The following is a 144179-nucleotide window of genomic DNA, read 5'->3' on the forward strand; positions in this document are numbered from 1 at the left end:
GACTTCTATGGGGACCTTTACTGCGCAAATGGGCAGGAAAATAGAGCATGTCTTAATGCACACACAAAAAAAGGAAATGTGAAGGAACCCATTGAAATAAATGGGCTCTATTTTCTGTGTATTGTGCGTGTAAATTTTGCTCATGCAAATATGCCCGTGTAAAGGAATCCTTCCACAGAACTAGGACTGTTCATTAGTAGCTTGCTGAGATATCATTCACATCGATATCGTTCTTCCGCAAGTCATTTAAATACAAATGAATGTGACGATCAGCGAACTATTATCACTTAGGTAAGCTGAAACAAAACGACTAGGCAATTTATCTCTTATAGAATCATAGAATGGTAGAGTTGGATGGACCTCCAGGGTCATCGGGCCCCCTGCTCACTGCAGGATTCACTAAATCATCCCAGACAGATATTTGTCCAGCCGTTGTTTGAACACTTCCATTGTAGAAGAACTCACCACCTCCCGTGGTAACCTGTTCCACTCATTTATCACCCTCACTGTCAGAAGGTTTTGTCTCCTCTCTCAGTTTCATGCCATTGCTTCTAGTCTTGTACAAATGAGAATAGGGCTGATCCCTCTGCACTGTGACAGCCCTTCAGGTATTTGTAGGCAGCTATTAAGTCTCCTCTCAGCCTTCTTTTTTGCAAGCTAAACATTCCCAGATCCTTTAACCGTTCCTCATAGGACATGGTTTGCAGACCGCTCACCATCCTGGTAACTCTTCTCTGAACTTGCTCAGTTTTTCTATGTCTTTTTTAAAGTGGGGTGCCCTGAACTTGACACAGTATTTCAGATGAGGTCTGACTAAGGAAGAGTAAAGGGGGATAATGACCTCACGTGATCTAGACTCTATGCTTCTCTTAATACATCCCAGAATTGTGTTTAGCTTTTTAGCTGCTGCATCACACTGTTGACTCATGTTCAGTCTATGATCTATTAGTATACCCGTCTTTTTCACATGTGCTGCTTAGCCCAATTCCTCCCATTCTGTATGTGCTTTCTTCATTTTTCTTGCCCAGATTTAGGACTTTGCATGTCCCCTTGTTAAATACCATTCTGTTAGTCGCTGCCCACTGTGCAAGCTTTTCTAGATCTTTTTGAATACTCTATCTCTCTTCTCTAGTGTTAGCTATCCCTCCTAGCTTTGTGTTGTTGGCTTATTTGATCAGTTTTCCCATCAATTCCCTTCTCCAGATCATTTATAAAAATGTTGAATACTGGGCCTAGGACAGAGCCTTGTGGCACCCCACTTGTTGGAGGCCATGTTTAAATTAAACGACTATTATTTGAATTTGCTTTCTCAAACGATTATCTGGTAAAAATTAAAATAAAGAAGAACGTACCACATTTAAAGGGGTATTCCCAAAGTCAACATTTATCATCTAACCACAATATAGGAGATAAATGTCACATCACTGGGGGTCCCAGTATGTGATTTGTATGTTACATTAATTGCTGGTGGGGAGGGGGCATAGCAGAAGAGTTCAACTTAGGATTGAAGAGGGTTTCCAAACTGAATCTTTGCCAAGGATGCAGGAAAACATATCTAGATTTCTGCATCCCATCTGTAAAAATATGTATTTGCTTATCTAAAATGGAATCATAATGAGATTCACCGGCATCAGGAATGTTCCAACAGTTTGGCTGACCTGGTGGAAGAATTCGCATCTCTAGCGTCATTGCATCGATAAAAGTGATTTGCATAAGGTCCCCAAGCTATTTTTCATTGATAAAGAGTGCTTTCAGGTCACATTGTACTGTGTTTAAAGGGATTTGGGTTCATGCTGCTCGAACCACAAGACAGGAATGCTTGTTGCATACGTATTTTATTTTGAAACACTGCGTTGTTTCAAAATAAATACACTTTCGAGTCCAACTCGGAGCTGAGCGCTGAGTTAGAGGGGCGAGCCGTGCTGGCTTCTCCCCACCCACTGCATTAAGACTGACAGCTACTCTCCCTGCTTGTGTACAGAGAGGGAGCTGTCATTCTTCATGTAGCAGGCAATGAGAGGCTGGCATAGTCTGCCCACGTAACGCAGCTCTGAAACACCCACCGGGGCAGAACATATCCCTTTCTGTGGTTCATGCAGAGTGAACCTGATGACAGAATACTTTAAAGGGGTATTTCTCACCGGTACTGTTGTACCTTGACGCCACCGGAAGCTAGGGGTTTGACAGGGCGTAGGAACGCCCATGTCACACCACTAGCTCCCGATTGGCTGGCAACCCAGCACAGCTCAGAGGGCCGACAGCAGCATGGAAGGAGTTTTGCCGTGGGATGGTTGGTTAGGGGTAGTTTTACTGTTAGGCTTACATTATTAGCTGTAAATACTTCCATGTGAATGGGGGGCGGCATTTACATGGAAGCATTGACACCTAATAATATAAGCCTAACTGTGAAACTACACCTAACCCTCCATCCCAGGCAAAAGTGAGTGCACGCTGCTTGGACCTTCCCCTGCATTGAAAACCTCCGGCAACCTGCGCCACCACTGACAGCGCCTTGCTGCCCATGTCAGCTAATGTCCCTTGAGGTCTGAAGGGGTCATTAGCTCACATTAGCCCCCGCCAGCCTGCGCCCCCCGCACCACCCCAAGGTGGCAGCTGCTGCGCCGTCAGCTAATGAGACTGAACCGTCTGCTACTGAGGCAGAAAGGGGGTGGAGGTGGGAGGGGGGGGGGGAGTGCTGCACCCGGGAGCAATAGAGCAGGAGACGAAGACAATACACAGCATAGCCCTTACTTACCGCTGCCAATCAGCCACTGGGGGCGTGACATGCCTGTCAAGTTCCCTAACTCTTGGCTACACCCACCACTTCCCGTGGCGTCAAAGTACAATAGTACCTTTTTCACCTAGGGATGGGACTTCAGTCCCACCAGCTACAAAAATATGACTAGGAGAAGTTTGGATAGCGTGGTAGTTGAGCATGCGCCCTGCCACTCAATTTAAGTCTATAAGGGCTCCTTTACACGGGTGTACTTTTATGCATGCAAAAATTGTACGCACAATACGCAGAGAATAGAAGTCATTGATTTCAATGGGTTCATTCACACTTCTGTTTTGCGCACGCATTTTTCATGTGCGCCAAAAGCTAGAACATGCTCTGTCACTTCAGTGCGTCTGCGATCCTCTGGCGTGATATTCATGTGTTTTCTGACCCCATTGAAAACGATAGGCTATTTGTTCCGTGGGATCACCCAAAGATAAGACATACAGGACAAATTTTAAAATCCACAGTATGTCAATTTCTGCATTGGATTTTCACCCTGGATTTAAAGGGACAGTACCAAAATTTAAGTTATACCCTATCCACAGTATAGGGATAACGTGCTGACCGATAGCCCCTGGCGATCTCTGAATGGAGATTCCATGTCTGCCTCTGCCTGTCGCTGAGGGCTCGCTTCTTCCCCCAGAGTGATGCCAGAATAGATAGAGCAGTGGCCTAGCATGCGCACATGGTCCTGTATACCTTAGGGTGCCTTCACTTGCGATAACATCACGCGATGCCAGAGTGAAAATGCAGAATTATGAAACCAATAATTCCCAATGGTTACATTCCCATTTGCGATATTTTCACTCATGCGATGTGACGTGGAAAGAAAATTGTGGCGTGACTTATCTTTCTGCGTTTTGCGTTTCTTTTCTAGCCCATGTTTCCCTATGGTGCTTCCTTTGTATCGCAACACCCGAACTTGCAACTTTTGTGCAATGCGTTTTTAACATTAGAAACTCCTATTGACTTTCACATGATTAAAAAAAAGCAAAAAAAAAACCGCAGGTGGCAGCATCACTGACACTCAAAAATCAGGTGAACACATATCGCGATCGCCAGTGTGAAGGAGCTCTTAGAACTGTACACAAAGAACACCAAAGACTAATGTGTGGATAATGCCTAATATATAAAGGGGCTCTAAAATCCTAATACATTTGGCATATTTTAGGCTGTCTGTGTGCTTATAGAGGAGTGGACACCAGCCGCGAACAGGCGGTATAATTTATGACAGCGTCTGGCGTAAATAATAGTTAAATCCGTTAGACTGAGGCAACCACACCCCTCCATCTAAGTCATGACTTTTTTGAAACTGGCATACCAGGTTGCCAATGCTTTTGTTTTTTTTTCATTTTCCTGGACAAGGTATCCAAAAATCGCGGGCAGCTTTCATTTTTTACGGACACATTAGAAAACCACGCTGAACGTTAAAGATGAAATCATACATGTCTGCAGGATGGATCCAGCATTTACTGGGAGCTGAAAAATAAGAATTAGCCCTAACAACCAGCAGCCTAAAACGGACACACCTAAAACTTTTCACAGATGCTGGAAGAAAAGACCCACGTTTTTACGGACCGCCACAAAATTTCTGGACGGTTGGCAACCCTACTGCCATCAGTGGCATAGAAATGAAAGAGTTGCATATCTTTGAACACAAATAGGTTTGCGCCAAAAGTTGTGACATTTTTTATTGCGATTTTTAAACTTTATTAATTCTCATTTGGGGCAGGATGAATCTGGTGACAAAATCCCTTTAAGGGCTCCTACCCACTTGCGCTTTTTTAACGCAAAGTCAATGGGACTTTCTAATGTTAAAAACGCATCGCACAAAAATCGCAAAGCGCCAACTTACGATGAGTTTTTAACATTAGAAAGTCCCATTGCCATTATTTTTGCGGATATGCTGCAGCCGCCCGTGTGAACAATAGAAAATCCATGGCTAAAGATCGGGACTTGATCGCTGCTATTCATCATTCATGCAATTTTTTTTTTTAGCGCATACAGACGAACGTAAAAACACATATGGTTGTGCGAAAAGGCCTCAGATATATTTTCACCTAGGGAAGTGACTCCCACCAGTTGTTGGACCCCAGTCTTGCCAGCCACAAAACTATGGCTAGGGGAATTGCGCGCAATTTCATGTACACTCATGTGAAGGAGCCCTAAGGCCGGTGTCACACGTTCCTAAGGCCTCCTGTCCACGGCAGTGTATTCGCCATGCTGCAAATTGCCCCGATTCTCCGCGGTCAGCCTATCTATTAGACAGGGCTGACCGGCGGAGATACGGCGGCGTCTCCTGCACCCGGACGGCGGCTCCTACGGTTGAGCTCCGCCGCGGGATACCGCATCGCCCATGGACAGCCAGCCTTAAGCTCATTTATAGCTTCTACACACAAACATGTGGCGACAGTGTTTTCATGTGCATGGATTGTGCGCGCATAATACGTTGTAGCAATCTGCTCCCATGTTACCGCTCTCACGGGTTGCGTGAAATATGTGTATAATAAAGATCACAGCATGTTCTATGTTAGCGTGTATTCTGCGTGCATACAGCAAGCGATGTAGTTGTGTACCTGCCACGCGATTGTCTAAGGAAGGCATGTGTGAAGCAGCACTTGCGCCACATATTTGCACACGTGTTTTAGTATACTTTTGCGCACTCGAATTGTGCACAAAAAGACACGCAACCTTGCTCCCATTTATTGAACTGGGCAATTAGTGTAATTAGTTCAACATGTGCTCATTCCCTGCGCATATTTTTGTGCCCGAACGAAATACGTGCATGCGAATGAACGCATTGAAATAAATTTGTTCTATTCACAGCGTATTGCGCACTAAGGGCTTCGACAGACAAACGTATGCGCAAATACACTCGCCGCAACATGAACAAGGGTTGTCACGCCCTTCCGCCTTGATTCTTTTAACCTGCTATAAACTTGTACGGCAGCTTTCTGCGTAATACACGGGAATATAGCACAACACACAGAAATATAGCGCAGGTTCTATCTTTTCTCGCATGCAAGAATCGTGCCCATGAGAGCATTTTGGCTGCGTTGAGATTTTAACATGAGAAAGTCCCATAGGTATCTGAAATTAAAAAAACGCAGCGAATTCGCAGCGGGAAAAAAACGCTAGTGGGTAGTCACCCCCAATAGGTACAAGAATCCCGCTAGTGAAATCGAAAACCACAGAAATCAATGGATTTCGCGGCTGCAAAACCGGACAAAATCATGGTCGTCTGAACAAGCCCTAGGGGTGGTGGCTTCACATGGGCATGTTTGCGTACGTTTTAGTGTGTGCAAAAGTTGCCCGCAGCTATTAGGTTCTATTGAACATGCTTACGGTTCAGAATTCCACCGCAGAATTCCGCACCGTAAAATCTCCCGTCCTCACCCGCGGCATGCTCTATTTGCCGCAGGTGTATGTGCTGACGGCTTCCATTGCAGTCAATGGAAGCCGTCCATCACGCTATCTTCCGCTGATAGCTTCAAACCGCTTCCCCGACTACCGCCAACTGTGGTAAGTATTGGGGTCTCGGGGGGGGGGGGGGGGGGGCGCCACGACAGGCTCCGCGGCGGAGCCGTCACGGCCGTGTGAAGCCGGCCTAGTGGCCGGCTGCATTGATTTCCGCTCGTGTACAGAGAATTGTGTTTTGCCATAGCATGCTATGGGCAGTGTTTGCCGTGGGCGCCCACTTCAGATTCTGCAATGCAAAACCGCCCGTGTGCAGGCGGCCAAATACATAGGAAACCTGCGTATTCACTGTGTATTTATGTACAGTATCAAGGGGAAACACGCGAGTCATCCGCATATCGGCCCGTGAATACGCCATGTAGTCAGGTGCAGAAATACACATCCGCCCCTGTGAATACAGGATACACTCTGCTCCATGACAGCATGTAAATATATATACATATACACGTCCCCCCTGACTGCAGCATTCACCGCAGCCGCCTCATCCACCAGTACACACTGCCCCCTACTGGTGAGCCGCTATATACTTCAATGCGAACTTTCCACCGCAAACGTTTCATTACTAGAGGGAAAGCAGGTCCGCGTCATATGGCAGCAGAGTGTCCTCGCTGAGTCTCCATAGGAACCGCTGAGGCGGCCATTTTATTGAATACCAACACTAGTTCTGTTGAATAGGAGGCTTCAACAAAATGGCTGCTGGAACCAGAGACAAGGAGAGGAATGAGGGACTAGTTTCCAGGACGCGGCTAGTGATGACAGAACCATGGCGGCTTATGGCTAAGCTGTAACCTGGGAGAAGCTGGTGACAGGCGGTGACCGGAGTGTGGACGGGTGGGTACAAGCGGGGTCCTGGCTCCTCTGTGGGCCGGTATTATGAAGCTGCAGCCCCAGTAGTTGTGTTTTATATAGTGTATATTACATGGCTGTCTGCTGCTTCCACTAATGACCAAGTAGGTGCAGACTCTGACATAACGGTGGTCATGTGCCAGCGGCGTAACGTATGCATTCCGTATATCGCTATGGCGCTAGTACATGAACGTCGCCCGCCACCGTGACTGCTCGCAGTTTAGCGCTAGTTGCCGGGCATGTGAAACTAGCAATTCAATTGCAAACCTGCTGCACGCACCTGAGCCCCGCCATTTACGGAATGAACAATGCTTTTTTTGTGACCACATCGGCGTATTTTACTGTACCCGTCAGATTGCATTTGTGCGCAGCAAACAAACGCACCGAACAAAATGGCGAATGGCTTTAAGATGTGTTCTTTTTCCAGCGCGATTGCGCAGTGTTTCACGTGTCATATTGTGCACCCCTAAAATAAGCCCTAGCTGCATTCCCTTCCCCCGCAGCCTCGGTACGGGTCCTCCTGCTGCTCTCTGGAGCTCCGCTGTGCGTTCTGCAGTCCTCGTTCATCCACAGATCACTTCCTGATCGCCGGATTCATAAATCCTGCCTCAAGGAAGCGATGGCTCTGATTGGTTCATCCATTGCTACTTAGCCAGTTAATGCAGCACTCAATGGCCGTGATTGGTTCTTCAAACTCTGCTTAGCCAATCAATCCAGAGCTGGATCAACCAATCACGTCGTGGTATGAACTTGCAAACAATGCCGTGGCTCAGCCAATTCATAAATCCCACTTCCACAACGCGCTGACTGTTAATTGGCTGAGTAGCGCTATATGAACCATTCAGTGCAGCGCTGGATGAACCAATCACAGCCATCGCTTCCTGGAGGCGGGATTTATGAATCCCACGACCAGGAAGTGATCTTCTGTGGGCGAATGAGGACTGCAGGACGCCTGGTGGAGCTACAGACAGCAGCAGGAGGACCCGGACTGCGCCTGCGAGGTAAGGATGTCTTTTTTTTTTCAAGAAATGCAGCTAGGGCTTATTTCAGGGGTAGCGAAATATATCGCATCGTACGAAGATCGCTAGTTCATGAGATGCGATAATCAAGGAGGCTCCATAGGGAAACATGGGCAGCTAAAAATTCCAAATCGCTTAAATATTGAGCATGTCGCGCTTTTTCTTTCTCGCTACATAGTATCAGAAAAAAAATTGCGAATATGAAGGAACCCATTGGAAAGCATGGGCTTCACATACGTGCGATTTGTAGCGCTGTCGCATCGGAAGAGAATCACGCGGTTTTGTCGCCCGTGTGAAGTAGGCCTAAATGTTATAGGCTCTGTTCACACCCCCATAAGGGGATTTTGCCGTAAATGTACAAAAAATGTGCGCTCCCCCCCCCCATGACGAAACTTGTTACATTCAGTGGGGTCTGTCATGCACCCACCAATGGGGTCCACCATATGACGGATCTGTAACCTTTTTTTTTTTTTTTTTTTTAAATTTTCTATTCTTATGACAGAACAGGAAATTGAAATTTTGGTGGCCGTTCGAAATTAAAGGGTATTTCTGTGTTTTTACAACTATCCTCCGGTTGGGTCATCAATAGTTGATCATCAGGGGTCTGCTGCTCAGGATCCCTACCGCTTAGCTGAACTTCTGGCCTGCTGTCAGTGCAGTGGGGCCGGATGGCGTCATCAGTGGTCAGGGGAGGAAGGGTACTGGTTGGCTTCACTTCCTCTGAAGTCAGCGGGAGCGATGCCTTACAGTATACTTCCTGTTCCTTCCTATGCTCAGGACCGGACGTCTGATCCTGACCATAATGAGGAGCAGGCAGTGTAATAGGCAGCGCATTGATTTCAGTGGAAGTGAAGCTCTCGGGTCTGAGCAGCGATGATGACGTCCGGTCTAATTGCCCTGACGGCGGACCATACGATCGGCTGATCCTAAGTGGCGGACTTCCCTATCGCTCAACTACTGATGACCTATCCAGAGGATTGGTCATAAGAAAAGCCCGTAATAGCCCTCTAAGGATCTCTCATGCTGTGCAGCACCCTTGCCAAGACTTTCACATGACCAAAGTAAGGCCTCATACACACGGCGCGGGCGGATTCTGCCACGGATGATCTTTTTTTTTTTTACTATATCCCTCTGTATCAGAATGTGCAGCGCTCTATACTTTCCTGCACCGTATTGAGGAAGAGAAGGAGAAAAAAGTACGCCGACACATACCTGCTCAGCAAAATTATTTATCCCCAATCCGCAGAACAGGGGCTAAGTGATTGATCCCCGGGGGTCCGACCACTGAGGGATAATGAGAACAGCACACTGTGAGGCTTATGTACTATTCAAAATACAAGTTTTCTGGCATAAATGACCCCAGAAAACTCTTAAATGTTTTTCAATATATTTACTGTGTTTTCCGATATTTTCGGGCAGGTTTTCCAACTTGGCTAAAAAAGCTGCATGGCCTAAATTGTGCCAAAAAACGCATGAAATCACCACGTAAACTAAACCAACTAATAGGCCGTCTTAAAATTCGACAGATTTAGCAGAGCCACTATGATAAATCTGGCGCATTTTAACCCTTTCCAATCTACTGTCTGACATCTTCAGACATTCTGATTGAAAGCTGTACAGTTCCGATGTCGAAGGGTATTCTTACTGTATATTGTTGGCCGTACTGTTGTCAGGGGCCTCTCCAGCATGTTCCATACCGCAGTACTGGCTTTATCCAGCAGATGGCGACATTATGTAATGGCAGAAAGAGGAAACCCACTAGGAAACCCTGAATCCAAAATTGGATTGTAAAGGGTTAAGACCGTCTAAGGCTACCTTCACACAGGCAAGCATATCATCAGGCTCAGAAACCTGGACCCCATATCACACTTATCAACGTGCGTTTTACCTGCGGATGCGAGGCATTTTTCATGGGAAATGTTTTGCATCACTTTTGTGACATTCCGATCCTCCGGTACTTGTTTCACCTGTGTCAGAAAATCGGCTAGTGTTTTCCATTGGCAATGCACTTGACCTTCCCACTGAAAACAATGGGCGATGGGAATTTTTGAGCACGAGTCAGTGCATTTGCAGATACTTTGTGGCCTCCTCTTCTCTACAAACTAGGCACTAGAGATGAGCGAGCATACTCGCTAAGCGCAATTGCTCGAGCGAGCATTGCCCTTAGTGAGTACCTGTCCGCCAGGGAGCAAAGATTGCCGGCGGCGGGGGGATCTCTCCCCCCCCCCGCCCCCCCACCTGCTCACCGCCGCAATTCACCTGTCATCCGCGCTGGCACCCGAACCTTTGCTCCCGAGCGGGGAGATACTCGCTAAGGACAATGCTCGAGTTACCTTTCTGTTAATTTTCTCCCTCCCATTTGACTCCATCCGTTTGTTGTAGGCTACTTGGCTTTAACAGTTCTTCACGCAATGAGCAAACTCTCCTCTCCAGCCTTCACCATTAGCTTTGATATCAGCCTGAAGTAGCTGTGTGATACAGAACTGTCATCCCTGAAGGTTGACGGTCTCAGTGGAGCTAATAGCTTCTCATTATTCCTCGTTGCTTAGCATCAGCAAATCCAGGATTATACGGAGTCGATTGTGTTCCTGTTTGTTATGTAAATGCAAATGGCAATAAAAAAAAAATTCTGTATTTATTTGCTAGGTTATAGATAGTGGATGAGACATCTCAGCAGCACAGATTGCAACTATATTTCTGGATTTCTTCTGTTTAGGAACGTTGGCAGTGGTGGCACCCAAAAAGCCTTTACATGAGTGCCCTCAGAGCTTGTGCCCTATGGAGCCCAATGAGAAGATCCAGGTAGGTGATCGCTGTTTTATCTTATATTTATATGTTTGTTTGAGCTTCTATTCTGGATAATATTTTTAGGCTTCTTTCCAGGATGGTCTTCATCCGTGTCTGGGACTGTCCACACGCCAGGCTCTGTCACGCTTGCAGGAACAACTGTCATCCGCGCTGAGTGACCACCAACAGAACAGGACGGGGTCGTGGAGGGTGAGGTTATATGGAGTGGGATGCATGGAGAAGTCCTTTAAATAGCTTCTATATTCTTTTTTTTAGACTACATCGTTCAAGGTTCCTATACGTATCGCACATGTAGACGTCATTGATGTCGCCATATCTGCAGCTTTTTTCTTTCTTTGATACATCCATATGGATAATTTATAGAGTAATCCTTATGTAGACGAGCTGTAAATAGGCAAGTTCCTACAGAATTTTCAGCATGCTTCTGAATTAGAAAGACTTCATGGAATCTTATACAGAACATAAATGTTCATTGTCTTTCTGATCCATTCCATTTTAATCTGGCAGATGGCGAAAACGTGTGGCGTTTAACCCTTTCCAATCCACTATCTGACGACATTCTGATTGAAGGCTGTACAGCTCTGATGTCGGAAGACGTCCGACAGGGTATTCTTACTGTATATTGCCGGCCGCTCTGTTGTCGGGGGCCTCTCCAGCATGTCCCCTACCGCAGTACTGGCTCTAGCCAGCAGATGGCGCCATTGTCTAGTGGCAGAAAGAGAAAGCCCCCTAGGAAACCCTGAATCCAAAATTGGATTGCAAAGGGTTAAAGCCACCCAACCAAAGATTGCCGCACTGCGCCTCCAACTTCCTAATGCACACTGTGTATTAGTATGCGTCGGTAGTCTAATGGGCCATTTGCACGGGACGATTATCGCTTAAAATTCGTTCAAACGAACGCATTTGAGTGATAATCTTGTAGTGTAAATGCAAAAAAAAAAAATCGCTCACTGTTCGTGCGCAAGATGTTATCGCTGACTTTCAGTAATATCAGTGGATCGCAGGCTTCTCGTTCCGTGTAAATGTTCCCCGCTCAGCGCTTTACATAGAAGGTGAAGTGCTGAGTGAGAAGCCAGTGAAAATCCAGTCGTGAAGTCTTGTCTAAAGGCTCTGCATGAGCGCTAATGTCCTTAGCGGTGACGTCAACGCTCGGGCAGTCGTTTAGCCGACTGTCGTCCTGTGTAAAAGAGCCATAAGATGATACATGTGCACCAGGTAATTAGAGAAGCAGTGTGACTATCTTTGTCCAGGACTGGAGGGTTGCTTTAAGATCCATTTACATGATTATCGTTCAAAATTCGTTCAAACGAGCAAAAGTGAGCGATAATCGTTACGTGTAAACGCGAAGCCACCATGCACTATTCATTCACTCGTAGTTTATCGCGGAGTTTGAGCCTGCATAAAATAATCGTTAGTTTGCTTCCTTTTAATTAAGTTTAAATGGCATTCATTCAGTCTTTCAAACAAATTGAGTCGAGGAGTGATTGTTCGCCCAGTTAAACACAATGACTACTTGTTTACTAATGAGGAAATTGGAGAGGATTTAAAATTATTATCTTTACGTGTAAACGCTCAGCATTTGAAAGCAAAAAAAGTTGTTCATTCATACGACAATCATTGCGTGTTAATGGGGCATTAGTGTGGTCTCCTGCTGGAGATAGGGCAGTGGGAGAGGGCTCCTGCTACAGCTAGTTGCATCACAGTCGAGTCTGATCTGATCTATTTAAAAAGTCTTTAATTGGCGTATAAGGGTAGGTCACACATAGCGGAAATTATATTAATTTTCCGTGATAAATCCCACAGCTTTTCCACATAACAGACTGCTTCAAAGTCCGCACCTTTTGGACTGAATTTTGACCAGGAATCGGCTACGTATCCGTAGCTGATTTTAGCTGTTTCTGCGCTTCTCCTCACCTTGCAATATGTTACATGTCAGCCACTGGTGAGCGCCAAGCTACTGGTTGGGTGATGCCACCCTAAGGCAGTATAAAAGCAGAGGAGTATTCGGAGAATGGAGGTGTGATGCAGAGTTGTTGGGACCCCGGGCAGGTAAGTGTAGGCACTTCTGTTGTTTTTAACAGGGCCAGTTTTAAAAAATATATACCTTTTACCCTGTACAGCTTGTCAAATGTGTTGGTAGTTCTTTGTGAGAAATGGGTGCGGGGGTGCTCTCTGAGAGATAAGCCGGTGTTCAGTGTGCAGCCAATGATGTCTGGCAGGGGATCTGTTCTCTATCTGAAAGCACTGGTCTACGAATGGCTGAAACAAGGAACAGGTGGGCGAAGCATCGGGAAATCTGAAGTTGCTTCCGGTTGTTTACCAGCGCTGGGTGATGCTCCGTTTGTGGTATTGGTACTCACATGTCACCACTGCGACATCACTATACTACTGCTCTGTCAGTAGCTTCATGTCGGTCAGATTGAATTACATTAATCCCTTCTAAAGAAACTGTCACATGATAGTCATCTTTATTTTAGAGCATCTCCTTGAAGACAGTTCTTGGAGATGGCAAATGAGCCAACTCGGCACTCTATTTTGGCCGATAGAAAAAATCATCATGGTCCTATCTGCTCGAACTCTTTAAAAGATTGAGGATGTGCCAGGAAAAGAGCCATCACATGTCCTCTCTCAGCCAGCAAGGAGCGACGGGTCAGTAAGTGGGTGCAACCGTTTTCTCCAGTTGTGCACCTCTTCACAGGAGCTTATGTGGGTATTGCAGTGCTGGCCCGAATGAGCAGATATCTAGCAGCAGGAGGGGAGAGCGTAAATCATTCACCACTCTAGACCTCCAGGATTATTACCATCAACCCCTTCACCTCACTATATCACCACGGAATGTCTCATGAAGACAATTCTTGTTTTATATGTCCTTATGGTGTTCTTATATGGACCACATATATAAACGTGGACACTATATAGGTGTATCATGCAGGCATCACATGGTGGCATTAGCTGGACACCGAATGGCAGTAGTTTGGGGACTCTGCATTAAGGTAGTTACGTATTTTCCGGACTATAAGGCGCACATAAAATGCTGAGAATTTCTCAGAAATAGAAAGTGCGCCTTATAATCCGGTGCGCCTTATATATGAACCCGGTTCATACAGGATCCTTTACCTCTATCGTGGGCGGCATACCACAGCACACACCATGCTCCTCTCCCCCCCCCCCCCCCGTTCGCAAGTCAAACAAGTAGTAGTATGGAGCGGGATCGCGGGTGGATCCCGCTCCATACAACGTCGGGTGCCGGCTGTTCTTACTGCGGGCACCCGGCGGCAGCAGTTCCGACGAGCCGCGCCGCTTGTCAGAACTGTTAACACTTTAAATACCGCTCTGACAGCGGTATTTAAAGTGTTAACAGTTCTAACGAGCGGCGCGGCTCATCAGAACTGCTGCCGCCGGGTGGCCGCTGTAAGAACAGCCAGCACCCGACGATCAGGGGGCCCGTACAGCGTCCCACGATGAGATCGCGGGACGCTGTGCGGTTGCTAGGCAGCCGGGGACCTCCTGAAAGGCCCCAGGGCTGTCTATGCAGAGTGCCCATCTAGCGCACGACTTGCATATCTGTGCTTTAGCGTTAACTATACCCACTACCCCAAAAAATGCCTCCTGTTAAGAGACATGCTTATGATGCAGGTTTCAAGCTTAAAGCTATAAGTTATGCAGTAGAGCATGGAAATAGGGCAGCTGCAAGAGAATTCAACATTAATGAATCCATGGTGCGTAAGTGGAGAAAACAAGAAGATGTCCTCCGCCAAGTAAAGAAGACCAAAATGAGTTTCCGAGGAAACAAAGCAAGGTGGCCACAGTTGGAGGACAAAATAGAACAGTGGGTTATGGAACAGAGAAACGCAGGTAGAAGCGTCTCCACTGTCTCTATTCGACTCAAAGCCACTGCTTTAGCACGTGACATGGAGATCAAGGACTTTCGAGGAGGTCCTTCATGGTGCTTTCGTTTCATGAAAAGGCGTCATCTCTCCATTCGCACCAGAACTACTGTGTGCCAGCAATTACCAAAGGATTATGAAGAGAAGCTGGCCATTTTTCGCACCTACTGCATAACCAAGATAAATGAAAAAAATATCCAGCCAGAACACATTATTAACATGGATGAGGTTCCCCTCACTTTCGATATCCCCGTAAACCGTACTGTTGAGAAAACAGGGACCAGTACGATATCTATACGTACCACAGGAAATGAGAAGTCATCTTTCACTGTAGTTCTCGCTTGTCAGGCTAATGGCCAGAAACTACCACCCATGGTAATTTTCAAGAGGAAGACTTTGCCTAAAGAAAATTTTCCTGCTGGTGTCATCATTAAGGCTAACCCAAAGGGCTGGATGGATGAGGAGAAGATGAGTGAGTGGCTGAGGGAGGTCTACGTCAAGAGACCGGGTGGCTTTTTTCACAAATTCCCATCCCTATTGGTCTGTGACTCGATGCGCGCCCACGTGACCGATACTGTCAAAGCCCAAGTGAAGAAAACTAATTCGGAGCTTGCTGTCATCCCTGGTGGATTAACCAAAGAGCTCCAGCCGCTAGATATCAGCATCAACAGGTCATTTAAAGTTAAATTGCGAGCTGCATAGGAGCATTGGATGACAGAAGGTGACCACACATTCACCAACACAGGGAGGCAACGCCGTGCGAGTTATGCCACTATGTGCCAGTGGATCGTGGATGCCTGGAAGAATGTATCAGTCTCCAGTGTCATCCGAGCTTTCAGGAAGGCTGGAATCACCACTGAAGAGCCTAGCAGCAGCAACGAGACCGACTCGGATAATGAAGAGGAGGACCCCATGCTTGATGCCGAAATCGCCCAACTGTTCAACTCCGACACTGAAGATGACGGATTTGATGGATTTCTGGTGGAGGAATGAACTGAAAAAGTACGGTAAACGTTTTGATTTGCAATTACAGCTGAACCAGTTGCAAGTTATTGTTAAAAAGTGTAATAAATTTTGACTTGCAGTCTGAGCAATGGTTTATTTAACGGTAATGTGCTGCGCCTTATAATCCGGTGCGCCTTATATATGAAACAGGATTGCTTATAAGGCGCTCATAGAAAGTGCGCCTTATAATCCGGTGCGCCTTATAGTCCGGAAAATACGGTATATGGGCATTATATGGTTGTATTTAGGCATTGTGTGATGATAGTATTGGGGTTTTTGTGGCAAATGTAAGTGGATTTTATTGGCCATTGCATGGCGCTATTTGGGCATAAACATTCGGGTAGTAAGTACATATATTGGTGTATGTGTACGTATTAACAGAAGTAGAAACACTCCAGTCACCAGAACTGTGTGGCCACTAGAAAATTGATCCTGGTGATTGCATTTTCCTACCCCTCCCTCACCTGTTTTTTTTCCCCTTCCCTTTCTGTCCTCTACCTCCTATTTTCGGTTCCCTTATGGTGTATAACAAAATTCCACACTACCTCCACACCATTCGCAACCTGATTGGTTGTTTGGATTAACTGATTCACGGTGATTGGTTATTTGGGTTGGCTGGAGTAGAGGTGGTGTGAAATAGAGATATATGCCCCCTGGTGTGCTAGGGTGTTGTTTTTTGTGTAAAGTATAAACTGTTATGTTAACAAACAATGAACAGCTGTGATTTCTTCTGCCCCCCCCCCCCCCCCCCCCCAGAGGGTGTGTACTCAGATTAACTTTTAGGTTTCAAGGTTTATTTTTCAAGTGTTTATGGCTGTCCAATAAAATATTTTTGAACATAAAAAATTAAACAATTCTAAGCACACTTATTTAGTATTTCCGTGTTTGGAAAAGTCTGAACGTGTAAATTATCACAATATTTATCCCACATGAGATATTATATATATATATATATATATATATATATATATATATATATATATATATATTATAATATAAAAGCCAAAATTGCAGTTTATTTTGTCATCTCGGCTCACAAAAAAATTGAATTAAAGGTGATCAAAATGGTAACGGAGCCCTCACAAAGCCTGATTGACAAAAAAAGAGAGTTATGGGTCTTAGACTATAGCGTCAGAAAGCAATTTTTATATAAAAATATATATATATTTTTTTAAAAAGTAGTAAAACTTAAAAAAAAAAAAAAGAAGGAATTTGGTATAATCAGAATTGCACTGATCCACAGAAAAAAATTCATATGTCATTTTCCTGCACTATGAATGCTCTTCAAATTACCCCCCCCCCCCCCCAAATATGGCACAATTGCATTTGTTTTCAATTCACTCTACTGATTTTTTTAATGTTTTCCAGTACATTTAAATGATTAATTAAATAGTGGCATTAAAAATAGGACTTGTCTGACAGAGAACAAGCCCTCAGACAGCTATGTTGATGGAAAAATAAAGTTATGGCTCTTAAAGCAAGTACAAAAAAAAAAATAGAAAAATCTCTGGTCTTGAAGATGTTAATACCAATCCCCAGATCGGACCCTTACATTTTTTTCAGTTACCCTGAATATATTCATGCTCCTCATACCGTATTAAAATTAAACCCCAGACCCATATTATATCGTGGTCCATATAGTCAGATTCCATATCAAACCCAAGGCTCCTAACTTCCTTCAGACCCCAGATCAGACATAAAATAGCATTCAGTCCCCAGACTATACGCTTCCCTTCTTCGCTCCTGGCTCTTGTTCAGCTCTAGGCACTGCTGGGTGCCATCCAGTATCAGGATGTAGTGTGTGGAGGTGAACACAACGTCTGGGTACCGGATGGCATCAGAACTCAGTGCAGCAATGCCCAGCAGCAAGGAGGGAAATTATACAGGCTGCTATTTGTTGGATAAACCCAATAGATAATGGTTTTTTATTTTTTAACTACATTTGTGCCCTATTTTTAATTTTCCTCCCCAGCAACAGCGTGAAAGCCACATTATCGGAGGGTGACTGGTTGAGGCTAAAAAGTCATGGATGAGTTGACATGTCAGGGCTCAGTCACACGGGCATTTTAACGTGCGTTTTTCCGCATGTCAAAACAATTTGCACTAGATAGAACCAATGCTTTTCAATGGCAGCGCTCACATGTGCGAATTTTACATGCGGAAAAACGCTTGCGGCGAAAATGATAGGATACCAGTTCGCAGAGCACGTGTAACTGCTGCAAACCAGTGTTCTGTGTTTGTGAAACCCTGGATGCTGTCGTATCCAGGGGGTTCACCTTGCACTCAATGGGGATGATGGCCCTTCCCTAAAAATCAATCCAATAATTTGTTTAAAAAAAAAAAAAATCTATACTCTCCTCTCTGCAGCTGCCGGGGCTCAGCCGTGTCCAGCTGGCTCTTCTCCTACACTGCTCTGCTCTGTCATACAATAGCTGAGAGCTTCCTCTGATTGGTCATGAATCATGAATGGGTGAGTGCTGCCCCTGATTGGCTGAGCGCAGGGACCAATCAGAGGCAGCTGTCATTCAATAGCTGAGAGCTGCCTCTGATTGGTCACAGTGTTTAGCCAATCAGAGGCAGCCCATTCAGCATACTTACCCCCTCCGGTGTTGGCGTCCCAGTCTCCATGGTGCCGACCGAAGCCGCCTTCTGCCTGGATTAGATGCGCTTGCGCAGTTTGCCCTCTTTTGTCCCGCTCCGGCGTGCTCGCGCCGCAGAGGTCTCCTGCGCATGCGCAGAAGACCTGTGCAGCGCGAGCACACCGGAGCGGCCCCTTCAGCAGGACAGAAGAAGCAGACTGCGCAAGCGCGTCTAATCCAGGCAGAAGAAGGCTTCGGTCGGCACCATGGAGACGGGGACGCCAACACCGGAGGGGGTAAGTATATAACTTCTGTATGGCCAATATTTAATGCACGATGTATATTACAAAGTGCATTAATATGGCCATACAGAAGTGCTTAACCCCACTTGCTTTCGTGGGACAACCCCTTTAAGGCCCCATTAATAGCTCAGATAGACTGAAATCTGTCTTTATGTATCTGGCCCTAATTTCCGGGAGAATACCTCCAAGGTGCCAGCCAAAAACATCCATCTGCTTTTCACCACATCAGCAAGCGAGATAAAAGGTGCTGTATAATTGGGCGCTTTGTGCTATTGAATTATGTGAACCCGTCAAATAATTCCTTTTACAGTACGTATGTTTGACTCCTGTCCATGGATGTTTTGAACATTTGTATGTTGCTCTTTCTGACTTTGCCCTGTATGACTTTTCTTTTTCTTGCTGGTTTGTTTCTTCTAGAATTTGCCCCTTTGAAGTGCCTCCTGTCTATTGCAACCCCAAGATCCTATTTTTCTAAGTAGGTTTTCTCTCTGCAGGACTGGAGACGGAGCTTCGTGTATCATGGTAACCGCTCGTCTTGCTTTCATTGGCCTGGGGCTGCACTGATGTTGATTGCAACACTGCTACTCTTATGTTGTTATGGCAGTCAGCCAGATGGGAGGTGAGCCCGGCATCATATCGTTCCATTTATGCTAATGTTGTTTTTTTGTATTTTTATTATTATTCTGCTACGAAAAGCAGCTTGTCAGATCTTGCAGATAAATGGCAATTGCCAATAGTGGGAAAACACCTTCAAGATGCAAAGACACGTAAGATAAGTGCTAAATGTCTAATTGCCGGGGTACTTGGTGATCACTGACATTAGGGTGCTGAGCCCCGTCAATTCCTTCTCACTGCATGATCACAACGAGAAAGAGCTAGAATGGAGCAAGGGGTCAAGCATACTAATTGCCGCTACATTTAAAGGGGTTGTCCGGGTACAAATTCTCCGGGTATCTGCTTGTTATAGTGGAAATCAGGTGACCCTTGCCTGCCAATCAGAGGGCCGAGCCCATTCTCCTGCCATCCTCTCAAATCCTAGGCGCCATGAAACCAGGAGTTTGGAAAGGTGACCCTGCAGCCCGACTGGTAGGCAGCAGTCACCTGACTTCCATTGTTTACAAATACTTGGAGTCACGGGGCTGCAACACTGGATCGACGGAGAGGAGGATGGGTAAAGTACCTTTTGGTTTTACCCATCCTCCTCTCCGTCGATCCAGTGTTGCAGCCCCGTGACTCCAAGTATTTGTAAACAATGGAAGTCAGGTGACTGCTGCCTACCAGTCGGGCTGCAGGGTCACCTTTCCAAACTCCTGGTTTCATGGCGCCTAGGATTTGAGGATGGCAGGAGAATGGGCTCCGCCCTCTGATTGGCAGGCAAGGGTCACCTGATTTCCACTATAACAAGCAGATACCAGGAGAGTGACAGTTCTGGATCGTGCAGCTGAGTATGGTAAGTGCACTTTGTTTTCACTCATTTGGCTTTAAATTTAAAAACTGAATTTTCAACCCGATAACCCCTTTTAATGTTTACGGAGCTGAAGGAAACACTTAAGCATTGAATTTGGCTTTCTCTTTGTCAGCCTTATAGACTTTGAATACCGTGTTTCCCCGAAAATCAGACCCTGTCACAAAAGAGGCGCTAGGTCTTATTTTGGAGGGATGTTTTATCATACTTACCTAGCAGGCTCAGTTCAGGCCCTCCTGCTGCTCTCCAGAGCTCCAGTGCGGTTGCTGCAGTACTCGGCTGCCTACAGAAGATCACTTCATGGTTACGAGATTCATAAATCCCGCCTCCAGGAAGTGATTGGTTCTTGAGCACTGCTCAGCCAATCAATACAACGCTCAGTGAACCGATCACAGCCATTGCATTGGTTCATCGAGCGCTGTATTGATTGGTTCTCGAGCATTGCTCAGCCAATCACAGCCATCACTTCCTTGAGGCAGGATTTATGAATTCCATAACCAGGAAGCGATCTTCTGTGGGTCACTGAGGACTGCAGCAAGCACACTGGCACTCCAGAGAACAGCAGGAGGACCCGGACTGAGCTTGCTAGTTAATATATTGCTTTTTTTTAATGTAATGCAGCTAGGGGTTATTTTCAGGGAAGGGTTTATATTTCAAGCCTCCCTAAAAATCCTGAAAAATCTGAATAGGTGTTATTTTCAGGGTAGGCCTTATTTTCTGGGGAAACAGGTTAGCATGGCAGCAAGACTTATGCTCCCATTCAAGCTCCTCTTCACTGCAGTTGTGTAAGTGAAGAGGAATGGAGACTGAGGATCCCATTCTAGTTATCTGTGTGGATCACAGTGCTAAATACAAATTGGGGATTAATTAGCAGTCTAAGGCCGCCTGCACACGAGCGGAAATCCCGCCGCGGGATTTCCCACGGGATTTCCGCCGCTGAAAGCCTGCATAGGAGTGCATTAAAATACGCACTCCTATGCAGACGGCCGCGGTTTGGCCGCGCGAAATCTCGCACGGCAAACAAACCGCGGCATGTTCTAATTTTCTGCGGGGCACGCACTCACCCGGCCGCCGGCTCCGGTCTGCGCATGCGCCGGCTGCGCGGCAGCCGGCACATGAAAGAGCCGGGGCCGCCAGGCGCGGGTGAGTAGGCGCTTGGGTCGGATCGCGCGGCGAGAATTCTCGCTGCCGGATCCGACCCGCTCGTCTGCAGGCGGCCTAAAACTGGTGTACATGATGCGCACTATAATTATAATGTATTTTAGACACACTCTCCTTGCTTCAAAAAATGTACAGATACTCTGAGCCCGAGTGTTTCCTGTTGCATTGGTGAAGCCAGGCCATTAAAGACACATTGGCTTCTGGATTAGTCTATCTGGTTCCTAAACTGTACAGTATGTTGCCCATCCCTGAGAACGTAGCCTATAATTGATAATACTCATAGATGTGGCATTAGCTGCCGACCGCAGGGTTATATTTCCAGCCTAATAAAAGATTTTAGAAAGCACTTGTATTTGTCAGTGCCGTTTTTAGTATTTCTTTTCCGTTTCTCTAACTTTAATGTTTCTCAATTTCTTCTAGTCAGGGGTCGGAAGTTGGTAACGCATGCGCCTTGGCGCTGTTGCTCCTTCTCGACTTGTTTTTAATGAGACGACATGAGAGACTGAAGGAAAGAGAAGTGGAAGGCAGGCTGAGGAGCATCATCACCCAGATTGATGGTAAATAGTTTTTTTTCTGTCCGTGGCAGTTGTTGTTTTAGTAATTAAGCTGTTGTATTGATTTATATGGCAGCGCTGTTGGCCACAGACGGTCCTGTCGTACTGTCTATACAAATTGGGGGAAAAAACGGTAGGGTCCCTTCACACGGGATGTAAATGTTCGGAATTTGTCGCTGATTTTTGTGCAGAAGATCCGCAGCATTTACAATGCAAGCCATGTTGACAAGTTTTTTAAAAATCTTGTTCTGCGACGTATTTGTAATATACTGCGGATTCTAAATCCCCGGCATGTCAATTTAGGCTGTGGGTTTTGACAACGGATTTAAGCCTTTGGAATGTCAAAGTTGAAACCCATGGCAAATCTGCACCATTCAGGTGTGAATTTGCTAAATATTGGCTGCCTGTTTTCCACTGTGGAAAGTCTGTTGCAAATACGCCCCGTGTGAAGGTACCCCTAAGACATAACTTCTGCGAGATGCTGTGCCTTAACCCCTTAATGACATGGCCTATTTTGGCGTTGAGGACCAAGCGATTTTTTTGGTATTTTTCCATCTCCATTTTTCAAAAGCCATAACTTTTTTATTTTTCCGTGGACGCGGCCGTGTAAGGGCTTGTTTTTTGCGTGGCGATCTGTAGTTTTTATCGCTGCCACTTTTGGGTATATAGACAATATCGTAAATTTTTTTTTTTTTTTTTTTAATGATAACAGGGAGAGAAAACGCATCAATTCTGCCATAGATTTTTTTTTTTTTTTTTACAGCGTTAATCATGCAGCATAAATGACACACTAAAATTTTTCTGCGGGTCGGTACGGTAACAACGATACCAAAATTGTTATATTTTTTTTAGGTTTTTACACTTTTTTGCAATAAAACCCCCTTTTTTTGGAAATCTTTTTTTTTTCTCTATAGCTGCATTCAAAGTCCTGTAACTTTTTTATTTTTCTATGTACGGAGCTCTATGAGGGCTTATTTTTTGCGAGACGAGCTGTAGTTTTTATTGGTACCATTTTGGGAAATGTACGGCTTTTTTGATCACTTTTATTGCATTTTTTGTGAGGCAAAATGCTAAATATTAGCATTTTGCCTCTGTTTTTTAGCGTTTTTTTTTACGCTTTTTGTCGTACAAAATAAAAAGCGTGTTCAACTTTTTGTACACGTCGTTACGGACGCGTCAATACCCAATATGTGGGGTTTTAGTTTTTTTTCCCTTTTTTTATGCTAATATTAGAAAAAGCATAAAAAAGGGGTTTTTTACATTTTTTTTTTTACATTTTAATTTTTTTTACACTTTTCTTTTCTTTTTTTTAATACTATTTGAGTCCCTCTGAGGGACTTACATCACTGTGCCTATGATCGCTGTCATAAGGCATGGCAGAGCTACTGCTCTGCCATGCCTTATCGCTTGTACAGCGATAATAGGCACAGGCAATACAGGACGCCAGTGTCTGGCGTCCTGTTGCCATGGTGACAGGCCGGGCTCTCGCGATAACATCGCGAGTTCCGGCCGGAGACACACAGGGATCGCGATCCCTCTGTGAACTCTTTCCCTGCCGCGATCTACTTAGATCGCGGCAGGGAAGGGGTTAACAGCGGCGGGCGCATCTCCGATGCCCCCCCGCTGTTGGAGCGGGACGCCGGCTGTGACTGACAGCCGGCTCCCGCTGCGGGATAGCGCGGGATCACATGTGATCCCGTGCTATCTCCAGGACGTACCAGGTACGTCATGTTGCGGGAAGTACCAGGCTGCCATGACGTACCAGGTACGTCCAGGAGCGGGAAGGGGTTAATCCGTCTGAAGAATATGACGGAGGAGCAGAGTGATGCAAGTCTTATCAATTAGCTGCTACTGTCCAAACTGCATTGCTGTGAACACTTCTGGTGACGCCGATTGGCTAAGATCAGGTAAATGACAGGGCTTTCCTCATACCGCTCCTCCTTCATGATATTTACAGTTGAAGGCAAATTGTTTTTTACATCATCTTTATTTTAAAATCATCACTTTAACCCCTTAACGCCACAAGATGTACAGTTAGCAGGTTCGGGATATGTATGGGGGGGGGAAGGGGATGCCGGCTGTATCTTGCAGCCGTCCCCTGCTCACGACAGCTCCGATAAGCAGCGCTGCACATTGGAGCTGTTCACTTTTTAAATGCTGCTGTCAATTCTGACAGCAGCATTTAAATAGCTCTGATCGATGTTTGGGGTCCCGCCCTGCTCCCCGCAATAGGAGCGCAGGTTGCCGTGCGGTTGTCATAGGAGCCGGGGTCCTTCTGAAAGGCCCCAGGGCTGCTGTTGCAGATTGCCTATCAAGCCATGCCTGTGGTGTGGCATGATGATTGCCTGTGAGATCGCGGTATAATGTAATGCTATGGCATTCCATCATAATGTAGGTGTGATCAAACCATCAGCAGGACTAAAAATAAAAGTCAGATCTATCAAAGTAGCGCATTATTTCCCCCATGTGGTGAATGCAGTTAGAAAAAATAAACACGACAGAATTGCGCTTTTTGGTCACCCTGTCCCCAAGAAAAAAATGTAATAAAATGCAAACAAAGAGTCGTATGTATTCCAAAATGGTACTGATATAAGCTGCAGAGCGTCCTGCAAAAAACAGGTTTTCGCACAACTATGCCGACGGAAAAATGAAGATAGTTATGGCTGTCAGAAGATGGTAAGTCAGAAAAAACAATAGTATTAGCTGTATCCCACTGTGAATCCCTGATAAGGCTGATCGTTGTCTTTCAGCATGCTGAAAGACAGCGATGAGCGATGGCATAACGAAAACTGCACGATGTCAGCGCAGTTACACACAACGACTATCACTCAATGGTATCCAAGGAGGCGGCAGCATCAACGGTGTAAAGATAGTAAAAAAAGGGTTTTATTGCTCCATAAAATGGCGACGTTTCGACTTAATCTAAGTCTTTTTCAAGACTATCACTCAAAAGACATATTATGATCGATAATCGTTGTCTAAATGGGCCTTTACACCCCTGCTATGACACAAAAGAGGGCTTGGCATGCTACTGGGGTTTCTTGTAATACATGAGTGGCCAGAAGTGACACGGACAACCTCTTTGCCCACCTACAGACGTTTCTAAAAGCCTTATCCTGGAGCTGCCAGAGCTCTGAATGGTGTAGAATGTTTTATTGATATGGGGTTAGAAAAAAAACCAGGTTAACTTCTGCTGGTAATGTATGTACTGTAGGAAATCACAACAGCAAAACCCAGATATCTTTACTAATCAACTATTGCTCTTCCCAGCTCTACTGTACTCCAAACATCCAGTGCTTTAAAGAATAGTTGTCATTCTGTATCGGTTGTTCTCTCTGTACTGTGCTACATTTTGCTGAATGTGTTCTAAGAATGGCCCTAAAGGGATGCATTTTTCAGCTTGCTCCATGTCAGTTTTGGGTTGTTGGCAAGGAACAATAGTTGGCACTTGTTTTTCGTGTTCATGTGTTCTCTTCATGTACTTGAACTTGTAAAACACAAGTCTTACTATTCTGATTCTACCTGGTACAGTGACTAGAGAGGATTTATCTTCATGGCCATACGTGATGGTATTTTTCTGTCCAGTCTGCATTTTACAACCAGTAGCTTGCTATAACTCAAGGAGATTTTCTATCCAGTTAAAAATTATTTTCTTAACCCCTTCGTGACACACAGATGGCTATATACGTCCTACCTGCATGTACCCCGTACAGTTAGAACGTATATAGCCGTCCACTGCAAATGCTGTGTATGGAGCGGGCTTGGGAGCCGAACCTGTTCCATACACTGCAGATGTCAGTTGTCTCTGTTAGTCAACAGCCGTGATCAGACAGATCTCTGATCGCGACTGTTAACCCTTAAAATACAGCTGTCATTTCTGACAGTGCCATTAAAATGTCTTGTTCGGTACCTAAGTGTACCAAACGGCTCTGCCACAATAAGATCGCAGGGGTGCCGTCTGGGTGTCATGGCAGCCTGGAGACTTCTGAAGGTTCCTAGGGCTGTCCTAATCGATCGTGGGCCTATTAAAGATGTTCCTGTGGTATATCTTTTAATGGGAAGCCTGTTAAAATATAGTATAATGCAATATCATGGTAATGCAATATCATAAGCGATCACGGATTGAAGTCCTTTATAGGGACTAATATAAAAAGAAAAAAAGTGACTTAAAGACATCTTTATGTAATTTTTATTTATTATAAAAATAAATATTGAACGTTAAACCCTTTTACTAGTTGTTGCATCTTAAATATAGATGAGCGAGTATACTCGCTAAAGGCAATTGCTCGAGCGAGCATTGCCTTTAGCGAGTACCTGCCCGCTCGAGACGGAAGGTTCGGGTGCCGGCAGCGGGCACGGAGCTGCGGGGGAGAACGGGGCGGAACGGAGGGGAGATCTCTCTCCCTCTCTCCCCCCGCTCCCTCCTGCTTACAACCGCTACTCACCGCTCCCCCGCGCCGGCACCCGAACCTTCTGTCTCGAGCGGGGGAGATACTCGCTAAAGGCAATGCTCGCTCGAGCAATTGCCTTTAGCGAGTATACTCGCTCATCTCTAATCTTAAAAGAAAAAACAACTAAAAATTGGTATCGCTGCTTCTGTAAAGGTCCATTTTAAAAAAAATATCACATTATTAATCCCACATGATTAAAGGGGTTGTCTCGTGAAATCAAGTGGGGTTATACACTTCTGTATGGCCATATTAATGCACTTTGTAATATACATCGTGCATTAATTATGAGCCATACAGAAGTTATTCACTTACCTGTTCCGTTGCTGGCGTCCCCGTCGCCATGGATCTGTCTAAATTCGCTGTCTTCTGGCGTTTTTAGACGCGCTTGCGCTGTGCGGTCTTCTGTGCGGTGAATGGGGCCGCTCGTGCCGGAGAGCTGGTCCTCGTAGCTCCGCCCCGTCACGTGTGCCGATTCCAGCCAATCAGGAGGCTGGAATCGGCAATGGACCGCACAGAGCCCACGGTGCACCATGGGAGAAGACCCGCGGTGCATCGTGGGTGAAGATCCCGGCGGCCATCTTGGTAAAGGAAGAAAGAAGTCGCCGCAGCGCGGGGATTCGGGTAAGCAATAAACTATTTTTTTTTTTTTTTAACCCATCCCTTGGGTTTGTCTTGCGCCGAACGGGGGGCCTATTGAATAAAAAAAAACAAACAGTTTCGGCGTGAGACAACCCCTTTAACTGTATCAGAAAGAAAATACACAATGGCAGATTTGCCATTTTCTGGTCATTCCGTCTCCAAGAAAAAAACATTTAATAAAAAGCTATCAAAAAGTCATATAGTCCCCAAAATTATAGCAATACAATCTGCAGACGGCACTGCAAAAAACAAGCCCTTACACAGCTGTATCGAAGCAAAAATAAGGTTACAGGTATCAAAAGAGTGCGACAGAAAGCAATGCTTTTTTCCCTAAAAAAGCATTTTTTAAGTATTACTGTATAAACACCGTAAAAGTTAAAAAACAAAAAAAGAAAGAAAAAAAAACGTTTAATTGTGTTTGTTTTTTTAATCTCACTTTGCCCCACTTAGAAACTTTTTAAAATCTTCCAACATATTATATTAAATGGTCCCACTGAAAAATACAACCCGTCACTCAAAAAAAAAATCCTCATGTAGGTGTCTCACCTGAAAAATCAAAAAGTTGTTTTGTTTTTTTTTTAAAAGGGAAAATCTCATGACTGTAGAATGTGACCCGGACGCAGTTGCATTCTTGACCCTTGGTCATGAAGAGGTTGATGTATTCCCTTGTATATTTCTTTGTATCCTGGTTTAGATAAAAAGCTCTTTTTCTCCATTTTCCAGGACACCAAAATCTTCTAAGGTCCATTTCCCCCCACCCCCATTACCCTATAATAGGTCAATGAGGTTCGCATACTTTACCGGACAGAATAGCCTAACATGCTACACAATTCTGTCCGTGTAAAGACAGGAAGAACCTGACTCCAAATGAAGTAATGCAAAAAGCCTACTCCTGCTTTTCTTTACTCTTACTTCCTTCTTACAGATGTTCTGGAATGTGGACAGGAGCAAATATGGGAGGATACAGTGTATCCTGACCTGTACATACCATCAGCCCCGTCATGGTCTCTCCACTGGGTTTATAGAGATGGACGACTAGTGAACCTTCCTGTTAGTCTGCTGGTGGATGGAGATGTCATTGCTCTGAGGCCAGGTCAAGAATCGTTTGCATCTCTTCGAGGCATGAAGGCAAGTAGGAAAATGTATTCTACATGCAAAGATCAAAATGACTTTGTACCAGTGAGGTTCTAGTTACTATTAAAGGAACCCTAGGCATATAGTATATCCTATATTGTATCCTATTGTAATCAGAATTGAGAAAAATGTGAATAGTTTTCTTGACTTTTGCCAAGAAGTGTCTGATCAATGGGTGTTCAACGGCTATGGCTCCCACCGATCCCAAGCTTTGGAGTTCCATGTCCCCCCTGTATGAATGAAGCAGTGGCTGAGCATCCCTATGGGACTGACAAAGCAAAGCCAAGTACAGCGCTTGCTTTCTCCAGCACTCCCATAGTGATGAATGGAGTGCTGTTAAACGTGCTCAGCTGCTACCCCATTAGTATGGCGGAACATAGGCCCACCGTTCTCACGATGAATGGGGATCCCAGTAGTATGCACTCCATATTAAAAATCACAGTACAGTGAGAAGTACCTGCTGAGTTTCCAACCCTGTTACCAAGTTATGTAAAGTTAAAAAGTAGTATTTAAAGGGGTTGTCCCGCGCCGAAATGGTTTTTTTTTTTTTTCAATAGCCCCCCCCGTTCGGCGCGAGACAAACCCAATGCATGTGTTGAAAAAAAAAAACGGATAGTACTTACCCGAATCCCCGCGCTCCGGTGACTTCTTACTTACCTTGCGAAGATGGCCGCCGGGATCTTCACCCTCGATGGACCACAGGGCTTCTGTGCGGTCCATTGCCGATTCCAGCCTCCTGATTGGCTGGAATCGGCACACGTGACGGGGCGGAGCTACGAGGAGCAGCTCTCCAGCACGAGCAGCCCCATTCAACACGGAGAAGACCGGACTGCGCAAGCGCGTCTAATCGGGCGATTAGACGCTGAAAATTAGACGGCACCATGGAGACGGGGACGCCAGCAACGGAGCAGGTAAGTGAATAACTTCTGTATGGCTCATATTTAATGCACGATGTACATTACAAAGTGCATTAATGTGGCCATACAGAAGTGTATACCCCCACTTTGTTTCGCGGGACAACCCCTTCAAGGGCTTTAAATTCTGTGAACTACAAAAGGGTGTCTCTTTCATTGCTTGCAGGATGATGAACATATAGTCCTGGAACCTGGAGATCTTTTTCCTCCCTTCTCTCCACCGCCATCCCCTCGAACTGAGGGCAAGAGAGTACCACAATTCCCTCAGCAGCATCATCTGTTTCGTGTCTTGAAAACCCCTGTGATGGATAATGTCAGGTGAAGACATGAGATTCCTTGCTTTTTGGTGTCTTTTAACCCTTTCCTGAATGCTTCACATAAACCTATGGCAGCCAGCCGTGTGCTAGTTTGCTGCTGCATATTTACACTCCTGCTTTTCATAGACGTACCCGGCTTCTAGCTTCAAGAAAGTTCCACAGCCTCTAACCTGGTTGCCGACACCGGGACCCGATTGGTTTAGGTCCTGATAACAGCACCTGGATCAGAAGCTGTTAGTTTAACCCATCCTGTGCTGTAGGGGCACCGTGATCAGCAGGTCCCTGCATCACCGGAGCGATCAGCTGTCGCTGTTAGTAACATCGGGACCTGTCCCTGATGTTTGTTACTGAGACAGATGATCCCTCCTATGCTGAAGGGACCCACCAATCACAGGGTGTCCTGCAGCATGGGAAAAGTTTGACCTAACTTCACTGCTTCCTCATTAGGATGGTTGCTAGGGAAACCCTGTGATGTCATTACTGCACAGAGCCCAGGCAGCAGCAACGTAAATTTGTCATTGGCGGTAACGAAAGGGTTAAAGGGGTTGAGCCAAGGTTTAAGTTATTTTCCAGCCACAGATTAGGGGATCAATCCCACCACTATAGAGGGGCATATAGCTCCTATACCCCTGATGACGCCAGAGTTCTGGTGAAACATGTTGGGGGAGCTGGTCTTTTAGCACAGAGCCTCATGTAGTCCATCCTGCTATGCTTATGTCAGACTCAGTTTATCTGTCAGAATTTATCACACATGCTGGCAGTTTATGCAGGGATTTAATCACTTGCTGAATCTTCAGTATATAGCAGTGTACTGCTGCATGGTAGCATGCACCATTTACAGCAAGTGTTACAGTCGAGCCCCTGATACTTATGCATATCAATAAAGGTTACTTTTTAAGGGGACCCAACTATGGGTTTCATGTTATGGCAAAGGCTGGAGTGGGATTGGTTACAGTTTAACCCCAGTGGGTCCTTAAGCCCCCAAACTTTTCATTCACAGATTAGGAGATAGCTTTAAGATTGCTAGGGGTCCAACAGCTGGGTATCTCACAGATCCTGACAACAGTGGTCCCGAAAACCCCCGCTTGAATGAAGAGGTGGTCGCGCATTTGTGCCGCTGCTCATTCATTTAATTGGTAGTGCCAGATGCTTCAATAAAATGAATAGAGCACCGGCGAGCATGTGCTTTATCTGCTTCGTTAAAGCAGGCACATTCAAGATCCCCGTTCTCGGGTTCTGTCGGGGTCCCAGCAGTCAGATCCCAAATGATCATAAAGTTATCCCCCAATTCCGGTCCTCAAGGCATCCCAACAAATCATGTTTTCAGAATATCTTCTAGTAAGAACCCCTGTAGCAATGTCTGAATGACCGACAATAATTACATCACCTGTGCAATACTGAGGAAATCATGAAAACTTCACCCGTTGGGGTGCCTTGATGACCAGAGTTGGGAAACACTGCCCTATCCTGTGGATAAGGTACAATCCATTAAAATACCTTTTATCCACTTTTTTTTTTCTTCCAAATATCTCTGGATCTAGAACAGTTTGGCATTTGGTCTCATCTAGCACTTCATTAGTGAAATGAAAATGTATCTACTAAACTGATCTATAATTGCATTTCACACCCATCTCCTATGACATGGTCTTTCTTTTCCAGGAGCTGGCTGGACCAGGCTCTGTCACGCCGTGTAACTGCTCTAGACAATGAACGATTTACTGTCCAGTCTGTGATACTGATACACGCTGTCCCTGTAATTATGGTGAGTTGATTTGGGACTTCTTAAAGGGGTTGTCCCGCGCCGAAACGTTTTTTTTTTTTTTTTCAATAGCCCCCCCGTTCGGCGTGAGACAAACCCGATGCAGGGATAAAAAAAAAAAAACGGGTAGTACTTACCCGAATCCCCGCACTCCGGTGACTTCTTACTTACCTTGTGAAGATGGCCGCCGGGATCTTCACCCTCGGTGGACCGCAGGTCTTCTGTGCGGTCCATTGCCGATTCCAGCCTCCTGATTGGCTGGAATCGGCACACGTGACGGGGCGGAGCTACGAGAAGCTGCTCTCTGGCACGAGCGGCCCCATTCAAAAGACAGGACTGCGCAAGCGCGTCTAATCGGGCGATTAGACGCTGAAGATTAGACAGCACCATGGAGACGAGGACGCCAGCAACGGAACAGGTAAGTGAATAACTTCTGTATGGCTCATAATTAATGCACAATGTACATTACAAAGTGCATTAATATGGCCATACAGAAGTGTATACCCCCACTTGCTTTCGCGGGACAACCCCTTTAATGCCCTTTTACACGGGACGATTATCGTTAGAAGTAGTTCAAAACCCTGCGCTCCCACAGGGTCTCAGCAATAGTCGTCCCATGTAAATGCATACAAAGACTGAATGACTGGACGAGAGTCGTTCAGTTTCAGCATGTTTGAAAGCTGAACGACTAGTCGTTCACTGTAAACAGCAGTCATTCAGTACTGAATGACTACTGCTTACAGTAAGTGGAGGGGGTGGTCGTGCTGTGAGCGATCCAACAATACTCGCTCCTGTGTAACAGCACAGGAGCGAGCATCACAAGGAAGCACTGTTGGGTATCGTTTACCCGACACTCGTTCCATGTAAAGGGGCCTTTAGAGGCACAGTGTACTTGCCCTGTTAAAAAGAAAAGATGAATAATTTAAATGGGTTGTGCCAAGTTATGAAGTTATCTCTATCCACAGTTTAGTGAATAACCTTATGATCAGTGGGGTCTTGACTGCCGGGCCGACTACAGATCTTGAGCATAGGGGTCCTGAAAGTTGCCACCACTCCACTCTTTTCAATGATAGCGCTGGAGATTGCAGAGAGCTGTACATAGGGAATAACTTTATAACTTGGGGCAATCTCTTTAATGTGTGATGTTTTTAGAATAAACCTTTATGTAGATTTATTTTATGTCTTTGCTGTATATGGTGCAACCATTGGTAGCGTTTGTCAGGGACTTGTGCACATTTTTATTCTACTTTTTCTAAACCAACAGGTTGCCTTTCTTATTACCAATGTCCTGCGTTTAATCTTCCATGCTCCTGGCATTCCCTCTACTTCCTATGCTTTGCTTCAACTTCAGGTATTGGGTCTATGTAGTTTGCGTATGGTTCTATGTTTTTTATGCTGCACATCTACATATGATGTGGTTTTGTTTTAGAAATGTTAATTTGTTTTCTGAGCTTTTCTAATATTAGTGAAGAAGCCTTCCTCTTCAATAATACATAAAGCCACAAGAGGGGTTGTCCATGAAAATAGCACACATACAGAATAAGGCGAAGGGGGCGAGATATCCCCGAAAACTTGTTTGCTGTAACATCGTGTATTTTTGTTAGCCATTAAAAGGTATCATATCTACAAGATTACTTGGTTTCTCGCTCTGAGAACAATCGCACATTGCTCTACTGGCTGACACCGTACCAAACAATTTTTTTTTCGTTTTATCTGATGGCTGGGAGAATGGGGATTCCAAGTGTTCCTGAATTAATGGAGCGGTGGTCACATGTGTGCATTACTGCTTCATTGATTTTTGTGGAACTGTCGGAGATAGCCAAGCACAAGCGCTCATCCATCTCTGGCAGTTCTATAGAAATTAATGGAGCAGTAGTTTGTACATGTGACGATGGTTCCATTTGGGAATCCTTGGCACCACCCCTTCTACTGATCAGTGGGGGTGTACTACACCAAGCAGCTATCCAGTTCATCTGGCACTGTGCACCCCTGAACTTTATGTCAGTGGACTTTAGGGTATGCCCACATAAGGTGGATCTACTGCATCTGCCCAAAATCACAGATTTCAGCCTTTTCATTTCAAAAGGGTGAAATCTGTAACAAAAATTCGCAAAATAAATTGACATGCTGAGTATTTAAAATCTGCGCAATGCTTATTTATTTTTTTAAGCGGGTTTTATCTGTAATTTATGGATGAAATCTGGATAAATCTCCTCCACTTCTCTGCTATTGTAAATGCTGTGGATATTCTGCATGGGTAATCTGCAGTGGATGCACCTTGTGGTGTTGTACCCTTAGGCCACTCTCACATGGGCGTATTGTCATTGCGCCTCGTGTGCGACGCCACATGCCAATGTGTGTGAGGCTCAATGCCAAAAGCCCATTGATTTGTATTGGGACATTCACACAAGCCGCTTTTTTGCTCGTATTACTTACGCGTGCACACCAATATAGTGCATAGGTATAGGCAGCACACAACAAGTACACATGTTTATGCGTACATGCTGCGTGCCCACGTATGAGAGATTCAACTATCTCTCCAAATTTCGACATAAGCTTGCATGTTTGCATTAGACAAGCATGCATGATACACTTCTGGCAGTGCTTATCTCCCAGATTTTAAAAAGGGTTGTCCAATCCTTGTATTCTCTGATTACTGACATTGGGAGACAGTCATGTTGCAACTTTTCACATAATGGGTGTAGCTAGCTGCATCTTGAGTACAAGGTCAAATTTGAATGGATGCTTGTCCATATTGGATATACATGGATCCTAAACAGTCACCCTTTCTTCCTGGCATATAGGTGAATGCTGTGCTGCCAGTTCTTCCTCTTCTTTTCCCCGTTATGTGGATCTTAGTGACTGCGCTATGTGAAGCTCGTGTGCTGGCACAGATGAGCAGAAAGTACCCTTCTTCCCTGGTGAGCAGAAAGTACCCTTCTTTCCTGCTAAAAAAAATTGGCATTCAGTGTTTAGGGGGATTTATTTCTTGATAATGGTCTGTCTCGTGTATTAGGGAAATATATTTTTTATGAAGTTCCCAAATAAATTCTTTTTAAGGAAGAAAATGTTTGCAGTGGTTATCTGAAGCTACAAATGATTAAACAGCATGAGAATAATTAACCAGAGCCAGCATGGGTTTGTAACAAACACGTCATGCCAGACTAATCTAATTTCCTTCTATGACAGAATCACCCACTGGGTTGATCACATAAATGCGGTGGATATAGTTGATCTTGACAAAGTATCTCATACCATACTTATTGAAAAAATGACCAAATATGGGATCAACAAGGCAACTGTTAGGTGGATTCACAACTGGCTGAGTGATCGTACCCAAAGAGTGGTCATAAATGGCTGCACATCCAAGTGGAAGAATGTATCAAGTGGGGACCACAAGGCTCTGTCCTAGGCCCAGTGTTGTTGAACATTTTTATAAATGAACTGGAGGAGGGAATTGATGGGAAACTGATCAAATTTGCAGACGACACAAAGCTAGGAGGGAAAGCTAACATTAGTGAAGAGAGAGCATAACTGTTGGCGATGATTAGCAGAATGGTATTTAACAAGGAGATATGGAAGGTCCTACATCTGGGCAAGAAAAATGAAAAAAGCACATACAGAATGGGAGGAATTGGGCTAAGCAGCAGTACATATAAAAAGACTTGGGTATACTAATAGATCATAGGCTGAACATGAGTCAACAGTGTGATGCAGCAGCAAGCAAGGCAAACACAATTCTGGGATGTATTAAGAGATGCATAGAGTATAGATCCCATGAGGTAATTATCCCCCTCTACTCTTCCTTACTCAGACCTCATCTGGAATACAGTTTCTAGTTCTGGGCACCCCAATTTAAATAAAGACAGACAAACTGGAGCAAGTTTAGAGAAAAGTTACCAAGATGGTGAGCGGTCTGCAAATCATGTCCTATGAGGAACGGTTATAGGATCTGGGAATGTTTAGCTTGCAAAAAAAACAGGGCTGAGAGGCAAAGACTTGAAGCAATGGGATGAAACTGAAAGGGAGGAGAAACAAATTAGATATTACAAAAAACTTTCGGACAGTGAGGGTGATCAATGAGTGGAACAGGTTACCACGGGAGGTGGTGAGTTCTCCTTCAATGGAAGTGTTCAAATAAAGGCTGGACAGACATCTGTCTGGGATGACTTAGTGATCCTGCACTGAGCAGGGGGTTGGACCCGATGACCCTGGAGGTCCCTTCCAACTCTACCATTCTTTAAAGGGGAAGATTCATTCTGTTTCAGAAATCTAGCCGGTTTTATGGCAACGTTTCATTTTGGATTTTCTCCCTGAAGATTCTCTGTCTTAAAATTGATACTCTCTAGCCCTTTCAGGTCATAGTGATGTAGTATTGAGGGAATTTTAAGCTCTGTATGCCCAATTTTTTTCTTTCTTTTATATCGTCACTATGCTCTAATCAACTTCTATTTTCTGCTTTTTTTTTTCTTGCGATTCCTGCTATTTCTCTTTTTTTTTGTAGGTGGCGAAGTTCTCTGAGGATACTCTCAGCAGTTATACAGAGGTTGCATCAACACAGGTCTGCATGAAGTGAAGTAGTTGATTTAGACTCGCTTTTAAAAAGTAACTGCACTTTAAAAGAAAAAAGAAAAACCTTTAAAAAAAAACAACTGCCTTTTTCCATTATTAAATTGTAATCTTCCCGATAGAATAGCATTAACCTATACCCAGGGGTTTTAATTTTAGACCATAAATCTTTCGCATAGGCGAGGCCCAAGATCAACCTGCCAAAGAGTACATTCAATAAAGCAGCAGTGGCCTCTATCAACCACCTTTTCAGTGTCAAAAGAATATTTTGGAATGTTATCTCTATAGGCTTTTTTTAGACCCATTTTATCCCTTAACGACCAACCAATTTTTCAGTTTTTTACATCATGACATTCCTAGAGCCATAACTAATAAATTTTTTTTTTGGGGGGGGGGGGGGGGGGGTTTGGTTTGAAAAATTTATTTTACCATAGTTGTTTCCCCCCCACCCCCCATTTTTTACGTCATCCAGCATGCAGAATAAATAATGGGATAACATAAGTCTGTGTCGCCCTGATTTTGGCGATATCAATGCTATTTGGCCAACCTAGTGATATCCATATGGGGTAGTAGGGCAAGGTGAACCTAGTTCTAGTATCTCGCTTTTCAGGGGGTTTATTTTAAAGCCCAAGAAAGCCCCGTATTCGTTTATCCTTTTTAACCCTTTGAAATCCAATTTTGGATTCAGGGTTTCCTAGGGGGCTTTCTCTTTCTACCATCATACAATGCTGCCATCTGCTGGCTAGAGCCAGTACTGCGGTATGGGACATACTGGAGAAGTCCCCAACAACAAAGCGGCCAGTACTCTACAGTAAGCATACCCTGTCGGATGTCTTCCGACATTGAAACTGTACAGCCTTCAATCAGAATGTCTTTAGACATCAGACAGTGGATTGGAAAGGGTTAATAGTGGTTTCAAATGCATTTCCAGGCGTTCTAGAAATAGTAGAATGTTGTCTGCAAACAAAATAAGCTTCAGTTAATGGGAAACTATATTTATACCTTTATACACATGTGAATCGGTCAGTCTTTTGTCTAGCGGTGCTAGTGCCAGGTCGAATAGTAGGGGTGATAGCGGGCAACCCTGTCTTGTGCCCTTGTGGAGCTTAAACGGGGTTGACAAAATGCCTGGCGTGTGTATTCTGGCTCTATGTATGTTGAGTTACAAGAAAACTGGAGCATGGTCCAACCAGACCATGGACCCTATAGAAGAGCTAGGTTGCCAAGTGAGTAAACTATGGTTGACGAGGCAAAAATGAATCCGACTATAGCATTGGGGTTATTTACTAGAGATGAGCGAGTATACTCGCTAAGGCACATTACTCGAGCGAGTAGTGCCTTAGCCGAGTATCTCCCTGCTCGTCTCTAAAGATTCGGGGGCCGGAGCGGGTGACAGGTGAGTTGCGGGGGGGAGAGAGGGAGAGCGAGATCTCCCCTCCGTTCCTCCCCGCTCTCCCCCGCCGCTCCCCGCCCCCCGCCGGCCCCCGAATCTTTAGAGACGAGCGGGGAGATACTCGGCTAAGGTACTACTCGCTCGAGTAATGTGCTTTAGCGAGTATACTCGCTCATCTCTATTATTTACCAGTACTGTCTAAAGTAGATTCATCATATGAATGGCAAATCTGTCAAATTTTAAGACTGTCTAGTCTAAGTTTAAACCACCTATTAATTGGCCAGTTTGCACCAAATAGATTTTTTGGGTGCAATTTAGGCCATGCCCATTTTTTGGGGACAAAACTGAAAAGCTCTCCGAAAGTGTCTAAAAGCACTTGTGGCCCGAAGCATGTAAGACAGCTTTCTGGGGGGATTTGCACAAGAAAACTTGTATTTTCACTAGTACAGGCGAAAAGCATGTGTAAAATATCCTCCAGGCGTCAACCAATCACAGTTCATGTAGGGCGTGCAGTTACTCTTCAATCACAAAACTTCATTACGTTTTTCTAGTTTCTGGACTGTATTGTTAGTAATGATGTTTCCGCAATCTTTTTAATAGGAAATGCTGCGTTCTGTGTGTTTTCACTTCCTGCGTGTTGTCAGGGGAAACTGTGAGACCCTGGCTTATACTTGTAGTTTGTTGCATGGTCTGGGATCGGTCACGGTGAGTACGTTTTCCAGGTTACCTTTTTTTGAAGTTTCTTTATAGAAGAAGGAATGGATGAGGGCAGCACACATCAGTCCATCCCAATGGATCAGTCCACAGCCATTCAATAGAATATTCGCAGAAGGTACATGAACGTCAGCATGCCCATAAACTCGTCTCTTATTAAGCCTTGTGTCTTACATCCAGCGACATTTCAGCTTCCACTGAAGCAATTCTCAAACTTGGATTAATAAAAACCAAGTTTATTGGCAAGCGACGTCCTTCTACCTTTTTTTTGGGTGTTCATTGTTTTGGTCATGGTCTTCTATGTGGTGGTTCTTATTTAATGTTTGTTGGGATATAGCATTGTCAGGCTCTAAGTACAAGTGATACCCTAATCACGTTCCTTAGAACAGGGGTCCCCAACTCCAGTCCTCAGGGACCACCAACAGGTCATGTTTTCAGGATATCCTATAGTAAGAACCCCTGTGGCAATGTCTAATGCACTGACAATAATTCCATCACCTGTGTAACACTGAGGAAATCCTGAAAACATGACCTGTTGGGGTCCCTGAGGACTGGAATTGGGGAACACTGCCTTAGAGAGCATGGGCAACCATACTGGATAGCTAGCTTCCTCGAGCTTACAACAGAGGAGCATGGTGATGGCTACCAGCTCAAGGATTTTTGATTTTGCCCTCTATTCTCCAAATCTTTGTCTTTCTAGTCAAATCGGACCACTAAAGGAAAAAAAGGATATTCTAGTGAAGCCATAATAGGGATTTCTTGTTAAAGGAAAAAAATACCTGTGTGTAGCGGCGAGCTTCTTGGTCCTTTTTTTTTTTTTTAATTGCATCGATTAACTCTAAACCTAAACTCTTACATTGGCAGTAGAATTGAAAGCGCATCTAAAGGTGCATTTAGACACAAAGATGATCGCTCAAAAAATGGCTTTTGAGCGATCATTTTGCATAAAGCTACTACTTGGTATTAGTACCAATTATTAGCATGTGAGCTGCCAGGAGCTGTATTCAGGGAACAGACCACCTGCTGTTCTCTGAATAAATTCCCTTTGTTCTGCCACGGGGCTGACAGCTGAGAGAATGTAATCAGCTGTTATCGGCGCTCCCCGGCAGAACACAGCGTGTGGTCCGTCTTATCAAAAAGATCTTGCCAAAAAGATAAAAGGAACTACATTAGAGGCACGAGACATTAGTAGATTGTAGCTCAGGCCTCATTCAGACAAGCGCTTTTTTCGCATTGAACGGGCTTCTTGAAGTAGCCCGTTCACACGATCCAAGGTGCTGCTGCGTGCTTTCAAGGCTCTCATAGGTCCTATCTTTACGCACACCACGGAGCCAACAAGCGAGTTTGCACTCGCTTGTCCTATCTTTGTTAGATGCACTAATTCAGCGCGTCTAACATTCTTTCGTGTGAACGCTTCTGTAGCGTGTTCTGTATGCCGCTAACAGCGCAAAAAAAAAGTGCTCGTCTGAACGCTGATGCACCAAACGTACGTTCTTTATGATGGTGTGGCAGAATGGATACTGCTCTTGGTTTTCTCACTTGCGTAACACTTCTATTACTTCCCTCTTTTCTTTTCCCATCTTTTTAGCCCTCTGCACCTTTCTTCTATTTGTTCGTTCTTCCACTTCTCATGGCTTGGCCAGCGCCCACTTTGCTGTCTATCATTTTTCCATGATAACTTGTCAATCTTATGTGGGTTATGATATTCATGCGGCTCACAGTGAATATAATTCACATAAGAATGTCTCCAAAACCCGCAGCACAGGTCATACAGACAGTTGGATTCTTAATGCAGGTTTTAAGAACATCAATGCTTAACCCCTTAGTGATGGAGCTTTTTTGCTTTTTTCCATTTTTATTTTTTCCTACTCCCTTTTAAAAAATCGTAGCTCCCTAATTTATCTATCGACGTCGCTGTATGAGGGCTTGTTTTTTGCGGGATGAGTTGTATTTTTCAATGGCACTATTTATTGTACCATATAATTTACTGAAAAACTTTTAAAAAATTCTTAGCGGAGAGAAATGGAAAAAAACGACATTCCACCATCTTTCGGTGCGTCCTGTTTCTACAGCACACAAATTGCAACAAAAACGACCTGATATTTTTATTCTATGGGTCAGTACGATTACTAGGATACCAAACTTGTATAGATTTTTTTTTGCTGTAGTACTTTTATTTTTTTTTTTAAAGATATTTAAGTTTTTTCAATTATTTTCTGCGGTCATTTTGTGCGCGCAATACCTGTTTTATTTTTTCGCCGACGTAGTTGAGCAAGGGCTCATTTTTTGCGGGATGTCCTGAAGTTTCCGATAGTATCAATTTGGAATACATACGACTTTTTGATCACTTTTTATTGCGTTTTTTCTGGGAGACAGGGTAACTAAAAAAGTGTATTTCTGGCGTTCTTTATTTTTTTTTTCAGACGACGTGCACCGTGCAGGAAAAATAATGCACTACTTTGATAGATCGGACATTTACGGATGCGGCGATACCAAATACATATTTTTATTTTATGATTTTGATTTTTTAATAATGGATATGGCAAAAGGGGGGTGATTTAAACTTTTATAACTTTTTTTTTTTTTTAACAATTAAAAAAACTTTATTGATTATTTTTTTTTACTTTACTTTGAAGTCCCCCTGGGGGACTTTAACATACGATGCTTTGATCGCTCCTGCAGTATGACGTAATGCTATAGCATTACATCATACTGCTTTTTTACAGGCAGTCTTTCAAGCCACCCTGTGTGGATGGCTTGATAGGCAGTCTGCTAAGGCAGCCCTGGGGCCATTCATTAAGCCCCCGGCTGCCATGACACCTGCACGGATCCCCCGATCTCACCGCGGGGGGGCCGTGCGGGACGGGGGATTTAAATGCCGCTGTCAGAATTGACAGCGGCATTTAAAGGGTTAATAGCCGCGATCGGCCGAACGGCCGAGCGCAGCTATTGCCCACGGGTGTCAGCTGTAATAAACAGCTGATGTCCGCGCTGTATGGAGGGAGAGAGCGCCGCTACCTCCCTCCATACACGTCCTGCAACAGCAGGGCGTAGTTTCCCGATGGGGCGGTCATTAAGGGGTTGAAGGTGGATCATTTGCTAAAAAGTACCACCAGGACCATTGGTTCCATCTCCATTAGAGATGAGGGAGTATACTCGCTAAGGCACATTACTCGAGCGAGTAGTGCCTTAACCGAGTATCTCCCCGCTCGTCTCTAAATATTTGGGGGGCGGGGAGCGGCGGGGGAGAGCGGGAAGGAACGGAGGGGAGATCTCTCTCTCCCTCTCTCCCCCCTGCTCCCCGCCGCAACTCACCTGTCACCCGCGCCAGCCCCCGAATCTTTAGGGACGAGCGGGGAGATACTCGGCTAAGGCACTACTCGCTCGAGTAATGTGCCTTAGCGAGTATACTCGCTCATCTCTAGTCTCCATGCCTTTTTGTTTTTGTTTTTTTTGTTACCCGGGATGAAAAGCGTGGACACGGGCTTTAGTTCACATATTGTTTTTATTTAAAGGGGTTGTCTCGTGAAAGCAAGTGGGGTTAAGCACTTCTGTATGGCCATATTAATGCACTTTGTAATATACATCGTGCATTAAATATGAGCCATACAGAAGTTATTCACTTACCTGCTCCGTTGCTGGCGTCCCCGTTGCCATGGCTCCGTCTAACTTCGGTGTCTTCTTGCTTTTTTAGACGCGCTTGCGCAGATCTATCTTCTCCATTCGGCTCGGCATCACCGGCATTTTGGCTCCGCCCCCTTGTACGCATCATCGCGAAGCTCCACCCCCGTCACATGCGCCGATTCCAGAGGCTGGAATCGGCACATGTGACGGGGGCGGAGCTTTGCGATGATGCGTACAAGGGGGCGGAGCCAAAATGCCGGTGATGCCGAGCCGAATGGAGAAGATAGATCTGCGCAAGCGCGTCTAAAAAAGCAAGAAGACACCGAAGTTAGACGGAGCCATGGCAACGGGGACGCCAGCAACGGAGCAGGTAAGTGAATAACTTCTGTATGGCTCATATTTAATGCACGATGTATATTACAAAGTGCATTAATATGGCCATACAGAAGTGCTTAACCCCACTTGCTTTCGCGAGACAACCCCTTTAAGTATGTACACTGTTTGCATTTGAAAGCTTTTAGAAGAATAGAAGTGTTTGCATTTCTCTTCTCCTTTTACTTGTAACTTGTTCTGTATTTTAAGTAATGTTGTTTGGCATAGGGTTATAAATACCAAGGTTTCCAGCTGACTATGTTGTGCTTGTTTATCTTTTTTAAGGTTATTTGCTGCGTGGATAAGCAAGGAGTCCTTTCCTGGCCCAATCCCAGCCCAGAGACCGTTCTGTTTTTTAGCGGAAGAGTGGATCAGACCACTGAGAGGCATGATGATATGACTGATCAGTTATCCCTACGGTCCTACTGCCAGACCGATCTGGAGGATGAGGTGATGCTTATATCTGTTTTTCATTCGTGTATCGCTGTCCTTCCCATGCTCGTCCTTTCTGAAATGGCTTTCCTATGTTTATTCTTCACAGCCTCAAGAGATGGTAGCGCTGTTAGCAGAGACCAATAACCTGCAGCTAGTGAATGAGCAGGATAGTATCGAGCGCCAAAGTGATCTCACTAGACCTTCGGATCCACAGAGAAAGCCTCATAGTCGGAACAAACATGCGTCGGGGTCTAATGTCAGCTTCAGCCAAGACACAGGTGGTCAGGTATAGATAGGTTTTGTGTGTATAAGTATGATGAGCTATCATCTTGAAATCACTCTTTCTAATATGCAGCTTGAATGTTGGGCTTTGCCCTTTTTTTGATTTCCTATCTGCTACAGTTAACCCGTTAACACAATCCCGTTCCATGCAATGCAGGCGCCAATTGTTTTTCACAGCTGATGCCTACTGGCAACAGCCATGGTCAGCGTTAATGCTGGTTGTTGCTGTTAACTCTGTAAATGCTGCTGTTGGTTCTTTAAATTTTAGTATCCTGGTAATCGTACTGACTAGAGATGAGCGAGCACCCAAATGCTCGGGTCTGCGTTATCCGAGTCAAGCTTTACGTAAAATTCGAGAGCTCTACTCGAGTAACGAACCCCATTGACTACAATGGGAGACTCGAGCTTTTTTGTATGTGGGACGCCGGGTGCTGAGCTTTTTTTTCTTTCCTTGATTCGTGTCTCCCTCTTCCTGCCCAAAAAAATTTGACATTGATGTGTGCGCTGCGTCGTGGCAGGGAGGGGCCAAAACGGGCATGTCAGAGCGGGGAGGAGCCAAAAACTGGGGTGGGATCGAACACTGCTTGATGCTCGTTCGAGTAACGAGTACCATCGAGTATGCTAATACTCGAACGAGCATCAAGCTCGGCAGAGTACGTTCGCTCAACTCTAGTACTGACCCATAGAATAAAGTTATTATGTCATTTTTGCTGCAGTGTCTATACCATAAACAAAAGTCACCTCTCCTTCAGGGTGGCAGAATTTTTAATTTTTTATTTTCCATTTCACTTCACTTCCAAACTTTTGAAAGTTTTTCTCCAGTACATTCCATGGTAAATTAATAATAATAATAATAATCTTTATTTGTATAGCACCAACTTATTCCACAGCGCTTTCAGGCATGGATAAATGCAAAATAATACAATTACAATGTGAGGTACATTGGGTTAGACACAAATGGGTTGGGGGTGGTATAGGAGGGCAGGGGGTGGGGAACACAGGTAGTAGGAAATTTAATGTGCAGATCAGATTTGGTATGCCTCCCTGAAGAGGTGCGTTTTTAAGGCACGTCTGAAATTTCGTGCATCGGGAATTGTCCGGATGCCTTGGGGTAGAGCATTCCAGAGGATGGGTGCTGCTCTGGTGAAGTCCTGTAGGCGAGCTTGTGAGGTTCGTATTACAGGGGTGTTTAGTCTGAGGGTGTTAGCCGATCGGAGTGAGCAGGTTGGGTGGTGTACTGACAGGAGGGAGGCGATGTATGGTGGCACAGCGCCATGCAGAGCTTTGTGAGTGAGGTAGAGCAATTTAAATTTAGTTCTGCAGTGGATGGGCAGCCAATGCAGCGACTGGCATAATGCAGAGGCGTCTGAATAACGACTGGATAGAAAAATGAGCCTACCTACCGCATTTAGTATGGATTGGAGTGGAGCGAGTCTAGTGCGGGGGAGGCCGATGAGTAGTCAGTTGCAGTAGTCAAACCGGGAGTGGATGAGCGCAACCACGAGTGTCTTTAGCGTGTCCGTGGTTAGGAACGGGCGTATTTTAGCAATATTTCTGAGGTGCATGTGGCATGTTTGGGCCAGAAATTGGATATGGGGGGCAGAGGAGAGGTCAGAGTCCAGTGTGACCCCAAGGCATCGGGCATGCCGTCTGGGGGTTATGATGGTGCCAGACAATTAAATAGAATCATTGAAAAATACAATTCATCCTGCAAAAAACAAGCCCTCGGACCGCTACGTTAAGTAAATAAGAGTTAGGACTTTTTGAAAGTAGAGAGGATAAAAATGAAAATAAAAAAAAAAATAAGGGTTGCATCATATTTCTTTCTTTTTTTTTTTTTTTTGATAAATCTTAATTATCATGTTACAAAAACACAATACAGCTACATGTGTTCTGCACCCTCAGGCCACTCTTACACAGGCGCTTTTTGAACGCTGTGGTATTCGCGGTACAACACTACAGTTGATTTTAATGAGGCTTCGCAGACTAAAAACGTCGCGATTTTTTTTTCGGCGCTGTATGCTCTATTTTTCTGCGTTTTATTGCTTTTTAACACCCCTCATCACCCATCACAATGATTGGGTGCGCTAAACGCTATCAAATGTGTTCAACGGCCGAAATTGTGGTGAAATGCCGCGGTTTTGCAGGCAGCTTTTGGTGAACGCATGAGCAGCCTTAGTTTCTTTGTTAGCATGGCACCCACATAGCAAACAAAATCTTTCCACTACTGTAGCAGTTGAAGAAAATAGAAAAGATGCACGTTGTTAAAAATCTTTACCACAAAGTACAGAAACCGTCTGAGGTTCATATGGAACCCAAAACTGAAAAGTCAATTTTAGGTATTTATGTAAAGTGGCCTTTGACCTTCCACATGCCTCAAATTTTATAAAGTTTGTTTGTAGAAAGAGAATGTGACTGAGCGCTTCTCGCGGTTCTCTTCTGCCGAGTCCGGCTGTTATTTTATACCCTGCTGCCCTTTTATTAAGTTTGGTTGAAATGAAATTATCTACAAGGTGCAAAAACCAGTAGTTGGGTGCTTTCTCGCATAATGGACTTCGTGCAGATTTTCCGCAGTAGAGAACTCCACACCATTTTGATGTGGATCCAGAGCAAGTGTTATCCCTTCAATTGAAGTTGTGAAATCTGCTGTGGATCTGTGTCAAAATCCGCACCAAATGCTGCAGATTTTCTATTTTGGAATGTTCGCACCAAATCTGCGGTGTGTTGTAGGAATACCTCTTTTAATGCTGTCAAACCGCTTTCTCTTCTCTTTGCTATCTTCAAAACACTTTTTTTTTAAATGATTTGTAATTTTTTAAATTTTTTTTTTTACAGCTAAGCAGCGAGGTGGACGATTATGTTTGTGACTGCCACTTAGAAATGCTCCGACTGTCACAAGATCAGCAAAACCCTCAAAGCATCCAATTTGATGAGTCTAACTGGCAGGTCCATCTGAGCTCCTTAAAGCCTCTGGGGCTTAATGTGTTACTGAACCTCTGTAATCCAGGAGTGACCACAACACTTTCCCGCTTCTCTGATCATCTCCGCCATATTGCTCTTCAAGAGACCCACAGCACTGTGCTTCCTGGACACATTCCTTGGGGGCTTTGTGACTTTTCAAGACTCATAGGTTTGGTCAATGATATTTTTGCTTACTACTTCTGTGTCTTGTTCCTTAGGTTGGCTTTACTACAGGATGTCTATCAGCTGAAAAATCCCCTTAAGCAATTTTCAGTGATCGTTGTCCTGTGTAAACACAGGACCCGACAGGGTACGGAGTGAGAAATTGCTCATTGGTTGCTAGTCTCTTTATTTCAGCTCAACGAACACGAAACGACTAATGAGCAAATCTCTCAGTGTAATCAGGCAGTCATTCATTTTTGAACTACTGCCTGTTCACAGTAAATGGAGGCAGGTGGCCAGAAGCGATCTTCGGCGTGCTCCACCGCCATTTATTTAACAGCTGGCGCTTCTGAGTGAAAGTACAGGAGTGGCAAGTCTTGGGATGACTGCTTATGTGCCTGACAGTCATCCGATGTAAAGTAACCCTAAGGGTATTTTCACATGATATATTTTGGTTTGTATTCCGCACCAAAACAGACTTACAACACGCGTACCTGCCTGCTCGTCTCTAAAGATTCGGGTGCTCTCTCTCTCTCCCCCCTCCCCCCCCCCCCCCCCCCCCGCTCCTACCTGCTCACTCCCGCAACTCGCCGCTCTCCCCCGCCGTCACCCGAATCTGTAGAGACGAGCGGCAGGTACTCGCATAAGGCACTACTCACTCAAGTAGTTTGCCTTAGCGAGTATGCTCGCTTATCTCTATTTGCAATCAATGGGACCCCCAAATACACGTCCTAATATACGACACCAGGTTTGGACGCATATTTTGATGTGTATTTTTGACACAGATTTTTTTTTTTCTACCATGTTAAATACTCCATTTTGAGCATACCCTAACTCTGGGACTCGGTTTTCATGAACTCCTTGTCCTTTTTAGTTTTTTGAGATATTTAAGCACTTCCATTATTAACTCCCTCTCTCTGTTTAGGTTTCACCCCCGGGGCCAAGGACTTGTTCAAACTTCAGAATCATATTGCTCTCTATCACCTTCCAAGTGAGGAGCCTGTGAAGGAGACTTTGCTTTCCAAGCTACCAACTGGTGCCAAACGCAAACCGCCCCTTAGTCACATGATCAGCCTTTTTGTCAGGGATGTTACTACTAGTATGTGCCTTCTCACTTTTTTTTAACATGCCTATTGTGTCATATAAAGTTGTCTGCCTGTTTTGTATCTCACAATGTACTCGTATATCACCTAAATGTCTTCTTCCTGTAACTCTCAGACACAGAGCAGATGCTGTCCCATGGAACAGCTGACATTATCCTTGAAGCCTGTACAGATTTTTGGGACGGAGCTGATATTTTTCCCCTCTCTGGGTCTGACAGGTACGGTATATAACACTGCTCTCTTCCTAGTAGCCTTGGGCAATACATATAATATAATATAGAATAATGCCCCAAGTTATTTTCCCTGCGTGTGCTAAAAGAGGACCTGTGAGCTCCCCCGTGCATGGTGCCATACCTCTGCTAGGGCCCTTTAAACACGGGATGAACTGTCAGGTTCAGATGTCCAGTAGGTCATCCCAGGGATGCTTCTTCCTGTGCTTTTACACAGGAACGAGAATTGTTCTTGCGGGCTGCCTCCATTCACAGTAAACAGGCAGTCAGTCACTTATGAGGGACTGACTACCTGTTTACATGGTTGATCTGTCATGCAGTTTTCTGTATGCAGAGATTGAACAACGAACTTCAATGGAGGCCGTCACTGTGGAATCCAAAGCAAAATAGAGCATGCTGCAATTTTTATTTTTATTTCCTCCGCTCCCAGAATATGCAATTCGTATCCGTGAGTGTGAGCAAAAAAGCGAATTAACCCGCTTTTCAGTGCCAAGTTATGCCGCAGGCAACAATCGCGGATTTCGCAATTAGAATCCGCCCGTGTGATTATACCGTTTAACAATCTTCCTATTAGACATGATACAGGCATGTTATTAAGTACATGATCATAGCAGCCCTGGGGCCTTCAGAATTCTACAGGCTGCCAAGACGCCTGAATAATACCCCTACGAGCTTATCACAGTGGGGCCGTTCGGGGCATTTAAATGCTGCTGTCAGGACGGAAAGCAGCATTTAAAGGGTTATCTATAGAGATGAGCGAGCGTACTCGTTAAGGCAAATTACTTGAGCGAGTATCGCCATTTTCAAGTACATGCCTTCTCATTCGAAAGGATTCGGGGGCCGGCGGGGGTGAGCGGTGAGTTGCGGGAGTGAGCAGGGGGGGAGGAAGAGAGAGTGATCTGTTCCCCCCCCCCCCCCCCCCCCTCCAGCATCCGAATCTTTTCGGGCAAGCAGGCTTGTAGTCGAAAATGGCAATACTCGCTCGAGTAATTTGCCTTAATGAGTTCCCTCGCTCATCTCTAGTTATCAACCATGATCAGAGTTATCTTTGCCGTTGCAGATGGCTGTTGGCTGTTAAAGGCATTCGATACCCATGGTGTATGGAACAGGTTCAGCTCTTGAGCCTGCTCCATACCCAGCATATGCTGTGGACAGCTATAGACGTGTTACCTGTGTGGTGTATATGCAGTTAGGACATATATAGCCATAGGTATCACAGGAAGGAGTTAAGGTGTTCTATGGTCACAAATAAGATCTCTCTATACCGCATGGAGATTCCTTACCATAATTTATTTTCTGCACCCCTTCCCTCTCAGTTTTCTCTTCTCTTCTACTAACTTTAAGGAAGAAGGTCCTGGATTTCTACCAGAGAGCCTGCTTGTCTGGCTACTGCTCTGCGTTTTCCTATAAACCAATGCACTACTCATTGTCGCCTCAGCTTTACGGCAAGTGCATAGAAATGCAGCATGGCCTTGGTCACGGCGCAATTTCAGCCCCATGTGATGTTGGTGGGAATACTCCTATGAAGCACACAGGCCGACACGATAGCTGGAGTTCTGATGGTAAGTGTCCATTTATGACCCCTTAACAGGTTTCTGCGCATTTCTTTAAAATTTGCCTAAAAATCTCCTTATTTCTTGTTAAAATATTTTTGTTGTACACTGATTGGCCACTTTATTAGATACACTATCTAGTACAGCCTCAGAACCACAGCAGTTGGTTGTGGCATCCATCCACAAGTATCGGAGGACTCTGGTTGTGCCATAAAAGCATTTCCTGCAAGAATACTTGACCTCCACCAGCCTGAACTATTGACATCTGTCAGGAAGAGTTCATCAATTCATTCTGATGATTCTGAGGTTTCCGAATGCAACTGAAATCTGGATCCATCTGATCAATGTTTTTCCACTGCTCAACAATCCAATTTTTGTCTTTTTTTTCTCATTGGAGTCTAGTCTTTCTGTTTCTCTTAGATTTGAGCTGATCGTCTGCTGTTATAGTCATGCTGAAGAACAAGGAACAATGAGTTCTGCGTTCGACAAGTTAGTTGGAGCACCAGCGTTGCATTTGGTTGCAATTGGCTTGGCTGTGCACCGCCTGTTTGTCAGAATGACTCTTGACATCCACCTCTGGCCCCTTTTGTCAATGAGTTGTTTATGTCCATAGGGTCCCCTTTCACTGGATGTTTTTCCTCTATCACACCATTCTCGGGATACTCTCAATACCATTGCATGAGAAAACCCCACAACGTTGGCAGGTTTTGAAGTCCTGGTACAGATGAGCAAGCCTCGTTGAAAGCTGCTCAGATTGCTGTTTTTTCCCATAATAATGTAGATTCACACCAAAACGGATCCACGCAAAAACTTGATTTTATGCTACACGTCTGTCTGATTTTTATATTGAGGGAGCTCCAATTGTGAAAGGGTCAGCTCTAGAGATGAGCGAGCATACTCGCTAAGAGCAATTGCTCGATTGAGCATTGCCCTTAGCGAGTACCCGCCCGCTCGGGAGCAAAGATTCGGCTGCCGGTGGGGAGTTGCGGGGAGATCTCTCTCTCTCCCTCTCCCCCGCTCACCCCTGCTGACTGCCGCAACTCACCTGTCACCCGCGCCAGCAGCCGAACCTTTTCTTCCGAGCGGGGAGATACTCGCTAAGGACAATGCTCGATCGAGCAATTGTCCTTAGCGGGTATGCTCGCTCATCTCTAGTCAGCTCCAATAAAGTGCCCTATTAATGTATGTGCTTTTTAACTCCAATATAGTTTTGCCTTTCTTCTATTTATTTCCTATGCTCGTTTTCCATTCTAATAATACATTTTCTTTGGCTTCCACCCAGAAGGAATTGGGGAGGTAACAGAGGATTTTACTCAAGCAATGAGTGGTCAGATCTTCATGGGGATGGTCTCCTCGCAGTATCAGGCTCGTCTGGACATTGTCCGTCTGATTGATGGCTTAGTGAATGCCTGCATCCGCTTTGTGTACTTCTCTATGGAGGATGAGCTGAGAAGCAAGGTGAGAGTGGTTGCATTCATTGTTCTTACTAATCCTGTATAGGTTTAACCAGTACGATCTTTCTACTCAGGTGTTTGCTGAGAAAATGGGTCTGGAGACTGGATGGAACTGCCACATTTCTCTTACTCCAAATGGTGATGGGCCGGGGTCTGAGGTTCCCCCATCGAGCCCCAGTCATGCTGGTTCTTTACGAGATGATCTCCATCAGGGTGAGAAACTCATCAAGTAATTTATATATTTTGGATTCTTTGCAACCTATTCTTTGCACAGCTCTCCCTGAAATCAATGGAAGCTGCACTTGTAATTGCGGTCTGGAGTCCCATTGATCTCAATGAGAGCTGTGCCTGCAATTATGAGTGCTGGCCACTACACAGCAGTCGGGGTAATGCTTCCACTCCAACCCCAGTGTATCAGGGCGTGTGCTGTCTGGATAACCCCTTTAGTGGGGCAGATTTATGACAACTGCTGAAAAGAAAAATGGTCTCTCTGGTTTATACAACTAATCATAGAGCAGCTTTCATTTTGTATTTTGCTCTTGCTGCCCATAATTAATTTTCACTTGTGTTATTGGCGATCACGTTATTTTTATATGTGCGTATTCTAATTGTATTTATTTTTAACCTGTCTTCACATGTTAGCATCTCGGGAGGATGCAGAAGGCCTACTTCTCATGGATGATGAGGGGCATTCTGATATGATCAGTTTCCAGCCTACAGACAGTGATGTCCCCAGCTTTTTTGAAGATTCCAATCGGGTAAGAAGAAAATAATTAAAAATGTTTATTGAATAGGATGTTAATGCTGAAACACACTGTGTATGGTTTGAAAAAGACATACTGAATGTAGGTCACAAGTATATGCCTATACAGTCTGCCACTGACTCCCATTAAAAGAAAAAAAAAAGTTTTATAAAATTTAAATGCATTTTCTCGGCCGTATCATTGGGGGACGCACCTTTGACCATGGTTATAGCTGCTGCCTCTAGGGGGCGTACACTAAGCAGATAAGTGTTAGCCCCTCTGCTTTCCCTCCTGCAGGCACTGAGGTAACCAGTTTTTTCTTTTTTCTTCCTCCTGAGGTGCACATATCTTGCTGCTAGCCTCCGTGTCACACGTGGCACATGGCCTTCCAGTATTTGATATCCTTTTTTTTATGTGCAATGGTGAAGCAACCTTATTCACTTCTATAAACTAGGAATGGCACTGTTGCTCAGTTCTGTCTCTGACGCGCTTGAGCAAAGATGTCGGCGCAGGTAGCTCTATTACTTCCTATTTTAATAGCGGGAATAAAAATATATTACCGGTGGACTATATATGTCATGTGTTATGGTTGCAGTATTAAGCACAGAGCAGTAACTCACTTGAAATCCATGGGAGGAATAACAGCGTTGTCTCATCTATGGTTTATGGCTAGACATTATCTAACATAATCACATCATGCTCTTGCTGACTCATGGTAACTGATAGGTAGTATATTGCTTGTAATCTAGCTAGGGCTTATTATTGAGGTAGGGCTTATTTTTTAAGCCTCCCCGAAAATCACAAAAAATCACGGTACGGTTTATTTTCAGGGAAATACAGTATTACAATATTAAAAACTATATCAATTTGATATTAGTGACCCACATAGTAAAGATAATGTGTGTCATTTTTACCGCATCATGAACATGCTGCGGTTGTTTTTTTTTTCCCATTTAGCCCCACTTAGAATTTTTTAAACATCTCCTGATACATTTTATGATACGTTTAGGCCTCATGTCCACTTGCACGCATGAATTCCATCTGCTGAATCCCACAGCGGAATCCAGCCATGCCCACCGATATGAACAGGAAAAGACATTTTCTTACCTGTCCAGATCCAGTGCGGGTCTCCTCCCTGCCGGACTTATCTTTTTCCTTCAGCATGGTGGATGTGTCCGGACGCTCCGGCGACATGCTAGATGCATGCGCAGCGCAGTTTTTTTTTTTTTTTTATTTCCTGTAGATCGTCCACAGTGACAGCTGTGGCTGTGCCGCGGAACGGACAGCTTCCGTTGAATTCAATGGAAGCCGTCCCGCTGGAGCCGCAGAAAAATGGAGCATGTTGCGATTTCTTTCCGCACATGCGATCCGCATGCTGGGGGGGAAAAAAACACATCTGGATGCTTTAAATTGCCTTTTGGATGCTAATTAGAGATGAGCGAGTATACTCACTAAGGCACATTACTCGAGCGAGTAGTGCCTTAGCCGAGTATCTCCCCGCTCGTCTCTAAAGATTCGGGGAGCGGCGGGAGAGAGCGGGGAGGAACGGAGGGGAGATCTTTCTCTCCCTCTCTCCCCCGCTCCCCGCTGCAACTCACCTGTCACCCGCGCCGGCCCCCGAATCTTTAGAAACGAGCGGGGAGATACTCGGCTAAGGCACTACTCGCTCGAGTAATATGCCTTAGCGAGTATACTCGCTCATCTCTAATGCTAATGCATCCCTTTGGGCGGCTAGATGTGCGGATCCCCGTGCAGATTTTATAATTAAAATCCGCCCGTGGACATTGGGCCTAAATGGTACCACTGATAAAAATGAGCCTTCATGTAGGTATATTGCCTGAAAAGTAAAAAGGCTATGACTTGATGAAAATACCAGAACTTCAGAGCGTGCCCTGGATGCAGGCGCCCTTTTGGTCGTGAAAGGGTTAATAGAACATTATACTGCTGTCAGAAAACATGTGCTTTTTGCAAATGACCATCATACCTTATTTTCCTGCTGTAGGCAAAGCTCCCTCGTGGTATCCATCAAGTTAGACCTCATCTACAGAACATTGATAACGTCCCTCTGCTGGTCCCTCTCTTTACCGACTGCACCCCTGAAAGTGAGTGAAAGTATGATGTAGGTAAATGACAGAACAGGAGCGCTGGTGCGGGTTCTCATACCTCTTTGTCCCCTAGCTATGTGTGAAATGATCCAGATCATGCAGGAGTATGGGGAGGTAACCTGCTGTATAGGAAGCTCCGCAAGCATCAGGAACAGCGGATTGTTCTCACAAAGTGATATCAGGTCAGCAGCAGGTTTGACTTTTTTTCTTCTTCGTTTTTTTTTTGTCCTTCTGGTTGTGATAAAGTTTACAAGGGATACATTCCAACTGTGTCGGCATACGACATTCAGGCATACGATAGCTGCTATGCTTTTTCTTTATGTTCACTCACCTGTTTCTTCAATAACTCTGAACGGTCTGATGCCCTTGTACTTGATTCATGTCCTTTTGTTTGATCGTTCCTCTAAATGTCAACTGTGTTTACCCTTTCACATAGACAATTGTGTTTTGTTTCTGCGCTCTGCTTTTGGTTTTAGGGCTCTGTATTATGTCTTTGTATCACATGTCACTACATCTTCTCTTGCATATAAACAGAAAAGTGCTTGACCAAATGCGGTTCCCCTAGTTGCTGGGGATCCATTTCTGTTCACCGTCATTAATATACATACAGTAATGTGTAAAGGTTTTAGTCGGGCGTGGAAAAAATGCTGCAAAGAAAGAAGGCTTTCAAAATTAGAAGCGGTAATAGTTTATTCACTTTGCAGTTTGTTAACCCTTTCCAATCCACTGTTTGACGTCTTCCTACATCCTAATTGAAGGTTGTACAGCTCCAATGTCAGACAGGGTATTCTTACCCTCTATTGCCAGCCACTCCACTGTCTGAGCCCCTCTGGCGCACACACTGGCTTTAGCCAGCAGATGGCACTGTTGTATAACAGCGAAAAGAGAAAGCCTTTTAGGAAACCTTGAATCCAAAATTGGATTGAAAAGGGTTAATTGACAAAAAATCAAGAGAAATCCAATCAATATTTGGTGTGACCGCTCTTTGCATTCAAAACCGCATCAGTTCTTCTAGGTACACTTGCACACAGTTTTTGAAGGAAGTCTGCAGGGAGGTTGTTCCAAACATCTTACTAACCACAGATCTTCTGTGAGGGCCATAGCATCACTTTCAGGACTCTTTATTCTTCTTTATGCTGAATTATTCTTAATGCTATTGGCTGTATGTTTGGGATTGTTCTGCTACAGAATAAATTTGGTGCCAATCAAAAACGCCTCCTGATGGCGCTGCATGATGAATAAGGATCTATATTTTCCCTTCACCCATGACTGCACCAGAAGAGAGAGGATCCACTTCCAGTGCTGTCATGGGTTCTGGAAAACCTAATTACCGGTGAGTTTTCTTATCATTTTCTCACTATTGAAGGCACTTGACCAAATCCTCAACTTTGTTTGCTGAAATGCAGCCCTAAACGTGCAAGGAAGCTCCAGCATGCTTCGCTGTTGCCTGCAGACACTCATTATTGTACCGCTTTCCACCATGCTTTGCTGTGGCCTGCAGACACTCATTATCGTACCGCTCTCCAGCGCTTCGGAGAACAAACTGCCTTCTGTTACAGCCATATATCTCAAATTCTGACTCCTCAGCCCAGCTTACCTGCTGCCATCTTTCTGCATCCCAGTTCCTATGTTTTCATGCATAGTTGAATCACTTGACCTTGTTTCTAAGTAGAAGGTATGGCTTTTTGGCCGCAGTTCTTCCATGAAGACCACTTCTGGTCAGACTTCTCCGAATGGTAGATGGGTGTACCTGGGTCCTACTAGTTTCTGCCAGCTCTGAGCTGATTGCACTGCTCGACATTTTCCAGTTTTTGAAGGGAAGTAAGCATAATGTGCCTTTCATCTACTACACTAAGTTTCCTTGGCCAGCCACTCTCTACGGTCCTCAACATGGTCCATTTCTTTGTGCTTTTTCAAAAGCGCTTGTTCAGGACATCTTGAAATTCCAATCTACTTTGAAATCTTTGCCTGTGAGAGACTTTGCTGATGCAGAATATCTACCCTGTGTGTCATTGCTGTGCCCATCTTGCCATTTTGCATGTGATATGAAACTGTCTTCCACAACTTCACCTTTGTAGCAGAGTTTAGCTGTTCCTCGCCCAGTTTTAAGCCTTCTACACAGCTGTTTCTTACTGGCTGTATTTCAACCTACATATGAAAATGATTATCATTATCACCTGTTTGATATAATTGGTTAATTATAAACTTGACTATAATCCTACAAACTTTAGAAGAATTGATGCTGATTTGAAGGCAATGGGCGGTCACATCAAATATTGATTTGGTTTAGATTTTTCTTTTGTTTAGTCACTTTGCATTTTGTTAACTGACAACAATAAACTATTAGCACTTCTATTTTGACAGCATTCTTACTTTGCATCATTTTTTCCACACCTGCTTTAGGCCCCCTGTCCACGGGCGTTATTTTGCCGGCAGTAAATCGCCGGCGAATCACGCCGTCTGAAGTTCTCTATAGCGTTGCTATGGAAAACACCGGCCCTGTGTCCACGAGCAGAGAATCATTGCGATTCTCTGTTCGCGGCCGACAATTTGCAGGATGCTACGAATTGCCATGATTCTCCGCGGTCAACCTATCTATCAGACAGGCTGACGGCAGAGATCCGTCTGCCTGCTCCCGCGCAGCGGCTCCTGCGGCAGCGATCTGCCGTGGGATACCGCAACGCCCTTGGACGGGGCCTAAAACTTTTGCACAGTACTGTATATTATCAGTTTTAGGGCTTATTCAGACAACCGTATATTGGCTCGGTTTTCACGCCCGGAACAATATACGGCGTCCCTCTCTGCAGGGGGAGGAGGCTGGAAGAGACGGGAGCAGTGCACTGAGCTCCCGCCCCTCTTCGCCTCCTCTCTGCCCCTCGGCACTATTTGCAATGGAAGGATCGGGATGGGGCTCTGTCCCGCCCCACCTCCTTTCATTGCAAATAGTGCAGAGGGGCGGAGAGGGGCTGGAGAGGAGGCAGAGAGGGAGCTCAGCACTGTGCCCGGCTCTTCCAGCCTCCTCCCCCTGCAGAGAGGGACGCCGTATATCGGCCAGCGTGAATACTCGGTCGATATACGGTTGTCTGAATAAGCCCTTAGTGCGGTTTAGCGGTTTCATCTGTTGTATGATGATGTGCTAATTAATTTGTCGAATGAGATGCGGTTCCCTCTTTGTAATACTGCTTACACACTACTTTAACATTGTATTTTTGTGCACAAACTTCCCTGCCTGACCATGTGTCTACTGTCCCTATGATGTGACTTTGGGTCAGTAGACCTGTGGTCGGGTTGGGACTCTCAGCTATAATATGGCAGCATATGCTCACATTTATTGATCACCTAATTTCTTTTCCATTTTTTTATATTTCTATTCATGCTGACTTGTCATTTTTGTTTCATTTCTTTTCCTTCAGTATTTCTCTGGATCCGTTGTTCCCTTCTCGCTGTTCCTGGGAAATGTTTGGTTATGTGAGCAGCTCTCTCCGGCCAAATACATCAGAGGAATTCTCTCCTTTGCACCTCTCTGCTGCCCTGAACAGCCTGCCTTGTTCTATATCCTTCAGGCAGGAGGACAGTGTCAGTATTATCCGTCTCATTGAACAGGTTGGTGGCCGCACCTGAACAGGTGGAGCGTTTTCATGTTTGCATTGCTACCATAGTGGCTTTTGAACTGAACATCAGCTGTGCCCTTAGATAAAACATTAAGCAGACACACATTGGCGCACAGTAATGAAGAATTCTTTATTTTTCCTTTTGAACCTTTTTTTTATCTCAAAAGGAATTCCTTAGCATTTGTGGTTGTTTCATTCTAAGGGCATGTATGTATTCCCATTTTTGGAGCAGTGGTATGCTGTGCATTGTTGCTTTTACATGGATTACATATATATTATTCCCTGACTACACAGGTTTTACATTGTAACATTCGTAGTAGATATATTATAGTTATGTTTTATATGACTGAATTTCTACTCCTTTGATATTAAAAACTTTTTTTCATTATCAACACTTATTGGCTATTCACCGGATAGGCGATAAATCTCTTATCTCTGCGAATCCCCAATTGATCACAATAATGGGGGTCCCAAACAACCATTCGTCTTCACTGCATGACCGCGGTGCAGTGAGGAGAAGTTTGAATGGAGCGGTAATCATGTATCTACTCTGATGCTCCATTCAAAGTCTATGGGACTGACTGAGATGGCAAAGTAAAGTTCAACAGCTCTCATAGACTTTGAATTGAGCGGCAGCACACCTTCTCGACCCCTCCCTATTCTAGTGGTGGGGGCCCCAGCAATCAGATATTTATCCTATGGATAGCTGAAAAAAATTTGGTTGTAGAACAACCTTTTAAGATTAAACTTTATACTAGCTACTGCTGTAGAATTTGTTCTGGCATCCCTTTTACTATGGTTGCACACAGATTATAAATTTGTCTTAATGTGACTGAGAGTTACTTAGGGGAACACAGGGCCTGGGAAAAAAATTCTCAAACTTTATTGAATCCCCAAAGTCCCATTTTTGTTATTTTTGGTGTCTGCGTTTGAATCTATCCAATAATTCCACTTTTATAGAGCCTAAATCACTCTTATTTGTGCTTACTACAGGCTCGTCATGCAACTTACGGAATTCGGAAATGCTTCCTTTTTCTCTTACAGTGTCAGCTTACACTTGTGATTGTGCAGGTAAGCTTCTTGTGATGTAAAGCAGATTGATTTTTACCCTTGCCTGTAAAGACAGTGGTTACATATTGATGGTGAAGATCAGTGCATACAGTACCTGCTTATTAACAGTAGAGTAAAAGCTCATGAGCATTATGATTAGGCTTTATGCAAATAAGGAAGATGGAACAATACCTCTGCAGCGCCACCTATTGGATGGCAGCATTCCTTCAAATCAATGTACAGCTCTTTAACAAGTTTGTAAAACAATGATTAGGAATAGGAAACCAAGCCAGAAATCCATACACAGACAGCTGTTTCGGGGTGTTTGCCCCTCATCAGTGTCCAGTAGGTTTTTGGCTGCTATTCAGTACTGGAGTTAAATATACAGTATTATAAGCCAAGAGATCCGATTAGAAAGCCAGCTTTTATCTCCCAGCATGGTATCCAGTCCCATCTTTGGCACTGAATATCCGGTTCATGTTGTAATACAGCTATGTGCATTAATCTTGTGTGTTAAAATGGTGATGGGTAACAAATGTCATAAATAATTGTGGAATAAATTGATTGGTGTTTTACATGATTTTTTTGCCTCTTCTTAGTTCCTGGCATGTCTAATCCAACTACCTCCTTGCCTCAGTACTACAGATATTCTGTGGCTGTCCTGCTTCTGTTTTCCATTACTCAGGTGAGAATATAAAACAAGTTTGTTCTGGTTATAGAATCCAAATCAAACTTGATAGGGGGTGTGGCCAGAAACGCTCGAGGCCAGATGTGTCCTCAACTTGCTCTTGCTTACTTATTGCATTTTTGGTGGTTCTGCTTTTCCTGACCATGGGTAACGTCAAAAGACTGCTTCATAGACAAGCTAAGAGGGCAGATCCAATGCACTGTCCATATCTGTGGGCAGACGTGTTGGAAATCCGTTATCAGTTTGATTCCTTGGATGCATTCTTCCTTGCTCCATCTTTACGGTTTTCACTAGATAGGTCAGCTCCCTGTAGAGAGTTGGAATCCGCTTGATTCCCTCACCTTTGCAACTTCAATTGTTTCCCCAGGTAGCTGTCAACTGTTGGAGGTCTAATCAATGGCCCACTGCTATTCTCCATGGCCCAACAATGTGTGGGGGTCATGGTCCTAATCACCCAAGATAGCTGTCAGAAGAGGTGCCTCCCTATTTCAAACTTTTGCCCCAGTGCCCTTTTAACCCGGTTTTCTGGGCCACATATGGGTGATCTAAGAAGTCCCCCCTTAGCTCGTCTGTAGCGCCAACTATAGCTTTCACCCACTGAAGGACCTCTGCCCTACTGTTACTTTTCTACCTTGTGATTACAATCCCTAAAGTTAGCAGTTGGCTTTCCAAGACCAGAGATGACTTGGCCTTTCCTGCCTTGTAGACATGGGTTCATCTTTTATCATGAAGTTGTCTGAACCTGCTTTAAGGACTTCAACTTTTGGCTCAATGTGCCTCAGCTCGGCTTGTTTACTTTTGCCTCCTGGCTGCCATGGTTTTTCCTGTAACCCATTGACTGGGGGTACTGAGGTCTTGATGCCTACTGTTAAAATAATGTTCATGGGGGGGCGTGGCCAAGCAGCTGAACTGACCGGTCGCATGTGAGGAGCGCTCCTCCACTTACCGGCAAAAACCTTTATCCTGAGGACATCCTGAGGGTCCCCTGACCCAGAATAGCACCGACGGAGGGAGGGAGGAGAGGATAGAGCCCCTGACGGCGCTCCCGGACGGCCACAGCTGAGGTACCGTCAGCGGGGAGAGCGGAGACCCATAGCCGCCGCGGCCATACTGCGGAGGACACCGGTTGGCGGCGGGGACTCCGAGCCCGACTTTGCTCCGAGGGAGGGGAGAGAGGAGGTAGACAAACCCCCGGAGCGACGTCTGAGGCGCCGGCATAGCGGGCACCGCCGGCGGGAGAAAAGTCCGCGAAACCGCGGCTGCGGCGGCCATCTTGAGTGAGGCAGCGGCGGAGGTGCAGGGCCCTGAACATCGGAGTGCACTGCTCCCGGGCGCGGCGCGGAGTTGTGCGGAGAGGAAGAAGAGGAGGTCGAGCTCCGGACGGAGCAACTGAGAGGTGGGCATAAGAAAAGCTGCTGGCGGGAAAAGACCGCGAAATTGCGGCTGCGGCGGCCATCTTGTGTGTGGCACCAAAACAGAAAGGTCCTAAAACAGGGCCGAAAGCCACCCCCGGGCCCAATATAGAACCGCTGCAGTGGGAAGGGAGAGGACAGAGCCACCAGAGATACATAGAAGGCACAGGCAGCGCAGTGAACAACGCCCCCAGACCCGCAGTGAAGTGACCATCAAGCGCACAAGCGCTGCTAGCAAGCAAAGCGGTGAGAAGACACATTTAAGGGGACATAGAGAGAGACCTCCCCCTCCCCCCCTCCACCTACAAGAGGACTAAACACCATACAGTCCAGAGAACCAGGGGAAGGGGCAAAACAGAGGCAACAGCAGACCCCCATAGAAAATTCAACTTCTATAGCGGAAAACCAAACAACCGCGACATGGGTCCCACTAGACAAAGCTCATCCGTAGACAAACTTAAAGTCTTCGCAAGAGGAGAAACCCGGAAGGAGCCCAGCCCTGAACCCGCTGCGCCCGCTGCGGCGGGAGTTGCAGCAACAAAGCATAACAGCCCAGATCCAACTGAGGGAACGGTGCAAACACTGCAACAACTGTCTGAACAGCTTCTGACCGCAATACAAACATCTACAGCCACGCTCACCAGCAAAATTGATGAAGTTAAAATGGATGTGAGTCTGCTGAGACAAGATCTCCAAAATCTAAGAGAACGTGTTGCCAGCACAGAGAACAGAATATCTACCCTAGATGATACTGTCGCCCCAATGACAGATGCAATACGAGATCTTACGCAGAAAGCTGAATACTGGAGACAAAAAGCGGACGATCTGGAAAATCGGTCGCGAAGAAATAATTTGCGTATAGTGGGGCTACCAGAGCGGGCCGAGGGGCAAAGACCTGAAGAATTTATAGAACGCTGGCTTCGAGAACTCTTTCCCAATGCTGGACTATCGCAAGTCTTTGTTATTGAACGTGCGCATCGAGTGCCCATGAAGCCACCAATACCAGGAGCCCCACCCAGACCCCTACTAGCAAAGCTGCTTAACTCCCGTGATAGGGATATAATCCTACAAGCTGCCAGAAAGGGAGGGCCCCTGCGACATGACAACGCCACTGTGTCCATTTTTCCGGACTTCTCGGCTGATCTCCAAAAGCAGCGAGCAACATTCTTCGGAGTCAAAAAGCAACTAAGAGATCTGCAGCTCCCGTACTCGATGGTGTATCCGGCCCGACTGCGAGTGATCGACGGGGACCGTACCCGCTTCTTCACCACACCAATTGAAGCAGGAAATTGGCTGAACACCAGACGACGACCAGAAGGGCCGTAATGTATACATAACCATTTATTTTTCCCTCTCTAGGTGCAGAGACCAATACACAAAGATGAACATTTCCCTTATAGTTCCTAACTGCACACTAGAGACTATCCTCTAAACATGCCACAAGAACACTCTAGCCAAATGGCACAGAACTGAGACTTTCTCTATTTGTGGCAGATAAGTAATCTACGACTCCCAGGAGAAGATGACGAGCCTTCCTTTCCTACGGCCCCGGCGGGACTCACCCGTTTTCCCCCCCCTCCCCTCCTCCACCGATCCCCCTCGTCGCTGCCTTGCAGGGTGATTTAGAACCCCCTCCCCATATGTTTTTTATCCTCAAGGGGACCCACCCAGAAAATGACAGCCAAACCAATGCCGGTCCACACAACTGATTTAACAACACAACAATACCACAAGTATAGTCTTGTAATAAGCTATACTATGTAGGTACCCCCTAAATACAGGTTGCCACGAATACGTATGTGACAGAGAAGATAATCTTAAAATCTGTTTAATTACAAGTTGATTGAGAGTTACAGTTGATAGTAGTTTATCAAAATGTTTTTAAGTTGTATGCATCAAGTGCTCTATGATGATATTGAGAATGTGCTGAAGTACTGTTACATGATATATGATAAAAATGTAATTGAAACTATATTACCAGGGGAAAATGTAACAAAGGAATATGTCAATAGAATGTACTAAAACACTTGTTAGGAATGTAATGAGCTAATGATGTAACCAAAAGTTTTTTTTATTCAGTTGATGTACAAAATACAATGTTTTCAATAAAACGAGTTAAAAAAAAAAAAAAAATGTTCATGGCACCTTGCCGCAGTTTTGTTTTAATGGGTTCTTTACAGTATATGAGGGCCGGGGGATTATATCGTCTCCTGTAGTAAAGGCTCAATTTATGTCTCCAACTTTGGATACTATGCAAGAATAATGCCTGCACTTTGTTCTAACTTCCCTATGCCAAAGTGCTCATAACTTGTAACACTCTACTACGCTGTCTTGGGCCTTTAGGCAAAAAATAACCAACCCAATCTCTTATACTGTAAATATAAATTATATTGCGTTCTGCCCCACTAGAATGTAAAGTTGCCTTTTTGCAATAAAAATAGAAGACTGATTAAACTTTCCAACTCTATGATAACATATTGCTAATTATTCCTAAAGTGATTGGACACTTGAGCAGGAATCAAAATTAGCATTTATTTACAAATGTTAATTTTTAGTCCGGCCTCCTTTTGGCCATAACATGCTTTCTTCTAATGTCTGATACACTTCAGCTAGTTTTTCCCTCCATTCATTATGCAAACGTCTGGCGAGTTCTCTCAAAGAAGATGCATCGGCCTATGTACAATGGTACAAGGAGCGTCCTCATAGGACAGGTGAACAATGGAAGAATGTTCTATTTGAAGATGTACGCACTACTCCATTTTTAAATCAGATGGATGTTCCTGGGTGTGGAGATGCCTGGGCAACGTCTTTTGTCTGTGGCAATAGTTATGTATGGCGGAGGTTCCGTTTATAGTCTTGGAATTTGTAATGTGGCATGGTCTCAGTCTATTGACTGTAGTGGCAAGAACCATTAACACTGAGGTCTATAGACTATAATGTGCTGCCGACAATGTGGCAATACTCTGGAAATGGTCGGCCATACTTCCAACAAGACAACACGCCTTGTCATAAATACAATGTTATTTTACATTGGTTTGAAGATTGGACTGACCCGCACAGAGTTCTGACCTGAACCCTACTGAACATCTTTGAGATGAACTGGAACGTCGGGTCCGGAAATATGAATGGTGACTATCTTCTTTGAAAGAACTCACCAGATGTTTGCAGGATGAATGGATGGAAATAGCAGCTGAAAAGTATTAGACGTTAGTAGAAAGGATTCCATGTCATTAGGGTTAAAGGAGGCTCCACTAAATGTTAACATATGGAAATAAAGTGAAGAGGGTCGGTTACTGTGTTTTTATAAATTGCGGGTTTTTTTGCCCTAAGAAAATGGCAATTATGAATTATAACCATTGTCTAATCCTGCCCTGTTTTCTTGAGGCTCATGCTGTAAGGTTTAAAGTGTACCTGAGTTTTCAATAAGTTTTCTAAAATACACCAGGTTCTCCTTAGTTTCCTTATTTGCTGCTGTTTACACCCTGTTTCATGTCTGTAAGTTCTGATTTTCAGGTGGTTTTCCCAATTTTCTTGTTGCCCTGCTGTTTGCAATCCACTTACAGAAAGGGGGCATGTAGAGAGCCTAGCACTCTGCCAGTAGTTCACTGTCCTGCACTTCCTTGCCCTTACTTCCCATACTGCATTGCACAGTCTGTGGTCCAATCAACAGGGAGGCAGTATTCAAATGTCCAAGTCCTCTGCTTTCCCAGTATGATTCAAGCATTCAGAGGCATTCTGGCCAAATGATTATAAACCCAGCATATTCTGCGCACAGATGCTGTAACAACAGGAGAGGAAGCTACTCTGGAGATCGTTACTACAGTGCCTGCATATATGTCAGCTTGCAACCTGTAAGTGCTAGTGAAGATAGCCCCTCCTCTGTTGCTATGGAAACCTTTTTGTATTCTTGTTACCAACTAAGCTCTATACCCAAGGGCAGAGTACTTAGTAATAAGCTTGTTGTGTCCCCATTTTATACTCTCTCATCTTTTGTAGTGTCTCGCTGCTCGGGAAGCCATCAGACAATTCCATAATGACTCTAGCAACTGGTAAAAACCTCCAGTCCATCCCTAGAAAGGTAAATCCAAAATGCGAAAACTGAGAAATTTCATTTATTTCAAGTCTTGTTTGTGGAAAAGTTGTTACTGTTAGCCAAGAAATTGATAGTTGCCCACTTAGGACAATCTTTGTTAGAAGGGTTGCGAGTGATGAACTGTTCCCAGGGTGTCCCACTGCTCAGATCCCCATCTATATTGGCTGTAACTGTGGAGAACCAGGTAGGAAGTCTGCATTTTCCTGCAGCACTGCCACAGAAGAAACCAAGCTTTACACAATGGCCAATTGATTCAGAGACCCCCTGTGTAAAGCATGGACATACTGGGTCCCCCAGGGTACGAGACGTTCCTTGCAGCCGCACTCTGCTCTAGCTAAGGGTGCTTTTACACAGGTCAACCTGTTGAGGGCAGATGCCTAAACGGTCATCCCAGCGATAATTGTTCTTGTGCGTTTACACAGGAACGATCAATCGCTAGTGAATGAAGGAGGCGGAGCGGAGCGGCCATTGTGTCGGCCCATCCACCTTTATTTACAGCAAGCAGGCAGTCATTCATAAGTGAACAATTGCCCGTTAATACAGGCTGATCTGTCGTTCAGTTTTTTGCATGCAGAAACTGACCGATAAACGAAACGCGAACAACTTCTTATTCATTGTTCAGTCAGTGCATTCATTCATATGGAATGAGCGTTCACATTCTCTGAATCGCCAGAATCCGAACGATTATATCCGCCTTATACGAAAGGCCCTTTTATACATGGGTCCTACAACACCCTCTTTACTCAGAATTCCCTAATAGGTTGTTGTAAATTTAGGTTTTCTAAACCAGAAAAACATTTTAACCCCTTAGGGACTGGGCTTGGTTTAACACTTCCTCCACAGACTTTTTATTTTTCGGTCAACATAGGAATATGGTTACTTGTCCATTACACAGCGAGCTGAAGTTTTTATTGGTGCCTTTCTCGGACACACATACAATTTTTATGAATTGTTTGTTTTCCTATGATTGCTCAGATCAAACACTGCAGTACTTCTATACTGCATTGTATTATCTCTTGGTTCACAATACCCCGTTAACTGTTTATATGCTGTGGTCAATATCAATCATGGCTTGTAAGGAGGTAATGGCTGGGATCATAGTTCTCTCCAGTCCCAGCCATTGCAGTGGGACCCCAGCTATCCGTTACAGTCAGCCCCCCACTGTGGATGGCACTGGCTCAGCTCATAAGACCATGCCATCTATATGCAGTGCATGTACTTGATTTTGTAGGTACTGCTTGCCTCCCATGATGTACATGTACAGCACGAGGCAGGAAGAAGTTATGAGGTGGTTTCTAGAGAGACACATTGTAGAGATTCCTTATTACCGGCCTATATTGAGGCCAACCATACACATAACATAACGATTGGCAGGCCAACTGATCGATCATCTGCAGGCTCGTTCTTAAGAACAATCTCACCAAAAGATCGCACCATGTTCTATGTTGGCGCATATTATGCGCATATACATGCCAAGATAGTGCGTGGCGACTGGCGGCACGCAGCAAGTATGCAATGTCATTGCGTACTGTGCAACTGTCTCATACGGGCGACATGCAGAGAATTACGCTCGAGTGAAGCCGCCCTTAATCGCTCCTGTTGTGTCCAGTAGATCGCATTATCTGTCAGCCTGGTCTGTTGATCCCTTCTTCCTCTGCACACAGACCCAGCACTATTTCCTGCTATGTTTCCTGTTGAAGTTCCTGCCCTCCGTTGTCTGCTGCCTCGCCTGCTCCTGGTTCTCACTACAGACGTTCTGTGAGATTTCCTCCCATAGCAACATCACAAACTGTTCTGGGATTGCCGTGTACAGGTATGGGAAAAGAATGTCCATAACGAGATCTGAATTGTTCTTTGTTAGCGGCTACATTGTGGCTGATGTCATATATCACACTCGCTTCATTGTAGCGACACTCCTGGAGCTCCGAACTGGTTTGGCTCCCTTTCTGCGGCGCTTCTCTTAGCTCAGAAGTTATGTGCTTGTCTCATTGTTCTGCACACAGGTGAGTAAGCTCTGTTCTGCGCTTTAGATCTGGAGAGCACCGTGACATTTGAAGTATTGAATTCACCTCATTCTCTTTCCAGTTTTTATCTCCGTCAGTCATGTCCATCGATCAATGCCACTGTGGAAGAGAAACCCCTTTAGTAATGTGTGGTGGAGTTTGACTCTTCCTGTGTTGTAAGTATACAGTTGTCTGTAGAAGAATACATGCATTCATATAGTATATGCTTCTCAGTACTTATTACATCTCCTAGGGTACTGGCACAAGGACTTCAGACAGCCCTAGACCTGCAACTCTGGACAAACCATGATGCACCTCTCACTTTTCACATTTGGGACATCCCCATGTTGGCCTGGTTGCTGGGGCCACTTTCTCTCTTACTTGTCCTCATCATCAATGAGATTGTCAAATTGCACGAGATCAGGTAGGAAAAGTGTGAGCGTTTATTTCTGTTGTAAAGCATTCCCTTTTTAAAGGGAACTTGTCATCACCTTTTGAGCCCCATAAATTCTGTTATGAGGATCAAAGGTGTTGGAACAGGACATCAGCGGAGCTATGTTTCCTATTTACTGGGTGCCCCATTCCTGCGCTGTGTTCTTGTGAAGTTGGTGCACACACACAGCGTGGTTCTTTTCATATGGATCTATGTGTGCTTTCCAATAGAGATGAATGGGAGAGCATATGCACAAAGTCCTCTGAAAAGAGTCAACCTGTATCTGCACACCAACTTTGTGGGAACATAGAGCAGGAAAAGGGCACCCAATGAGTAAGAAATAGCTCCCCGGACTCCCATTCCATCACCTTTAGGCCTCATAACATACTTTATGGGGCTCACGTTAATGATAAGTTCCCTTTAAAGAGAGGACTGTCACCCCCCCACCTGTCCCAAAATAGAAAAAAAAAACGCATTAACAATTGGAAACCCCTCCAGTCATGGGTACATGTAATGCGATGGCACCAAACCATAATTTATTTTGCTTTAAACCACATTCCAATTTCATGCCACATCTGTTCATAAAGTTTGGGTTTAAATTGGGACAGTTTCAGTATATCCCAAAGAACACTGAACCCTGGCATCCCATTTATTCACCTTTGCTTTTCTTCCCCTTCCCATGCTTCTGCAGAAGGCCGGGCTCACACGACCGTATGCTGACTACGTATTACCCGCACAGTTTTTGCACGCGTAACACGCAGTAACAATCTTCCATACACTTTAATTGCGCTACTCACACGAATAGTGTTAAATAGGCACACAAAACAAAATCGCTCGTACATGACAAGATGGTGTATAAGGATTGGCGGCATGCAGCAAGTACGCATGTCATTGTGTACTTGCTGCATGCTTCCGCACGCTACGCTGGTAAGCACGTTCATGTGAGCCTGACCTAATGCACATGTGCAGGTTAATATCCTGGGGAGCACTGGCATGATTAGAGGGGATGCGGTTGCACCCAGACCCAGGAGCCTTAGGGGGCCCATTAGGCCCCTCTTCTCCATATAGGGTGCCCAGTACTATGAATAAAGCATTATAGATTGCGGCCCAGTTATGGGTTTTACATTGGGGCTGAGGAGCTTCAAGTTACGCCTCTGCGTTAAGGGGTTTTAGAAGTTTGCACCCGGGCCCATGAGCCTTTAGTTACGCCCCTGCTGGGGACTGTGAGAATACAGCTGGCTTACTGCCTCAACATTGTTAGTGTCAGCCCCCTAGCTACCAATGTTTCAGTGTCAGCCCCCTGTAGCTTGCTGCACAAATCTGTCTCCTGAATCTGGGGAAACAAATGGAAGCTATAATACCAGTTTGAATAGTGCCTCATTCTGCATTAACTAGACCATAATGGCTTCCTTGAAGTAAATGTGAATCTTCATCCTTGGTTTTTCTTCTCTTTCAGGGTTCGTGTCCGATATCAAAAGCGACAGAAGCTTCAGTTTGAAACCAAACTTGGCATGAACTCTCCATTTTGATTGCACTGCTCATCGCTGTGTCTATTTGGGGAAATGGTGGGGGGGTTGGAAATGTTCCCACAGCATCAACTAAGGGGGAGGTGGACAGAGCTGATATAACTTAATCTCAATGTTCCCGTTTGGGGAGATTGTGGTTTCTATCTCCTCAGAGCCAGCTGTGACCGCTGGTGCCTCCCCTACCTCCTGTGCCTCCACAGTCTCCCTGCCTGTTTACATACAATTAGCAGTTGGAGAAGTTACCCCATTACTTTATTTCTCAGACTCCTCCCCACTGCACTGACAAATTGTGGGAGGGTTTTATTTCTGGAGGAAAGCCCCGTCCTGACACATCACGCATGGTTAACCCTGCCGGCGCAAAGCTCTTCTCTTCTTTTGCTCTTCTTGAGGCCTCTGTGCCATATGCATGGCTTAATAGCATGCGGATCTCTGATGTTCTTCAGGCTGGGTTCACACGGGACGGAATTTCAGTGCTCCAATTCTGCCCGTGGCTCCTAATCCCGGGACTAGCCAACCATGTGGACGAGATTTTGCTAAAATCTCGTCCACACGGGTCGGCCAATCCATTGCGGCAAAGCCGGGCGGAAACAAACATGCAGTGCGGAATTCAATTCTGCAGCATGTCAATTCTTTCTTTTTTTTTTCCCCGCTGCAGCCTCACTCCTCTCTATGGGGAGAGAAAGCTGCAGCGGAATGCCGGCGGCTGAACCGCTCCAAAACCCACAGGCTTTCCTGTGGAGATCTTACGGTTTTTCGGTGTGGCCAAGCCGCGAGATTTCCGTCCCGTGTGAACCCAGCCTTCTACTGCTGGACTGCGTCTCACTTTGCACTTAGGCGCAGAATGAATGGAGAGCTGTTTTTATTTAATTTTAAATGATGTATATTTTCTATCACGAGAATGAGAGATTGTGATTTATTACTAAAACATGTAAATAAAATAAGGAATTAGATATCTGGTGCCTGTAACCATTACTGCTTCTCTTAAAGGGATATTCTGCTTTCACACAGTAAGCATATTCATTTGGAGATCAGAAGTTATGTAGTTGTCTAGTTTACTTTGTAGCAATATCTCATGGGTTTTCAAGATAATCAAGTCACCTTGGGGAGAGATTGTGGCATTGTGAAACTAATTTTCCCACAAACGCCATCACCATTTTTGTAAAGTATGCAGTCTCTGTTCTAGCTTTTTAACCCCTTAAGGACATGGTCTATTTTGGGCTTAAGGATGCAACGATTTTTGGCGGAATTTCATCTCCATTTTTTTCAAAAGCCATAACTTTTTTTACTTTTCTGTAGACACGGACATATAAGGGCCTCTTTTTGCGTGGCAAACTGTAGTTTTTGATGGTGCCATTTTTGGGTACATAGACTATATTGTAAAACTTGAATAATTTTTTTTTTATGATCGCAGGGGGAGAAAACTTATCAATTCTGCCATAGAGTTTGGAGGGGGGGTTACAGCGTTAATCATGCAGCATAAATGATACAATACATTTTTTCTGCGGGTCGGTACGATTACAACGATCCCAAAATGCTTATATTTTTTTTTAGGTTTTTTTTTCCCCTTTTCTGCGATAAAAATCCTTTTTTTTGGAATTTATTTTCTAAATAACTGTATTCAAAGCCCTGTAACATTTTAATTTTTCCATGGACTGAGCTCTATGAGGGCTTATTTTTTGCAATACGATCTGTGATTTTTATTGGTACCATTTTGGGGAACATACGGCTTTTTTTATCACTTTAATTGAATTTTTTGGGAGGCAAAAAGCTAGAAATTAGCATTTTGCCTCTGTTTTTTATTGTTTTTTTACGCTTTTTGCTGTGCAGAATAAAAAGTGTGTTCAACGTATTGTACACGTCGTTACGGACGCGTCGATAACCAATATGTGGGATTTTAATTTTTTAAACTTTTTTATGCTAATATGATAATAAGCACCTAAAAAGGTTTTTTTACCTTTTTTTTTTTACCTTTTTATTTTTTGTACATTATTTTTATTTTACACAATCTGTGTCTCTCCTGAGGGACTTACACTGTAGCACTGATGATCGCTGTGATAAGGCATGGCAGGACTTTCGTCCTGCTATGCCTTATTGCTTCTGCAGCGATCACAGGCTCTGGCAATACAGCACGGCTCTCTGTGATTTGTATCGCAAGAGCCCGGCAACTTCAGAGGGAGCGCGCTTTGATGGCTTTCAAATCACACCATGTCTGTTAAGTATACCTATTGTCCACTTTATTAGCTCTGCTGGCCTTCAGAGCTGCAGCACTTCGTCGTTGCATATATTGCTCTAGGTGTTTATCATTCTGCAGGAATATTGGTCCATTGAAACAGGATAGATTCTTACGGTTGCCGTAAACTAAAGGGAGGTACTGATGTCCTCTGAACAGCTGATAGGAAGCGTCCATCAATTCATGCTGCCTGCGCCAAAATCTGACCCTCCCATCAGCACTATGCAACAGAAATCTGGATTCATCTGACCAGGTGATGTTTTTCCACTTCTCAGTAATAGATTTTTGAACAAAAAACTTTTATTGAGACAAAGGAATCCAGACAATCCAGATAAAATAAATGATTGTGCAGCATGAAAGGTTTGAACCAGAAATTGCAGAGACAATGTAAAGCTACAACTGTACAACCTTAATAAGTGCCCAAGGTGACTCCTCTCTCCGCCACTTTCACATAAACAGAACTCCAATCCTAAAGGAAAAAAAACCCTCTAAAACTTGGAATAAGGCAGGGGGAGGGAGAAGAGAGGGGAGGGTTGGGGGATCAGGGTTGAGCCATGAAGATAACTATAATATAACTCGCCCCTGGTGGGCACAAGTTTAGTATCAGTGGATAAGTCCCAGACAGAGACCAGATGTAAGAAAAACCACCATGCCAGTAGAGTATTAAGGGCAAGGTGTGGCTCCTACGTGAAGAAAAAACCCTGAAGACAGCCACACCACAAGTTTAGAGGATGACCTGAAGTCTAACCGTGTAGAACCCATCAAAGGCCATTCCTTCCTCTGCTTATCTCTTTATCCTCAACTAGGGCTTAAAGCAATCAACGCCCTTGTACAGTATGAACTGGATTTCCAGAGTCTGGGAATAATTTGCCTAACAGCCTGGATGGAAATTCTCAACAGGCCCTTCATTACACTGGCAATGAACCCCGGATACATGAACAACAGGGCCATCTCAAAAGTGAGGGCGACGGATAGGCCGCCTATGTTATTGTATAGACCTATGACGTCTACCCAGAGAGCCGCCATTGGGGAACAACCCCACCAAATAGGAAACCTATTGCCCCGGCCCGTAGAGCATCTCCAACACAAGGGAGAGGACTGAGCGAACATTCTGTGTAAGCGCTCCAGTGTTCTGTACCAGCGCAATAGAATCTTATTAAGCTCCTGAAGTCTGAAGAAGGATGTTCCCTTATGAGTAAGTGCCAGTGCCCCCAGGGGAGCTGTCATCCCAAGTCCACCTCGCATGCCTCCACAAACTCAGGGAGGCTGTTCCCCATCTCCCTGGACAGCAGCTTCTTGTATAAAAGCGCAATTAGGTCATTAGGAGAGTCCGTAGCAATGCAAATTTCCTTAAAAGGGGCAAGTTTTAATCAAGCCTGGCTGGGGTGAACCCCGCAGCTGGAAATATTTCATTCAAGCTCCAGGAGGGGTGTAATACTCTACAAAAAACTTTGCTAAAGGTCTCAGTCCCACAGTGTGGACCACATCTCTCAAACGTAGAACAGGATTTGTGGGGGTGAACAAAGCTTTCGAACACAGTACATCTCTTTTAAATTGAGGATTGGCCAGCAAGGTTGTGTGAGGGCCAGGGACAGATACGAACGAGCTCTTTGTGGCAAAGCTCACCCATGCGTCTGCGAGTTGGAACAGTTGGGGGGGGGGGGGGGGGGAGAACATTACAGGAAGGTCCCTGAGCAAACTCCCCGGAATCCAGACATCCCCCTCATGACCCTGGGATCCGTGTCGTATTCGATTTTAACCCAAAGCTTGGTCGAGCGGTGGTTGAGAAGGTTCAAAACGTAGTTTGCAATATTTGCCTTTTAGAGAAAAATCTGGGAGGCTGAGAACCCCTGATACTTTAGCCCGAGTGAGGATACTATATTTTACTCTAGGCCCATGACCCCTCCATACAAACTTAGTTATTAAGCACAGTAGGAAGGACCTGGGTAAATATATAAAGTGCTTCACATAAATGCAGGGACTTTGGCAGGGAATCCATTTTAACCAAATTTATTCTTCCAGACAAGTACAGGAAGAATGATTCCATTTGTTTGATAGATAGAGGAGGTCAGCGGCGAAGGGGGACAACTTGTAATTAGTTTGACCCACTACTACCCCTCTAATAGTTATTCTGTCAGATAACATTCCATGGTTAAGATATATAGGAGGGTGCACAACGGATACCCCTGCCTAGTTCCATTTTAAATACTAAATGAATCCAATAGGGAGCCATTGACTCTGACCCTGGCTGATTGATTATTGTACATGGCCATAATCCAAGCCCTCATTTGAGACCCCAGCCCCACCTTCGACAGAGTGGACTCCAAAAACTTCCACCTCACTCTGTCAAAAGCTTTCTCCGCATCAACTGCCATGTGGCAGAGCTAGGTTCCCGCACAACTGGCTCTTGACACCAAGGACATGGATTTTATTATGTTGTCTCTACCCTCTCTGCCAAGGACAAACCCCACCTGGACCCTATGAATCAACCCTCAGTATGAAGGACTTTAAGCTCTTTGCCAAATTGATTGTATCTCAGTTAAGGTCTATGTTTCTGAGCGATATGAGACGATAATATGCCTTTCCTGTAAGGGCTGAGGAGTAAAGGCATATCCCCGGAAATGACGTTAAAGGATCGGATTAGAATTTGGGAAATCTCTTTGAATATTGATCTTGGGTTAATCCTGGATCAATAGGAAGAGGGTCATAACCTATATTGTTAGCCAGCATGTTAGGAGGGGCCTAGGTGGGTGATTGGACAGTACTGGATTGCACTCCCAGAGGATTATGTGGTTGCACTTGGTGAATTTTAATTCTTCATGCAGTTTTCTAATATAGCCATTTTTATATGAAAAGTTTGGCTGTTTTGCACAGTCCTTTTTTTCTTGGTCTATTTTCGTGGAGCACCCGCTTTATATTTTTGCTGCAATTTTCTTGATTGTGCAGCTACTATTCAGCAGAACGAGTGTTGTCACCAACTCTGGATATTTTTCCTTAATCACACCATTCTCCGTATGTTCTCCACACCATTGTGGGAGAAAACACCATAAAGTTGTCAGTTTTTCAAATCCTGGCCCCAACTATTTTGGCACTGATGGATCAGGCCTTGTTTTGAAGTAGTTCAAGATTGCTTGATTTTCTCATTCTAATGTCGAGTCATACTGAAACTGATCCAAGGAAAAAACTTGCTCACTTGATTTTATGCTGCACTCCAGGCACTTGAGTAATTTCCATACAGGGAAGCTCCAATTATGAAAGGACATCACACAGGCATGTCCCACTACAGAAACCATCAGAATACCACGAGATTTAGGAATGATAGAGTTCCAACTGTCACATCCCATCACTATACAGTCAGTATGGGACATTGCAGCAGTTTTGGAACTTCTAGATTCCACTGTCGGCAATGCTATTTGAAAATAGAAAACATCTAATTAATGTGAATTAATAAATTGGTGCTATACAAATAAAGATGATAGGTCTTACATATTATTGTATAAATGATAGCTGTGAGTGGGATTACGTTAACTAAAGTTTTTGTTTAGAAGTACTAAGCATGTAAAACCTCGCTTGTTTTCTAGGATCTTCCACAGGAACCATTTATGGGATAGAGATGTTGACACCTCAGGTTCCTATGAGTCAGAAGGATTCCATGGGTAAACCTGCCACTGAACAGGAAAGTAGCACCAGAATCCCACAATGGAGTGATGTCACACTGTGTTATATCTAAGTATACGGGATAATACTGTAAAACAGTTAAGATATTACTAAGGAAGGATATGAAGTCACCTTCACATTTGTCACATGTACAGAGAACCTTTGGATTGGGCTAAGGTCCTTGACCAAGCAGGCATATTTTTCGGCCTTGTGAGATAAACTGCAGCCAAATGATTGGGTAAGTCAGGAAATAATCACACTATATCTACACACAGATCAACAGCAGTGGCCTGCAAATACTCTCACTGTCAAAAAACATAAATCAAGCATCAGGAGGGGTCGGAATCGAATGAAAGTTTGTGTGATTTATACTGTAATCACTTATATCAATGTTACAGAGCAAAAGGCTAATTTATTGCAGAAAACCGAACACTTGAGGGGATGCTCTTGTACCTTTGGGCTGCCTCTAGCTTGGATACAAGATGTGATACGGCAGGCATGGAGGCTCTAGTGCCCTGTTGTACCACCTCTAGCTTGGATACAAGATGTGATACGGGTGGGCATGGAAGCTCTAGTACCCTGTTGTACCACCTCTAGCTTGGATACAAGATGTGATACGGGTGGGCATGGAGGCTCTAGTGCCCTGTTGGGCCCCCTCTAACTTGGATACAAGGTGGGCATGGAGGCATACCATATTGTTCCACATTTGGTGTAACAGCCTTTAGATCATGCGTGCTCTCAGGCTATCAAAGCTGGCGTTCCAGATGGTCCCATACATGTTCTATTGGTGATAAATCTGGCGACTAGGAAGGCTACAAGTGTGGCAATGTGGAGATATTCTGTGATCCCCTTGTGTGTGCGGCTGAGCATTATTCTGCTGGAAAATGCTTCTTGGAAGCCACCATGAGAGGAACACATGTGGCTGCAGGATGTCCTGAACATATCGTTGAGCTGTCATTATCCCTCCCATCACTACTAGGTGTAACTGACTATCTATGCAAAGGCCGTCCCAGACAGTCTGACCAGCAGGGGCAGTGTGCTGCTACACAGCAAAGGCAGAATTGAGGCGCTCACCCCAGGTCTCCAAACATGAACACGGTTGTAGTCACCAGTGCCCAAACTAAACCTTTATTTGTAGCTGCAGAAAACCCGTTTCCACATCGTAGCGTCCAGTTTAGTCATTCATGACACCATTGCAAATAGAGGTGACGGTGGGTGGGTGTCAAAGGCAGTACATGTAATGATGGGGGCCATGAGACCAAATGTCCTTCAGCCAAGCTTCTGGAAATGGGTTTGACAGACACTGGGGCCTGTAACGACAGTGCCACCTATTTCTGGATGGTGGACAATGAAACAGTTGGAGCTACTCATGCTTGTTGGACGATCAGACGATCCTCTTTACTGATGGTCTGTAGTGGGCGTCCTGAGTCCGGTCACCTTGTGTGCCCTCACACATTCACTGGTCCCAACACCTAATAGTCTGGTCAGAACATCCCAGCTGGCGGGCAATTCGTCAATAGAACCATCCAGCTTCTCGCATTAACTAGGCGAAATCGCATAACATCGAGGCATGTCTAGTGGTCAACAATCTCTACACAAGCGGAAGAAGAGGTCACTACACAGAAGGAGCCTCCAACGGGCTTTATAGGCCAAGGGGGAAACCACTTTCAGGGCCTCAGGTGGCAAGACCGTTCCTCTAATCACACCACAACTCTCATCATTTGCATATCTGCCTGAGATGTAACTGCATGCCGGGTTTCACAACAACTCCTCCTTTTAGGGGCTGGATTTTTTTTATTTTTTTTTTTACACAGAAGAGTAGGTACCACATGATGTTCACTCAGTTGATATTTAGTAGAGAAGCATAAAAGATGCAGTTTGTACAGAGTGCTCCTGCTGAGGATAGTAGGATACAATTTTCGGAATGCAATGCAGTTTCCTCTTTGGACCACTAGGGGGGCTTTTGCTACTGAAGTTCTACATATTGGTCTTACAGTATGGTTTCCCATTTGGAACAGAGGGAGTTCCACAAGTAAAGCGTGCAAAATTATTTTTTTCATTACTATTTGGATAGCTTTACTATAATTTTATCTAATTTTTAGAAGCGCTCTAAATATTTCACCACAATGCTTAAAGGGGTTGTCTCGCGAAATCAAGTGGGGGTTATACACTTCTGTATGGCCATATTAATGCACTTTGTAATATACATCGTGCATTAATTATGAGCCATACAGAAGTTATTCACTTACCTGCTCCGTTGCTAGCGTCCTCGTCTCCATGGTTCCGTCTAAATTCGCTGGCGGCTTGCTTTTTTAGACGCTCTTGCGCAGTCCGGTCTTCTGCTCTGAGCACGAGCCGCTTCAGTGTGCTCGCCGCTACAGCTCTTCTGCGCATGCACAGATGAGCTGTATCCTCACGGGAGCGCGCTCGAGCAGCCATTCTGCTACCATCCTCTCTTAGAGGAAGGTGCAGAGCCGCCCAGCTGCCCAGCCGAGCCGCCCACCCGAGCCGCCTAGGTAAGTGATGGGTGACGGACTGCCGCTGTGGCCCCGGAGCCTACCGCTGGGGAGCCGGGGCGTAGCACTGGGGAGCCGGGGCGTAGCGCCGGTTACCTGCTGCCTGGCGGTGGGTGACTGGTCGGCTGTGTTCAATCCCGGGGTCCGGTCGGCGGCTGCGGGGCGTCTGGTTGTCAGGGAGACACAGCTGGTAGCGTCTCGGGAGCGCGCACGTCGGGCTACAGCAAGCGACGGGAAAAGAGACGGCGGCCATCTTGGGGAAACTTTTTATAAGTTGCTGAAACGCTGGAACTGTAAGTACAAACCAGCTAGGAAAGTCATTTACAGGGGGGGCTTAGTAATGTATGCTTAATTAGGGGGACTGGGCAAAAAAAAAATTTCACTGCTTCCTCGAGACAACCCCTTTAATTATTACCTGGCCAATAAAGGGGTTGTCTGGAGTTAGAAAAACATGGCTTCTTTCTTTCCAACAGAGTACCCTCCTTGTCCATAGAGGTGTGTGTGGTGCTCAGTGTCAGTGAAGTGGGTGAGAGCTGAGCTGCAATACCAGACAACCCATGGACAAGGGGGTACTCTGTTTGAAAGAAAGCAGCCTTTTTTTAAAATTCCAAAATACATACCACAACACTACTATTTACTTACCAGACAAAGAGGACGCTTTTACCCTGATTTAAGTAGGCAAGGCAGCTGACAGAGTTGCCGGTCCCGACAGGTCAGTGCTGCTGAGCGTCGGTGGGCCGCGCACACTCCTGACATCCGCGGCATTGGGGTTTCAGGTGCTTGGGCTGACCGTGAGTCAAACGGCTTAAATGGCAACAAAGGAGACAAAGAAAAACCCAGCTCCTTAAATACACTTCTTTCTTGATCATCGATTTATTGGAATAAAAGAAGTGTCTTTCGAAACTAATCTTAATGCTGTTACACAGTACTTACCATTTGTAATTTTATGGACTTTTTTGGTATAAAAAGTATTTAAGGAGCCGGCTTTTTTTCCCCCATATTTTTCTAACCGTAGACAACCCCTAAAATGTAAGATACGATTCTAATTATGGTCTAGCTTAGATGTCAATTCTAGTAGCAAATGAAAAAAATACAACTTCATGATCTTCAAAGATGATTTCACAACCAATTTTTATATGGATAGCGACCCAGACCCAGTGGTTTCCAATCCGGTCAGATAAACTAGATTTCATATGCATCAGCCGCCATAGATATTTATCTCTAAGACTTAAAGGGAACCTGTCAGCTAAAAAATGGTTTTAATAAATCACCTCCATAGTGTTCTGACAAGCAGGGCACACATTGTCCCACACGAAAAAGCCTTTCAGCTTCACCAGAAATTCTTACTGGGCGTGCAACCTTGAAAGTATGCAAATGCACCAACTTGAGTCAAAGAGGTGGCGCCATCGTCCCCCGGAGTCAACATGTAACAGCAGAAAACCCAGCCTTCTCCTCTCACTTGCCACTTCTCCCTGCATGGACATCAGCACTGGTAGCACTAAAATATTGCGACAACGCTATGCACCTTTCTAGCCGCATCTTCCGACACGTGTGCAGTGCACCAGACAATTCAAGATGTATACACCCCGTTTCACTGGCATGTGTGGGAAGACTTAGCAGGAGGGATGCATAGGGCATTCGCAAAATTTCAGAGCTACCAGCGAAGACGTCCCAACCCAGAAGCAGGAGGCGAGCTGGGGGAGAATCTGCGTTTCTGTCGTGACGTGCTCACTCGGAGGGATGATGGCACCACCTCTGACTCGAGATGACAGATTCGCATACCATCACAGTAAGAATTTCTGGTGAAGCTAAAAAGCTCCCTTTGTGTACTACTATGTGTGCAGGAATGCTGCCCTCCAATAGGTGGCGCTGCAGAGGTATCGTTCCAGCTCCCTTATTTGCATATTACCCAGAGAAGCATGAATGGCCTTTAAGTCTCCTCACTCACCTTCTAGGTGCTCTCCCTAAGGATAAAAGATAGCGTTCCTGCCTTGCTTGTGTCATGCTGACAGTTTTATAACACGCTACATATTCCAAAAACGCATCATCAGCGTATAAAGAACATATGACAAACATCACTGACATATTCCGGTTAGTAAATATATATTTATAGAGGTTTATACATACATATATATAAAATTACTTTAAAATAAACTTTTCTTACAAAAAAAGAAAAATCAAAACATTTACAGTTTCATTGTAGCAACAGCAGAAGAATACAATTTACTCCAACTGCAGTTGCTGTGGCAGTACTCATACAAGCTTGGGGCAGGGACTTTGAGATGGTTATTTTATATATACCGGTATATATACACTCCAAATCAACAGCACAGGTGATTTAGAACTATAAAAACCTCTCGGGAATAATAAGGCCCTGGCCATGAGGGAATAGTGTGAGAAAGGGGGAGATGGAGCTCCAAACGTTCTACATCCCAACCGGACTTCTTAAAAGGTAAAAGTTGTGCAATAGGTGGCGCCGCAGCGGAGGAGATGCCGATGCTAGTGGAGCTGTGCTGTCATGCAGTCCCAGCTAAAGTGCCAAAAATGTGAATAGGCCTCCTCAATCCAGCATGGCTTCCAGCTGCTCTGCGAGGTCATCGAACATTGTGCTGATGTCATCTAAAATGTTCTTCGTCAGAGGAGCTGCGTCGCTAGAAGGAGAAGTAAAAACGTTATTGCAGTTATGTAGTGGTACGTCTCAGTACACAAATACACTAAATTACCCAGCTACATTTCTTTAGATTGCTATACACAGGGCTGCCTGTACACAGCAGCCGGCAGCCGTTTTTTTGTACACAGTACAACATGCAAAATTATAGGTGGCTTTAAAAAAAAAAAAAAAAAAAAAAAAAAAAGTGTAATTCCACCAAAATCACTCATCAATACACAGGAAGGGCAATATATGATTCATTTCTACGGGGTCAGTCTTCTGGACTCCCAACAATCACATTAAACGCACACGTTGAACGTCGTCAGAAAGAGAAAAAAAAAAAGAGAAAAAACACACAATGCCAGAATAGCATTTTTTTGGTCACTCTGTATTCCCAAAAAAGGTTGAATTAAAAGGTTATCTAAGAGGTGTATGTACCCCAAAATGGTACCAATAGAAACAGCTTGCCCCACTAAATACAAGCGCACAGTCACATCAACGGAAAGATAGAAAACTTTATATATATCTATATATTTGTTGCCATATTTGGTGATTCCATAGCTTTAGTTTTTTTTTTTTTATCTCTGTAATCGTACTGACTAGAGATGAGCGAGCGTACTCGGATAAGCACTACTCGCTCGAGTAATTGGCTTTATCCGAGTATCGCTGTGCTCGGGTCTAAAGATTCGGGTGCCGGCACGGAGCGGGGAGCTGCAGGGGAGAGCGGGGAGGAACGGAGGTAAGATCTTTCTCTCCCTCTCTCCCGCCCGCTCTCCCCTGCTCCCCGCTGCGACTCACCTGTCAGCCGCAGCGGCACCCGAATCTTCAGGGACGAGCACAGCGATATTCGGATAAAGCCAATTACTCGAGCGAGTAGTGCTTATCCGAGTACGCTCGCTCATCTCTAGTACTGACCCATAGAATCATGTGAACATACAAATTTTACTGTGATGGCTGTAAAAGGAAATCCCCCCCCCCCCAAAACACAGCCACAATTGTGCTTTTTTTCCCCCTCTTAAAAATGTTTACATTTTTCAGTAGATTAAATGTATTTTTTTTTCATGTTACCAACTCGTCCCAAAACTTATAAAGTCTTGGACGTTTCTGGACAAAAAATGTCAATGAATACAAAGAACGGCACCAGGGGAAAGAGGTTAAAGGAAGTCTGTCAGCACTTCCTGCGCTTCCGACTGAATACACTGGCACATTTCCCATGAAATGAAGAACATATTGGTACCTTTTTTTTCACTGCATCTCCAGATATAGTCTGATATTTGTGCCACTCGCTACCTGCGAACTAGAGGTGCACCGTCCGATGGGTGTTCCCACTCTGCCTGCAGTTCGGCTCACTCTCAGCTGATTGACGAAGAAACCGCACCCATTGAGTGCTTTGGGACGTCTCCAGCTGCACCCGCTTGTGAGCGGGCACGCGCACTGTCACTCATTTCTAGCCAGACTGATGTCCCATGCATGTGGCAGCGACCGGTATGGCTGGGAAAAAGTCATAGCACATGCAGCTGCTCGCAAGCGCGGTGACACTGAACACATGACGTCTCCAACGGGTGGTGCTGGAGATGCCACGAAGCACTGAATGGGCAGGGAGAGAGCCAGACCGCAGGCATAGAGTAAATGCCCATTTGGTGGTGCATCTCTAATTTGCATATAGTGCGGTACAAATATCAGGCTATATGTGGAGATGCAATGAAAAAAAACATTTAAAAGAAAGGTATCAATATGCTCTACGTATCACTGGAAATCTGCCAGTGCATTCAGTTGGCATCCCAAAAAGTCCCTACAGACTTCCTTTAAAGGAATGTTCCCATAACTATAGTTTATGGTATATTATTAGCAGGAAAAAAAAGGATGCAGAGTAGTCACTGCTCTTTACTAGTACAATTCTAATTTGACAGTGATTCAGTGAAGTCAATCTATAAGTTGTGGCATATGGCAACAAGGACATGGGAGGTAGTATTGTATCTTGTCACCACTGGAAGTAGTGGTGGAGACTAGATTGACAGGCCGGTGACGCCCCCTGTTCCTGATTGGCTGCACAGCTGGCTCCCCTTCCTCAGCCTCACAGGTCCTGGCGCTCACCACTCCAATCTCTGATTAGAGTGTCCCGCTGCCTTTCACACAAGCCGCAGATGTGAGTGTTCCGCTGCCATCTGTGGCAGCGGGGCTGCTCCTGTTCCCAAGTCTGACTGTAGCCACTGGCTGTGCCCTCCCAGCAGCGCTGCTGGGACTGCATTTCCCCTTGCCGACCCTGCTGTCACTCTCATCCCGGTGGCAGTCTCCCACGTCCGCTCCCCATACCGGCCCTGCTGTCACTCTTGTCCCGGCGGCAGTCCCCAACCTCCACTCCCTTTACCGGCCACCCTGCTGTCAGTCTCCCCGGAGGCAGTCTCCCACCTCTCAAAAGATTCAGGTGCCGGCGGGGGAGAGCGGTGAGTTGTGAGAGTGAGCAGGGGGGAGCAGTGGGGGGGGAGGGGGTAATAGAGAGATCTCCCCGCTCTCCCCCGCCAGCACCCGAATCTTTTGAGACGAGCGGGCAGGTACTCGCATAAGGCACTACTCGCTCGAGTAGTTTGCCTTAGGGAGTACGCTCGCTCATCTCTAGTCTCCTCCCATTATTGTGGTGGTGACAAGATACAATAGTACAGACACGGGAACACCTCTTAACGTTTATTGTAACATGAATTACCTGATACTTTTTTCTGTTGGCTCTCGCTCATCTTGGGCTTTATGTAGCGAGATGGAATATTTCAATGGTCCAACTTGCGAGCTGTCTTTGCTGTGTGAAGGCACCTTATTCCATTCCCTAATGACAGTACAAGGGTCGTTTGCCCATAGAATGGAATTAGTAGTTGGGGGTGGACCACTTGATCCCCATAAAGGCTTCTGTAAAACCTGCTCTGGTCCAGATATCACCAAGTGTGCCTGAGACCCTGCAAACCATAAAATGGACAGTTCATGATGAAGGTGGTTATATCTACATGCGGAGGCTACATGTATACAATAAGCATCCTTAAAAGGAGACATTCTATAAACAACAACTGCCAAAATGGCTAAATCTAATATAGGAATTCTGCACATCTCAAAACTTACATCACTAACCACTATTTGCCTAAAGCGTACAAGGTTGTGTCCACATGTGGCAAATTGCTACATATTTGCTACGACAGAAAATTTCACTGAAATTTGCACCAAAAATCGGTCCCAAATGGTCCAGATTTTTCCTTTGCAGAAAATCCGCAGCAAATGCACCAAGTGTAAATGCACGCCAAGTGCCCATTCAGTATTTTTCGTCCGCGTGCTGTCCATGTATTCCACGTACAGCATATAGACCCATTATAGCCTATGAGGTTATAAACACAAAACAATTTTTCACATGGACTGGTGGTCGATGTGAAAGAGAATAAAAATGGCTGCATGTCCGAAATATTCTTCTTTTTCACAGATGAGAATAGAACATGCATGGTCCATCCAGATTGGACAGCACACGATCATTGCATGTTTTCCCCGAGTTTCCCAGGCAAAACATGTGCATGTCCATCTGAAGAAGCTCTAACAGTGAATAAAATACAAAAAGGAGAATGGAGTAGGGGAATGCAGCTGCAAATTCTCTCCCTGTTTGTGTATAAGACAACAACTGCAGTGAATGGGAAGAGGTGATATTTAAGGATCTCAGATCACATGATTAAGAGCCCGCCCACTCAGCAAGCATGGAAGGAAAAAAAATGTACATTTTTAAGAACTCTAACCCCAACTCCCTAACCCTCTGACCCTAAACCCCCCTGACCCTAAACCCCCCTGACCCTAAACCCCCCTGACCCTAAACCCCTCTGACCCTAACCCTCACCAAACTATTTCTACATTGATAAAAATACACCAAAGATTGTCATCTAGCATAAGAAAGTTAAAGTGACCCTCCATCTTTTGAAGTGTTTTGACTTTTTCTAGAGACAGTGGCTGTGATCAGTGGGAGCCCACGGACTGTAAAGCATCCTTACTATAATCACACTGGTTTCTTTTACATTAATTTAAGAGACTTTGAGATCTCAAAAGGAATTTTCTGAGTTTAGAAAAAAAGGGTTGCTTCATTTGCCCCAGAAGCGGCGGCAGTCCTAAGTTGTAATACCATGCAGAGCCAAAAAGAAAGGGGTGGCATTGTTCCTAGAAAAAAAAGTAAACTCCCTTTTTCTAATCCCAGACAACCCGTAAAAGCAAATTAGGCAAAGCACTTAATGTTACATCTAAACATACCTATATAGCTTAAAAAAAAAAAAGTTAAAATGAATGATAATCGTTCGTTTAACCACGAGCCAACGACTGAACGAGAATCGTTCACTTTTTGTTTGTCGTTCAGTTTCAGCCGGCATAAAAATCCTTGGCGCTCGTTCACTTCTCACTGTGAAACACTGAATGAGAAGTGAGCGATTCTCAACGATGATCTGCCTGTCTAAACAGGCTGCACGTCACGAACGAGCTGGTGATGACATCACCAACAACCTCGCTTGGGCAAACGAGAATCATGCATTTCTCGCTGTGCCTAAAATGACTATTAGGAAACTACCAGTATCCCTTTGCTATAGCAAGTACATGGCTGAAGTTTGTGAACAAAGGGGTTGTCTCACAAAACACTATAGCAAACACTATAAATGGTGGTCAGGCTATCACACTGTTCCAGACTTTGTACCGTACCTGTTTTCTCTACTTTTTCCCTTGCAGCCTCAGGTTTGTCCCTTCTTTCCAAGCCCAAAGGACCCTTCTCAATCTTGGCTATTCTGCTGACAACAGTATCTGCTACTGGAGGACCACATAAAGTGCTTGCTTCGGCTGGTACAGGGCTAGTTGGACTCTCCTGATTTGCTTCATGATGGCTACCTGCCTCTTTGTCTTTTATCTTTGGCCTTCTCTTCACTGTATCTGATTCAGTGAGGTTGAATTCTAGCTCCACATTTACCTTGGAGCCTTGAATCCCAGTGGGGAATTTAGGATCAAGATTTGGCTTAGGACTTATAAGGGGTTTGGCTCCTACTGGTGCCTCTTTTTTAGTTTCCGGACTCTGTTGCACTTCAGAGCTGGACTGTGAATGTATAGGAGTTTGTGGCTCTACCGCCGAGAACAGTTCTGCCGCCATAAACTCTGTCTTTGCTGCTGGTGGTTTGGGCCTTTGTTTGATGGTAAGGTTTCCTTCCTCTGCAAAAGGAATGCTCTCACTTGAGCTATGCTGCGAAGAGATAATTTCCTCTTTTTTGTCCTCTTCTGGTCGTACTGCAAGAGGCAAAGATAGTCTCCCCTCAACCCCGACGGCAGACTCACTCACTGTCCTCCTCCGAGTCCCAGGATTCTCCAATACTTCAGTTTTACAGACCTCTGCTGGTCTGAATTCCAGCTGTCCCTCTAGATTTGCTGCTATGCTTTTAACTGAGTTATTTCCAGCAACAGCTGTGCCATCCGCACTAGACATAGAACTTAGTCTCTTAGGAGGTGGAGGAGGTGGTCCCTTCCTGCGTGCTCGTACAGCAAAGGATTGACTTCGTTGGACTTTCTTCAGTGGTTGCCCATTTGTGAGGGAGCTACGACCTGGGCGACGAGTAAGTGTAGCATAAGAACCCAAAGTCACCGAGACTGTAGCTGCCGGTTTCTCTTCCTCCTCTGCCTCTCCATCAGACAATGCATAGCGACATACACTCAATGAACGTTTTTTCATAGAAGGCTTGGGAGGAGGTACAGGCGGTTCTGGACGAACAGAACATCCATTTGCAATACCAGTTGGTCTTTGTAATTGGTCCATTCCCTCAGGCAAGTTCCTTTCTGGTAAGCTTGAGTCCAGAACTTTAAAGTTAATGAGAACGGGAGCTTGTGGAGTCGTAGACTCTTGAGAATTACCTGAGCCCTGTGATCGAGAACTAATACTCTCCTGACTATATGAACGCCTCGCTGTACATAGCATCTCCCCGCCATGTGTTAATGCACTCTGGAGTTCCCGGCTTAACTCCACATTTTGAAAGGTCTGTAGCCTGGGTGTAACAGGGGGTTCTCCATTTTCAATATGCTCTACCACAGACATAGAAGACGATGAACCTGGTGTTCTGGCTCTTAAGGTGCCCCCACTTGTGTATCCTTTTTGGAGATCAAGCAAACGTTTCACACCCAGAAGCAACTTCTTTTGATGCCCTGAAGAAATAGAATTCATTTTAGTAAAAATCTATCTAATTAAGCAATAAATTCAATACTGTATTTAAGTAGAACGTCCTTCCACATTTATCCTGTCATTTGGCCCTGGACACTGATGGGTTAACAACTGTCGGCTAATGTGGGGTTTGATTGGGCAACGGGAAGGTGTTTCCCCAGCCGGCCAATCAACCACTGCAGTGTATAAATTCAAGTCCCTCCTCTCAGAAGGCACCGATTATTCTTTTGTTTGGTGGAAGTTCTGGTCCGTCCCGTCCTCCTGGTATCATCTCCCAGTCAGATAAGTCCCTTTTGTTTATACTTTTATCTGGTGTTGTACATCTGCTTCATAGTGCTTGTATGACTATTTTTATTTACATCTGTCAATTGTTGCCCCTTTTCACCATCTAGGGACAGCATAGGTATCCCACAGATTCACAACGTGGGGCCGCCCTTGTCAGGGTGATTGCCCCGCTTTTAGTCAGGGTTTTCCCATATTAGTATGATAGGGTGAGATTTCCACGTTTCCCAGTGTATCATTTTGTTATTAATAGATTTGTTCTCAGTTTATAACTAGAGTGTAGATCAGTCCATTTGGACAACGATTACATCTGATTAAGATACTTTTAGCGCCAGTCTCAGTCGTAACAAGATGAAAAAAAATCCAAAGTGAGGCAACTAAAAATTATTTCATTCCCAAACTTTTACCAAGTCTGTGAATTCCGATCTCTTGCAGTTCCTCCCAGGTCAGTTCTGTCACACTGGTAAGAGATTCATATCCATTCTCTGACAGCTGCTTGTGGTACTCAGGAAGCCCCAACTGAGAAAGCCAATCCCACAGGTCTACCTAAATGAACACAAGAGAAGGGACACTTTCAATACAAAGATTGTAATAGTATAACCTACTGCAAAGCCATTTACAAGTTTTGCGTGTGGATAGGCTCTCTCCTCTCCATTAGAGGCGGTCCTTATTTTTCTAGCACCTTTTTAAATCATTCAATATCAAATCAAGCAAATTGTAATAAGACTAAGAAAGCAGATAAGAGTGACTAATTTGCGCTACCATGACACAACAGTCTTGTAAAAGTGAAAGTCCACCATGGAATACAGTTTTGTCATAGTTTATCTAAATCAGGAGTACACAACCTTTACAAGTTCAAGGATCACATCATTCGCTTCTACAACATGCAGAAGCATGCAATAAAACTTTAACTCTAGAAAGACCCGCCCACTTTTTTTCCTTCCTCCTTCATTTTTGGTTTTTCTTCCCCACTGTTAAAAAAATGATAACCCTTTTACTTATCAATCAATGCAGCTGTATGAGGGCTTGTTTTTTGTTTGTTTTTTGTAGGACAAGTTGTATTTTTCAGTGGTACTATTTAAGGTACCATATAATGTATTCCAAAAAATTCTAAGTGGAGTGAAATGGAAAAAAACAAAACAGTGCGATTACTACAATACCAATTTTAGGATGGCTTCAGACGACAGTATATCGGCCGGATATTCACGCTGGCCGATATAAGGTGTCTCTCTCTGCAGGGGGAGAAGGCTAGAAGAGTCGGGAGCAGTGCTCTGAGCTCCCGCCCCCTCTGCCTCCTCTCCACCCCCTCTGAACTATTTGCAAAGAGAGGAGGCGGGACGGGGCAGGGCTTAATTCCGGGAATTGGCTCCGCCCCATCCCCCCCCCCCCATTGCAAATAGTGCAGAGGGGTGGAGAGCTGGTGGAGAGGAGGTGGGAGCTCACAGCACTGCTCCTGGCTCTTCCAGCCTCCTCCCCCTGCAGAGAGGGACGCCGTATATCGGCGGCGTGAATACGCACAGGGGCGATAATAGTTAGGACGGCTGTTGGGAGCTTAAGTAGTCGTCTGATATAAAACTACCTATAGTCCTAATAGGAGATCAGTGAGGCTGGACAGACTACTTAGTTTCCCTCTGCTCTCCTCTCCTGCACGTTCTTATTAGCATAGGCTGAACAGACATCAGTATGGGTTGATTTAATGAATCCTGCATGAGGAAGGGGGTTGGACCTGATGACCCTGAAAGCCCCTTCCATCTCTACCATCCTATTCTAATATAGGACTGCAATGTTTATTTCTGTGGTGGTCATAAGTTAGCTGCTATAAAGTGCAGGAGCGAAAAGATCAGAGCTGAAAACCAAGCTGCGAGTTCAGCCTCACTTACGGATCTACTATTGAGATTAAGGCTGCAATTTCTATGCACGGTGATAAGTAGAAACTGCAGAATTGAATGGTATAACATTTTTAATTAAACAGGATTATAAAAATGGTTGCCAACCCAAAGTACGTGTATTTAAGTGAAAAAAATTGCCTCATCCACCCCCTAAGATGTCCTTAAAGGGGTTATCTGGCATTCCAAAATTTATGTATATCTGATCAGTGAAGTTCCAACTTACAATACCCCTATTGTTGTTTTTTTCTAATTTTTTTGTGGAGCAGTGTTGTAAATTCCTACACCCCAGTTTCAAAGGCTCTAATGGGGTCTCTCCCACCAAGTATACCACAATATTGTACCATGAAATGTGGCTTCATGCAATAATGTTATTGCTCCAAATATAGATGGTGGTAAAAAGTTATTTGGGGCTACAGAAAAACCAAAAATGTCTGTGAGGGTTATACAATAGATTTTCAATGGAAGTGGTGAGAGTTGTTTTGCATGTAATGAATCATGGATGGGTGAAGGTAATTCTCACTGGTGTTTTTTGAGGAAGTCCATCTGCAACACTCAGCCGGCTTATCTCAGTGGAAATTTTCTTTCTGTGCCCAGGTTTTGTTACACCAATTGCTGTGAGATCCTACAGAAGAAAGGGAGATAATACAGTAACGTTAAAAAAAATATATAAAAAAAAATATATACAATTTTGTAACCAAACCAGTTATTGCCTAATTGGCCTCACCTCTGGGGTCATTCGACTGATTGTTGAAAGATCATAGCCTGAAGATAAAAAGTTCCCAACATAGGAGTCCAGCTGGAAACTACGAAGCCAGCAGTAGATAAGCTCTGCGTCCTACGAAAACAAAGGTTCACAAGGTGTATAGTTTGTTGAAATGTCAAAAAGCAAAGCAGAGGTCATAGTAGACGGTAAATCGCTCACGACTGCCAATAAGGCATTTGCCCAGAAGCTGACCCTGTGTTGTTGATGGATTCTGTTTTTATACTTTACACCTAGCTATATCTACATAAAGATTGCGTAACCATGTAAATATATTGTATTACTTATGCTAATCCTGAGTGACAGCCTAGCCCGGAGCTACACTCTCAATTTCCTGGTGGCTGCTGGCATGAGACAACACCACCCCAATAAAGCAAGTAAAGCTGGGGGCACACTGCTCTAACTGTGACCTGTGCCCGACTGACTCGAGCGCATCTCGTATCAGACAGCACACAGACAATGCAGGTCCTATTTTGCACCTGTGAAACAGAGAAGACCAGGGCATGATATGAGTTTTTACAAGCGGCCCATGTGAAAAAACATCCATGTGTGTAGCCTCATAGGCTGAATGTGGAATTGGACAGGCGGCCCAAAAATGCAGCCATGTGCCCCACGGCAAATATCACTTGCATAGTATACAGCGAATACCGCTAACGAATTAAAAGCCCTTCCTAAACGCATAGCAATAACCATATAATAATCTAGAAATGCAATGAAACCGCACATAATATATATATATATCAGAGAAAGGTTCTCACAAAGTTGAAGATTAATCACAATGTGTAATAATTTCATATTATTGGTAGAATTTACTTAAACCAGTGACCAACACGTCAGACTTAATTCAAAGTGCGCTGAAGTGCAATGAAGCCAAATTTAAGAGATAGCATAGAGGCATGCTACAGTTTGTGGTGCTGGCATAAACTTGTCAGGCCACAAATGGCCCAGCCCCTTCCACTAAGACCCGCCCACCTCTTAGTAAAGTGTCGAGGATGGCAGAAGTAAGGCAAAAAAGTTTCACATTTTAGCGGAAAGACACCTTATGCAAAGATGTACAGGTTTTTTAGTTATTTATTTACACAATTGAATTTTGGCGCACAGTTCTTTAAATTTCCACTCATGTGTTGTGTGAGAACTGCAGTGAATCTGCATTCCCCATGTAATATTACTTAGAAGCCTACGATGTGCCATTTCTTCTGTTATACCTCTTGGAAATGCATGAATATACTGACAACTGGGCGTTACCATTCTCCTTGCCAATAGTAAATAGTGTCTGTGTGTAGGGAACACATGCCACATATTAAACACCCACTTTTAGATTTATTCCTACATTTCCAGAAAGCACAAGAAAGGAGCAGCACAGTGCAGAATTCTGAGAATTGTAATTTTATGGGGAATACAAGAGTCTACTATAGCAGACATGTCAGGACAGCCGTCAGGTCCTCTTTAAACAGTAAGTGGCTTGAGAAAGCACCATAATTGCAGCTATAGTCAAAAGGTAAAGGGTACATATGGAAGAGCCAAAATAAAAAAGTGCACTAAATATTAGGTGTCCTAGGTGGGTGTTCTGCATGAAGACATCCCGCTCAGCCTGGTTTACCCCCCATTAGTAGTTGCTATGAGTTCTAGCTCTTCAATGACAGTATATGTGCCGTACACTAAGACTATATTCAGTTTTCATGCTACCCTTGTTAATGTTGCAATACCAAACAATGTTGTATCCTGTAACATCAGCAATTGTAACAAGTCTACATGCTTTAATCCACCACATACCTTTCCTTGCATATGTGATCCTGGGTCCTTCTCCACCACATGAACTGGGTGCAACATGTGACTGGGAGTTGTGCCTGAAAATTAAGGAGTCCCATGTTTAATATAAAGAGGATGATACATACATAACAATAAACAGAATAATAATAATAATTATATTCAAGCTCAAACAGTTAAAGGGTTTGTCCCATGAAAAGAACTTATCCCATTCTCCACAGGAAAGAGGAAAAGTTTATGATTAGTGGGGGTCCACCTGCTGATCAAGAGAATGGGGGTCCAGAGTTTCTCCAAATGAAAACTGTGGTCACGCATACACACTAACGCTCAAGTTATTTCTATGGGACTGCTGGGATAAGCTAAGCATGTACTGGGCTCTCTCTGGAAGTCCCATTAAGATGAATGGAGCAGCAGTACACCCACATGACCATGATCACTGGAGGTCCCACCAAGTATATATTTATCCCCTGTCCTGTAGCTGGAGGGTATGTTTTTCACGAGACAGACCCTTTAAGATAATAATGCTGATTCTCACCAACTGATATTCTGATATGCTGATCTTCAAAGCCATGATGTAGATTCTAAAAGAAGGCAAAAAGTCAGATGAAACAAACACACAAAGCAGCGTAGAAATTAATAAGGAAACATTGCTCATGAAACGTTACCTGGGCATTCTCTATGAGAAGGGTGGAGCTCAGACCACTGTTTTCACAGCTCTGGCCACTCCCCGCACTGCGTACACTGCCCAGGCTACCCTCACTGCCCACGCTGTGGCGATCACCAGCTAGAATCGCACCTGAAAAGAAAAAAAAATGATCAACATTACATATACACATGATTAAAAGAACATTAGCAACACCACAATTACTACTTGGGACCCTTTTACAGTGAATGAAAATCATTCAGATTCTTGCCGAATCACGGGAATCTAAACGATAATCATTCGTGTAAATGCCAGCAGCGACTGAACGACAAAAGATAATCCGTTTGTCGTTCAGTTTCTACAGGCGTACAAATAAAAGTATGCCTGGCCCGTGTGAACAGGTAGTCGTTCTTCTATGAACGACTGCCTATTTACTGTGAATGGAAGCGGGTTGCCGGAGTGATATCTGGTCCGCTCCGCTTCCAATCACTGGGTGATCCTCGATGCTGTGTGAAAGCATAGAAGTGATCATCACTAGGACAATTATAAGGCCCTTCCTCACTTACCTCCAATGTAGTCAGAGGTAATACCAACGCTAGTTACTGTGCCGTACTGGTTGGGCTGGTGCAGTAGTGGCTTGGCCAATCGCTGCTGAGAATTTATTGTGGTATTGCGAGGAAGAGTGGAGCCTAAAAAGGACAAAAATTACAAATAAAATCAGACAATAAAAGTACACATGCTTGTGTACTATAAATTAAAGAAAATATCACAAAGTCTCACCAAGCCTTTTGCTGATTACTTCTACAATTGCTGGAGGAAAGAACCCTACTCTATCAGTTCCCTTCTGTAGATCATGGATATGACCTTTCCATCGGCCATCTTGATGTTGCTCCAATACCTACAATCAAAGTTTTTCATTAGGAACAATAAAAAAAGTTGTCCCTGGGCAGAAGCAAGAGAAGAGAAGAACATAGCAATTACCGTAATGAGGTCTCCAGCCCTGATATTCAGAGCAGTTGGATCGTGAGCATTCCAGAAATCCTTCAGGGCCCGAACTTTAAGTATCCCAGATGCCTCTGAAATGGAGAATGTATATTGTTAAACGACGCACCCATCTGAAAGATTTCACCATGTCTCATTCTCAAAACATGCCCAATTACCTCTAAGAAGCTGTTTGATGTCCGTGCTTGCATGAGTGGTAGTGAATTGGTTTACAATATCCAAGGCAGTCTGATTGTATGTGTTCCGAATATTTACATCTACGCCATTCTAAAAAAAGGTAGGTACAGCGGGTTTACTTGTTACCAATAACAAAACCCAACAACCCCAGGAACAGTTCTAGGTGTTCCAGCCTCATTTCCTACCTCTATTAGCAGCTTCACCACTTCAGTCTTTCCGCACAGTGATGCCTCATGCAGAGCAGTGCCCATCTTTGTCACTTTGTTAATCTCAATTCCAGATTTAAGGAGCAATCTGAAAAGAAGAGATCAGTAAACAGCATTCTGCACACCCAATAAGTCAATACAGATAGCAAGATCATCAACCATGGCAACTATAGCAAAATCAATCAGGTACCTGATGACCTCCCGGTGGCCATTTTTTGCTGCTAAATGCAGAGGTGTGGTAAAATTAGCGTCTGTGGGGTCTTTGGATAGGCCTTCCAACAGAGAGACACATAGATGGCTATTCAGGAGCAGCTGGACCACCTAAGGAATTAAAGAAGAGAGTAGAATACCATACACGCATATCCACATATTATACATTGATCAAGTGCTTCTCAGCAATGTTAATCAACATGGGGATCAAATTGTATAAGCCAATTAGCCACTTCACAGCAACTTTTTTTAAAAAAATGGGTCCCTACACTACTGGGTACCGCCCCACACGGGAACCCTCATCTCCACAATATAGTGCCTGCAGGAGGAGAAACCCAGTTGCTCAACACCACCACTGCTGTCAGGCTCAGCTTTCATGGCTCTGGATGGCACCACCCCACGGACACCGTACCATGTGAACAGGCTTTTAGAGCTTACTATTCCATCTAGTCTTCCAGTAGTGTTGCGCTAAGGCAGCAGAAATGCAGTCCTAAGCTCTCGCTCACGACTTGAAGGTTGCGAGTTCAATCCCCGCACGGATCAGGTAGCCGGCTCAAGGTTGACTCAGCCTTCCATCCTTCCAAGGTCGGTAAAATGAGAACCCAGCTTGGTGGGGGGGGGGGGGGGGGGGTAATAAATAAAATTACTTGAAAGTGCTGTGAAATAACAAGATTTATTTACTGTCGCTGTGATGTGGCTAGTGGGCTTATACAATTTGATGAAAATGTAAATATGAACCTCATGTTTATGTTCAAAGTACCACTGAGAAGCAAAAGAGCGATGTGTGATATGTGGATGTGCGGTCAATGTTTGTCCTCGTATGGCTCCATTTTAAAGGAAAGTGTATATTGACTAAAATAAAAGTAACGCTAGAAGCATGCAAGATGTTCTAGACCATTGTTACACAAACTGGTTTCTACAGAGCTCCACCAATTTGATCTTCGATGTTCCTCATGACAAAGATAGCAGAGGAACATGGGACAAGTCATAAAACCATCGAGCCTGAAGAGCTGCTTATGAAGATCCTTTACTGCAACCAACCAATTTTCCAATGCAATGATCTACACTCTGTAAGTAGGGCTGGCCATAAGGGTGTGTGACCTGTGCAGGTGCAGCTTACACCCCTAATTTGGTGCTGAGCCCTGGTCTATTGTTTGACCAGTGTTATTTGTACATTTGGGTACTATATAATAATAGGAAGGGATAAGGGGGGTAGAGGGCTATAAAATGTTTTGCATAAAGCACCGTCTGCTGTCCCCATCTGTATCTTCTTTTCTAGGGTTCTGTGTGCTACAAATTTTTGGAGGAAGACAACATACAGTATATCCGTTCAGAAAACCTAGATGAGAAAGAAGATAAACAACTCTGTAGTCTTACCTTTACTCTGCCAAATTCGCAAGCCAGATCTAAAGGCGTTTTCTTGGATTTGTTGACATGGCATGGATTTGACTGATGCTGCAATAGGGTCTCAGACTGGCAGAAGAGAAGATAGGAAATTAGGAAAAAAATTAACAACACAACTACTATATACTCAGCTTTGCATGGGTACTATCCCCCAGCCAGTTGTCAATTTATGCATACATTTCTAGGAGTAACAACAGAGGACCAGCGCAATACTTATGAGTAAAGACGCTCCAGAACGGTCATAGCCTCTTTAATCCAATATCTCAGTAGCTTGGACTCCCTACGAGTACGATGGAGAAGCCACTTCAAGTTGCCTAAACTTCTGGATAGGACGTCTCATTTACACCACGGAGAAAGTGGTGACATAATTCTAGCCCTTTTACTGTGTGGTACTATTATGTAAGCATCGTACGCCTATATTATGTGGTTTTATTGCACTTCTTCCTGTGCTGAGTGGTTATTTAGTTAGGCAGTGCAAGGTACAATTATTTTGGAAACATTATGACAGAACAACGTATTCTATTCCTTCTCCAAACTCAAATATAAGATATATATGGCCTTGGATGTGAGGAGAGAATGGCAGCAATATAGGGTTAACTGCCATAATAGCTCCATTTTCAGAAGTCACACTTTAAAAACCTCTGGACTTTTTCTAAGCACATAACTCAGGGTGTCTGGTTGATATTTGCAGATTAGAAGAAGTAATCAGAAGTGTGCAGATGAATTCCTTTGGACATATAAATGTGCCCCTTACCACCTCGTAGTGTCCATACTGAGCAGCTAAGTGCAAGGGAATCTGTCCATCGTTGGAAGCAGTATTGACGCTGGCAGCTGCCCGGAGAAGGAGTCGCACCGGCTCGGGCTGGCCCTGCCACGCGGCGTAGTGTAAGGGGCGCATTCCTATACAGAGGGAAGAGAATGCCATTATTAGAAGAGCTGCCAGCTTCTAGATACCCTAGAAGACACACTTTGTTAACACTCACCATTGCCATCCCTGATATCCACAGCTGCCTGTGTTTCTAGAAGTAGCAGCAATAGTTCAGAGTTGCCACTAAGAGCGGCATGGTGCAGAGCGGAAAACCTGGCAAGAGAACAGAGTCCGACAGTTTGCTAAAAGTGGGAGCTTTACGATCAGTAACATTTGAGACTTTGATGGCATTGGCCTGATTGAGAGCAGCGGAGAAGTGTATATCATGGTAAATGGGAAACCACAACTTAGAACTTGATATCAACAGGACCCAACAGGCACCGACTTATCAAACTTCCCAGACTAGCAGATGGGCATGGAAAAGTAAAAATGTAACCTACAGGAGGGGCGACAATAGGTGCAGCTCAAACAGTGTCTGAATTATCAGGCGGTTCTGCAACAGAAATACTAAATTGCTGGATTATCAGATGGGCTATAGGAACAAGTCAGAAAAGCAAAACTGCAGCTACATTTATCATTAGGGGGATTTTTGATGTCACAATTCTGGTATGTGTTTCTCCAGTTTAAAATGCAACAAATTTACCATCTGTGGCACCATGCTGAAAAAAATTGGCATATGTTTAAATATGTCTAGATATGTGGAGGCACTCTGTATGCCACCCAGCTACTGAAATGAGATTGTGACAAACTTGGAAACTTTTTTTTTTAAAGACCACAATTCTCAAATCTGTCTAAAAGCCCCACTCTGCTCTAACTCCCCCCCCCTTTTTGTTCGAGATAGGGATAGGGGGGAAATCGAGAGGGGGGTTTTAGCCCACATTTCTAATCAATTTTTCAAAATTGATAGTTGATTTGCGCCAAGAAGAAAAAAAATAAAAAAATAAAAAAGAAATCACACTGGCACAGCAGCAGGAATAAAAGTGCCCTATGGTGTTCAGACCAAACTCCACTTTTATCAAGTCCTATTGCACCACTTTGGAAGATGGTACAATGCTGGAGCAGTGCCACGTATTAGAGGTAGCTTTCCTACAAGTCACTGTCCGACCTTTTAGACTAGGCACATAAGCCAAGACCAGAGTCTTCACCAGAAAGGAAAAGCTAACCATGTACAGACAGGCAGGTCGGAGGTTTTTGTCCCTCACTGGTGTACGGTACATTACATTTCTGGCTCACTTGGCGGGAGGCCTATGGCGCCTGTTGGGAAGGGAACAAATTTTTTTTTTTTTTTAAACACCCATGGCCAGTGGGTCAGAAAAGATAAACGAGGCTTCAATGAGTGAGACTTATTCTAATTAGCAGAGCAGCTGAATAAGCTAAGCCCGACCTGGCACGGTTTTTAACCTGCGTCCGTGAAAGTTGGCATATGCTGCACAAGGTAACATTACCAGCGCTCTGCTAGGTTTTAATGAAGCTCTCTCGTTAGCTCTATATACCCATGTTCACATGGTTGATAAATTACCAAAATGACCATCAATATTAAGGGTGTTTTCACATGTAACGATTATTGCAGAATTTCTCCCTGGATCATGCGAAACTGAATGATAATCGTTCACTATATAGTGCCTGCCAGTGACTGTATGATGTATGATGTATTCGTTCGCTTATCGTTTGTCATTTAGTTTGGGCAGTCTAAAAGAACTGTTAGGATGGTTTTAGACAAGTAGCTAATCATCAAAGTACTAATGACCACTTGTCCGTGAGTGAGTGTGTTACATGCTCCGCCCCGTATATTTACAACTCCAATCCCTTTCACTATATTATATCACTAAGTGGTGCATTGCGCCACTAGAAACACTGGTATTAGAATGTCCTAATAATTACTAATCTGTCCATAGTAACAACGAGTAGCTCGATCAGTACTTATTAATAATGGTTAAACAGGCAGATGATGGTAGTACGGGGACAAAAGATCATTACTACAATCCTTCATCCCTACGTAAAACGCAATCGCTCGCAGCAGATCCCCAGTTTACATGGGGTGATGTGTTTCTGACAAGTGAGCATTTTTATGGTTGCTTTAGGCCTCATGTCCACTCGAAAAATACAATCCGCGCAGAATCTGCCGCGGATTTCCACGGCGGATTCGCTTTAAATGGTATTTTTTTGCATGCAGATATCCCCACACATTGCTATCAATGTGATAGCAATGTTGCCGATCTGCGAGGAATCCGCGGCAGAATGGAGCATGCCGCGTTTTTTCTCCCGCGTGTGAAAAACGCAATTCTTCTAAAATGCCATCCGCGGGTGCAAAAATCAATTTCATGGACCGCGGATGGCCAATGATTCCCTATAGGCAAAATCCGCAATTTCATTTAGCTAGTGGACATGAGGCCTTAAAGATAGTTATCTCGCTGCGGCACCCACCAGTATGCTGCGCCCATTCATCGGTAGACTACAATCTCCATAAGTGAAAGCACTGTTATGTCCCATCATCTTCACGCATGGGCATCAGCAGACCCTGCCAGCCATATACTCCTGAGGTATGGGGGAGCATTGGCCAGGAATCAGATAACCGGCATACATGTGCTCTTCTATTCCCCATTTACTTGCCAAGTTAATGGGAGGCCAAGTGGTGATAACTGCCTGTGAAACACCTTTAGGGTGCGCTCACACAAAGTGGAAACGCTGCAGTTCTGCTGCAGAAATGCAGTAAAACCGCCGGTTCAAGTTACGGTACCATATGCAGAAAATCCATCGTTTTTTTCCTCTACATATGAACAGGATTTGCTCCAATCCCATTCACTGTCATAGTACGTCAGGGTGCGTTCACATGTTGCGGAAACGCTATGGATATGTTGGGGAATTTCTGCAACTAATCCGCAGGTTAGAGTTACTGTACAGCTGCAGTAAAAAAAAAAACAAAAAAAAAAAACTTTAGTGTTTTTTTTCTCTACTCTAAACATGAACGGGGTTTGTTTTAATCCCATGCACTTAGATAGTAAACTTTCCTGCTGCAGAGAATCCGAAGCGATTCCGCGAGGCGTGAATGCCAGCTTTAAATAACCCCTATATTCTGTAAGGCTTTGTTTACACTCGCAGTGGGGCTTTCCATTATTCAGCTCAATCATATGAGTAGAGTAACAAAAAAAACTTGCTGAAGTGTTGAATCCTGCACTGGGTTTCCCTCGCACCTCCCTGGTTTTACCGGACAAGCCTGCACATTATGCGGTATTATTTCATCTGGCATGGTGTGTGGGATCTGCACTCGGGGCTCCGACAAATATGTGAACAAACCTCGTACAGCGATTCCCAAGCAGGTTTCCTTCAAATAAGGAAAGGCTTGTGTATTAGGATAAAAATGCAATAATTTATGTAGTAATCCGGTATAAACAGCATTACAGGCGAACAGACCCCGGTTCTCACATTAGTTGGTCAATGTGTATCGAACTCAAGAGTTCTTAATCATGGCATAATTAAGACCGCTTCAGCTTGAAAGACATTGGCCAAATATATCCTCCTTCTGTGTTTTATATGTGGTAAAAAAAAAATTTGTGATTGTTAGACGGGACGAATGTTGGGGAAACGATGCCTGACACTCGTTCCCGCAAATACTCACTTCCATGCTGTTGCACAGGAGCTAGTAACGCTGGCTCTCTCACAGACTGGCCAGCAAAGGGGCAGGGAACCTGCAGGAGATTTCACTCCTCGCTCTCCCCCACCCCTCTCCATTGACTTAACATAGCAGTCGTTCAGTACTGAACAGCTGCTATTTACACTGAGCGATCAGCAATCAGCTCATTGTCCATCGTTTATGCTGCATAAACGATGGACGATCAGCTGATAGTTCAGTGTAAATAGCAGCTGTTCAAATAATAAATGGAATGAGAGGACTGGAATACCCAGAGAGGCTATTATAATTGGGATTATTTACCCTGGAAAAAAGACGGCTAAGGGGCACTCAAATAACTATGTATAAATACATGAGGGGACGATACAAGGATCTCTCCCATGATCTGTTTATACCCAGGACTGCGACAGCAACAAGTGGGCATCCTCTACGTCTAAAAGAAAGCAAGTTTCATCACCAACATAGAAAGGGGTTGTTTACGGTAAGAGCAGTGAGACTGTGGAACTCTCTGCCTGAGGACGTGGTGATGGCAAAAATCCATAGAGTTTAAGAGACTAGATGTCTTTCTAGAGAGCTATGATATTACAAGATATAGACATTAGGTGACCAGCGGGGTTGTTTGTCTCAAATTTGCCCCTCTCTGGACAAACATGGAGGATGTTAAAACGGGCTGAACTAGATGGACACTGTCTTCATTCAGCCTAACATAATATGTAACTGAACGGCCGCTATGTTAAGACAATGGAGAGGGGCAGGGGAGCGCGCGGAGTTAAATCTCCTCTAGCCGACCCGCTGTAAACCAACGATACTAGCTCCCGTGCAGCAGCATGGGAGCTAGTATGTGCGGGGACAAGTGTCAGACATTGTTTGCTTAACATTTGTCCCGTCTAAATGGGCCCAAAGAGAAACCAAGTAATCTTGAAGATATGATACCTTTTAATGGCTAACAAAAATACATGACGATAGTGAGCTTTCAAACCTAGTCAGGGTTCTTCCTAGGGCATAATGAAATACATCAGAAGAGGCATGCACACACACACACACACGCACACACTTAAGACAAGGCACAGACATGGATGTGATTAATTTGCACTTAAAAAAAATACCAGAACAGAATCAGTAGAAACACTAATACTTAAATAGCCCACTGACAAAGATGTGAAAGTTTTATGGTCTCTAAATTAGTGTTAGGAGGTCACCAGGCCAGAGTGTTATCTGGGCTATAGATTTCTCATATTTCCCCCCCAAAAAGATTTGGTACTGTGTTAGCCAGTAGAGCAATGTGTAATTGTTCTCAGTGAGAAAAAATAAGTAATCTTGCAGATAGGATACCTTTTAATGGCTAACAAAAACTTCCCAGTCACGCATGAATCCTCTTGAAGAATTTAGTAAGGATTTGCAAGAAAACGGGGACTCCCGACGTGGACTTGTAAGAGTATGTATGCCACGTATTTATCAGTATTTTTTCTGTAAGCAGTCTGGCTTTAAATGCTGGGGAAGCTCAGGGTGTTGGTGCAAGTACGGCTCACTTCTGGGGTGCAGGACAACCCGCTGGGCTGAATTGTATGTGGCGTCAAAAATAGGTTGTAAGACGGATTGGTGCACCACATGTATCACTTGAACGGATACCCTTTGTATGCCTTATCTATGTGCAAGTGTAATACTAAGCAGTCACTCCCCTCAATATGTGGTAGGTATGGTGGTGTTTGTTCATCAGTATTTTACCCCTGTGCTATGGTCCTCCATATTACGGGATGTGCATGCTGATGGATGTGATGCTTCCACCTGCCCTTGTATTTTGTGTCAGTAGATCAGTTAGTATATGGCCGACAGACATAGCAACCGGAGTTAGAGGCAACAAACAGAAGTATATACTCACCCATCACTGTCCTGATAATTGATATTTAACCTCTTGGTCGATCCGAGAAGTTCTGCAAGAAAAGGCCAACTGGTTATTATCCATTGCTCAAGAAACCGTGAGCATACATAATTAAGGAAGTAGGTCACCCCGAAGCCACTGAAGGTTGGAGGAAGATTCCTTGGTCAGACAGCTATTCCTAAAATCCGCTCACTTACTAGGTCTGGAAACGGTAGTACAGAACAGTACTTGTCCCATGTGGCTTCCTCCAGTGATGATGGATCGCCTATAGATTATATAAGGTCAGCTCTGTTTTAGATTTAGGCTACGTCGCCTTAGATATTCTTTCAGACTATTTTGACCATCCAGCCTAATGTCTTCCAGTTCTCCTTTTCTGCCTCGGTTTTAGGAGAGAAGGATTTTTGTTCTTGCTCACAACCCACAGAAATGGTTGACATTTTGCATACACAGACTGAATTGTATCTGCTGTTTGCAGACAAGAATGAAGGTCTATTGCCATGCTCTGCATGCTTGTGGTCGATCACACAAACACTGCGGCCATGCATAGCTATGTCCTGCAGGGACTGCTTAGCAAAGTGGGGTTTGTACTGGAAAAAAAAAGGGGGGGAAGGGGAAGGGGGGGTATAGCTGGCTCGAATGTAGATGATTCATTCAGTAGAAGGGAGTCACACAACTATTAAGTAACTTCAGGGCCGGGACAGGAAAGAGTTCCTATAACTGCGCTCTGCAGGAATTGTGGTCACACCAAGACTTTTCCATCTCTATTGCAGGATATGATCTAAAAGCTGCTGCTAAGACAATTGAGAGCCGAGGTGTCACTTCCACAAGTCCCTGTAATGTCACGCTGAATGTAAGGTCACCTAGTAGGGACATTTTTTGGTGGGGAGCGCCATCCTATTGCTTTATGCAGTGCCTGAACGGAGTGTACAAGGCAGTATAAATAATATGAAGTAATTTCGAGATACGCTTTGTAACCCTATGAGCAATACATTCACACTGCACTACACTAGATTTTCCATTATGAAGTGGTTAAAGGGATTTCCAGCTTTAACCCTTTCCAATCCAGCGTCGGTCCTTGTCCGACATTGAGATTTCCCTGTATAGCTCCCATGTCGGGCGAGGTCCGACACACGATTCTAGCACTATGCAGAAGGAAAGTCTGACATCGGAGCCCCCTTCTGTATGTGTATATTACACTACACAGGGGAACGGTTCCACATCCAACCAGTTTTCTGCATATGGATATATCAAGAAAGGAAAGATAAAAAAGCGGTAATAATCTTTACTTGTATACCGGCAACTTATTCCGCAGCGCTTTCAAGCATTGGAGAACACAGACAATACAACAATTACCTGTTATGTACAATCAGTTTGAAACAAACTGGGTGGGGGTGATACAGGAGGTACAAGGTGGGGAGGGGGGGGGGATGAGGCATGGGGGAACACAGGCAGTACGGGAATTACATGTGGAAATCAGTTATTAGAAAGTAAACGGGTTGTGGTGGTAAGGAGGTGCAGGGGTAGAGGACATATGCAATAGGGAGCATGGAAGGTGTGGGGTCCATAGGGTGGGGCAGGGGGACTAGGTCAGGAAATTTGGTATGCCTCCCTGAAGAGGTGCATTTTTAGGATGCGTCTGAAGTTTCGTGCATTGGGAACTGTCCGGATGTCTTGGGGTAGAGCGTTCCAGAGGATGGGTGCTGCTCTGGTGAAGTCCTGGAGGCGAGCGTGGGATGTTCGTATTAGAGGGGTGTTTAGTCTGAGTGTGTTAGTGGATCGGAGTGAGCGGGCTGGGTGGTGTACGGACAGGAGGGAGGCGATGTACGGTGGCGCAGCGCCATGGAGGGCTTTGTGGGTGAGGGTGATGAGTTTACATTTAGTTCTGTAGTGGACGGGCAGCCGATGCAGTGACTGGCATAGTGCAGAGGCATCTGAGAAATGGCTGGATAGAAAAAATGAGCCTAGCTGCTGCATTTAGTAGTCCAGTCGGGGGGGGGGGGGGGGGGGGGGGTGAGGGCGACAAGTGTCTTTAGCGTGCCCGTGGTTAGGAATGACTGGATTTTAGCAATAGAGTAAAGCCTCTACTAGCAATACAGTAAAACGTCTACTAGATTACCTCTACAGGATCCCTGCCGATCAACATCTACTAAGGCCGATTTCAAGTAAGGCTGTATTTTTTAGCCAAAATTTTGTCTCTAGTAACATTGGTTGCCTTTAACAATACCGGCGTGTACCGGCCCATGCGACGTTGCTGCTGAACCCACCAGACCTTCTCCTTGGCGTCTCCTCCTGCTACTAATGCAACCCACCCTTATCCATCATCAGCAACGGGTAATACACTAGTATAGTACAGTACAATTGCACTCCAATGTAACAGCACAGAGAACACAGTGATAACACTGAGGACAGATGATGTAGTAGATGTGACCTGTAGTCCTATGTAACAGCACAGAGAACACACAGTAACATGTTAAAGGTTAATTTATTCTTTACAGCAGTCTTTTATATTCATTTATTATTGCTTTTGGTATTAAAGACCATATTTATTCTCCACTAATGTGGTTTGGTGCGTTTTTTGGAACGTCTAGAGCGAATTAATTGAATTTACATTGATTCCTATGAAAATAATTACCTCGACTTTCATTGGTTTCAGGTAAAGACGATTGCTTTTGGACGGATTAACAACGAAATTGGATTGGATAGGGTTAAAGGGGTATTTCAGGACTTTAGTAACTTTATTTAGTGACAGGTCATCAATAGATGATCGCCAGGGACCCGCTGCCGCTATAATCATCGGAGGTAGCAGAAAGTGTTGACGATAGAGCAGCTCCTACTGAAGGGAGCAGCGCTGTAATACCAAACTGGGCCAGTTCTAAATGGTTAGCACTTTCTGCTTCCTCTGATGACCATAGCAGCAGCAGAACTGGGTATAAGCCGATAAGCAGGCATATAAGCGGCAGGTCCCTGACGATCATCTATTGATGACCAGTCATCAATAGAGAAAGTTAGCAAAGTCTCAGAATACCCCTTTAAACTATGCTTGGCCGAACTTCAGGATAAGCCATCTTAGTAGATTAGCGGGGTCTTCCTCCTAGGACCCTCACCAATTAGCCGTTTGCTGGACCTGTGCATTCATGCACAAAGCAGATTCCTGATGGAAGCAAACTCTCTGACCCCACTGCGGTATTGGGTTAATATTACACTCCATGTTCCCATTTATTTCATTTGGTACTTTGTACTAACAAAGTGGGCCACTGCGGCGGGATCAGAGCGGTCTGCATCTGGCAGAAACCAGACAAGCTCTGTGCATTAGTGCACGGTCTCACCAGGCTGCTGATCGGCAGGGATCCTGGGCTGATCTGCTATTGATGGACAACCCCTTTAATTACTTTCCTTATGCCACATTTACACCACCATATGAAAAAAAAAATCAATACCAAATCAGCACCCTGTACAAATGAGTAAAGCATGCCTGTAACAGTTTGACCGCATGATGTTCCAAAAAGTTATTGTATAAAGTTGTGTTATGGATCACCTACCGTACAGAAGATATGGGTACCGTATAGCAGGGGTCCCCAACTCCGGTCCTCAAGGCACCCCAACAGGTCATGTTTTCAGGATATCCTATGGTAAGAACACCTGTGGCAATGTCTGAGGCATGGGCAATAATTACATCACCTGTGCAACACTGAGGAAATCCTGAAAACATGACCTGTTGGGGGTCCGTGAGGACTGGAGTTGGGGAACACTGCCGTATAGGATCCAAAGTATTTGCTATATGAAAACCAGTCCACTATTTAGAGAATGAAAATGGTATTCACAATGTACCCATATGGAGGTTTTTACGACAAAAAACACCCCAGAAATTCTGCCATTATTTTAGGGCTTGGTTTTCTAATCTGGATCAGCACGATTAATGCGATACCAAGTTTATATAGAATTTTTCTAAGCAATAGAACTAGATTTTTAAAGAAAAACAATTGAATCTGCATCTTCGCATTCTAAGATCCAGAACATTTCTATTTTTCATCAGCAGGAAAAGCGGAGCTGTGTGGGGACTTGTTTTTTGCGGTAAGAGTTGCAGTTTTATTGGTACTATTTTGAGGTACATGTAGCTTTTGGATTGCTTTTTATTGGGATTTTTGGGAGACGAACAAAACAAAAATAGAAATTCTGGCATTTTGTAAAATTATTTTTACAGCTTTCACTGTGCATGATAAATGAACTATTTTCATTGTTTGTGTCGTTAGGAATGCAGTTCTACCCATAATGTGTTGCTTTTTAAAAGCATTTATAGGGTATTTTATCTATTTAATATTGGTTTTGTAGGAAAAAATTGTGCATTTTTTTAACTGGATTTTTTCTTCTTTAAATTAGATTTTATTAAACTTTTAACGTCATTTTTCAGTCCATGACGGGGTCTTGAAGATGTGATCGAGCACTTGGACAGTACACTGCATTACTTATATAGTGCATTCAACTAAGCCTAAGACAGCAGCCTATTGGACTCTGTCAGAGGCGGCATCTAATGCCTAATTTAGACACAACGATTATCGCTCAAAAGACATCTTTACACGGCAAGATGATCGCTCAAAAGTCGCTCAAATGGCAGTTTGAGTGACAGTTTTGAGAGTGGGTATGCAGAACACAGGCAACATCCCCCCGCAGTGATTTTCAGGGAAGGACTTTAAATATAAGCCCTTCCCTGAAAATCATCCATAGCATGTGTAAAAAATAAATAAAAAAAAAAATAAAAATTATATATATATATATATATATATATATATATATATATATATATATATATATATATATATATATACACACACACTCACCTCTCTGCAGCTGCCGGGGCTCAGTTGGGTCTTCTCCCTGCACTGCTCTGAAGTTCTTTCATCAGGCGGGGATTTAAAATCCCCATCTGCTGAAAGAGCTGTATCTGATTGGCTGAGCGCTCAGCCAATCCCAGGCATTCAATGAATGACAGATGAGCGCTGCCTGTGAATGGTCACAGCACTCAGCTAATCACAGGCTGCACTCGGACATTCATTGAATTCAAACCATTAGTACCATCTTGCAATCGCACTGCGGGGTGCTGATGGGTTACAGAAAGAGACACACACACACTTCCTGCCCAGTTACCTGCTCACACGCTGCAGTTGCTATTGATTGTGCATGTAAGGAGTTAAACTGCAAGAATCTGGGGTTCCTCTGCGCTTGGTAGTTCTAGCAGGAGCCTGGCTGTTAGAAACTGTATTCTAACACAACAAATACGTCAACTTTCTGTTATTCTATGTTTATTATAAAACCCAATAAAACAAATTAGTGTAAAGAAAAGATGTATGTGCAGGTTTAAAGCCCATTAGTGAGGTCAGTAAAAAGGCTTGTTGGGTCTACGTCCCTTCTACCTACACTGGTAACATCTAGGCACCATCCATGCTCGTGGTCAGACCACGACTTGGTTCTCGCAGTGGTCCATTGTGACGAGATCCCCAAGCCCATAAATAAATGGAGACTCAATGAAGCTCTTATCCGAGATCCCAATATATCAGGTCAAATCCATAATCAGATTTCAGACTTCTTTGGTCCGAATTCTACCCAGGAATCGCACCCCCACTGGGTTTGGCTCACTCATAAGGCCTGTATCAGAGGACAGCTAATCCGTCTAGCTTCCCAGAGAAAAAAAGAGAAATCGCAAGCTTATTTGGCCCTTGAGAGGAGACCATTTCTGCTTAAAACTTATAAATCAACGCAATCCTTCGAGGGCCACCATCAAAGAAATTACGGATATTAAGATTCAGCTGAACGCCCTTTTATCGGGCGCTCCAGTGGACGGGCTACAAATATTATAAATTTGCTAATAAGCCAGACAGATTACTAGCAGCAAAATTAAGAGAGGCAGAGGATGAACTCAGTATTCAAGCTATATACTCCCCCCAACACAACCAGCTCTAACCCAGACAGGATATATAATGCGGTTGCCACATACTACTCGTTCCTATATAAAGAACATAGGGGGAATGTAGAGGTCGCAGGACCTACTTTCTTAGAATCCCTCCCGCTGCCCACCCTGTCTCAAGACCAACGAGACCATCTAAACAAAGACGTCACTGCGGAAGAAATAAGTCACGCCATTGATAACCTAAAGTTGGGGAAAGCCCCGGGCCCCGATGGCTATACTGCAATCTATTATAAAAATACAAAGATATTCTGTTGAGACCATTACAGAATCCATTCCAATCTCTTTTGAAAGGCGACCCCCCCCCCCTTCAGGAATTTTTAAATTCCAACTGAACGGTCATTCCTAAGGCTAATAAGGACCCTCTATCACCCAAGAGCTATAGGCCGATCTCGTTAATTAAATATCGATTACTAAATCTTCACTTCTATTCTAGCAGCTCGCCTGAACCAATTCCTTCCAAGCCTCATCGATAAAAAGCAGGTGGGGTTCATCCCATCTAGACACGCCCCAGATAATATTTAGCACCTTTCTGATGTTGATTACGGTACTCTAAAGATACAAAAATCCCCGTCACATTATTAGCTCTTGATATTGAAAAAGCCTTTGACTCTCTCGCCTGGGATTATCTGCTCTTTATCTTGCGGCGTATGGGTTTCGATGGCACCTTTGTACGTGCTATTGGAGCGTTGTATTCCACTCCCTCCACTCGATTAAAACTGCCTACAAAGAGACTCCTATCCCAATTAGGAGGGGCACGCGACAAGACTGTCCCCTCTCGCTAGTGTTATTCGCGTTAGCAATTGAACTCCGAGCAATAGTGAGGGGAGTGGAATACAAATTGAGCCTATTCGCTGATGATTTACTGCTTACACTAACCCAGCCATTAACTTCCTTACCCAATCTAATGGGGCTATTGGAAAAGTGGGCACCACTCTTGGGACTTAAAATCAGTTCTGATAAATGTGATATTGATCTAAATTTCGGATTCCAACATCAACACCAATATATCCCCCTACCTGGGAATCAACTTGACTACATCGTTAGCGACTTTATATAAATGGAATTACCCCCACCCCCCCAATACAAAAACTGTTGGCGGATCTGACCGAATGGGATGACCCTCTATTGTCATGGGTGGGGAGGATTCACGCAGTGAAAATGAATCTATGGCCTCGCATACTGTATTTATTCAGGACACTACCTATCCCAATCCCCCGCCCAGTTATAGCAAACCTACAGCGATGTATCCTTCAATTTATTTGGGCTTCAAAACGACCAAGAATTAAAAATACCCTCATGCATTACCACAAAAACAAGGGTGGGCTTTCCGTAACTAATCTATGGAAAGGAAATACTATGTTGCGGACCAATCGGCCCAATGGATAACGACATTGAAGGGGGGGGGGTCAAGGCCCCACTATGGGTCGATATGGAGTCATCCAGAATAACCCCGCAGACTTTTCCTTCCCTTATATGGTCAGATAGCCCCATAAGCCCAAATCTATACAACAAAAGTCCACTCACTTTATATTCCACGAGAATATGGAGAAATATCCGGTTTAAATCTAAGCTTTCTGATAGACCTTCTAGGATGCTTCCTATCATTCCGAACACAAGATTCCCACCAAGCATGGATCTGATCCACTTTCAATAGTGGAAGATTAATGAACTGACAGACCTCCACCATTTGGCGACGGGATCCCATCTATGAACACTTACCCAATTTCAAACTAAATGTAATCCTCCGGTAACTGAAATTTACAGAGCAAATCAAGTTTTCCATTTTCTGCATTCACCGAGTTTGCCACGGGTAATTCCCGAGATGGCAATGTTCGAAAGAATATGCAAAAATGACCCCGTGAGGAAGGGAACCTTATCCTTACTATATAACGTATTGAATAATCCCATTACAGAAGGCAAGCTCCCGTTCATGCGAAAGTGGGAAACAGAGTTACAAATCCACATGTCAGAGGAAAGATGGCATCATTGCTGCGAAACTATCACTAAGGGCAGCCATCAGGTCTCCCTAATGGAGACATCCATCAAGATCCTGCATCAGACACATTTAGTTCCAGTTAGGATAAATACATTTTTCCCCTCAGTTTCACCTCCATGTTTCAGAGGTTGTACAGAAATGGGGTCTCAGGCGCATATATGGTGGAGATGTCTGGTGGTAGCCAGACTGTGGTCCCAGGTTCACAGGTTATTGGAGAGGCTACTTAAAAGGTCCACTTCCATAATCCCCAATGCTGTTTCTATTAGGAGACCCCCCTACAGGAATTAAATATCAAGCACATAAACTGATCCAGTATGTATGCATGGCAACCAGGATCCATACAGAGGCTAGGTGGAAGTAGCCCACCCTGTCATTTAAATGGGTTGTCTTGCGCCGAAACGTGTTTTGTTTTCTTTCAATAAGCCCCCCGTTCGGCGCGAGACAAACCCAAAGGATGGGTTAAAAAAAAAAAAAAAAAGAGTTTATTACTTACCCGAATCCCCACTCTGCAACGACTTCTTTCTTCCCTCTCCAAGATGGCCGCCGGGATCTTCACCCACGATGCACCGCGGGCTCTGTGCGGTCCATTGCCGATTCCAGCCTCCTGATTGGCTGGAATCGGCACACGTGACGGGGCGGAGCTACGATGACGACGCGGGACCAGCTCTCCAGCACGAGCGGCCCCATTCACCAGGCAGAAGACCGGACTGCGCAAGCGCGTCTAAAAACGCCAGAAAACAGCAAATTTAGACAGATCCATGGCGACGGGGACGCTAGCAACGGAGCAGGTAAGTGAATAACTTCTGTATGGCTCATATTTAATGCACGATGTATATTACAAAGTGCATTAATATGGCCATACAGAAGTGTATAACCCCACTTGCTGCCGCGAGACAACCCCTTTAATGATGCCTAGAATCGGATCTCTCAGATTGCTTTGTATGAAAAGTTGCACGCCATACAAACAGACACTTTAGCGAGATATAGTGAACTATGGAGACCCTGGATTGAGATGCTTGATATTCCAGGTCTTAGTCATAACCGGCTCTCAATCTAGAACTTTCCCAATGATCATCTAACCTTTAAAGGGCTTATGTTGCATTGTTACCTACTGTAACTATTGTGTTACGAAAAAAGCCTAGACCTATGATTTAGTTTAGTTTAGTTGTTTAATTAGAATTCTATTTAATATTCAGGAACTTTTGATATTCTAGAATTTTGCTTATTAGAAGAAAATATTTGAAAGGAATACTCAAAATGTATGAAAATGGATCACTGTTATTCCCTTTACTCATCATCCCCCCCCCCCCTGCGTGGGGTAAAGTGAAAGCATGAATGACAAATGTATCAATTTTTGTATCCTAATAACACCCGTTGAAACTAAAAAGGCGTGTTGGCCGCCACTAAGGAGATAATATGACAATGTGGCTCTCGGACCAGGAAAGTATGTGCACCCCTAGTCTACACAGATGCAATTTTGTTGTCTACTAATATTAACACTCATATGGTATTTGATAGAAGAAAAAAAATTTCTACAGCGGAAGGATTATGCAAAAAGAGCTTCATATCAAGCAACAGCTTCGAGCGGTATGGAGAAGTAATACGGTCATGTACATAAGCCCTTACACTACGGGATACTTTTCCCATTTTGGGATACGTTCAGAAGCACCAAAATTCACATTGTGTTTAACGCAGAAACCGTGTATAATTCCGTGATATCGGTACGGTCTTTGGTGCAGATCCGCAGGGGATTCACCCTTCCAATAGAAGGTGTAGTCTGCTGCGGATGCGCAACAAAGTGCGTACCGATGGTGCAACATTATACACAGTGTAACGCAGAAACAATGTGGATTTTTGGCGTTTGATAGATCACCAAATATCCAGTGACAGCCATCCCAAGATCCAAACTGCAGAATCCTGATCCCATTCCAGTCTCCGAGCTCTAAAGAGTATCTACTTAGAAGTGGTAAAAGGTACTTGTCACCTTAAACATGGCGTCTGATCCGTAGATCGATACATAGAATGACATCAGTACGCCGCCCAAGTTGGGAAGCTGAAAGTTTCGGTCCAGAGCTGCCTGATGGGACAGTTGCTTTTATCTGAAAGCGCAGCACAAGTGATGATAGCAGGAGATAAAACAGCCACAACAGTAAGCCGGCAGCGGAATGCCGAGCTGCTAGAAATCCTTCACTGGGCTACTTGTAGCCACCGGACCGCATGTTGTACAGGCCTGGTCTTGTGGGATAAGATTCAGTATATCTAGTTTTATTTATTTAAGTCCCTGCTCTTTATGTGCTTAGGAGTCCAGTGGGCGGTCCCATCATCCATTGACAGCCATCCTTGCCTGACTGGCCATCGAGAGATAGCTGTCAGTCACTGATAGGACCGCCCACTGGACGCCTAAGCATATGAAAAGCAGGGGTTTAAATGGAAAAAAAAAACAAAAAAAAAAACACAAGTTATATTGAATCTTTTTCTACTAAACTATATATCAATCTGCCCTTTCTTCTCTATAACATTTTCCTTTAAAGGGAACCTATCACATTTGAGCCCCATAAACTACGTTATGGGGCTTAAATGTGATGGAAGAGGGAATTCAGAGAGTTGGGTTTCATACTCACCGGGTGCTCCGTTCCTGGCCAAGTCTTCAGCCGGCTGTGTGTGCGCTCTGTCATTCATCTCTATAGGAGAGTGCACTTACCAAGTTCTTGGGGGCACCTGATGAGTTTGAAAACACTATCCCTGGACCCCTCAGTCCATCACCTCTGAGCCCCATAACGTAGTTTGTGGGGCTCAAATGCGATGACAGGTTTCCTTGAATCTTAATAAGTACCAGTATTATTAATGGCAAAAATAAGCGCTGCAGATTTTACTATTTTTACCGTAAAAGAGCAAAAAAGGGAAATGCTGACTTTAGTGTGAACAAAGCAAAAAGTTAACTTTTTTTCACTGGAAATTTTTGAAGTTTTAGCCTACTTCCAGCTTTGACCAACCATAATGATAAACTGCAATGGCAGATGGTTAGAAAAATGGGTGGCACTACAAAGCTTCAAGGGGAAGAGTGAGATAGAAGGGATCGAAAGTTATTGTATCGAAGCGCTGTGCATCTGCCATGCCGTACCGTACTTCGATGTATACTCTAGCTGCTATAAAATGTAGTGTCAAGAAGAAGAGCGCCAGCTTCTTGTATCATGGCAAGAGTTCAGGGGCGTCTGCTCCACGGCTTATAAATCAGACCGTGACATTTATTAATTGGTTGCATCAGCCTGGTCACAGATTAAAAGGAATTTTATGTCATATATTAGTTTAGGATAAGAGCAAGAAGGAGAAAGCTCGTAACGCAGCATAATGATAGGATAAGACGTCTGCAGGTCCTGCTCAGACATGCATCTTACTGGAACCAGTTCTTGTGCATTCCTCTACAAGCAGCATCCTGCAACCAGAGGACCAGGAGAGGAGGAGGCCAATTGTATTAGAAATCAGGACCCCGAGGGAGCAGATTATGGAGACAAAAAAAAAAGAAGAATAGGGGAGGCTGAAAGGCGGGGTGGGAACACTTGTTCTAGCTCATTTTAAGAGCAGTTTCAATCGACCAGTTTAGAACATGTCCATCCAATTCCAAAACGGATAATACAAGTCTACTTTACTGGGCACCGAATGGAGTCTTCCAGTGTTATTCTATAGAGACAATCAGGAAACTGAGGTCTATAGACCTATGGCTAGGAAGACCCTGTCCACCATAGATGGTTGGAGCATCTGGTGTCACTATCCCATCCACATCATTTTAGAAGTGAGGTTTCACCGATTACTGTCGAGTGCATTAGGGTGAATACCCACGAACGGATCTCTACTGCGTTTCCCACGGCAGAAATCCGCCCGTGAATTCCCCGGCTATTAGGTTCTATTGAACCTAAATGCTTTCTGCCTGCCAATGCTCACACGCAGAATTCTACTGCGGATTTCCACAGCGGGAAATAAATCATGGCCTGTTCTATTTGCCGCAGATTTACACCGCGGGAGGTCTGCAATAATATAGCATTAATGGAGTGCGCGGAAATGCGCTAAGAATTCCCAGACCACTTGCAGACACTTGTTTAATATCGCAGTACTCCCAGAGCGTAAATCTGCAGGCGTATCCCGCAACGCTCGTGGGCATGAGCCCTTAGGCTGTATTTGCATGGGCGAATGTGATGTAGGTTATGAAAAACTGACCATTTTGCTGCAATTTCTCTATGCATGCAATGCATTTTTGAGATAAAAGCTCCCAATAGGGTGAAGGCACAAAGGTCCTAGCAGGACAGTGTGGATTGATTTGTCCCAGCGCTGCAGCCTTAGCCTGAGGGTTACTATTGTTCTTAGGCTTACATTATTACTTGTAAATGCTGCCATGTTACCGCTGCCGCATCAGTGGTCCGTGACGGCCGGTCCTGGGAAAGCACAGTCACTTCAGTTTGGACTCCTTGCTGCCGACGGCAAGCAGCAGTTCTATAGCGAGGGGGAATTCCTGGTGGCGTCAAGATACAATAATGTGAGCGTAAGGGCGCCTGCACACTGGCGAGAAAATTGTGTGAGAGCGAGTGAAAACGCATGATTTTGAAACCAATGAATTTCAATGGTTTCATTCTTATTTGCAATGTTTTCACTCCTGCAATATCACCCATTGTTTCCAATGGGGCCACAGCAACAGCGCCGGCCCAATTGATAGCAATGGGAGAAAATCGGGATCCCCTGCTGTGGCTGTGACAGTTGCAGCAGGGGATTCCTTTATCCCCACAGGGATGTGAAGCGGTCACAGCCAGGGGTTTAACCTTGCTCTCAATGGGGCCTGCGGCAGCAGCGCTGGCCCCATTGAAAGAAATGGGAGAAGATGGTGATCTCCTGCCGCTGCTGTGACAACTGCAACAGGGGATTCCTTTATCCCCGTGGGGAGTTACCTCATCACTGAACACTGTGACAGCAGGGTTGTTCAACGCTGAGGGGTCTCCCCTCAGGGATGAAGGAATCCGACAGTGATGCGAGGCTGTTTCTACATGAAAACGCCTCGCATCCAGGGGTTTTCATAAGGTTTGCGAGAGCGATATCAGGACGTGAATCATGGCCCAATATCGCTCTCGCCAGTGTGCAGGAGCTCTTAGGGTGGCCCAAAAAAACTCATCTTTCAACTATAAAGCAAGACACCCTCTAATTTTTTTTCTCGTTAACAAGCTTTTATTTGGGGCACAGTTTCAGGTTCTTAGGTCTACGACAAGATTGTGCTCAGAGACCATGAGTTTTCAGGCTTTCATCAAAAATAGTCTTCTTTTCAGGTACATGTCTCATTACGCATATTTACTTATGTCATGACCTGTAGGCTATATGTAATTATTTTATTTCAGGACTTATTCCATTCAGTATGCCACCAACACGGCAAAGTAGGGAAACCTACCTTGTAGGGCTATGTGATCTCCAGACAGAATTACACAATATACGGCAGCTTTGAGCACCATCTTGCAGTTGGAATTAAAAGCTCCAACTTTCTCCTAACGTTACCATTAGCAGATGGAACACATTGGGACGGTGTCTTGCTGTATAGCTGACACTTTATTTTTTGCCATATCTCTGTGGGCCACCCTAGTGTGTGTTTCTTACCGAGTTTTGGGTGCCAATTCCAAAGCAGTAATCAGCCGGCATCTACTTTCCTTCATATCAGGTTTTCAGTTTTAGAAATGAAAGCTGAGCTGTGATTGGTTGCTACGAGCAACAATTCAGTTTTACTGGTAAGACAGCTTTGATAAATGAGGGTCGTGGTTTTAACCCTTTCCAATCCACTGCCTGACTTCTAAAGACATTCTGATTGAAGGCTGTACAGCTCCAATGTCGGAAGACATCCATCAGGGTATTCTTACTGTAGATTACTGGCCGCTCTGTTGTCGGGGGCCTCTCCAGCATGTCCATACCACAGTACTGGCTATAGCCAGCAGATGGCACTATTGTATAATGGCAGAAAGAGAAAGCCCCCTAGGAAACCCTGAATCCAAAATTGGATTGCAAAGGGTTAAAGTGGTTTTCCAGGCTGTTAGAGCCAGGATACACCAGGGTTAGAGTTGAAGCCACTATTCCAACCCCCATATAGTGGCCGATGCTCGTTACTGCAGGAGCAGCTCTTATTGGTTTCAGCAAGAGCTGCGCCTGCAATTACAAGTGCTGGCCACTACGTAGAGGAAGGAGCAGCCGCTTCCACTCCGGCCCCGATGTATCCCGGCACTGACAGTGGGCGTTGCTTGGAATATCCCTTTAATGGTGATCAATATTCTGTAACAAAATGGTACAATATTGACTATCTTTATTTTTTATGATGTTTATGGCAGCCTGCATTCTGCGAACAGTGCCGACTGGCTTTGTAGCAATGGGATTTATTAACAGAAAGCAGACCATGAACACTATGCGATGATTAAGGACCTTTGGATCAGAAACGTATAAGCAGGTCTCGTCTTTTCCATTTGTTTAGCCGTCTGTCTTATGTTGGACTGGATTTCTAATAAAGAAGAAAGTTTTATACGTCTCCCTGATGCCAGCCTACAAGTTTCCAGCCCATAAACACCGCCGGTATCTTGCTCGCAGCGCCGGCTGGACCGTATGGATTGTGCGGCTGCTCCATTTTCGGAAACAACTGGAACTGATCAGAATTGAATTCCTTGACATAATTAAAACTACTTCCTAATTGGGGTCTCACTTTAAGGCCTCCTTCACACAGATGCGTTTATACGTTCGCCCCATATGTTTCACATGGATGAATTTTTGCAACTCTCGATCATAATTGGCGTATTTAAAGCCATTTCCACGGGCGCTGCTGCGTGTATGTATAAAAACACACTGAAGAGATGGCAAGCAATGATCAGAATTAAATGCTCAGAATGACAATTAATGCCTAATTAGGACAAGCGGTCTTCTTTTCCCAGAGCTGTACGCAGTGCAACTCCCTCCCCCTCCCATTTTTCCAGTTGCTATAGAAGTCTATGGGAGCTTGCTTCGCAACAAAGCGAAAGATAGGTCGTGACTAGAGATGAGCGAGCGTACTCGGTAAGGACAGATACTCAAGCGAGTATCGTGCCTGCCTGCTTCGCCCACAAAGATTCGGGGGCAGGCGGGGGTGAGTGCTGTGTTGTGGGAGTGAGAGAGTGAGTGAGTGAGAGATCTCCCCCCGTTCTCCCCCCGCCGGCACCCGAATCTTTGCGGGCGAGCAGGCAGGTACTCGGTAAGGCCGATACTCGCTCGAGTATCTGTCCTTACCGAGTACGCTTGCTCATCTCTAGTCTTGACCTATCTGTTCACGGCTAAGAAAGATAGAGTATTTCCTACTTTTACTTACGCAAATATTTTGCATTGACAGCGGCGAGCGCAGTATTGGTTCAAGAAGCTCAGACTGATATCACACTTACAAATATGCGACTTTTCTGTGAGTGTGATGCGTTCTGGGAGAAAAACGCATTGCATTATTGTGCATGCAAGCTTCACGTGCTATAGGGAAATAAAAAAAAGCAAAAAAAAAAACCGCATGTATCTCCAGTACTTCTAATAGTGTAGGCCACATCACACTTATACACGGTATACAACTGCAATGCAATTTTTGTCTCCCACAGCAAATAATGCCACCCAAAATAGGGCAGCATCGCTGGGAGAGAAAAGTCACACGTGTAAATACACCCATGGCAAATAATAGCTTCTATTTCCGTACAAGTTTTGTCCTTCTCACAACATTCATAACAAAATCGCCTGCAGGTCCGTCCACACGTGGCGTAAACACCCAACTGCCTGCGCCAAAGCCGCAGCATTTTATAGTACTAACAACGTAGATGAAGTTTCAAGAAATCTCATCAACACACACTATCGAAAAAATTCATAGCATAAGGCCAGTCTCACACAACCGGATTTGAATTGCGGACTCCATGGACGATCCACGGTGTTCCGCATCCATTAGCAAGAGTAGAGCTTTGCCACGTCCGCTTACAGGAGCGGACAGCGGTTCGGAAATAAAATTGCAGCATGCTCTATTTTTCTGCAGGTTCCGCACAGACGGCTTCCATTGAAGTCAATGGAAGCCGTCCGGCCCGTGGCCCAACCTCAATCGACATTGCGGATTGGTTGTGGGTGCCTGCATCATCGCCTAGCGACGGCATGGGAAAGACAAACATTGGAAAAGAAAAATCTGCACTGCGCACGGCTGATGGCGGCTCGCTGCAGCCATCCGCTGTACAGATAGAAGACGACAAGAGAAGGAACACAGGGACACTGGCTGCGGTCAGGGCTGGACTCCGGTGCAGGCTCTCGCATGCGGAATCCAACGCGGCCCTGTGAGACCGACCTTAAGGGACGTGCGGGCCGATTTAACCCTTTCCAATCCAATTTGTATCCTGGTTTTCCTAGGGGGCTTACTCTTTTTCTGCCGTCATACAATGGCACTGCATGCTGGCTAAAGCCAGTACTGCATGAGGTGACACGTTGGATAGGCTCCGACAGCAGAGAGGCTGGCAATATACAGTAAGAGAACCCTGACGGACGTCTTCCAACATCGGAGCTGTACAGCCTTAAATCATAATGTCTTCAGAGGTCAGACAGTGGATTGGAGAGGGTTCAAATCTGCCTCATATCTATTTATACTGTGGATTTTTACCACCGATTTCAGTCCTCAAATGAGATGGTGCAATCTAGAAAAAATCTGCAGCCGAATCTAGGCTACAACACATGTAGAAGCACTCGTAAGGGCTTAACATGAGCGAAGCCGTCTTCTATCTGCAAAAATCGGACAGCAAACAGGCGCTATCCACATGCTGTATACACTGGAGCGGAACAACACATGCATGATCCCCCCCAAAAAGGACCAATGGGCATGTGAAAAAATGTATGAATAGCCTAAGTGGCCAATATGGGTGCATGCGCTATCTTGGTGAAGCCCGTTGGACAGACTTGAATCACTTCCGTCTCTACATGTCCTAAAGTTGCTACATTAACCCTCTCCAACCCACTGTCTGACCTCTTCGTACATTGTGATTGAAGCTCGTATAGCTTCAATGTCAGAAGACGTCCAACAGGGTATTCTTACCGTCTATTGCCAGCCACTCCGCTATTGGAGCCTCTCTGGCGCAGTCACACTGGCTTTAGCCAGCAGACGGCACCGTTATACATCAGCACCCCTACCCTGCTGTTATCTGATACTTTATACTGGTAGATGGGCGGTGTGCCCTAACCTGCCTCACTCAAGAACAGAGGTAAATATAGTGTAGTCCAATGACCCTTCGCCAACACTGTGGATCCTTGTGCATTTATTACTAGACGATTACAAAACACACAATCCATATAATAAATAGGACATAAAGGAGGCATTGGAGCAGAGAACAACAGAGAATGGGTGAGTCAGTCGCACGCTAGTTCCTTCTTGGATTCTGTTCATCTCACGCGTCTTCAGGTAAATGTTTAACTCCCTGTGATACCGCAGAGAGGTCACAGTGTGACAACAGAGTGACATTGTGTACGTGTGACACTGCGGGCGCCGCTGCTCCGGGTATACAAGCCAGACATCCCTGCGTCTCTACAGGAGCACCCTCATCGATCAATGTCACCCAGTTATAGTAGTGGCACACAATGCACACAGGCTAAGTCAATGTTTGAATACAACGTCCCGCTCGTGACCACTTATTATGTACAAGCCTCTATTGGGTATTATACGCTGCGGGGAATAAAAAAAAACAAATACACATTACTTTACAAAAACTCTCACAGTTGACTAGAGTGGACTTTATTAACTTTTTGATCTGGCCATCTATTAAGCCCGCGATAGAGGAGCACAATGAGGCTCATGTATGAGAGAAGTGTTGTGCGCGGCAAATAATGCGATTCAGTCATTCAAACTGGGCATATATTTACACCATACACATAAAAGCAGGTTAAATCTAAATGTTTTTGACACTTTAGACATATGTTGCTGTAAGTCGTCATCATTGCACCCCAAATTTTCACGTTTATGCATAATAAAACCCTGTTTTCCAACAGATGAGACGACCACCGATGACTAAAATAAAGAGGCAACGACAAAGCCTCACTTACTTGCTGAATTTTACGGATTTCTGAGGGTCCCAAAGGTTGACCTCACTGTTCATTAAGTTATAGTATATCCTGGCAATATGCCATAACTTACCATGATGTGAAATGCCTTTAAAAAAGGGTTGTGCCATGAAAAGAAGTCATTCCCTATCCCCAGCATAGGGGATAACTAGCTGATCAGTAGGGGCCAGTCCAGAGATAACAGAGAACTTGTCTAAAGGCCCATTTACACCCAAAGATAATCTTTCAAACGATTGAAAGATTGAAAGTTTTAGCGATCTTTTTGCAAAAAGTGTTAATGGACAGTGATGTCCATTAACACTTTATCATCTTCATTTGGATGTAAAAGGGCCCCCGGGAGCTGTTTGCAGAGCTCAGCATGTTATTAAACACAGGCTGGGCTCTGCACGCAGTTGCATTGTTCTCATTAGGGCTGCCAGCAGAATACAATGTAATCTCCGCCTCTCTGCGGCTGAACGATGGATTTTAAGTGCACCTTAAAATCATCGTTTAGGCAAAAAGTGCACAATGGCAGTTTTTACATGTAGCGATTATCACTCATTTGTGGTAGTTTGAACAAATTTTGAGCGATAATCATTGCGCGTAAAGGGGCGGTAACTCCGACAGTCCCATGGACATGAATAGAGCAGTGGTGCGCACGCTTGACCGAGATCCCCCTTCTTGTGATCAGCAGGGATCCCAGCATTCAGACCCCACTGATTAACTCGTTACCCCTCTTGTTGGACTATCCCTTTAATTCTACATAGCTATAGTCACTGCGCTATTCTTCCGCCCTCTGCCGTTAGTCGCGTGCAGATTCTTGCAGAGTATCACACAACTTTTCACTTCTACACACAAAGAGATAACTTACTGTTCTTTGATGTCCGAACTTTTGTCAGCAGCTTCTGTACGGAGCCAACATCTCCGCTCTTCACAGCCTGGATGAGTTCATTCTCCCGACCCATCGCCAGACAGACTATAAAGTCATCTCCTCAGCTTTGCCCATATATTCATAAAAATCCCCGAGTTGTATCCTCCAAGAGTATCGTTCACACACGTGACATGCACAGGGTTAAAGTGAAGCCTTTATAATTTAGTCAATGTGACCTTATAAAGTCTGTAAAGTAAGTAAATAGTAACCTCGGGGGAAATGTCTGGATTCCCAGAGCTGAATTCCCCCTCCTAATCTGAGGTCACTTAGACAGGCACCATATCACAAGTAGACAAGCGTCAGCGCCACGTCCATGAGCAGCGGCAGGCTGTAATATAATGGAGCGCTCCATAAGACGAACTCTAGAACTTGGAAGTAGGAAATCCTTCTCGTAGGAGCACTCAAGGGTCCTTTGATCTCGCCGGTCACTTCAGTGTACTTTCTCTTTATTTAAATATCCCTGATGTAAGTAGTATTTCCATTGCACTTGAGAAAAAGCCGCTCATTCTTCCTTGCGCAGTGATGTCACTGTCCGGAAAAAAAAAAAAAGTGCAAATATTTGTGTTACTGTTTCAAACGTACACCTAGTAACCCCTTTAAGAAGCAAGCATAGACCTGTTCTTTTCCTTCTGTGCTTGTGAATTGTGGAGGTGTGTTCTGTGCCGACCTGTCATGTACGCCAAACATGTTTATCGTCAGTAGGAGAACCCGCCCATCGTTACATAGCAGGAAAACCTTGTACTATGCCAATGCAATGCAATAGACAAATACACAACCCATTGCCTGCAACCCTGCCAATATGAATGCACACCTAATAGGAAAGGGTTAAAATTAACCCATAGAAGTCTTTTCTTCCTGCGCTACTTCCAGGCAGCTGGATCCCATTCATAAACCCAGAAGCAGGAAACTGTATGACCCCCTCCGTACCCGCGTACACCTTCCTGCCACCCCGCTGAGTGCAAGGAAGCTGCAAGGCAACTTGTGCAGCACAAGGAGCAACGTCCTAAAGTACTCTGTGCCCATCCCATTCTTCTACCCGAGCAGAGGCAAGCCGGACTACCAAAGCTGAAAGCGGATCTCCCCCCTCTTTCTTTTGTCACTGACAGTGGAAATCTGCTTAGGATTCCACGCCATGCCTTGTGTGCCCTGCGCCGGGCAGGAGCAAGGTTACATCACAGCAGACGTAAATGTGGCAGCAATTCATAGAAGAGGCGGTAGAGGGAATGAGGCAGACGGGGAAAAAACGGGTTCATATTTGCAGAATTCGGCTGCCTGTGCACGAACGGGTCGGAGTCCGCCAGCGCGTTTTTTGCAGCAGACTGCAATTCATCACGGAGACGAATTGCGATTGTTTGCGGATGATCGCAGATGGGGCCGTTTTTCGACGCAGTTTTGCAAAAAAGATCGCAAGCAGATGCACTGCGATTCGAACGCTCCCATGGAGATCCACAAAGCCCGTCTGCGTAAAATCCGCGCAAAAATAGAGCATGCTGCGATTTTTTTTCCATGTGAAAAAATAAAAAAACATCTGCTTAAGGGCTTATTCAGATGGGCGTATATCGGTCGGGTTTTCACGCCCGACCGATATACGCTACCCCTCTCTACAAGTGGACGAGGCGGGACGGACCGGGAGCTAGTGCATCGAGCTCCCGCCCCTGCTCCACTGTTTGCAATGGAGAAGTTCCAGAAGTGGTACACATGTCCAGTAGATGATCAGTTGGCGCAATTCTGCATCTGGGACAGTTGGCATCAGATCAGGCTCCTATTTTGAGGACTACGAGGGGTATTCTATAGACCCTACTAGAATACAAGAAACACTGACGACACAATGCATTCCCACTGCTCTTTTTAGTTTTAACGGCTTGTGCCAAGATCACAAACCCCGTTCATATGCCATATTAAGGCATATGGATGTCAGAGAAGGGTCCCCCACTGAATGAGCCGGAACAGAGGACTAAAAGCGGCTCCCATACTGGCAGACTGAGCAGCCCTTGAATTACAGGACATCCATTCATCTGAATGAATGCCATGCAATACTACATTTCCCCTGCAGCGGCCATTTGAAGGGGAATGTCTGGCTGGTGTGGGCTTTCCATGGCAAAACCAGGGGTGCCAGTAGTGGGACCTGGGCGATTGGCTGTTGGCCAATCGCCAAGGGGTTCTGTGATAGCACCACCGCTTGATTTAAAGGGGTTGTACCACAATTGCAAGTTATTACCTATCTTAGCAGTAAGACCAATCAGCAAGTGGAGATGGGATAACTTGCAATTTTGGTAAAACCCCTTTAAAATAAATAGCAGAAAGGAGAAAAAATGGAATAGGATAAAAGATTACTGTACAAAGCTTTCGGCATGTTTCAGGCTGCCAGTATATGCTCTCCTTAATAGGAAGAGCTCATCAAGGGCTTAGTGCCAATATGTTGGTGTTACAATTGTAACAATTTTTACCACAAGCTATTTTTGCACAAACATTTGCAACTTTGTATTCCATTCACCCCTTTTGAAAAGTGGCAAGAAAAAGGGCATGCAGTTTAGCAGGAGGGGCGTGGAACACAGCAGGCCAACAAAATACATTTTAGGTCAGAAAATGATGCAAAAAGTGGCACAAATCCACAACCGCTCATTGTAGGCTGGCTTGGACCTCCGGCACGCTGGCATACTTGGGTCCATATTAACTCATGGATGGCACATGGATCCATTGTAGCCTATGTGGGCAATTATCACATGTCCTGCCTGTATCAGGGACTATTAGGACATAGAGATGTGTCAATGTGCAGGACGTCCGTGTATAAGACAGGTGTCCAATTAGAGTTGCGCCTGAACCTCTTGGTGCCTGGGATTGAGGTCTGTTCACACAGAGGAACCCGCAACAAAATCCGACTCAAATTCTGCATGAGACTCTGCCCGCTGCTGGGAAGTTTGATGCGGATCCATAGTAGTCGTCGCCCCCTTCAACTGAAAAGGTGAAATCTGCTGCAGATCGACATCAATATCTGTGCCAAACGGAGTGCGTCCACGCCAACATCCACTACGGGTGAACGAATCCTTAAGCACCGCCCGAGATATAAAGAGGAGGGCATGTCTTAAGAAATTCATTAATTCTCCCCCATTACGTCTACAAGAACCCGCCGCTCCCTGACTGTTCTACTGAATCAAACTAAAGACCCCCATATAAACCGCCTATCATGTGCGTATGGGGGAAGGGGGGGGGGTGTCGCCGAACTCTCTTCTTACGGATGATGGAGACGCAGAACAATCAAGAACATTACATTTGAACTCCCAATCCGTCACAAGAACTATTGCGCTCAGAAGAAATCGCTGTTATCCAAACACTTCGCTGCTGATTCTGTATGGGCAGCTTTTCCTAAGGTGATCCGAGTTCTTCTCAATAAGGCCTGGGGGACTGGAGTCTTGCAGACACAATTTTTGAAAATAAAAATTACCCTCCCCCCCCAAAAAATAAAAATTTTTCCCATTCCGGGACCAATTTATGACCCCCTCCCCCCCCCCCCCCCAAAAAACCGGATCTTGAAACTGCATGAAAGTTGCCCGTGTGAACCTGGCAGAGCGGCCATAAGCCATTATTACTTTTTTTAGTCCAGCGGATCTGATCATTGCGTCCATTTATATACAGAGGCGATCGGTAGTTTTTACGCACAGCGGAAAGTGTGATGTGCGAGTCACCTTTAGTCGTGGAAGGAAAGGCAAACACAACCAAAGCAAAGAGGAGGAGGAGGGCTGTGGAGAGGGCGCACAAACATTCCTAAAAGCACTGGAACTATTAACCATTCTTCTGCCAGATAAGAAATAGGCATGTTGTAGATAAAAAAAAAAATTATATATATATATATATATATATATATATATATATATATATATATATATATATATATAATGAATGCAAAGTTGTGCGCAGCATTACTGGGCGTTATTTGGGGTCCAGACCAGGAAGACCCTACAGGGGTCATAAATTAAAAAATGCCTTCTGCAGCCAATCAGAGCTGGTTGCTACGGGTGACGGCTGTGCAGCATGAGGCCGGCACCTATACCGAGGCGGCCGATCTGACAATGGGGCAGCGCCTCCGCACGCAGTGCCCCCTTCTCTCCCCCCCGTCCCGGCGCGCTTTGATGTCTGCTGCATACAATCAGACTAGGGAGGGCGCGCAGCAGGTCAAGTGGAGGCGCCATAACTCACCCGCAGCCGCCGGAGCGCCGGGAGCGCCGCTAGGAGTCCCTTAGGAGACTTTGTGGGAAGTTTTGGTCGGAGTCAGGCAGCCAGCAGTCCTCAATCCCAGCAGGAAATCCCTCCCTTTCCTTGTGCTGCTCGGCTGCCTTCCTCCTGTCCCTGCTCCTCCCTCCAGATCCTCATGAAGAGGAGGTCTGAGGTGCTGGCTGCCCTCCAGCCTTGTGTGCGAGGAGAGAGCAGGGGCTGCGGAGATCAGCGGGGGCTGCAGTGCAGGGGCTGCAGAGATCAGCGGGGGGCTGCAGTGCAGGCTCTGTTGCACAACTCTCCTGATCGCCGCTGGTTGGGGCGTATACAGGCTGCATTCACGAAGCGGCGCGCGTTTTGGGGTCCGTTCACACTAGCGGAAAAACCGCAAAAGAGACGCGTCAAGATCCGAGGCGTTGGTGTGAATTTTAATGCGGTTCTGCATGCGGATCTGCAGTAGATTTCACCCCTTGATGCGGATTTTGGTAGCGGTTTTCCGCTACATGTCATCCTACCCGGGTACGGTTTTTACAGCCTTAGGGCTCATGCCTACGGCCGTGACGGACTCCACCAGCGGAATATCGCAGCAGAGTCCGCCACGGCGCCCCCCAAACTCCCATACTTACCGGATCCGCCATATGCGTCCCGCATGGAGGGCCAGCGAACATGCGCAGTACAACGCATGACGTGCCGGCAGTGTCAGATGACGCGGTGGGTGGGGCCGCGTTTTCACGCGATTCTTCCTCTGTACTACAGCTGAAGTATAGCATGATGGCCGGCATCCATTGACTACAATGTAAGCCGGCTGCGTGTATTCCCGCAGCATTTACAACATGCCGCCGTTTAGTTCACGCTGCGGAATTCCGCGATGGAACTCCGCAGCATGAACATTGAGCTATTGTGTTCTATAGAACCTAATGGCTACGGGCCAACGCTGCGTAGAACGCGGCAGAAATCCGCCCGTGGGCATTAGCCCTTAGGCCCATGTCACACAAGCGTATGAGTATTTCTGCGCGCATGAGCATAGCATTTTTGGGGAAAGAACTTAGCTTTTTTTTTTATGCACACTTATCGGCGTATTTTACTGTACTTTCTCTACCCGCTGGCCATGTTTATTCGCATGCGGCAAGAAAATACGGATTCAGGGGGGTCTCACACAAACAGATTTTTATTGCGGCATCTGCTATCGCCATCCGCGCGGGTGATCTGCGGTAAAGCACGGGCATTGACAGGCATGTATCTTCGATTTTCCGTTCACACTTGCTGGTATGAATTACGTATTCAAGCAGAAGAAAAATCCCAGCATGCTCTATTATAGTGCGGGTTCCGCGTGGATGGCCCCCATTGTAGCCATGGATATGAGCGTTCCGTCGGCCATTCACAATTAACATTGCGTAAGAGCGTCGGAAACGCTAACAACTTCAGAGGAAAATAGAAAAGCTGGGGGAGAGCGAGAGACATCATTCTTCTGCGCAGACGATACGCTGTGCATATGCATGCATCCGTGTGGAAAAACGCACGCATCCGCGGTCACATACAATTGTTTTGCGAATGATCGCAGGTCTTCCGTTTCAGAAATTCGCATGTGGAATCCGACTGGTGCGTGTGGGCCCGCCCCAAAATGGCTGATTAGTCTGAGTTCCAGATGTTTTTTCCTGCACGATCACGCAGTGTTTCACGCTTCTGGCGTTTTTCTGTGCATCACCATTGACTTCTATGGGGCTTTTGCTGCACAGGAAAATAAAGCGCGCGGCATCATTTTTTGTGCGACTAAAATGCGCAGGAAAAATCTACACGTGAATGAACCCATTGAAATCATTTGCGCACAAATATGCCGTGTAACACAGGCCTTAGGCCTCCAGCGCATCATTTTTTTTCTTCTGCGTGTTGTCCATTAAAAATACAGCCAACACGCGAACGGCACTTGGACTCGTATTATTTTATAGTGCGACACGTACCACTACGTTTTTTTCATTCAGATACAGACTACAAGAAAAGGCTTATCGCATGCACAATTCTGTTCATGCGATAAGTACATGCAGCTAGAAAAAAAAACGGACAAAACGCGGCTGCCATTTTTTAAAAAAAGGATGCATAAAAAAAGAATTGGGCTTGTTTCAGTTATCTTTTTTTTTGCAGCCATAAAAAACGGATGGCACATGGCGTAAAAAAAACAACACCCAGACCAAATACTGAGGCCGCGTGGAGCGCACAGATGAAAAAAGGGCCAGACTATTTTTTAACGCAAGTGTGCACCGAGCTGTACTAATATGTTGGACCACTAAGAAGCCGCTCACATTTTTTTGGGATATATCACCGGGTTCCATCTGAATCAGAAAACAGGATTCGGACCGAACCCTGGGATAGAGGCATAGGCTTCTATTGCTGAAACGGAGACCAATAGGGTGCCTGTGAGCTCTAGTTAACCCTGCGCAGAGGTGGTCTGTACTTTAACTTGTCCCTGAGGTTCTGCTGTGGAGATTCCACAGCGTCTCTGCAATGTGTGAATGCACCCAAAAAGAGTTTTTGTCCTGCTGCATCACAGGGAGAGAGACTAGAGCAGCAGAGACTGTGACGGGTGGCTGGTGTTCTACTGGGAGCGCAGGCTGCTGGAGCATGGCCCAATGTGTTAGTCAGCAGAAGGCCCATGAGGAGAGTGGGTGTCTGTTCCAGGAGCGAAGTACTTATGGGCTAATTGTCACTCAGATTCAAAAGGAACAAATGTGTGGGATTTGGCAAGGCACGGAACAGTGTGGTACAGCAAAAGACCAAGGCCAGAGTGGCATTGTCACAGGGAGAGGCAGCAGAGACCGTGAGGGCTGGCTGGTGTTCTGCTGAGCGGACAGGCTGCTGGAACATGGCCCAAAGGTGTTGGTCAGCGCAAGGGTCATGAGGAGCGTGGGTGTCTGTTTCAGGAGCCGAGTACTTATGATGGAATCGTAAGTGAGGCCAGCCTCAATGAAAGCAACACACGTGTACACTTCAAAGGGTCAATTTTAGCAGGCCTGCTAAATGGAGATAGTATTAACATTACGGACACTGAACTTAGAAGTTATGGGGACTTGAACCTGGTTGCAGAACTGTAACACTCAAAGGAAGTTTGCCTAAAATTTCACTAACTGGTTTGCTAAGAGACTGAGCTGGGACATTGATCATAAAAAATATGGTTGTGCACTGCCTTTAACTATCTATATTTCCTCTAGATGGCAGAGCCTTATTGACATTGAGCACTAAGTAAAGGTCCCTCTACAACGGATTGTCAGGCGCATAAGTGCCTGCCAGCCGCTCAACTATCGCTTCAGTGCTTATACAGGAGCAATAGTTGTCCAAGTGGAAGGAGGTGGAGCGGCCACCTACTTCCATTCACAGTAAACAGCGGTCACTTAAACATCTAGCGGCTCTTGTTTACACGGCCGCAACAGTTGTTTGGTTTTTAGCTCTGCTTAAAACCAAGCGACTAACAGATGAGCGATTTTTGCTCAGTGTCCTGTCGGCGGCTGTGTGTACATGGGACAACTATCACCTGCTTTAACAGTTTCCAGCAAGAATACAGGTGATAATCGCCTTATGTAAAATACCCTGTACAAGGTTATTGCGTTTGGATATTGATAGAGTGTTAACCCTTTTCAATCCACTGTCTGACATCTGAAGACAATCTGATTAAAGGCTGTACAGCTCTGATGTTGGAAGGCATCCAGCAGGGTATTCTTACTGTATGTTGCCAGTCGCTCTATTGTCGAGGGACCTTTCCAACATGTCCCATAGCGCAGTACTGGCTCAAGCCAGCAGATGGCGCCATTGTATAATGGCAAGGAAAAAAAGCCCCCTAGGAAACTCTGAATCCAAAATTGGATGGCAAAAGGTTAAACCTGCCAAAGGCAACTGTGTGATACTTTAGACAATTTTGCTATTAAACTTTCTCGGTTATTACTATTATTCTATATTGGTAACTCTAAGGGTAAATGCCCACGGACGAAATTGCTACGCAATTCCCGTTGCGGAAAAACGCACGTGAATTCCGCAGCTATTAGGTTCTATAGCTTTCTGCCTCTTAAATGCTCACCTGTGGATTCCTTAGTGGGAAATACATTGCGGCATGTTCTATTTGCCGTGGGAGATCTCCATTAATGTAGTATTAATGAAGAACGTGGAAATCCAGAATCACCAGCAGGCACTTTGTTGTTTATATCGCGGTACTCACGCGGCGTAAATCCGCGGGCGTATGCTGCGACACTTGTGGGCATGAGCCCACAATGCAATGTAAAATGCAATTTGCATGTCAGTCGATGAGTCTCATGCAACGCATAGCAAAAATGCATAATCTCACAGGTTGCAATGCAAACCCATTAACAATCACTATGTCACACCTACACTACGATAGTTATGTCACACGGCCAAACTTGCTAAACTTAAGGTATTTTCCAATCATATGATAATTCTGCTTTTTGTTGCCTGGATTGCTTTGTATCACATCATTCATACCGCTGCAGTTCATGCGGTAATCACAATACGTTCCAGGCCATTTGTCATTTTTGAACGTCTGTGAACGCTCCATGGTAGAACATGTAGTTTTACTGCGAACATTCTTCTTCCTGCTGCCTGCAATCTGCCAGCGCTAGACAATGACTGCAGATCGCTGCCTGCCAGCTGGCCAGGGTGGTCTTTGAGTGACAAGAGGGCTTTGACACATGACCTCATAGTTGTGGAACTCGATCAGATCAGACGCCAGCGGGGTCAGCCATCTATTCTATGAAAACAAACAAATGAAGTAGTTTCCCCTAGAATAAGACTTTTCCGCTACATGAGCAGTATGACTGTCCTCGACGTACAGTACACAGACTATAAACACGCCATGCAGTGTAAATGTGGGGATGGATAGGTTAGCATCAAAATGCATCTAAATGGAAATACTCAGAAGTATTAGGAATAATACTTAAAGTTTAACCCCTTAAGGACCAGGCTGCTTTGTACCTTAAGGACCAGACACTTTTTAGGGATTTTACTAGAGATGAGTGAGCATACTCGTAAGGACAATTACTTGATCGAGCATTGTCCTTAGCGAGTACCTGCAGGGGGAGCGGGGGGAGAGAGAGATCTCCCCTCCGTTCCTCCCCTCTCTCCCCCGCCTCTCCCCACCCGCGCCGGCAGCCGAATCTTTGCTCCCGAGCGGGCAGGTACTCGCTAAGGGCAAATGCTTGATCGAGTAATTGCCTTTAGCGAGTATGCTCGCTCATCTCTAGATTTTACCCATGTGGTGGTTTAACTGCCCTATTTTTTTCCCTTCAGCTACCAAAAATATTTTAGCTGTGTTTTTTTTTCTCCGTGACATATAGTTTTATTGGGGGTAAAAAGCTAAAAGAAAAAGTTTTTTAAACATTTATAGTTTTTTTTTTTAATTAGTATATTTACACTAAATTAAAGTATGGGAATGGGTTCCTCATTTTGTTTCGGACATTCTGATATATAATATGTATGGTTTTGGATTACAGAGATTGTGCGGCGACGGTTTTGGTTGGTGTCGGCTTTGGGTTGTTTTCTTATTTATATATATTTTTTTATTGTATTCGTTAATTTATGTAATTTTTTTTTTACTATAGATCTATGTCCCCCATGACGTCATATAAGACCTCTGAGGGACATTCACATATTTTTTTTATTTGACCCTTTTCCACTGTAGCTTGGGCATCCATAGGAGCCCCAGGTACAGGGAAAACATCCCCTGTAGTGACATCAGTCACTGGCAGAGCTGATCAGTGTCTGCTACAACCCTGCAGCTCTGCTGTAACAGGGGGACCCGGCAGTCATGTGAACGCCAGCTTGTGTAGTGGAAGAAGCACTTCCACTTTCACTTTTTAGTACATAGCACTTATTGAGCGGTGTGTAGTAGGGAAAGGAGAAAGCAGAAGGGGTTAAAAAAATGCTTCTCCCTCTCCTTTGTGTTCTCAGCTATAACTAACAGCTGACAACCCGACCTGCTTCTGCTAGATTGCAGGAGCAGGAGCTTAAATCCCACGCTGTATTTTTACTATTGGCCAGGATTAAAACTCAGGACCAAGAGCCGTATATTTACCGCGTTTGGTCCTTAAGGGGTTAGAGACTAAATCCAGTCCAAATCTTCTATTTCATAGCTACCTATATGAAGATCAGATTGGTGGTGGAAGCCAAACAAACAAAAAATACTAGAATCGGCACATGCCATTTCAGTGTGAAGAACAGAGCTGCTAATAGCAACTCTGAATCATCCCCTGTATCAGTGCAGCTCCAGGTGTAGAAAGGGTGAGGGACCTGTGATGATATCAAGTGTAACATTACCAGAAGTGTGATGCTTCTTCATTCAGTAGTTCATCTGGAATCGAGATGCTAGAAGTAGACTGCAGATGATGTAAGTGAGGCTGGACCGCTTGCCTGATACTGTTCCTCCACCCCAACATCACTTTTAAATGCAGGCCCACCGGGGAGCCGGTGAATCTCGTGGTGGGCCCCACCCCCTGTACGAACATTACACTACACTTTGGAGATACTGCATTCCATTGGGGCCTGTCTCCATGCTGATAGCACTGTCCTAGGAGAGGAGGCCCCACCCACCAGCTCCCATGCTTTTCCACAGCACACTCCTGATTCTTACTACAGCCACGCCATTGCCTGCTGAGCGGAGCCTCTGGCCTCCTCCTTGAGGTCATGCATCCCCCTTCCTTGGCTGCTTTTTTGGCTTCTCAAGCCCCAGTTAGACGGAACGATTATTGTTCAGAAAATTGCAGGCTTGTGCATTTCTCGTGCAGTTTAATCACCAATCACATAGGATTGTAAAACTCTGAACAGTAAGTACATGTCACCAGCTCGTTCACTCGGGTAAACAAGAATTGGAAGATTCTTGGTCTGTCTAGAAGGGCCATAAACTTGTAACTTGAAGCTGTGAGCAATTTCTACATGAGTTAATTTTTTCTAAAACGAGATGGAAAAAACTCTTAATTTCAACTTCACAGAGTGGTAGAGCTGGAAGGACCCTCCAGGGTCATCGGGTCCAACCCCCTGCTCAGTGAAGGATCACTAAATCATCCCAGACAGATGTCTGTCCAGCCTTTGTTTGAAGACTTCTATTGAAGGAGAACTCACCACCTCCAATGGTAACCTGTTCCACTCATTGATCACCCTCCCTGTCAAAGTTTTTTCTAATATCTAATCTGTGTCTCCTCCCTTTCAGTTTCATCCCACTACTGATGTGTTCTATTGTGAATGAAATATGGTTATGTGAGATTTCCAAATCATTGCACTCTTTATTTTCTTTACATTAATTTACATTTTACAGGGATGCCTCTGCCCTGTGCCAGTCACTGCACTGGCTGCCTGTTAAATACAGAATTCAATTTAAACTCGCTACCTTCATCCACAAAGCCCTCCACAGTGCAGCGCCCCCTATATCACCCCCCTCATCTCAATCCATCAACCAGCCCAGGCTCTCCGCTCTGCTCATGAAACCAGACTGAGTGCCCCTTTAATTCGAACTTCTCATTTCTGCCTCCAAGACTTCTCCAGAGCACCACCGGTCCTCTGGAATGCACTACCAAAGGCTACCCGAGCGATCCAGGACTCGCAGAACTTCATGCGTGCTCTAAAAACGCACCTCTTCAGGGAGGCATACCGCATTCCCTAAACAAACCCCTCTGTACTCCGCCTGATAACATGTTCCCTGACCTACTGACTGCAATCCCTGCTAGCCATCATAAACCGCTCCTGCAGTCATACCGATTCTGCTGTCACACGGCTAAATGTCTGACCATTGTCTGTGTGTATAGCATCCCTCACTCTCCACCTCGCCATACTGTGCACACCTCCAGCCCTTTACCTTCTGTATCACCCCACTATTCGTAGTATGTAAGCTCGTTGGAGCAGGACCCTCACCCCTATTGTATCAACTGATTACTATGTAACCGTGGTTCTGCAATTTTTGTATTTTGTCTTTCTGTATTCCCCCTGTCTATGTAAGCGCTGCGGAATATATTGGCGCTATACAAATAAAGATTATTATTATTTTACACAGCGTCCCAACTTTTTTTGGAATTGGGTTGTATTATAGGTGTAATGTGTAAAAGGTGTGTATTATAGTTATAATGCATTGAAGGCATGTATTAAAGGTGTAATATGTATGTTGTAAGGCATGTATTATAGGTGTAGTGTATAAAAGGTGTGTATTATAAGTGTAATGTATATGTCATAAGGCATGTATTAGAGGTGTAATGTGTAGAACGCGTGTATTAGAGGTGCACTGTATATGTTATTAAGCACGTACACTTATAATAAAAAATCAAGCACCTAGAAGGAGCTGTCGGAATTGAATGAAATGTTATGTGTGATTGTAACGGTGATATAAGTGATTACAATATCAGAACAAAAGGAGAATTTATTTAGGAAAGTATAGTACCAGTGTTTCTGGTGGCGCAGTGCGCCACACAGCTCTGCTGCATGCATGTCACACACAGCTCTGCTACATTCTTATCGCATATTAGCTGCAGGTGATTTACAAACTTCAGCTGTTCGCTGAGGAGACATGTTCGCTCGTAGCTTTCGCATATGAGCTGCATGAGATTTACAAACTTCTGGTGGCTGAGGTGAAATCGTGACTTGTCGCTGTGTCATGTAAGCTGCATTAGCTTCACGGTGGCGTTGAACTCTCTATGGTTTGTTTCAACACCGGATAACGGTTGTCCATTAGATGAAGGCTGGACTGGTGTTGGCGGCATTAGCACTTGAGATTACATGATAGCACGTTCAGGAGATGTGAAGATAGTAGTGAATGTTGTTGGTCAGTATGCACCGCCAGCTATGTGTGTGGACATTTGTGAGGTGTCATTTAATGGAGTCTCCACACAAGTGTCCAGCTGTCTCACAACCAGGTACAAACTGCCAGACTGAGTACTGTTGGCCGTGGGGGATGTTGGCTGAGAGAGCCAGAGAGGCAGCTCAGTGGAGCTGGGAGGGCTGCTAGCCCCCATGGTCTAGTGCAGAGCAGGAAGGCAGGAGGTTGACAGGGTTGACCACCCTAAACTCAACACCCAGGTGGGGTGTGTATATGGACTTTACGTTTTACTGAAGTACATTATATGGACTCTGTTTACGTTGTTTGTGCTGTGAATAAAGACTGGCAGGAGCCAGGTTTGAAGAAAATCCATGTCTCCAGAGTGTTTCTACACGGCTGGTGCCCATTCCGGTCTGAAAGTTGGCGATCTGCAGGCAAGTAGACCCCAGCTTGCCACAAGCCATGGCAGCTGAGGCTGCAGGGGTTTGTGTGGGATGTAGTCTTCTGATAATCCCTCATTCTGTACACAGGGAGGATAAAAGACCTGTGGTGATGTCACCGTCATGTGGTCAGGGGGTGGAGCTAAAAGCCGGTAACTGACATCATAGGTGCTGTCAGGCTCTGCATGTAAGTCACACAGCACACACGGATGGACGGACAAGTGGTCATTAGCACTTTGATAACTTCAAATAACGCATTAGAGTGTGTGCTATATGTAAAAAGAAGTGGTCTACTTCACATACTAATAATCTTGGTATTTGTATAGCGCCAACTTATTCCGCAGTGCTTTCAGGTAATTATTACTTCTTATTACCCCCCACCAAGCTGAGTTCTCATTTTACCGACCTCAGAAGGATGGAAGGCTGAGTCAACCTTGAGCCGGCTACCTGACTCTTGCGGGGATCAAACTTGCAACCTTCAGGTCGTAGGCGAGAGCTTACACTCTGCGCCACACGAGGCTCAATACATACTACTCATTATGCCCATTTTATACAACGTAATGACAGAGGAACCCTCTACTCTAACAGAATTTATTAAACAGATTGAGATGGACGTGGTTAAGAATTTTTATCTTTTTAAAGAGTATAGGGGCCGAGTACTTCTACTGGTTACACTGGGCACTTTGACTCTTCTGGTAAAAACAGAGTTTTTACAAGAGTAAGGAGAATTTTTTCTCCTTGAACATCTCATCTGATGATGATGCCGACAGGTAAAAAAAAAATTAAGGTATAAAGCCCCTTTTATGGTGTGTTCACATGTTGTAGAAACACAGTAAAACTGCAGGTTAGAGTGTTAGCACAGTTACACAAGTTTCTTTCCTCTACATGTGAACAGGATTTGCTTTAATCCCATTCACTTTAATAGTAGACTTGCAGAAAAACCACAGCGTTTCCGTAATATGTGAATTCAACCATACATGGCATGACTTTCAGGTACTCTAGTGCCAGACAGCTGTCTCAGCGATGATCGTTCCTGTTCTTTTGCGCAAGAGCGATCATTGCTCAGTGACTGGAGGATTGTCCTGGCCAGCCCGCCTCCAATTACAGTAAACAAGCCGTCATTCACAGACGAACGTTGGCTTTTTTAGTCCAACAATGTTTTTTTAAGTCTGAATGAAAGATCCAACCAGCAATTTATCTCTGATTGGTCTTTCACTGCATGTGTTCACACTGCAGAATTATTGTTCAAATTGCTCAATCTACGGAGTCATTTGCACGATAATCGTGCCATATAATAGGGGTTTAAAACATCTTTGGAGCAGGTTCTGTCCTCTTTTCCTGCAAGGGCTGTAGATTTTCTGGCAGACGTCTCTTTAGACTTCCTAGCTATTGGCTGTGGCTCTGGCTCTTTAAAACTCAGTAGAAGGGCCTTATGGTTAAAATCATGGAAGGGAGATGTAACATCTAAGAATAAACTTTGTTCTATTCACTGTTCTGGAGAATATTTATTTGGGCCTCCTTTTGATGATCTGTTAGAAAAAGCATCAAATAAAAAGAAAGGCTTTCTCATACTGGATAAACAACAGTCCTTTTGTTCCCAGCAGTTTTATAGAAGGCAAGACCAAAGTAAGTCTGACCCTAAGAGATTTAAATGTACTAAAACCAAGGGATTCTTATTTGGTAACAAAATGAAGCTAGAAATAAACAATCCCAACAATTATGCCAGGTACGGGGTGGGATGGCATCTGTGCCTTTTCCCTCAGGCTTGGCAGGACATTCCTCCGAGTGCCTGTATACTAGATACAATAAAAGAAGGTTTAAAGCTAGAATCTCTTCCTTCTTCTATAGAGCAGTTCATTCCCACAAAATTCATAAATCAAAAAGACAAAAACAAATGGCAAGGGAAGCCGAGATCCCTGCTTTAATAAAAATAGGAGATTTTAATTCAAGTCCCAGAGAGGGAAGGGATTCTACTCCCCTCTCTCGTTAAAACCCTTAAGAAGTATTCAGCTTTTTTTCTTTAAATAAACCAGAGGGAGCTACATTGTATCTTACAAGAGATTCAGGATGGAACATAGTCTTTAACAATAAACCAATAAATGGCCAGTTTTTATAAATTATTTTTTTTTAGTCGAACCACCTAATACTTTGTGGTTTTCCACCTATACACCATTGTATTACCAAGAATTCTCATGATAAATTGCAAACCAGACACTTTATTTTTTTACTCCTTTTTCCTATGTATTTTAATTTATGTTAATACTATGTACATTACTTTCCTCACCCTTTTCTTTGTTACCCTGTCTCCTTATAGGTCTTTCCCCCTTTTCACTTGCTTCTGTCACTATTTACTTCTTTGATTGTACTTACTGTTTTTATTCCAATCTCTGCAGCATAGGAAGAGATTTTTATGCATCAAAACACTCCATATTTTTGGTGACGTTTCACCTGTTCACACCCCAGGACATACATTTACATCCTGGGTGTGCGAGGTTTGTATGGAGCAAGATTGGGAGCTGATCCTGCTCTATACACTGCAGGTCTTTGTTAGTGAACACCCACCTGCAAGAGCCATGATCAGCATGAACGCTGATCTGTTAACCCTGTAAATGCTGCTCTCAATTCTGACAGCAGCATTTAAATGCCCCAATTGGTATTCCACCCCCTTCCCACCACATTGAGATCGCCAGGTACCATTCAGTTGCCATTGTAGCCTGGTGCCTTCTGAACCCCCCCAGGGCTGCCATGGCCATTTGCCTATGGCTTGATAGACTGCTTGTTGGAACATGGTATATACAATACTTTGATATTGCATTATAATCTATGAGCGATTGAAGATGGGAACAAAAAAAGTGTAAAAATGAGATTAGAAAAAATAAAAGGGAACATAGTATGTTAGGCTGAAAAAAGGCATATGGCCATTTAGTTCTGCCCATTATCTCCACCCCCAATGTTGATCCAGAGGAAGGCAAAAAAAACAAATGGAGGTAGAAGCCAATTTTAATCATTTAAGGGGGAAAAAATTCTATCCTGACTCAAAATCTGGTAATCAGAATAATCCCTGGATCATCAACCCCGCTGAAGTAATCAGTGACTATAACAAGTAATAATGTAACACTCAAGAAAGGCAACCAGGACCCTCTTAAACTCCATTGTGAATTTGCCATCGCCATGTCCTCAGGGAGAGTTCCATAGTCTCAGTGCTCTTACAGTAAAGAATCCCCTTCTATGTTGGGGTAGAAACTTGATGTAGAGGATGCCCCCTTGTTACAGTCCTGGGTATAAATAGATCATGGGGGAGATCTCTGCTTTGTCCCCAGATATATTTATACATAGTTATTATGTCGCTCCTCAGCTGTCTTTTTTCTAAAGTGAACCCCAATTTTGATAACTTCTCAGGGAACTGTAGTCCACCCATTCCATTTATTAAGTTAGTTGCGATCAAAAAGTCATATGCACTCCAAAATGGAACCAATAGAAATTACAGGACGTCCCGCAAAAAAAGGAGCCCTTATATAACTATGTCGACGGAAAAATGAAAAAAGGTTATGGCTGTCAGAAGATAGCAGCAGAAATTTTTTTCTACGAGATTTTATTTTTTAAAAGTGGTATAGCAAAACAAAACAAAAACCGCTATATCAATGTAGTATCTTTGTAATTGTACTGCTCAACTGAAATTTGTCAAATGACTTTTGTCGCAGTGTGTACGCCGTGAAAACAAAACCCACCCAAAGATGTCGGAATTGTGTTTTTTTTCAATTTCAATAAAATAAAGAAATTTGTAAAAAAAATTTCAGTACATTTTATAGTGCCATTGAAAAATACACACCGTCCTGAAAAAACAAGCCCTCAGAGAGCTACATCAATGGATAAAATAAGTGTTAGGATTTTTAGGATACAATATCAGAGCAAAAAGGATAACTTATTGCGGGAAAAATGGTTGAAGGGAGGCTCTAGTACCCTGTTGGGCCGCCTATAGCTTGGATACAAGATGTGATACGGACAGGCATGGAGACTCTAGTACCCTGTTGGGCCCCCTCTAGCGTGGATGCAAGATGTCATACGGGCAGACATGGAGGCTTTAGTACCCTGATGAGCCACCTCTAGCTTGGATGCAAGATGTGATACAGGCAGGCATGGAGACTATAGTACCCTGTTGTACAACCTCTAGCTTGGATACAAGATGTGTTACGGGTGGGCATGGAGGCTCTAGTACCCTGTTGTACCGCCTCTAGCTTCGATGCAAGATGTGACACGGGCGGGCATGGAGACTCTAGTACCCTCTTGTACTGCCTCTAGCTTGGATGCAAGATGTGATCCGGGAGGGCTTGTAGACTCTAGTACCCTGTTGTACCACCTCTAGCTTGGATGCAAGATGTGATCCGTGCGGGCATACAAGCATACCAATTCCATATGATATCCTGCTACATATCGGTCACATTTGCTCTGGCTGAGCCTCCAGATTGTGCAAACTTGTAGGCTGTCGAAGTTGGTGCCCCAGATGGTTGCATACATGTTTTATTGGCGGTAAATCTGGCGACCGGGAGGGCCACAAGTGGCAATTTTGTGGAGGCATTCCTGTGACCCCCTTGTGTGTGCGGTCAGGCATCCTGCTTGAAATTGCCTCTTGGAAGCCCTGCCATGAGAGGAACACATGTGGCTGCAGGATGTCCTGAACATATCGCTGAGCTTTAATTGTCACTTATACCATTACTAGGGGTGACCGACTGTCATTCTCCCCCAGACCATCACACCAGCAGTGGGGGTAGTGTGCCACTCCACAACAAAGACAGGACTGAGGTGTTCATTCATAGGTCTCCAGGGTATTATTGCACCTTGTCACCACCGGAAGTTAGGGGTGGTAACAAGGTGGCAGCTGTCAAATCAATTAGTAACGCCCCCAGCTTCTGATTGGCTGGGGGGGGGGCGTTACTACTTTCAGACAGTGCAGGAGGACTGCGCCGAGGCAGGGAGCGGCGGTGCTGGCCCATGCAGAGTTAGAGGCAGAGCTACTGGAGGACACGGGGTACTGCAACGGCATGAAGACAGCAACGAGGCAGGGAGTGCCCTGAACACGCAAAGGCGTCCAAAGACCCGGCCTCTTCTATACTGCAAGTCGTGTCCTGAGACCAGAGGACGAGCGCGGCAACAGTGCGAGCGGCAGGTGAGCCAGAAGCGTCGGCTCACCCACATGGACAGCAGACCCCATCTGTGAGTCACCAGGCCTATTGCAGCCGGGGACAGAGCTCTTAGCCTCCACAGGGTGTGACAGGGGCGTTCCTGCATCCAAGCCCTGTCAAACCCCTAGCTTCCTGTTGGTGACAAGATACAATAATACCGATCTCCAGACACAAACCACTGCAAACAGAGGTAATGGTGCCTGTTGTGAAACATAGTACAACTAAATGGGCGCTGTGAGACTAAGGCCCCCTGTCCATGGCCGTAGTGGAATATCGCCAGTGATATTCTACCGTGGGGAACGAGGGGGGAGGGCTGACAGGTCTCAGTGGTGAGCCTATCTGACAGATAGGCTCACCGTGGAGAATCGTGGCATGCCGTGATTTAGATTCCGCGAGCGGAGAATTGCTATGATTCTCCGCTCGTGGGCGCCGCAGCTGCGCTTTCCATAGCAACGCTATGGAAAGCTTCACATAGCGTGATCCAAATGCTTTCAAATGGTTTTAACCGACACAGTGACCTGTAACAATGGTGCCGCCTGTCTTTGGATGGCGGACAACACAACAGTTGGAGCAGCTCTGTCTACTGGTGGTCTCTTGAGGACATCCTCAGCCCGGTCACCTTGTGTGCCCCCATACACTGGTCCCAACACGTCCTAACAGTCTGGTCAGAGCGGCCCAGGTAGCGGACAATTTGTCGACATAACCGTCCAGCTTCTTGCATTCCAATAATGCGCCCCTCTCAGACTCTGTTAACTGGGCGAAATCTCACATTGTAGAGGCGTCTAGTGGTCAACAAGCTCTACACAAGTGCAAAAATGAGGCTTACTACACACAAGTAGCCTCTGAGAGCCTTTTTATAGGCCAAGAGTGGAACCACTTTTAGGGCCTCCGGTGACAAGACCGTTCATCTAATCACTCCACAACTAATCATTTGTATATCTGCATGAGATATAACTGCATGCCACGTTTTGCAGCAAAACGACTACTTCTAGGCGCTTGATGTTTTTTTTTTTTTACAAAGAGTGTATTATGTTATGTCGCCATCTAGTGAGCACATAGAAACCAACAATCAGATCTGTTTCACCAGATTTTTTCCCCATTGCTTATAAACAAGTATAGCCAAAGGTGGTTAAGTACATCATAGGCCCCAAGTGGTGCACACAACCTCAGGCCTCCCCTTTGCATGCTGTAAGTATAGTCGGCAACAACACTTTTCTGTACTCCTGTCCTCTCTGCCCATAGAATCTCGCCATCCTGCTACTACCCATACTAATAGTGCCACAAACAATACTAGCACCCATAAAGTATTAGTGCCTACATCCAATTATAATTCCATCATAAAGCCCACAAAAAGGAAACAGAGCTTCCTTTGTGCCCACTCACACAGCAATAATTCCCTTTGTGCTTGCCTTTACCAAGTTCTAATGCCCACTTTGTGCCCTGGATAAGTGATAGAACCTCCTGTGCTCCCAGAAATGAATATAGTATTCACAAAGTAATAGAGATCCTTTTATTGCACTCTAAGGAAATGGAGCCCCCCGTGTGCCCCTACAGAGTAATACAACCCCCTACATGTCCTGTGCCACCAAAGTAAATCAGCCCGCTCCCTGTGTCTCTGCAGTGCAAAGACTCTGGTCGCCCCCTCTGGTCGATCCATGCTCCGCCCAGGAGCATGGATCGTTTGCTTTGTTTCACTTTCTTGAGGGCTTGATAAAGACTGACACAGGTCGAAACGTTGTCTGCCTTTTAAAAAAAAAAATGGAACAATAAAGGATACAATTTTTACCTTTTGAAGCACCGTTTATGCTGTCTCCTCTTTCTTGATATATTGGATAGCCTGTAAAGTTAGGGGGGCGATGTGTGTACCCATCCGCCACGCAGGACCCTTGACCCCCAAGCAGCTGTCCAGACAGCCCCTACTATAATCTGCCACTGTATATATCCAGAACATTCTTCAGCAGCATGCAGCCATTGTTATTACTCTTAAACCATTTGTACATTTTTACCTCATCCTTCATATGGCCAATATAGCGCCAGCCCGCAAGGATAGTCCTAGAACTATGTTTCTGTCCGGTATATGTCGGCCGCTGCGAATGACAGTGGCTGGAGAAGGAAGGGAGCTTAGCAGGGTGACTGCTAAACTCCCTCTTCTCTCACTCCCTCTGGCTGTTTGCAATGGGAGGGGGCGGGGTAGAGCTTAGCTCCGCTCCCTTCCATTGCTGGCTGCAGACAAGGGGCGGATGGGGGCAAGAGCTTAGCTCTGCCCCTGCCCTCTCCCATTGCAAACAGCCAGAGGGGAGGAGAGAGGAGGTGAGCCGGTCAGGGGGAGGGAAGGGGGAGACAGCTTTACCAAAGCTAAGTTGTCTCTCCCTGCCCATTGCGGCCTCGGTGAATATGCGCCGAGCCTGGGTTGTTTGAACGGGTGCGCAAACGTTAGATTTGTGCGCCCGTTCACGCGTTTTTACGACGCCATCAAGCGCACGTAAAAACGCCTATGGCCGTGTAAAGGGGGCCTTAGATATATAGGGTTTCCTTTATCTAAACTGTCTTGTAGAAAAACTGAACTCAATGCCCATAGCAACCAGTCACATTTTTTTTATTTTGCAATGGGTTTTATTGGAATTTTTAAATCGATATATATATGACTTTTTATTTCTTAACCGCTTCAAAACTAAACCATCTATCGTCGTGTTGCCGCAGCTCCCAATTGACTGTAATTGTAAAGTCACTGAATTGAAAACGTATGTAATAAAACTATTCATGTGGTCCTGTGGACCTGGCCCTAAAGTCCTTCTAACGGGCCCGTTTCAGGCCCATGATGAGCACTAGCTGACAATAAAACAAAGAGCTTGTTTAAAAGGACCTACACAGGCGGATACAAATTGTATGGGGGACGAATAACCATTAAAGGGGTTGTCAGAGTTGAATTATTTTTTTTTTTATTATTTTGGGGTTTGGGGAAACTATTTTTCCAAAAAACATTCAAGTTGGACAACTCCTTCAATGCAATTTTCTCACGGCAATATTGCAATCACTTATGTGAAACTACCCTTAGGCCTCCTTCCCACGAACGGATTTACACCGCGTAAATTCTCGGCAAAAATCCGCTGCGTTGCCCCCTGCTATTAGGTTCTATTGAACCTAATAGCTCAATGCTCACGGTGCGGAATTCCACCGCGGAATTTCGCACCGTGAAATCTCCCGTCCTCACCCGCGGCATGCTCTATTTGCCGTGGGTGTACGCGCTGACGGCTTCCATTGCAGTCAATGGAAGCCGTCCGTTCACGCTATCTCCCGCTGTAACACAGCGGAAGATAGCGTGAAAACGCTTTCCCGCCTACCGCCGCCGTGTCATATGACGCGGCCGGCGCGTCACGTGACACGGCCGGCCGTGTCATGTGACGCGGTGGGCGTGTCACATGACGCGACGGCGGTGGGCGGGGAAGCGTCTTCACGCTATCTTCCGCTGGTAAGTATGGGGTCTCTGGGGGGCGCCGTGACGGGCTTCACTGCGGAATATTCCGCGGCGGAGCCCGTCACGCCCGGCCCGGCTTCACACGAGCCGTGTCACGTGACGCGCCGGCCGCGTCATATGACGCGGCGGCGGTAGGCGGGAAAGCGTTTTCACGCTATCTTCCGCTGTGTTACAGCGGGAGATAGTGTGAACGGACGGCTTCCATTGACTGCAATGGAAGCCGTCAGCGCGTACACCCGCGGCAAATAGAGCATGCTGCGGGTGAGGACGGGAGATTTCACGGTGCGAAATTCCGCGGTGGAATTCCGCACCGTGAGCATTGAGCTATTAGGTTCAATAGAACCTAATAGCAGGGGGCAACGCAGCGTATTTTTGCCGCGAATTTACGCGGCGTAAATCCGTTCGTGGGAAGGAGGCCTTAGGGCTCACACCCACTGGCGATACGATATCCTTGCGATGCGAGAGTGAGTGAAAACGCATGATAATGAAACCAATGATTTTCAATGGTTTCATTCTCTTTAGCGATGTTTTCACTGTAACCTCTCATTGCAAAGAAGAATCTGCGGTATCGCCCATTGTTTTCAATTGGGCCGTCGGCAGCAGTGCTAGCCCTATTGAAAACATAAGGAGTACATTGCGCTCCCCTGACACAGCTGTGACAGCTATGGCAGGGGACTCCTTCATCCCTGCGGAGATGAAGGAATGCCCTGTCACAGCTGTGGCGGAGGTCCACGATGCTATCCCGTTGCTTTCAATGGGGCCGGCGCTGCTGCAGCCCTATTTAAAGCAATGGAATGAAGGCTACCACTGTGGCAATGATCGGGGAAGGGCTTGAAATATAAGCCCTTTCCTGAAAATCATGGCAAGCTGTAAAAAAATATATATATACTCACCTAGAACAGCTGTCCGGCTCTTCTCTCTGGCCTCGGCAGTCGTCTTCTGTGTTCTGGAGGCCGTGGATTGAAAAATCCCCGCCTCCAGAAAGCGCTGCCTATGATTGGCTGAGAGCTGTGGCCAATCAGAGGCAGCGCCCAGCTGTCTTTGAATGACAGTTGAGTGCTGCCTCTGATTGCTGAGCGCTGTGGCCATGATTTTCAGGAAAGCCCTTCCCCGAAAATCATTGCTATGGTAGTAGCCTTCTTTCCATTGCTTTCAATGGGGCTGCAGCAGCGCCTGCCCTATTGAAAGCAATGGGATAGCATCCCGGATCTCTGCCACAGCTCTGACAGGGTATTCCTTCATCCCCACGGTCCCTGCAGGGATGAAGGAATCCCCTGCCATAGCTGTCACAGCTGTGTCAGGGGAGCGCAATGTACTCCCTATGTTTTCAGGGGACTGCTGCCGCTGGAACCGTTCAACACAATGGGCAATATCGCAAATTCTTCTTTGCGATGCGAGATTACAGCAAAAACATCACTAATGAGAATGAAACCATTGAAAATCATTGCTTTCATTATCATGTGTTTTAACTCACACTCGCATCGCAAGGATATCGTATCGCCAGTGGGTGTTCACCCTTAGGTTTTTTTTGGTGGACAACTCCCGATGATCTATCTTCAGGGTAGGCCATCAAGAGCAGATTGTTGGGGGTCTCAATGGGCCTGCCAAAAACTCAAAAATCCATCTATTCTGCAGCAGCCTGGTGCGGTAGTGCAGCTCTCTCCTAGTCACTTTAATGGTGCTAACATACAAGTCACCGCAGAATGGGCGGTATTTTGAGCTTTTTGGCTGGCTGCAAGCTCTCTCTCATCAGCAGATCAGTGGGGGGTCAGCTGGGATGTGCGCATGGGGTCTTGTTAGCTGCTCAGCAATGTCACAGTGACAGGTCCAGGGGGCGCTGTGAATGTGGAGAGACAGGCACTCTTCATCTGCAGTACTGGATAGGTCACAGTTATGGCGCCTACCCTTCAAGGTTGTAGTCTTTTTTTAAATAAAGGTATAAATGTCTTTTCTTTTGTCATTGCAACTTTCTTTTGTAGTCTTAATACTGAAAAGGTTCTACTTGGGTTTGAAGGGGAGAGAGGCACTCACAGACATACAAGAGGAGAATACATGTAGCAGCAGAGCGCAGAGGAATATTCTGCAGAGCTTTAAAACACTGATGCAGAACATCTCCGCCAGCAAAGCCAATGTTACAGCAAAGGACCTATCCAAAAACCACCTTATACAAAACGGGTGCCACAAGACAGGTATGTTGTATATACCCGCCATGTTACCACCGGTCAGAAATATATAGTCCGACGGCGGCACCACTTATCTATAGTATCGTATACTACCGGCTGCTAAATGGTAAACAATTAGTCCTGCTTCTAATTAAAGTGAACTAATGCCTGGTGATTTTTAGGATATTGGACAAGTAATAGGTATGGTTTATATATTACGTACCAAACTATTCTTTTTGGGACTTCCAGGACCACTTTATGGGGTGAGGGAGAACAGCTCAGACCTGTAACTTTAACCCATGAGACGGGTCTACAGAGAACCTGAGCTGCAGCTTTGCCACAGTAATAGCATTATACACACCTACATTAATAATGTTTTTGTTGTGCGTAACAAAGCTTATTCAGATAGCTGGCCATTGGATTATTCATACTTGAACTCAAGTGTTCAGAAAGGAGGGTGCCAATGCCAGCGGCTCTGCTATGGGCCAATGCCAGCGGGTCTGCTATGGGCAGTGAGAAGAGTGCTCCGCAGGTAACCGTTGGGAGTACAGAAGAGTGCAGGCGGTCACGCTATGCACTTAGTCTGAATAGTCCTCACTTGCCCCCAGGTCCCTTCCCAGCACTAACATCTTGCTTGGTTCTCTGGATGCAATTAAATCTCTCTTTAAACAGGGCCTTGTACTCTGGTTGACTCTGTTCTAAGCGTCGGTCCGCCGCCTCTAACTGCAGAGTCAGCGCTCTCTCCGGCTCCACTTCCTCTGCAGGGAGGTCTCTGCTGGAATTGTCTCTGGACACTGGACCAGACATCAGAAGATTACAGCTGATTGCTTTATCTCAGCTGTAAGCCCCACCAGCAGAACAGCTGATAAGCAGGACTACACTCTGTGTCTGCTGTCCATGGTGCTGAGTTCTCCACGGGAGCTAGAGATTTCATTGTCTTCTCTTAGCAGCCCATGGCTGAACAATAGAGCTAATTACAGAGCTCAGAGATATAGATATTTAAAATTTAATGACTTTTATTAATAAATACTAAGAACATGGGCTCACACATAACACTTACAGACGATACGAAAAAGAACAAGTAACACACATATAAAAAAAATCAGCCCTAGTTAGGGATTGTGTGGGGTAATGTGTCTCCCAGGAGTATTAGAGGGAGTAAGTACCGCTCATAGATATAGGGACCGGGTAAGGGTTCCAATAGTTGACAAAGAGAAAAGATTTATTGCCCCCTTCTTTCTGTGTCCGAAACTGGAGGATAGATGTTTAAGGACTGGTGCGGTACACGAATTGATACCCACTTAAAACACGATATTATTTAGCATATTGATGATGCTTAAGACAATTTTCAATGAGTACTCAGTTCTAGCACAATAT

At 44.9% G+C, this 144179-nt stretch overlaps 2 protein-coding genes across 5 annotated transcripts; one reads left to right on the forward strand and one right to left on the reverse strand.

Moving 5' to 3' along the window:
- The first annotated feature begins 6994 nt into the window (after positions 1–6994).
- TMEM94 (transmembrane protein 94) lies at positions 6995–68562 on the forward strand. 3 transcript variants are annotated; one of them, XM_066587518.1, is made up of 32 exons: positions 6995–7087; positions 10838–10923; positions 10993–11118; positions 19197–19321; positions 21749–21885; positions 27898–28100; positions 29187–29338; positions 30997–31099; positions 32361–32447; positions 33901–34017; positions 35601–35657; positions 37659–37763; positions 42054–42218; positions 42310–42489; positions 45321–45615; positions 46534–46707; positions 46827–46929; positions 48286–48503; positions 49777–49952; positions 50023–50161; positions 50591–50706; positions 52694–52793; positions 52870–52978; positions 56210–56399; positions 57401–57478; positions 58057–58142; positions 63554–63635; positions 65315–65463; positions 65559–65653; positions 65736–65829; positions 65907–66077; positions 67543–68562. In XM_066587518.1, exons 2-32 carry the CDS (start codon positions 10900–10902, stop codon positions 67613–67615), a joined length of 4029 nt encoding a protein of 1342 aa, XP_066443615.1. In that variant the 5' UTR covers positions 6995–7087; positions 10838–10899; the 3' UTR covers positions 67616–68562. The 3 variants fall into 3 exon arrangements, with proteins under 3 accessions (XP_066443615.1, XP_066443616.1, XP_066443617.1); XM_066587519.1 differs by having other exon boundaries at positions 49780–49952; XM_066587520.1 differs by having other exon boundaries at positions 11005–11118.
- A 9539-nt stretch (positions 68563–78101) lies between these two features.
- On the reverse strand, positions 78102–122879 carry CASKIN2 (CASK interacting protein 2). Of its 2 annotated transcripts, XM_066587510.1 has the most exons (21): positions 122737–122879; positions 118483–119070; positions 99577–99628; positions 94185–94282; positions 93956–94101; positions 93175–93270; positions 91778–91908; positions 91567–91675; positions 91363–91471; positions 91184–91278; positions 90983–91100; positions 90769–90891; positions 90225–90355; positions 90095–90140; positions 89566–89639; positions 87757–87867; positions 87553–87654; positions 85551–85689; positions 83367–84845; positions 81367–81610; positions 78102–78666 (listed from the first exon to the last, which is right to left on the reverse strand). In XM_066587510.1, the coding sequence occupies exons 2-21, from the start codon at positions 118574–118576 to the stop codon at positions 78576–78578; spliced, it is 3588 nt and encodes a 1195-aa protein (XP_066443607.1). In that variant the 5' UTR covers positions 118577–119070; positions 122737–122879; the 3' UTR covers positions 78102–78575. The 2 variants fall into 2 exon arrangements, with proteins under 2 accessions (XP_066443607.1, XP_066443608.1); XM_066587511.1 differs by lacking the exons at positions 118483–119070; positions 122737–122879 and adding an exon at positions 99774–99902.
- Between the last annotated feature and the right edge of the window lie 21300 nt (positions 122880–144179).

This window comes from Eleutherodactylus coqui, chromosome 13, assembly GCF_035609145.1.
Source record: "Eleutherodactylus coqui strain aEleCoq1 chromosome 13, aEleCoq1.hap1, whole genome shotgun sequence".
Classification (NCBI taxonomy): Eukaryota; Metazoa; Chordata; class Amphibia; order Anura; family Eleutherodactylidae; genus Eleutherodactylus; species Eleutherodactylus coqui.

What these genes read in the sequence shown, in the direction of transcription:
- TMEM94 (XM_066587518.1), top strand. Translation starts at nt 10,900, where the DNA reads ATGGAGCCCAATGAGAAGATCCAG. An exon ending in AGCCCAATGAGAAGATCCAG is followed by an intron (nt 10,924 to 10,992) that starts GTAGGTGATCGC and finishes TAATATTTTTAG; the next exon opens with GCTTCTTTCCAGGATGGTCT. An exon ending in GAAAGTACCCTTCTTCCCTG is followed by an intron (nt 34,018 to 35,600) that starts GTGAGCAGAAAG and finishes TTTTTTTTGTAG; the next exon opens with GTGGCGAAGTTCTCTGAGGA.
- CASKIN2 (XM_066587510.1), bottom strand. Translation starts at nt 118,576, where the DNA reads ATGGGTCGGGAGAATGAACTCATCCAGGCTGTGAAGAGCGGAGATGTT. An exon ending in CATCAAACAGCTTCTTAGAG is followed by an intron (nt 91,279 to 91,362) that starts GTAATTGGGCAT and finishes TCTCCATTTCAG; the next exon opens with AGGCATCTGGGATACTTAAA. An exon ending in CCAACAGAAAAAAGTATCAG is followed by an intron (nt 78,667 to 81,366) that starts GTAATTCATGTT and finishes TTCTCCTTCTAG; the next exon opens with CGACGCAGCTCCTCTGACGA.